The 131,675-nt window shown below is 42.1% G+C and overlaps 1 protein-coding gene, 1 long non-coding RNA gene and 2 other non-coding genes across 4 annotated transcripts; 2 read left to right on the top strand and 2 right to left on the bottom strand.

Moving 5' to 3' along the window:
- The first annotated feature begins 16,757 nt into the window (after positions 1-16,757).
- LOC116269373 lies at positions 16,758-16,864 on the top strand. Its single transcript, XR_004176834.1, has one exon. It is a non-coding gene; the product is annotated as a U6 spliceosomal RNA (small nuclear RNA).
- Positions 16,865-32,695: 15,831 nt separating this feature from the next.
- Positions 32,696-35,280, bottom strand: LOC116269152. Its single transcript, XR_004176521.1, has 2 exons — positions 34,546-35,280; positions 32,696-34,317 (listed from the first exon to the last, which is right to left on the bottom strand). It is a non-coding gene; the product is annotated as an uncharacterized LOC116269152 (long non-coding RNA).
- A 6,776-nt stretch (positions 35,281-42,056) lies between these two features.
- On the bottom strand, positions 42,057-117,678 carry LOC110740878. The gene is made up of 5 exons (XM_031651702.1): positions 117,421-117,678; positions 80,677-80,710; positions 75,903-76,113; positions 75,234-75,711; positions 42,057-42,166 (listed from the first exon to the last, which is right to left on the bottom strand). Exons 1-5 carry the CDS (start codon positions 117,676-117,678, stop codon positions 42,104-42,106), a joined length of 1,044 nt encoding a protein of 347 aa, XP_031507562.1. The 3' UTR covers positions 42,057-42,103.
- On the top strand, positions 106,807-106,998 carry LOC116269348. The gene has a single exon (XR_004176818.1). It is a non-coding gene; the product is annotated as a U2 spliceosomal RNA (small nuclear RNA).
- Positions 117,679-131,675: the final 13,997 nt, after the last annotated feature.

The following is a 131,675-nucleotide window of genomic DNA, read 5'->3' as shown; positions in this document are numbered from 1 at the left end:
GTAAGGCAGCCTGTAAACGTTCCCTTATTTGTCTGTCTTCTAGGAGCTATAAGGAGCCTTGTCATTAAACTTTACGAAGTTTTCATGGGGAGTGAGGGGTAGGAGAATGAAAATGATACAGATTACACAGCCAGTCTAACTTTATTAAAAATGTGAAAATTTTATCAGTTACACGTCTGACAATTGTACTTAAACTGTAAATAAAGATAGTAAGCCATTCAGTCAACATATATTAAATGTTTTCAATGGAAAAGTACTGCTCTAGACACCATAACAAAGGGACCCAGCATTCTAAAATTGGCACAAGTCAATAATCTTAGAAAAGCTTCAAAAGAGCGTACTAAAGCACGCATGTTATTAGTAAGAGTGCTTTAACATAGTAAGATAACGATTTAAGTTTCTCTGAAGAAATCTGATTTACTTTCAAAGCCCTCAAAATTTTCCAAGAATAACATATCTTGAATACCTGGCCTGTCAAAGCATGGATTCCCTATGAGCACATCCCTGGTCTCAACTCTCCTCACTCCACACGCCACTTGCTTGCAACAGACAGTGGTTGTCTCCCTCACTCAGGGGTGCCCATAAGTTCCTCCAAACAAGTTGACCATAGAAAGCCGGCAACAGAACTGGAAAAAAGAAAACCTGTCAGCACTCTTCCCTATGAGACAAGAGGCACAGAGTTTATAAACACCAGCTCTGATGTCCCTGAAAATTCCAAAGCAGCAGTAATGGAGAAAAAGACATCACATGTACATACTGTCAAGCCCAGTAAAAGCAGAGCGACCAGGGGGTTGGCAAAAACAAGAGAATTCATTCCTTCCTCAGATGCTCACTGTCCAAGCTGAGGCAGGACATCAACTGAGAAGCACCTGCTCTTAAGCAAGGTACTAGATGCACCCGGTTTACCACCACTATCTCAGGTGTTCTCTTTATGTGAAGCTAACAGATTTACAGCCCAGTCCACAATGAAATGTTTTAAAAGTTTAAGATAACGTGCCAAGAACCACTCTCAAACCCTTAGCGTGCTGAAGTCCCCCTAAGCATCTCCTTCCCCTATCTCCGGCCTCACCCCTCAGAAGTCCCAGGTTTCTAAAAAATTCACCATTCCCAAACACACCACTCAACTTCACACCTTTGCTCTTTCTCTTCCCTCAACCTGAAACCCTCTCTGTCACTCTGAAAATTAGTCATCCTCCAGGTACAGCTCAAATATCACCTGCATGTCCACGCCATCCCCCCGCCACCCAGAGTCTTGCCAGCCCTTTCTCTGTGCTTGGAACACCTGGCTGGCCTCTGAGTTGCAGCACTGGCTTTGTTCCGCCTGAGCTCCCCTCCTACCAGTTTCTCCAGGGCTGGTCTTCCCTCACCCACCACCTTCCCGCTCTCACTCTCATCACAAGCAGAAGCAGATGCTCCATGCACGCTTGCTCATTGAAAGATTCCAACAAGGACCTCCTGTGACTGACCCAGAGCCTATCTCGCTGGGAAATGTCCTTTTTACTGCTACACCTTTCCTGGAAAACATTCTTTTTCAAGGGTGCTCTCCATGTTCAAACACACCACCAACTAGGCTCCTGCCCAAGTCAATCCTGCTGGGCTTCACTGCCAGAAAGAATGGGATCATGTGCAGTCACGTTTGGGCCAAAAAAACCACCTTGGCAGGGCACCAGAGTGCTAATAGGTTTGTGCATGCCGAGGCGGGGTGGAGGCCTCTCCTCTGCCTAAGTCTATTTAAAGAGGAGCTCCAGAAGACCTGCTGCCTTCCCCACCAGGACTTCAAAGATGACAACAGAGAATAGGAGTTTTTCTCTGGAAGGAAACCAGGGAGTAATACAGGAGATGGGTTCAGCCTTTCCCTGACTTCAGGGTCGGCTGAGATCTCATTTGAGCCAAGTGCAGAGGAGAACCCTATGTGAACCAGGTGGTCACCCCCACATCAAATGCCTAATGTTTCCTCAAAAAAAGCCTCAACTCAAACATGCGGTAGGGTTCCAAGATGGCCGAATAGGAACAGCTCCAGTCTGCAGCTCCCAGCGTGATCAACACAGAAGATAGGTGATTTCTGCATTTCCAACTGAGGTGCCTGGTTCATCTCACTGGGACTGGGTAGACAGTGGATGCAGCCCACAGAGGGTGAGCCGAAGCAGGCCAGGGTGTCACCTCACCCAGGAAGCTCAAGGGGTTGGGGAATTCCCTTTCCTAGCCAAAGGAAGCCATGATAGACTGTAGCTGGAAAATCGGGACACTCCCACCCTAATACGGCACTTTTCCAACGGTCTTAGCGAACGGCACACCAGGAGATTATATCCCATGCCAAGATCAGTGGGTCCCACTCCCACAGAGCCTTGCTCACTGCTGTGCAGCAGTCAGAGATCGAGCTGCAAGGCCGCAGCTTAGTTGAGGGAGGGGCATCCGCCATTGCTGAGGCTTGAGTAGGTAAACAAAGCAGCCAGGAAGCTCAAACTGGGTGGAGCCCACCATAGCTCAATGAGGCCTGCCTGCCTCTATAGACTCCATCTCTGGGGGCAGGGCACAGCTGAACAAAAGGCAGCAGAAACTTCTACAGACTTAAACATCCCTGTCTGACAGCTCTGAAGAGAGCATTGGTTCTCCCAGTACGGTGTCTGAGCTCTGAAAACGGACACACTGCCTCCTCAAGTGGGTCCCTGACCCCCGTGTAGTCTAACTGGCAGACACCTCCCAGTAGGGGTCACTTGACACCTCATACAGCCAGGTGCCCCTCTGAGATGAAGCTTTCAGAGGAAGGATCAGGCAGCAATATTTGCTGTTCTGCAATATTTGCTGTTCTGTGGTCTCTGCTGGTGATACCCAGGCAAACAGGGTCTGGAGTGGAACTCCAGCAAACTCCAACAGATCTGGAGCTGAGGGACCTGACTCTCAGAAGGAAAACTACAAAACAGAAAGGAATAGCATCAACATCAACAAAAAGGACATCCACACCAAAACCCCATCTGTAGGTCACCATCATCAAAGACCAAAGGTAGATAAACCACAAAGATGGTGAGAAACCAGAGCAGAAAAGCTGAAAATCCTAAAAACCAGAGCACTTCTTCTCCTTTAAAGGATCGCAACTCCTTGCCAGCAACAGAAAAAAGCTGGATGGAGAATGACTTTGATGAGTTGACAGAAGTAGGCTTCACAAAGTTGGTAATAACAAACTTCTCCAAGCTAAAGGAGGATGTTCAAACCCATCGCAAGGAAGCTAAAATCCCTGAAAAAAGATTAGACGAATGGCTAACTAGAATAACCAGTATAGAAAAGACCTTGAATGACCTGATGGAGCTGCAAATCATGGCATGAGAACTACATGACTCATGCACAAGCTTCAGTAGCTGATTTGATCAAGTGGAAGAAAGGGTATCAGTGATTGAAGATCAAATGAATGAAATGAAGTGAGAAAAGAAGTTTAGACAAAAAAGAGTAAAAAGAAACGAGCAAAGCCTCCAAGAAATATGGGACTATGTGAAAAGACCAAATCTACGTTTCATTGGTATACCTGAAAGTTACAGGGAGAACGTAACCAAGCTGAAAAACACTGTGCAGGATATTATCCAGGAGAACTTCCCCAACCTAGGAAGGCAGGCCAACATTCAAATCAGGAAACACAGAGAATATCACAAAGATATTCCTTGAGAAGAGGAACCCAAAGGCTCAAAATAAAGGGATGGAGGAAAATCTACCAAGCAAATGGAAAACAAAAGAAAAAAAGCAGGGGTTGCAATCCTAGTCTCTGATAAAACAGACTTTAAACCAACAAAGATCAAAAGAGACAAAGAAGGCCATCACATAATGGAAAAGGGATCAATTCAACAGGAAGAGCTAACTACCCTAAACATATATGCACCCAATACAGGAGCACCCAGATTCATAAAGCAAGTCCTTAGAGACCTACAAAGAGACTTAAGACTTCCACACAATAATAATGGGAGACTTTAACACCCCACTGTCAATATTAGATCAATGAGACAGAAGGTTAACAAGGATATCCAGGACTTGAACTCAGCTCTGCACCAAGCCAACCTAATAGACATCTACAGAACTCTCCACCCCAAATCAGAAGAATATACATTCTTCTCAGCATATCACACTTATTCCAAAATTGACCACATAGTTGGAAGTAAAGCACTACTCAGCAAACGTAAAAGAACAGAAATCACAACAAACTGTCTCTCAGACCACAGTGCAATCAAATTAGAACTCAGGACTAAGAAACTCACTCAAAGCTGCACAACTACATGGAAACTGAACAACTTGCTCCTGAATGACTACTGGGTAAATAATGAAATGAAGGCAGAAATAAAGATGTTCTTTGAAACCAATGAGAACAAAGATACAACATACTAGAATCTCTGGGACACATTTAAAGCAGTGTGTAGAGGCAAATTTATAGCACTAAATGCCCACAAGAGAAAGCAGAAAAGATCTAAAACTGACACCCTAACATCACAATGAAAATAACTAGAGAAGCAAGAGCAAACAAATTCAAAAGCTAGCATAAGGCAAGAAATAACTAAGATCAGAGCAGAACTGAAGGAGATAGAGACACAAAAAACCCTTCAAAAAAAAAAAAAAAAAAAATCAATGAACCCAGGAGCTGGTTTTTTGAAAAGATCAACAAAATTGATAGACCGCTAGCAAGACTAATACAGAAGAAAAGAGAAGAATCAAAGATGCAATAAAAAATGATAAAGGGGATATCACCCCTGATCCCACAGAAATACAAATTACCATCAGAGAATACTATAAACACCTCTATGCAAATAAACTAGAAAATCTAGAAGAAATGTATACATTCCTGGACACATACACCCTCCCAAGATTAAACTAGGAAGAAGTTAAGTCCCTGAAGAGACCAATAACAGGCTCTGAAATTGAGGCAATAATAGCCTACCAATCAAAAAGTCCAGGACCAGACGGATTCACAGCCATTCTACCAGAGGTACAAAGAGGAGCTGGTACCATTCCTTCTGAAACTATTCCAATCAATAGAAAAAGAGGGAATCCTTCCTAACTCATTTTATGAGGCCAGCATCATCCTGACACCAAAGCCTGGCAGAGACACAACAAAAAGAGAAGTTTAGACCAATATCGCTGATGAACATCGATGCAAAATTCCTCAATAAAATACTGGCAAACCGAATTCAGCAGCACATCAAAAAGCTTATCCACCACGATCAAGCTGGCTTCATCCCTGGGATGCAAGGCTGGTTCAACATATGCAAATCAATAAATGTATTCCATCACATAAACAGAACCAAAGACAAAAACCACATGAGTATCTCAATAGATGCAGAAGAGGCCTTCAACAAAATTCAACAGCCTTCATGCTAAAAACTCTCAATAAACTAGGTATTGATGGAATGTATCTCAAAATAATAAGAGCTATTTATGACAAACCCACAGCCAATATCATACTGAATGGGCAAAAATTGGAAGCATCCCCTTTGAAAACTGGCACAAGACAGGGATGCCCTCTCTTACCACTCCTATTCAACATAGTGTTGAAAGTTCTGGCCAGGGCAATCAGACAAGAGAAAGAAATAAAGGGTATTTGATTAGGAAAAGGAAGTCAAATTGTCCCTGTGTGCAGATGACATGATTGTATATTTAGAAAACCCCATCATCTCAGCCCCAAATCTCCTTAAGCTGATAAGCAAATTCAGCAAAGTCTCAGGATACAAAATCAATGTGCAAAAATCACAAGCATTCCTATATGCCAATAACAGACAAAGAGAGCCAAATCATGAGTGAACTCCCATTCACAATTGCTACAAAGAGAATAAAATACCTAGGAATCCAACTTACGAGGGATGTGAAGGACCTCTTCAAGGAGAACTACAAACCACTGTTCAATGAAATACAAGAGGACACAAACAAATGAAAGAACATTCCATGCTCATGGATAGGAAGAATCAATATCATGAAAATGGCCGTATTGCCCAAGGTAATTTATAGATTCAATCCATCTCCATCAAGCTACCAATGAGTTTCTTCACAGAATTGGAAAAAATTCCTGTAAAGTTCATATGGAAGCAAAAAAAGAGTCCGCATTGCCAAGGCAATCCTAAGCAAAAAGAACAAAGCTGGAGGCATGCTACCTGACTTCAAACTATACTACAAGGCTACAGTAACTAAAACAGCATGGTACTGGTACCAAAACAGAGAGATAGACCAATGGAACAGAACAGAGGCCTCAGAAATAACATTATACATCTACAACCATCTGATCTTTGACAAACCTGACAAAAACAAGGAACAGGAGAAGGATTCCCTATTTAATAAATGGTGCTGGGAAAACTGGTTAGCCATATGTAGAAAGCCGAAACTGGATCCCTTCCTTACACCTTATACAAAAATTAATTCAAGATGGATTAAAGACTTAAATGTTAGATCAAAGTCATAAAAGGACTAGAAGAAAACCAAGGCAATACCATTCAGGACATAGACATGGGCAAGGACTTCATGACTAAAACACCAAAAGCAATGGCAACAAAAGCCAAAATTGACAAATGGGATCTAATTAAACTAAAGAGCTTCCGCACAGGAAAAGAAACTACCATCAGAGTGAACAGGCTACCTACAAGAATGGGAGAAAATTTTTGCAATCTACCCACCTGACAAAGGATTAATACCCAGAATCTACAAAAACGTAAACAAATTTTCAAGAAAAAAATCAACCCCGTCAAAAAGTGGGCAAAAGAGATGAACAGACACTTCTCAAAAGAAGACATTTATGCAGCCAACAGACACATGAAAAAACGTTCATCATCACTCGCCATCAGAGAAATGCAAATCAAAACCACAATGAGATACCATCTCATGCTAGTTAGAATGGCGATCATTAAAAAGTCAGGGAACAACAGGTGCTGAAGAGGATGTGGAGATATAGGAACACTTTTACACTGTGGGTGGGACTGTAAACTAGTTCAACCATTGTGGAAGACAGTGTGGTGATTCCTCAAGGATCTAGAACTAGAAATACCATTTGACCCAGCCATCCCATTACTGGGTATATACCCAAAGGATTATAAATCATTCTACTAACAGAACTTACATGCACACCGTATGTTGTTGTACTATTCACAATAGCAAAACCTTGGAACCAGCAAACGATGTCTATCAATGATAGGCTGAGTTAAGAAAATGTGGCACATATACACCATGGAATACCTAAGCAGCCATTAAAAAAAAAAAGATGAGTTCATGTCCTTTGCAGGAACATGGATGAAAACTGGAAACCATCGACAGAAGCTATTCAGGACGAAAATAAACACTGCGTATTCTCCCACTCTGGGTGAGTGAACAATGAAGCAACGGACACCAGGGCGAACGCTCACACTGGGGCCTGTCATGGGCGGATGGGGGAGGGATGGCATTAGGAGATATACCTAATGTAAATGATGAGTTAATGGGTGCAGCAAACCAACATGGCACATGTATACATATGTAAGAAACCTGCACGTTGTGCACACATGCCCTAGAACTTAAAGTATAATAATAATTTAAAAAAAAAAAAAAAGTCTCAACTCACATTCAGTGACAGCTTGCAAATGCTGCAAGAGTTTCTAAGCACCCTAGGTTTTTCCTACATGAGGTTGCTGACCTCACCGGCACAGTATCTAAGCATTCCCTGCAAGACAGCACCACCTGGTGAACAGTCACAGCTCAAATACCTGAGGTTTCCCAGGATAGGTTCATAAAAGGGAGAGGGCCCTGGCAGCCAGGAAGGGAATCATCTCCCAGCTGCTGCATGTCCTTCAGCCAAGTCTCCTTTCATAAAGCACACCTCAGCAGAAAAGGCAGGCTTCTCATCTGTCCTAACCACAACCAACAGACAAGTATAAAAGAATACCCATCACAGCCCACAGCACGCCCGCTCTCACAGCATGCCCAGTCTCAGACCCTCTGTCCTGAGGACTCACAGACGCGTGTGCACCCTTAAAATTAAATCTAACAGGTCGTGTACACACGCACTTTCTCTCTGGCCTCTTTCCCACCTACAGCAACCCATTTATAAAACTTCTGTAAGGGCAGCAGGGGAAAACTCCTTTCTGAGTGTAAAGCTACAAAGGCACCACTATAAATTACAGAGTCACAGAGATCTCAAGGGAGGCGGCTTCCTGAGAGGAGGAAGACTGTCCTTCCAGCCTGTTTTTGTGGTGATGAGATCACAGAGTTTAGATTCTGTATTTGGTCCTACATGGGTTTTAAGGGCCTTCTTCAGTAATTACAGAAAGGAAAAAGGAAGGTCAATGAGACCAAAGAAACTGAGTGGTGTTTGAGAGGTTACTTATAGCTACAGCCAGGTCACCTACCAGACTCAGAAAAGAAACTATGCCTTCAGTTTGTTGTTGTTGTTGTTCCTCAGAATCAAATTTAGCAAAAAAAATTATGAACTTTTACTGTTTTGGCATTCCTGTGTTCAAAGGCCTTTTTCAATGCACAACCCAGCATTTGGGCCCATGATAGTTTTGAAAAAAATGAGCATTACCCCACAAAATATTCTCATGTAAAAGATGACAAAATATACTTATTGCAGGAATTTTTATGAAACCTAAAACACAGGAGGTTAGAGACTAGCTGAATGAGGATTTCAAATGACCATCAATAGCATTTTCTTTTTAGATCTAATTTCCCACTGACTCCTTCAAAAAACTTCATAGAGAATTATTACAGTTTACCTCTTGGTCATCACTTTCTTACAAGGATGAACAGAGACACTTCAAAGTTGTTTATCTAATAGAAGAAAAAAAAAATTTTTTTTCTCCCAAATACCCTTCTAAAGCCTAGCATTGGGCCTCCTCAGACCACAAGACAAAGGCTACTGTATGTGTTCATGGACCAAAGCATGTCTCCATCGATTCCATGTGACGGTCCAAATCCTCCAGCTGTAAAGGGTTCTGCAGCATTGAGTACTACCTTGACTACAATGTGAGGCCCAGAGAGGCTAAACAACTTGATGAAAGCCACTCAGGCAAAGCCAGCACCGGTGAGTTCGTGAGGACGTTCAAGTCACACTCAACCCCAGCATAGAAACAATACCACAGAAATCCTAAAGCAAATAAAAGAAAGCTCTTCCTTCATTTTGAATGCTGGTGCTTAATAGAAAGCAGGCTTACATAACAGAGGAAGACAGGAGGAGGAGAGCTTCGTGGGGATCTGTCCTACATTCGGCGCTTGAGTAGCAAAAGGCATTAAACATACCAATTTCCATCCCAAATCTTTCAGCTTCCATTTCCACGAGACAGGTGTCCTGTTAGCACTGTTACACCTATCAACCTCCCTGAGGCGGTTTTCCATCCCACAGCCCATGAGAATCTCCTAGATAGCTTTAAAAATTCTGAGGCCTGGAAGAAGTGAAATGGGATCGCTGGGGACAGGACCCAAACACTAGTGCTTTTCAAACCCGACCAGCTGATTATAATGTGTAGCCAGGATTGAGAGTCACTACACCTGACCAACTCTCAGCTGTTTCTTTTAGCCTCCTGATGGGGTCAGGTGGGAAGTATTTATGCCTCAAAAAAAGGGGAGAGAGGGAAAAGCAAATGGATCAGGGAAGACAGCTGAAGAAAGTTGGAGTGACTAATGATTTGCAGGTGATGATCGCTGTGGGTGGGTGCAAGGTGTGGTCCAAGGGAGAAGGCAGGAGGAGGGATAGATTAGGCCATTCCCTAAGTGAGCCCTGCATGGCATCTGCCATTGAGTCCGGCTGCTTTGGAAGGTGGAGGCAGGGGCAAGAGGCAGCAATTCAAAGCTCATCTGTAAAGAATATTTCCATTAAGTGTTAACTATGTGAGAAATGATATGATGGCTTTCAGATGTGAGAAATTTACTGAACCACTGTATTTGCCACTAGGATTTCACCTGTTCTTCTAATAGTCCTAATAGGATTTTTGTTTCTTTACTGAGGATCCATATTTTCTTACTCACCAAGTCTGACAAAGCACAATGCACTGAAGGATAACTACTTAGAGCCACAGTGCCTGAAGAACAGAGCTTTCCTTGGTATAAAACCAGCTGGTGCACATGCAGGTTGAATGTGACCTTGATTTCATGAGCATCATGATGTTTTCAGATGTGACAGATGCTGGATAAGAACGAACCTGGGGCAAAGACTGCGGGAATACCAGCTCCATCTGAGGTGCTAATCCTGTTGTCACTCCCATGTCCTGTCATTCTTAGGGCTACTTGCTACCTGCTCTTCTGTAATAGAGGGACAACCACCAGGCTGTCCCTGGATGCCTTTTCCCCAATTTCTGTCTCTCATGGGAAGTAAATGTATCTGCTTTGCCTTACCCATCCTTTACCAATGTTTCCCAAAATGTGTCCCATCTGTACTAGAGCAACCTGGGCTGCTCCTGGGTACCTCCCCGCTCCCGCAGCCCAGGGACAATCACACCTGAAGCCCAAGAGATTCACAACTCAACAGTCTGTGAACCGGCCATACATGTATGATTCTTCCTTTGAAATGAGTTCCTCAGGGGTGCTGCTACATCTGTCCCTAACCTGTGCCACTTCCTAACTGGTGATTCACAAAGTCATCTATGGCCACTGACTTGAATCCCACTTGGATCCCACACGCCCCGCCCCGCCCCCCCCCGCCCAATGCCAAGCCCCTGACTTAAATCACTCTTCTCTGAACTCACACAAGATGCAAAACCACTACTTTTAATTGGGAGTTTCAGGTCTGTTTTCTCTCCCAACTACAGGCTAGGCTTCTTGATGACAGGGTCCATGACATCCCACTGAACCTTTCGCAGGGCTCAGTGTATTTAGGCTGTACGAACAATGGCTGATGGACAGGCCAAGGCTTGCTCAGCCCTGGGTCTTCCTCCATTCAGCTTCTTCTTATTTTCCCTAAGAAAACTTTCATTCTTTCCTTTCCATAACAAAATTGATTCAGGCAAGAGTAGGAGGGAAAAAGGGGGAGGCCTATCAAAGACAGAAGTCATATGCTACAACCTCAACTTATCCAGAAAACACTAGGAAACAAGATGCAAATAAGTCTTCAAAGCTGCCAAAATCTGGGGCTCAGTTCATGCACAATGCAGAAGGGAACCTCCTAACCCCCACACGAACCCCCAACACCTCTTCACAGGCCTCCCACTCAGAGCCCTCCCACTGTCTTTCAGATTCAATTCTAACAGAAGGGAATGTGTGGTTTCCCAGACCATTGTAAGTTAAGAGAATGGAGGGCCAGTGTTAGATCTGGCCACCATGGCAGCCCTGAGAAGCTGTGACTGACAGGAGAGAACCTGTAAATTCAAAACAGTAGATTTCAGGCTGTTACAGTTTTAATAGCCTTTCAATCCCCGAATGCATCCAAGGACACCAAAACAAAGCATTTTAAAGCAGCACAATTCTTGGCTCTGAAAGGTGACCCTGGGCACCAAGAAAAGGTTACTTTGCTCAGTGTGTCTTTGCAACTACATCCAGGAGAGATGTCCACATGGCTAACCTCAGTCCACGAGACCCAAATGTCCTCAAAAATAGGAATGGGGACTATATCCAAAGGCAATGTGCTGTCTCTGTGTGGTCTCTAACACCAATGGAAACAAGGACAGGCTTTCTCAAAAGCACTGCCATTCCAATCTGGAATCTTCCATCTAAGTACTCTCCCATTCATTATTCTCATCTATCTTGTCTTATGGTATCTGTGAGTAAAGCTCCTCACCAGATTATAAACTTCTTTGAGCAGATGGACTATGCCTTTGTATTGATGACATGCCCCCTATCTCCTCCTAAGTCACCAGCGAAGCCTGCTGAATCTCTGCCAATTCAATCTGCCCAGATACCCTAGGGCCAGATGACCTTAGGGAAGAAGGCATCTGAATGAGAGTGTTTTTAAATAGCCTAAGCATTTCTGTAGTCTCTAAAGGTATTAAGTTTCCAACTTTCTTAAAGATGATAAAATTGGTTTAAATGTTAGGATTCTAGGATCAATGAGGCAAGCTTCAGTTGACTTTGGAATCTAATCTGTATTACATACAGAGTCAAGGAATAAATTCTGCACTGTTTTGTGTGCCCATGTGAACCAAGAGGCTAGGGTGAGTTTTCCCTTGATCTAAAGCAACCTCACCTCACATATCTTTAATCATTCATCTACTCAGAATGGATTACTGGATGACTTCATATTTATTTCTTTTTTCCAAAGCTCAGCTTTCTGATTTATACATTTATTTCTTGGTAAGTAATAGCACTCAAACGCACCAATTTGCTTCATGCTTCGTAAAGAGTACTTTCATGAATTTAAGTGACAGTTCTGTACTATAGGGTTATAATTTACACTTGGGAAAAATTGAGGAATTTGTTTTGTCTACATTGAATTTAAAACTACATCCATTTCCAGATTCCCATAAGTAATTCTCAGTTTTCAAGCTCATCATTGAATATGTCCCTTACACCCTAAGACCCGTTCACTTGCAAGCAGGCTAAAATGACCTACCAGGACACTAAAAACCTCTCTGTTTAGGTCTAGGCTGTCAGGACATTCAGGCCTGGCCTGCTGTTTTCAGTGTCCACGGCCCTTCCTTCCCCATAGCTGAAGCCTCTTAACCCTCACCCCCACACTCCCCTTGCTGGCTCAACCCAGCGGGAATTTCTAAGAAGAGATTTAAATAGCTCTGGCTAAGTTGCTCTTGCTGCTTAACAGGCAGGCCTTGACCTTGTATCTAATAACTTGGCTTTCTTGCTCCTGCATTCCATAGGCCTAACTCACCCTCTAGCGCAGTTCTGATAAGGAGCCTGAGACCCTCTCTGGATAACCTGCTGTTAACTCCTCAGGAGCCGAGGAGCTGCCTTGCTCCTGGCAATCTTCCAGGGGACTGGAGGTCACTCTGCATTTAGATGGCCAGAGAAAGTCAGGGGACATGGGTGCCTGTGTCAGGCTACTCATATACCCTAAGCCACCAGCCCTGAAGACCTCAGCCCTCTCTTCTTGACACCTGGACTTCCTCCCAGCTGCAGTGGCTGGATCTGCTGCCCCCGCTCTGAGCTGGGGATTCCAGGACCAATGCCTCAGGACTCAGTAGGAAATGACTCATCACAAAAAGCTGAGGGTCCTCTGGCCAGAACACAAGTCACGAGATCTGGATCTCAGCTGTCAAAAAATGTCAAAAACAAAACCCCAACAACAAACTGAGAAAACAGGATCTCTCTTTTCCTGGAGAATTCAACACCCCCATCTTGGCTTTGAGTATGCTGAAGCCATTGAACCCTCTTTTATTAGTTCTAAGGCGAAAACTGAGAGAAATCAGAGAAATGGCTACAACTGTGTCTTCTCTGAATAGAGGAGAATCAGAGAGCTTCTTATCAACCACTTCAAAGCTAACACCCATGGTTACTGAAATTACAGCTATGAAATAACTTCTGTCCTAGGAAATCAAGTCATCTTCTAAAAGAAAGCTAAACGTGTATGTGCATTTTTATCAATATCCTTTAAAGAGCCAGGCAACCTTAAAAATCCTAGCTGGTTAAACTGTCCTACACTTTAGAATAACATAAAAAACAGCAACCTTCATTTTCTGGTCAAAGATTATTTTTGCAATACCTATTAATTTCTACAAAATTCCAGCATTTTTTTTTTGCTTTCTATCACTATTCTGTAGAAAGACGTTCCCCCCTTGGCTTTATATCTTTGCTTTTTGATCTTGTTAACAATCCAGAAAATGCCAACCTTGCAATTTTTTTTTCACCCCGGGAAGTAATAACACAGTCACTTAAAAACCAAAAGCAGTGTCAACACTTCCTCAGTGACACAGCTGCTGTGAGTGACCAGTGAATACAAGGGTTTTTGTGGGGAAATGTTGACTTCTCTCCAAAATAATTCTCTGTGTTATTGAAGACATGATAAAAAAAATAGTAAAGAGGCCTGGCACAGTGGCTCACACCTATAATCCAAGCACTTTGGGAGGTCAAAGCAGGAGGACTGCTTGAGGCCAGGAGTTCAAGAACAGTCTGGACAACATAGCAAGACCCCATATCGCTATGTTAAAAATACAGGCATGGTGGTACATACCTGTAGACCTAGCTACTTGGGAGGCTGAGGCAGGCAGATCACTTGAGACTAGGAGTTCAAAACTAGCCTGGGCAACACAGTGAGACCTCATCTCTACATAAAATTTTTAAAATTAACTGGGTGTGGTGGCATGCACCTATAGTGTTAGCTACTCCGGAGGCTGATGTGGGAGGACTGCTTGAGCCCAGGAGTCCAAGGTTCTAGTGAACTATGATTGTGCCACTGCACTCAGGCCTGGGTGAGCAAGACTCTGTCTCTAAAAAATAATAATAAGGCATTAGTTAAGCAAGAAACACTAAGTACTTATGATAAACCACAGTGAAAATAATCAAACTATATGGACACTTGGTTTCAAAAGAGGGTGCCCAGACAGGAAAGAACCCACTCTGTGTTACTTGGAACAAGGCACATGTTCCATATTACAAACCTTTATTAAAAAGTGAGGCATATGATCCAACAATCTCATTTCTGGGTATTTATCCAAAAGAACTGAAGTCAGGATCCCAAAGAGCTATTTGCACTCCCATGTTAATTGCAGCATTATTCACAGTAACCAAAGTGTAGAAGCATCCTAAATATTCACTAACAGATGAATGGATAAACAAAATATGATATATACATACAATGGATCATTCAGCCATAAAAAAAGGAAATCCTGATACATGCTACAACATGAATGAACCTTGAAGACATTACGCAAGAGAAATATAACAGTCACAGGAGGACAAACAGCACATGATTCCACTCTTATGATGTATATAAAGTAGTCAAACTCAGCCAGGCACTATGGCTCACACCTGTAATCCCAACACTTTGGGAGGCTGACTTGTGAGGATCACTTGAGGCCATGAGTTCAAGACCAGCCTGCGCAACACAGTAAGATCCTCATCTCTACAAAAAAATCTATAAATTAGCTGGGTATACCGGCACATGCCTGTAGTCTCAGCTGCTTGGGAGGATCACTTGAACACAGGATTTTGAACTTACAGTGAGCTCCAATCAAGCCACTATACTCTAGACTGGGCAACAGAATGAGAGACCTTGTCTCAATAATAATAATAATAATAATAATAATAATTAATTAATAATCAAACGCATAGAAGAAGAGCAGAATGGTGAATGCCAGGAGCTTGAGGAGAGAGGAAAATGGAGAATTGTTCAAAGAATATAAAGTTTTCAGTCACAGAGGATGAAATACTTCTAGGAATCTGCTGTATAATATTGTGCTTATAAGTTAACAACACTGTACACTTAAAATTTTGTTAGGAGTTAGATCTCATGTGTTTTGTTTTGTAACCGCAATTTTTTAAAATACGAGGATACAAACTCAGGAATTCAGATTACATTAGCTTCAAAGTTCTTGTCCTTTCTACTGTTTAATTTTGTCTACACACAAGAGAAGTATAAACAGTAAAGATTAGGCCAGGCACAGTGGCTCACACCTGTAATCCCAGCACTTTGGGAAGCTAAGGTGGGCGAATCACTTGAGGTCAGGAGCTCAAGACCAGCCTGGCCAACATGGTGAAACCCTGTCTCTACGAAAAACACAAAAATTAGCCAAGTGTGGTGGTGTATGCCTATAATCCCAGCTACTTGGGAGGCTGAGGCAGGAGAATCCCTGAAACCTGGGAGGTGGAGGTTGCAGTGAGGTGAGATTGCACCACTGCACTCCAGCCTAGGCAACAAGAGTGAGATTCCGTACCAAGAAAAAAAAATTAGCATATGCTATGGCTTGAATGTGTCCCCCAACTTTCATGTGTTGGCAACATAATCCCCAAATTCATATGTGGAGTGGAGGTGGGGCCTCTGGGAGGAAATAGGATGAGATGAGGTCATCGGGATGGGGCTCCCACGATAGGACTGGGGGCTTGAAAGAAGAGAAGGAGAGACTTGAGCTGACATGCACACTTTTGCCCTCTCACTATGTGATACCTTCTGCCATGCTATGAGGCAGGAAGAAGATCCTTATTAGAAGCTAAGCAGATGCTAGCACCATGCTCCTGGACTTCACAGCCTCCAGAACTGTGAGAAATAATTTTCCCTTTTTTTTTTTATTATAAATTACCCAGTCAGTGGCATTCAGTTATAGCAAGAGAATAGTTACAGCAAGTTATAGCAAGACCAAAAATTGGTACCAAGAATGGGGTCACTGCTATTAACAGATAGCTGAAAATGTGGAAGTGGCTTTGAAACTGGGCAATGAGGAGAGGCTGGAAGGGTTTGAGGGAGCAAGCTAGAAAAAGCCTATAATTGCTATAAGTGGAGCATTAGGGGAGATTCTGATGAGGGTTCAGAAGATGAGAACTAGGGGAAAGTCTGAATCTTCTTCAAGATTTGCTTAAGTGGTGGTACCCAAAATGTTGGTAGAAATTTAAACAGTAAAGGCCATTCCAACAAGGTTTCAGATGGAAATGAAGAACAAAGTATTGGAAACTAGAGTAAAGGCCATCTTTGTCACAAAGTAGCAACAAGCTTGGCGACATTGTGTCCATGTCCTAGGTCTTTGTGAAATGCAAGCTTGAGGGCAATAAACTAAGATATCTGGCAGAAGAAATATTTAAGCAGCAAAGCATTCAGGATATTGCATGGTTACTTTTGACCACATTCAGTGAGATGTGAGAGCAAAGAAATGACTTAAAGACAGAATGTATAATTAAAAAGAAAACAGAATGGGAAGACTTCAAAACGATGCAGGCTGGCCACATAAAGAGTGAAAAACGTGCTTCCCTCAGCAGCACATATACTAAAACTGGACTGATACAGAGAAGATTATCATGGTCCCTGAACAAGGATGACATGCAAATTCATGAAGCATTCCATGTTTGTTTGTTTTTTTTTTCTTTTTAAAAAAGAGTGAAAAAGTGTGTTCAGAAGAGGAAACCAAGGCTGTGGCTAGGTGATCATTTGTTAAGGAGATTACTATTGATAGAAGAAATTATCAAGAGAATAGGAAAAAGACCCCTGCCATTTCACAGATCTTTGAGGCTGTCTCTCCCATCCCTGGCCCAAAGCTCTAGAAGGGTGGAATGGTTTCAGGAGAAGGACCCAGGCACCCTTCATGGGGTTGCTGCCCAGGGCCCCCTTGGGTCTCTGCTTTCTGCATCCCAGTGCAGCACTCCTCAGCCACCCCAGCTGTGGCTCAAGCAACCCCGAGTGCAGCTCAACCCAGCACTCCAGAAGGTACAAGCAGCAAGGACTAGCAGCACCTCTACAGAGAGTCCCTACCAGCAAGAAGGCCCTCCCAGATGCAGCCTCAAGACACTGGACTTCATTGTCTCCAGAACTGTAAGAAATAAATTTTCTTTATAAATTGCTGAGTCTCAGGTATTCAGTTATAGCAACGGAAAACAGCATATAATTAAAGGCTTGAGTGCAGGGTAGGAGAAACGGAGAGGGACAGGAAGCCAAAGAAGCTGAGGTCATCGAGGAAAGCCTCAAAAAAAAAGGGCAACGTAGGCCCAACCCTGAAAGATCAGCTGAGGCTGTGGGAACTGCTACAAGCATCTGAGTAAGGACACTGAGCTGGTCCATGCCAAGAAGGCATGCTAGGCAACAGTTTTTAAAGGCTGAGGAGGACGTGAACTAAACACTGAAGCTGAAAACTGAAGCAAGGACTGCTAGAGGCCAGGTGTTCAAGACTATGCTGGGCAACAATAGCAACACCCTATCTCTACAAAAAATTTAAATCTTATCCAGGAATCGTGGGTACCCCTGTAGTCCTAGCCATTGGGAAGCTGAGGCAAGAGGATCGCTTGAGCCCAGGACTGGAGGCTTCAGTGAGCTACAATCATGCCACTGCACTCCAGCCTGGGTGATAGAGTGAGACCCTGTCTCCACAAAAAATAAAAATAAAAATAAAAATAGCAAAAAACACTGAAGCAAAATCAAAGGAATTGGTTGGAGTACCCTAAACCATCTATAATCTAGCTCTCAGAATCTGAATGTTCACTGAATCCCTGAAAAGGCCTTGCTATATGACAAACGAGCAATCAAGAAAGTTTTAAGGCACAGCCCTCCATTGGGGCCATCCTGATTAGTTAAATGATCAGAAATAAGACCAAATAAATCGTATGCCATTTCAAAGAAATAAATAAAAATATGGTATTATAGTAAAGCCCCATGTATCCAACATCCCTGAAAAACTTAGTGTGCTAAAAAAAAAAAAAAAAGAATCCCTTAGATATTGAAACCTGTGTTAACATGAAAAAATCTATGTATGGACTGGGTATTGACTAGTATTAAGGAATTATCCTCATTTTGTTTTGTGTTAATGTCATGGGGGGATCTTTATTAATGAGTTACAGACACATACTATTTACAAAGGGAATTACATAATGTCTGGGATTTGCTTTAAATTGCTGGGGATAAAATATAGGTCAAAGGTTACAAGGTTGCAGTTACACAGAATTAATAAATCTAGAGATCTAATGTACAACATGAAGGCTAAGTTAATAACATTGTATTGCTTAGTGGTACTTTGTTAAGAGAGTAGGTTTTAGGTACTCTTACCACAAGGGGGAGGGGAAGGGAGGGGAGGGGAGGGGAGAGGAGGGGAGGGGAGAGGAGAAGAGAGAAAAAGAAAAAAGAGGGAAGGAGGGAGGGAGACAGATGGATGGATAGATAGAGAAAGAAAGAAAGGTAACTATATGAGATGATGGGAATGTTAATTTGCTTGACCACAGTAATCACTTCACTATGTATACATGTATCAATAAGTACCAGTCATAGGGGGCTTAATGATGGGGATAGAAGATGGAAGGTGGTGGATTCAGCATTAGCACTGCTGTGTGAATGTAAGAGTGTACTTACACAAATCTACAAACCTGGGCTATATGCTAGAGCCTATTGCTCCTAGGCTACAAACCAGAACAGCATGTTACTGTCCTGAAGATTGTAGGCAAATGTAGCACAATGGGAAGTATTTGTGTTATCTAACCATAACTAAACATAGAAAAGATACAGTAAAAATATAATCTAAATATGATCTAAAAGATTTTTTTTTTTTTTTTTTTTGGGAGATGAAATCTTGCTCTGTCACCCAAGCTGGAGTACAGTGGCACAATCTTGGTTCACTGCAGCTTCTGTCTCCTGGGTTCAAGCGATTCTCCTGCCTCAGCCTCCTGAGTAGCTGGGGTTACAGGCATGTACCACCATGCCTGGCCACTTTTTATATTTTTAGTAGAGACGGGCTTTCACCATGTTGGCCAGGCTGGTGTTGAATTCCTGATCTCAAGTGATCTGCCTGCCTCAGCCTCCCAAAGTGCTGGGATTATAGATGTGAGCCACTGCACCCGACCTAAAGGATTTTTTAACAGTGCGGCATAGAGTACTTACCACAAATGGAGTTGGCAGGACTGCAAGTTGCTCTGGGTGGGTCAGTGAGTGAATGTAAAGGCCTGGGACATTAACGTACACTACTGTAGACTTTATGAACACTGTACACTTAGGCTACACTAAATTCATTTTAAAAATAAGGTAACTGCACTATAACATTACAATGGCTACCATGTCACTAGGCAATAGGGATTTTCCAGTTCCTATTATAATCTTATGGGAATGCCATTGTATATACATGCCACATTGTGGCACATGACTATATACAAAAACATCATGTTGTAGACCTTAAATATATACAATAAAAAATAAAACTGCTCCAACCACAAAAAAGCAATGCAGGGTTACTAAAACAAGATGGACAAAGTGTTGATATTTGTGAAGCTGGTTGGTAGATACATGATGGTTTGTTATATGCCTCATTATTTGTATATTTTTGACAATTTTTTTTTTTTTTTGAGATGGAGTCTCACTCTGTCACCCAGGCTGGAGTGCAGTGGCATGATCTTGGCTCACTGCAACCTCTGCCTCCTGGGTTCAAGTGATTCTCCTGCCTCAGCCTCCCGAGTAGCTGGGGCTACAGGCACATGCAATAATACCCAGTTAATTTTTTGTATTTCTAGTAGAGATGGAGTTTCACCATGATGGTCAGGCTGGTCTTGAACTCCTGACCTCAGGTGATCCACCCACCTCCACCTCACAAAGTGCTGGGATTACAGGCATGAGCCACCGTACCCGGCCTTATTTTTGACAATTTCTATAATGACTTTTAAAAGCCATGGGTGGCTAGAGGCCATGGCACACGCTTGTAATTCCAGCACTTTGGGAAGCCGAAGTGGGAGGATTGCTTGAGCTCAGGAGTTTGAGACCAGCCTGGGCAGAATGGCGAGATCCTGTCTCTTCCAAAAATACAAAAAACTACCCAGGCGTGGTTGTATGTGCCTGTGGTCCCAGCTACTCAGGAGGCTGATGGGAAGATCACTTGATGCAGGAGGGTGGAGGTTGCAGTAAGCCAAGATCATACCACTGCACTCCAGCCTGGGTGACAGAGCAAGACTCTGTCTCAAAAAAAAAAAAAAAGGAAGAAGAAGAAAGAAGAAGAGGGAGGAGAAGAGGAGGAGGAGGAGGAGAAGAAGAGGAAGAAAGGAGGAGGAGGAGGAGGGAGGAGAAGGAGGAGAAGGAGGAGAAGGAGAAGGAGACGGAGAAGGAGAAGGAGACGGAGAAGGAGAAGGAAGGGAGAAGGAGAAGGAGAAGGAGAAGGAGAACCAGAAGACATGGGTTACCCATTTGGTATAAAGTTTTCTCTAAAATTTGTCAGATTCTGTCCACTTTACATACACAGATCTCTCTCTCTATCTACCTAGAATGTCCTTTCATTCCACCTGGACAACTCCTAGTCACTCCCCAAGACCACACACAAAAAAAGCAATGTAGGGTTACTGAAACAAGATTGACAAAGTGTTGATATTTGTGACTTCCTTTCACTTGGAAGCAGAAGTCTCAATTTTCCCTATGCTTCCACTATATGCCACTCATCCCATTATGTAATCCTTAGTATACTGTCTTATATTTATATATGAAACCATGTGCCCTCCTAGGCTATGAACAAGGAAGGGACCCTAATTTGTTTATCATCACACACCTAGCGCCTGGTATAGTAAGCACCTGATGAATATTGGGTCATGAACAAGACCTAGCCCAAAGTCATCAAAAACCCAGTCCTGCCAAGAGATCTTAGGAAGGTCTGTTGAGCGCACAACCTGTGTGCTTCCCAAGCTGATGACCTTACCCAGTCAGGCATGCCAGCTTCTTCAGGCCACCTCCACTTCTATTTTGTATTTTATTTTTCAAAGATGGGGTCTTGCTCTGTTGCCCAGGCTGGAGTACAGTGGTGCAATCTCAGCTCACTGCAACCTCCACCTCCTGGGTTCAAGCGATTCTCCTGCCTCAGCCTCCCAAGAACTACAGGCATGTGCTACCATGCCCAGCTAATTTTTGTATTTTTAGTAGAGATGGGGTTTCACCATGTTAGCCAGGCTGGTCTCAAACTCCTGACCTCAAGCAATCTGCCCACCTCAGCTTCCCAAAGTGCTGGGATCACAGGCATGAGCCACCGTGCCTTGCCCCACATCCACTTCTAATTTCCAGCATGTCATTTCTTATTAATAGAACCCTGGAACAAACATCCTGAATCCAAGTGGCCTCCAGAGCAAAAACAAGAGGTCCTAAACACACACTTAGGAAAATGGTGCCTACACACTGGTGTGTACCATACACATGTACTACATATTCTGAACTGCTCAGAGGGCTTCCCTGCTTAACTCCCAAGTCGCAACTGTGAATGGGATAACAAGAGTGCCAGTTGAGAAAGGGTGGCATTCTGGCCACTCCTCTGATAAGTAGTGTCACCTCCAGAGTGACATTACTCCATCAGCCTTCAACAGTGTTCAATGATAAAAACACAAATACCACCAAAGGTTGTTGGGAACAAGTAAAATTATGTATACCAGGATTTCAAAGCAACTTTTAAGTAGCAGAGCTCTTTTTTTCCACAGTTCTGAAATACTGAAAAAGACATTAATCTCTCCATTAATTTATCTTGAAAAATTTTTAGCTGTCTTAATTTAAGACAGGTTTTAAGGTTTTTAATTTTTTAAACAGGACTTTACATGTCCTTGAGATTTCTCCATTCTTCCTCAAACTTGGACTTACGACCTGTATAGGCGACTCTAGCCTTTAATTATATGTCAATCTATACTGTTTATACTTCTCTTGCATGTGGACAATATAGTAAAGCAGAAAAGACTAAAAGTTTGAGAAAACAAATGTAACCAAAGTTCAGCAATTCCTTTAATTTTACTTTCAGTTGCATTCTGTTGAATTTAAATTAAGGTACTATTTTATTTTAAAATGTTTGCAGCAAATTTCTGAATGCGAAATTACTTTTTTTTTCTTTTTTTCTTTTTTTAAAGAGATAGGGTCTTGTTACATTGCCCAGACTGGAGTGCAGTGGCTATTCAGACATGATCCCAACGCACTACCACCTGCTCTACTGATCCTCCTGCCTCAGCCTCCTGAGTAGCTAGGACTACAGACGCGTGCCACCTTGCCCAGCTACTTCCCTATTTTTAGGAAGTTCTACCAGAAGCATAGATTACTTTGGTTATCTTTTAAAAAGAGAAGCCTAAATGATTTTCAGTTGAATAAGAGAATGGTACAAACCCTGCCCTCCCCACTAGAAACTGATCTTAAAAACCACTGATGTCTACCTACCAAATTAAGAGGACGAAAGTCAAGGAGATGAATGTGATGATTACTATATCATTATGTGTAAACTACCCATTAAAAAAAAAGTTTAAAATTCTCCTTACATTCTCATTTACAGTATTATCTATAAGATGATCAGATCATTTGGTTTAGTGTTCTGTTCCAATGAAGTAAGGTCTTTTCTTGGCCACAGGTAACTGCTAACTCCAGGCATCTCACAAAGGCAAAAAGACAATCCAAATCCACACCAGTACTAGCAAACCACTTCGAATACCCTGGTAATGACGGGTAACTCAGAAGATTTATATGAGTGACACATTATATTACACTTTAACTAACCCTACCTTTCCACAGATGATGGAAAGATAAAAGTAGAAGCACTACGGTATCTAAAAAGACATGATTGGACCAGAGGCCAGGAAAAAAAAAAAAAAGAGACTGACGGCACCATACCACAGGTGTGTCCAAGAAGGTTGTCTATATCACTCAACAGATGCGTGTGTCCAAATGGTTCTGGCTGTACCATACAATGGATGTACGACCTTGGACTAGTCTCTTAAATTCATTGCCCCTGAGCAGCTTCATAGGCAAAGCCAATAATACATTGTATTAGATATGTTCAAGCCTTTCTGAATCTAAATTCAGTCCAAATCCACAAATTCTTAGGTGACTTCACACTAAAAAAAATAAGGCATGTAAAACCCTTAACACAGTGGCTACCATGCAGTAAGTATGTCATAAATACTGTGGCTGTTATTGAAAAAAAGGAAGTTTAGGTTTGTATGTTACATACAGCATATATTTAAATTTCTTTGGTGGGACTTTTTCTGAAGGAAAAAAAATCACTTTAAAGTCCTATTCTAAGGCCAGGTGCGGTGGCTCACACCTATAATCGCACATGTAATCCCAGCACTTTGGGAGGCCAAGGCAGGTGGATTACTTGAGGCCAGGAGTTCAAGACCAGCCTGGCCAACACAGCGAAATGCCATCTCTACGAAAAATACAAAAATTGGCTAGCTGTGGTGGCATGTGCCTGTAATCCCAGCTACTCAGGAAGCTGAGACTAGAGACGTGAACCCGGGAGGCAGAGGTTGCAATGAGCTGAGATTGCGCCACCACGCTCCAGCCTAGGCGACAGAACAAGACTCCATCTCAGAAGTAAAAATAAAAAATAAAGTCCTATTCTAGTCAGAATTGTTAATTCAAAGAAGCCCCTAACGAAACAATAAATTATGAGGTTCTACATGAAAAGACACGATCCTCTCAAAATCGACTAGTTTTATTTTGTTTTAAATTAGATTTTCTGTGAACTCTTGGCAGCACTCAGGAAGAAGTCATGAGTTCTTTCAAGACTCTTTTGCTCAGCACACATTTACTGACCATTGCAATATAAAGCTGCAGCTGCATTCCTGCAATCCCAACACTTTGGGAGGCTGAGGCGGGTGAATCGCTTGAGGCCAGGAGTTTGGGACCAGCCTGGCCAACATGTCGAAACCCCGTCTCTATCAAAAAAATACAAAAATCAGCCAGGCACAGCGGCACACACCTGTAGTCTCAGCTACTTTGTGAGCAGAGATCATGCCACTGTACTCCAGCCCTGGTGACAGAGCGAGACTCTGTCTCAAAAAAAACAAAACAAAACAAAACAAAACCAAAGAGAAAGAAAGAAAGTTGCAGCTAGGGAAGCAAAGATCATCAAGATACTGCCTCCATGTCCAAACAAGAGGACGACTGGTCTGGATAAGAAAAAGATTGTCCTGAAACCTCCAGAGCAAAGGTCTGAAGGTAGTGGGCCACAGATATTGTGTGGCCCACATGCTTTGTTTTTGTCTTTAACTGAATTAGGTTGCCAACACATAGAAGTCAGGAGGTTACACATAAATAAGGATTTCTAGTTTCTCTTGAAAATTTGCAAATGCCAGCAGTATCGTGCCTGCATTCCCACTCAGCAACCACCTGTGCAGAATCTCTATTCCCATCACTCCCAACATGGGCTGAAGATTGCTGGCTGTTTCCTTCAGCTTACTGCCTGGCTGCTGGGCTGCAGTTTCTCTCCCCCCGCCCACTGCACCTGTGCACCTATGGAGCTTGTAGGAGCTTGGGCTCTGGAGCAGACTGCTGAGCTGCAATCCCGGCTCTGCTGCACATCAGCCCTGTCAGTATCTTAGGCAAGGAATTCATCTCTCTGGGCCTCAGTTTCCCATCCGCAAAATTAGGGTGTTATTAATAGTATCTTCCTCACAGAGCTGGCATAAGTGTCAATGTGTTATTATCTGCAAAGTGCTCAGAGCTGTGCCTGATACAGGAACTGCTCTATAAATATTAGATGTTACTACCTTCAGGCCCCAGAAGGCATAATAAGAGTTTCAAATTTCTGTCCTTGAGTTTTATTCTTTCTTTTTTGTCCTCAAGTTTTAATATTCTGAAGTCATCTACTAAATCACTTTATGATCAAAAAGAAAATGGCACATAGTAGACACTATATAGATACAACTTAAGAATTACTAGAGCCATCAGACAAAGGGACAAATAGGCAATTTTACTGTATGCGATACCTAGGATATGCAAATTCATAAAGACAAAGTCAAATAGAGGTTAGAGGGGCTGAGGGAAGGAGAAATGGAAAGTTATTGTTTAATGGGTACAGAATTTCTCTTTGGGATGACAAAAAAGTTCTGGAGATGGATGGTGGTAATGGCTGCACAACAATGTGAATGTACTTAATGCCACTGAACCGTACACTTACATTTTGTATTAAAATGTAAATTCTATGTTACATATATTTTACTACAGTCTTTTAAAAGAAAGAATTACTGTAGCCTACATAATTTTGTCTGCTGTTTGCTAGAATTATACTGTTAATAATCCCAAAGACCCCCAATGCACTATCAGTTTATGTTCTCAAAGGCCACATATGGCACATCCCATAATAGTTGGGAAGCGCAGTATTAACTATTTTAACAGCTGTGCAGCAGAACAGTGAGCTTCCTTTTCTATCTGGAGGTCTTGTGGGAATGCATCTGCAGCAAATACAGGATGAAGCCAATGGGATAGGCTTTTAATACCTGTCTACAGCAGTTGGGCTGTGCTTCCTTCATAATAAAATGCTCCACTCAGACTCCTCATTCTCTCTTCTCTCTCAACCAATATTCAAAATGGAAGGCTTCCTGCCAAGCGCTATGTAACTGGCTGCCTTTGAACTGTGGGATGCTGCACAACACGGACAAGAGGTTTGATTCACACCTGTTCTATAACAGTATTCAAAACGCACACATACACTAAGAGACCCACTGGGCTATAAATCAACACACACAGGAGAACATCCCAATCAGGGTACTATTTTTACATTTCTACATGCTGCCACTTTCTAAGGCATCTTTCTTTCTTTTTTATTTATTTTACTTTAGGTTCTGGGATACATGTGCAGAACATGCAGGTTTGTTACATAGGTATATATGTGCCATGGTGGTTTGCTGCATCTAGGTTTAAAGTCCTGCATGCATTAGGTATTTGTCCTAATGCTCTCCCTCCCCTTTCTTTCATATATACATATATATGTGTGTGTGTGTATATACATATACAGATATATATACATATATATACATATATACATATATACATATATACATATATGTATATATATGTATATAACTGGGTAACAAATATACATATACACACACACACACATATATGTATATTTGTTACCCAGACTGCTCATCTGCAAGGCATCTCTCTTTCATTAAAAAAAAAAAAAAAGTGAAATATAAGCAAATTTAACGTTACTTTGAAAACTGTAATTAACCTGAGACACACACACAGAACAGGTAAATCCAGTCTGCATTCACAGTCTTCTAAACTCAGAACCACTGCAAATACTTACTTCCTAACATTTACAGGGCCATCCCCTGTGAGTTTACAATCTTGAGTCAGGCAGAAGACACCCAGCTCTAAGGAGAAACTCCACTGCACTTGAGAATTTCTTAAATAAACGATGCCTTTTTGGCACAAATGTCGTTTGGCATAAAAGGTTCCTTAAAATACTATTGGTAATTCACGGTGAGAGAATATAATACCTTTCATCTTATAAATATTACATTCTGAGTACCAACCCAAACTCAAGAACCACCTGGCTGCTTGATTTCCACTGTTTCCTAACAGTTAAGGTCCTAACTCCCCAGGGGGCTGTATGTCCCGTATAATAAACCCTCAAACACTGATCATTTTCCCCTGTTAGGGCGCCAAAGAAGTGTTCCAAAAAGACTAAAAGGGAAAAGATCATAGGGAAGGTATGCAGTTTATGCCTCTTTAAAACCAATGTGTACATCAAATAGCAATTACTTTTATACTCCTAGGATCAAACAGGGCGGAGATAAATGTTTTTAAAATTCACTGAAAAACAGCCTCAAGCAAAACTGTCACCATCTAAGAAAAGGATTCCAATCCATAAACCAGAAATGGAAGGAAATATAAGAAGTGGAGTAAATATTTCTTTGAATAGAAAATTTGGCCAAGCTGGGTTGGGTGTGGTGGCTCACACCTGTAATCCCAGCACTTTGGGAGGCCAAGGTGGGTGGATCATGAGGTCATGAGATCAAGACCATCCTGGCTAACACGCTGAAACGCTGTCTCTACTAAAAATACAAAAAATTAGCCAGGCCTGGTGGCGGGCACCTGTAGTCCCAGCTACTCGGGAGGCTGAGGTAGGAGAATGGCATGAACCCGGGAGGCAGAGCTTGCAGTGAGCCGAGATCGCACCACTGCACTCCACCCTGGGCAACAGTAGGCAACAGAGAGAGACTCCATTTCAAAAAAACAAAAAAAACAGAAAAACAAAAAAACAAATTTGACCAAGCTGCATATAAACTAAAAAACAAATATTTATTAAACAGGGCAGACGAAGTTACTGTATTAGGAGACAGAAAGAGACTGTGACCCCACATCTTTGCTGTTAGGGTTGAACTATGTGTCCCCAAAATTCATGTCACAGTCTAATATGGTTTGGCTCTGTGTGCCCACCCAAATCTCACCTTGAATTGTACCCCCATAATTCCCATGTGTTGTGGGAGAGACTCAGTGGGAGATAATTGAATCATGGGAGTAGTTCCCCCATACTGTTCTTGTGATAGTGAATAAGTCTCATGAGATCTGATGGTTTTATTAGGGGTTTCTGCTTTTGCATCTTCCTCATTCTCTCTTTGCCTGCTGCAATCCATGTAAGATGGGACTTGTTCCTCCTTGCCTTCCACCATGATTATGAAGGTTCCTCAGTCACGTAGAAAAGTCCAATTAAACCTCTTTCCTTCATAAATTTCTCAGTCTCAGGTATGTCTTTATCAGCAGTGTGAAAATGGACTAATACAGTAAATTGGTACCAGGAGTGGGGTGCTACTGAAAAGGTACCCGAAAATGTCAAAGCGGCTTTGGAACTGGGTAACAGGCAGAGGTTGGAACAGTCTGGAGGGCTCAGAAGAAGACAGAAAAATGTGGGATAGTTTGGAACTCCCTAGAGACTTGTTGAATGGCTTTGACCAAAATATGCTGATAATGCTATGGACAATGAAATCCAGGCTGATGTGGACTCAGATGGAGATGAGGAACTCATCAGGAACTGGAGCAAAGGTTATGTTTGCTCCAGTTATGTTTTAGCAAAGAGACTGGTGGCATTTTGCCCCTGCCCTAGAGATTTGTGGAACTCTGAACTTGAGAGAGATGTTCTAGGGTCTCTCGCAGAAGCAACTTCTAAGCAGCAAAGCATTCAAAAGCTTATCTGTGTGCTATTAAAGGCATTCAGTTTTAAAAGGGAAGCAGAGCATGTCAGTTCAGAAAATTTGCAGCCTGACAATGCAATAGAAAAGAAAATTCTGTTTTCTGAAGCTGAGGAGAAATCCAAGCCAGCTGTAGAAATTTGCATAAGTAATGAAGAGCCAATGTCAATCCCCAAGAAAACAGGGAAAATGTCTCCAGTGCATATCAGAGGTCTTCACGGCAGCCCCTCCCATCACAGGCCCAGAGGCTTAGGAGGAAATAGTGGTTTTGTAGGCTGGGCCGAGGGTTTTCGTGCTGTGTGCAGCCTAGGGACTTGTTGCCCTGTGTCCATGCCACTCCAGCCATGGATGAAAGGGGCCAACGTAGAGCTTGGGCTGTGGCTTCAGAGGGTATAACCCCCAGGCCTTGGCAGCTTCCATATGGTGTTAAGCCTGCCAGTGCACAGAAGTCAACAATTGAGGTTTGAGAATCTCTCCCTAGATTTCAGAAGATGCATGGGAATGCCTGGGTGCCCAGGCAGAAGTTTGCTGTAGGGGTGGGGCCCTCATGGAGAACCTCTGCTATGGCAGTGCAGAATGGAAATGTGGGGTCGGAGCCCCCACACAGAGTCCCTACTGGGGCACCACCTAATAGAGCTGTGAGAAGAGGGCCATCATCCTCCAGACCCCAGAATTGTAGATCCACTAACAGCTTGCACCATGCACATGGAAAAGCTGCAGACACTCATGCAGCTAGAAAGCAGGCTGTAGCCTGCAAAGCCATAGGGGTGGAGCTGCCCAAGACCATGGAAACCCAACTCTTGCATCAGTGTGACCTGGATGTGAGACATGGAGACAAAGGAGATCATTTTGGAACTTTAAGATTTGGAGTTCAGTCTTGCATGGGCCCTGTAGCCCCTTTGTTTTGGCCAATTTCTCCCATTTGGAATGGTTGTAGTTACCCAATGTCAGTACCCCCATTGTATCTAGGAAATAACTAGTTTGCTTTCGATTTTATAGGCTCATAGGCGGAAGGCACTTGTCTCAGATAAGACTTTGGACTGTGGACTTTTGAGTTAATGCTGAAATAAGTTAAGACTGTGGGGGACTATTGGGAAGGCAATGATTGGTTTTGAAATGTGAGGGCATGAGCTTTGGAGGGGCCAGTGGTGGAACGATAGGATTTGGCTCTGTGTCCCCACCCAAATCTCATCTTGAATTGTACTTCCATAATTCCCACGTGTTATGGGAGGGATCCAGTGGGAGATAATTGAATCATGGCGGCAGTTTCCCCCATACTGTTCTCACAGTACTGAATAAGCCTCACAAAATCTGATCGTTTTATTAGGGGTTTCCACTTTTGTGTCCTCCTCATTCTCTGCCATTCACATAAGATGTGGCTTGCTTCTCCTTGCCTTCTGCCATGATTGTGAGGCTTTCCCAGCCATGTGGAACTATAAGCCCAATTAAACCTCTTTGTTTTGTAAATTGCCCAGTCTCAGGTATGTCTTTATCAGCAGTATGAAAATGGACTAATACAAAGTTTTAACACCCAATACCTCAGAATGTGACCTTATTTAGAGATAGATTCTTTATACAGAGTTAATCAAGTTAAAATGAAGTCATTAGGGTGGGCCCTAATTCAATTTAACTGGTGTCTTTTTAAAAAGGAGAAATTTGGACATATGCATAGATGGAAGATGGCATGAAGAGATACAGGGAGAAGATGGCCCTCTACAAGTCAAGGAGTGAGGCCCAGGACAGATCCCTCTCAGAGCCTAGGAAAGAACCAGCTCTGCCAACAGCTTGATCTGGGGCGTCCAGTCTCTGTATAACTCTGAGACAATACATTTCTGTTATTTAAGCCATCTACTTTGTGGTACTTAGTTATAGCCACCCTAGCAACTAATACAGCTGCTTACCAATTATGTGACCTCAGACAACACAACGCAGTCCTCGGGTGCCTCTCCTATCCGGAGGACACATGACAATATTCTGCAAATCTCTTGCAAATCTACAATTGGGGATACAGATCGTCAGTACTGTGTCAGGCACATTGGGGTTACGGGAGAAATCTAAAACTCTCTCTACCCTCTCCTGCAAAGATTTTACCCCCTTAACCAGCATAGGGAACACATAATACATTGTGAAATTATCATACTGCTATAAATCAAGTATAAGCAGGTATAAAACAAAAATATCAAACTCTTTGCTTATCAGTCAACAACAACAACAAAAGCATAGCCAATTTTTAAGATAGGACTCTTTCCCAGGACAGATGGCAGGCCTATTATAAACACTCTTATGTTCTGTGAAGTTTGAGTACATCAGGATGTGTGATCCTCTGTGTCTCACCCTCTCGAGACACAATTTTACTGCAGGAATATGACGTAACTGTCCTGGTTAGTGCACCAAACATAATACAATATGCCTTCAATATGTCAGCCTGTTTCATCCTCCCTAAATACATAATTGATTTTCAACATTTTATGCTCCAATTATTGCCCAAAAGCAGATTGGGACAAGTTCATATTTCAAATGCTCCTTGCTTAAAAGTACAAAAAGAATGACTAGAACAATTAATGAATTGTCTTCAATTTTTCTTGGAAGAGAGTCATTTGCTTATGACCTTCTCCAATTTCTCCATCACACACATACATCCCCCTAATATATCAAAAAGGATACAGAATTTATATATCCTGGCTAAAAAACAGAGCTACATAAATACCATGCAAAACTATCAATAAGAAAAGAAGAATTTTTCTTTATTTGGAACACCAGAAGAGTAGCCTCCTACATCCCCCCAACAGAAACAGAATTAGCACCAATGTCAAACAAAAATTAAAAGCTTAAACTTCCCTTTTTTAAAAAAGTAGAGCTTTATATTTAGGTCATTTTATTTTTAACCACAGCCTCCTAAATGACCTGAATATCCCAACATCCACTCTAAGTGACAAGTTTTGTAATTCCTCTGAATAATTTAGCTGGGCAAATTTGTTTTACTCATTGTTAAATAAAAACGTTACTTCAGAAATTGACAAGTCAGTTGCCCACAAAAATTTTCGGTCTCAATATCTTCCACTCCTATCAGGAAAAAACTGTGTGAGGGAAAGCACGACTTTAAAACTGGGTCTCTTGTGTGGCAGAGACTTCAACCACCACAACAGAGAGGGGCAGTTTCTGCTAACATGAAGTCTTCCATCTACCCACCATCTCAAAAAAAAAAAAAAAAATAGAAGTACCAAGGTATTTTAAGGTTCCAGAGGCACGTGTTTGAATTCGGGTTCTGAAAGACATTGCCATTGGCACAATCATGTACAGTGACTTTCTTAGAGCACGGAGTGAATCGTACATGCCAGAATATTCTATTTTGACTTCTACTAAAATAGAAACAGCAGCAGCATTGGCCTCAGCAACAACAAGGTTAGGTTTTTTGTTGTTGCTGTTTGTTTTTAATCCAATTTCACTTTTACAAAAGCTGGTATCTCAAGTAAAAGAAAATAATTTATTCTGAATGATGCTGGCTTTAGGAAACACAAGAGCATTTATGATTGAGGCCCAGGGGTGGGATGGGTCTGCCTGGTTCCTGTTTCCTTCTATGAGGACAGCACCCCTCTAGCTTACCATCTGGGCTCCTCTTCTGGCCTGTCACTAGCACCCTTCCTAGAAGGTCTAGTGAATTTCCTAACCCAGGAAGTTTAGGAACAGAGACTGGGGATGGGTCCCAGCCCTTCCCTCCTCCTTCTTGGGGACTGAGCTACTCTCTGGAAGCATAGGTTTAAGTCTGGTCAGCCTTCTGGCCCCATGTGGGAAGCCTTGATGGCCCAACACTGCAGAAGCAGGAGGGCAGGCTGTCTCTACTGTGGAAGTCAGGAGTGGGATGTGCACTGTTGGCACATATAAAAATCATTTTTTAAAAATTTAAGTCAAAGTCTCTGATACTAGTTTTATCATCTTAAAAATGTGCAATTTGACCAGGCATGGCGGTGTGCACCTGTGGTCCCAGTTACTCAGGAGGCTAAGAAGGGAAGATGGCTTGAGGCCAGGACCTTGAGGCTACAGTGAGCTATGATCCTGCTACCATACTCTAGCTTGGGCAACAGAGTGAGACCTTGTCTTGTGGGGGGAAAAAAAAAAAAAATTAAGGTGTAATTTGAATGCCATATGTTTTCTTTCTCCTTGTCTCTCAGAACTGGTTCAGAATTCAGACAGGGAAAACTGATGTACCATTTATTGCCTGCCCCCATCAGATCCCAAGAATCCAAACACTGTTTCCCCTTTGAGGAGTAGAATTTGAGATCTTACTATCTTCAAAAAAGGTTTTTTTTTTTTTTTTTTTTTAACTTCCACATAATCTGTGAGAACACAGGAAGAAAGAGAAAAACCAGAACAATTCTAATACCCAAAACAATGACTTTTTTCATTTCATTTAAACCTTACAATGACTCACTGATATCATTATTATAGCCATTTCTCAATGTAGTCCACCTCAAGTCCACTTAACCAGTAGTAGTTAAGTGAACTTGTCCATGTTACTCACTCTCACCTGTAAAATGGGGACAGTGATATCCTAAACTCATGGGTGCGATTTATAGAGTGAATGAATAATGCAGGATTAAAGCAACTATTGTATGTAAAGCCCCGGAACACTCATGGGGGTAATATTAAATAACACCACCTTCCATCCTCAACTCTTCACAACAGACTCATTCGACTCCAGCCTGGGCGACAAAGCAAGACCCTCTCTCAAAACAAAAACCGAAACAAAGAAAAAAAAAAAAACCAAAATGGATAGATTTAGAAGCAGAACAGTCTTTAGGAGACTATTCCAATAAACCGTTCCTTCATTTTTAGATAAGAAATTAAGATCCAGTGTGAATGAGTGATCGGCCTAAGGTCATTCAGAGAAAAAATGTTAAAGCCTTTCATTTAAACAACAACAAAAAAAAGCCTTTCATTCATTTCTATAAGCACATAGTTCTCAATGTAATCTCCCGTCCACATCCTTGAAATAGGATTTGGCAGATTAGAATCTGTAAACTAGAGCCACGTGCCAGTATTAAATCTTTCTTTACTGTACAAACAATGTGAGGCAGACCCCCAGGGTTTGCAGGCATGCCTGCCACAGCCAGGCCCTCCCTCAATGTGCCCACGGCCTCCACTTCAAGAGTGAAGAGGGCATGCTTGCATTCTCCTAATGAGTAATGCATCTAGAATCAGCATAACTTTTCCCTGATTCACTCTTTTAGTGAGGCTACTTTTCTCAAGGACTCCTAGCAACCCCAAATTCTTATTTTATCAGTTTCTAATTTTACTCCTGTCAGTTCTATTTGCCAACTATCATAGTTTCTCAATTTTTCCCCATCTAAGCCACAAATGCATCAACTAATTAGTTATGAAAATGACTAGTCTTTTTTATGTAAAATTAAGGATAAGAATCTTACTACTAATGTTCTCTGAATGATAGCATAACTATCATTTAAGAAAACTCCAGGCTGAATACTGCCAGACTAGTTCCCTACATAGCTCATCTTTCGAGGAAGTTACTGAGGAATGAAAGGCATGCACCAGTGGTCCATATTTGCTATTTTCTCTGGTTCTTTAATATCTGCCCACCTATTTCCAGATCTTTTCTCTCTTGTTGTGAAATCTTTCTGCTGGAAATACTCCAATAACACTTAAATATTTCACTTGTGGTTAAATAGAATGCCATCATTGTTGAAATGTTGTCAATTTCTACCTCCTTTCCAGTACTAGGTACACAGATTTTTTTTAATTTGTAAATTATTGCTAACTTTTTCAGAGGGTAGTGGGATATGTTGATACATGTATACAATGTATAGTGATCAAATCAGGATAATTAACATATGTATCACCTCAAACTTTCATCGTTTCTTTGTGCTGGGGACATTCAAAATCCACTCTTCCAGCTATCTGAAAATATACAATGAATTACTGTTAGTTATCGTCACCCTAGATTGCTATAGGACACCAGGATTTATTGCCCCATCTAGCTGTGATTTTGTATCTGTTAACCAACCTCCAGCTCCTCCAACCCTCCTCCAACACTTCCCAGCCTCTAGTAACCACTATTCTACTCTCTATTTCCATGAGATCAATGTTTTTAGTTTTCACATATGAGTGAGAACATGCGGTATTTACCTTTCTGTGCCTGGCTTATTTCATTTGACATAGTGTCCTCCAACCTCATCCATGTTACCTCGAATGATACAATGTCTTTTTTATGGCTAAATAGTATTCCATTGTATATTCCATTCTATTCATCTGCTGATGGACACTTAAGTTGATTCCATATCTTGACACTGTGAACAGGGCTACAATAAACATGGGAATGCAGATATGTCTTCAACATACTGATTTCCTCTCCTTTGGATATATACTCAATAGTGGGGTTGGTAGACCATATGGTAGCTGTGTTTTTAGCTTTTTTGAGGCACCTTCATACTGTGTTTGATAACGGTTAAGTACATAGTTTTTTTTCTTAGCTTATTTTTATTTTTTTATGGGCTCACATCTAATCAAAGTACATAGTTTTAAACACTCTCAAGTGAAAATGAAGCTTTGGGCAATCTATCATTTATTTTCCAACCTGCTCTTAGTTATTCAAGGATAGTTTTAATTCTAAATGTCTGAAATTGCTGCCTTTTTTCAGTAGTTAAGTCGAGTCCCCAACGTCACTAGAAAACTATGAATGATCAGCTTGCCCCAACCATCATCCCATATGAATTTAAATTCATATTCATTACCATTTGTTGGTCTAGGTGGTTACTGATGTTGCAAGGCCAATGAATTCTGCCCTGGGAGTCCTGCTACAGGACTCTCCCCAGCTGAGCAGAGGATAATTTTTTTTTTTTTTTTTTTTTGAGACGGAGTCTCGCTGTGTCGCCCAGGCTGGAGTGCAGTGGCGTGATCTCAGCTCACTGCAAGCTCCGCCTCCCAGGTTCACGCCATTCTCCTGCCTCAGCCTCCAGAGTAGCTGGGACTACAGGCGCCCACCACCACGTCCAGCCAATTTTTTGAATTTTTTTTTTAGTAGAGACGGGGGTTTCATCATGTTAGCCAGGATGGTTTCGATCTCCTGACCTTGTGATCCACCCGCTTCAGCCTCCCAAGTGCTGGGATTACAGGTGTGAGCCACCTCGCCCGGCTGAGCAGAGGATAGTTTAATAGATCAACTGAATCCTTTGTCTCTAAGACATATTCAATTAAAGAATTTGTCCTTGAATATTTGTACTAAGACATACTAAAACCAAAAACCAAAACATCATATTAGTTAACAGGAAATTATTTGATATATGCAGTAAAAGAGAATTGAAAGCATTATTTCCAAATCAATCACACCGCATACATTCAGACAACTATGAGTCTAGTATACCAAGACAAACTCCTCTCAAGGTCTCGCACTTTGCTTTACATTTGTTTTTCCAATAAGATACGACATTTTGGGTATGCACACCAAAAGGCAACAGGAAATGAACGTTGAATCGTTATGGTTAACCTGAGCATGCTGGAAACCAAGGAAAGGCTGAATGTTATTTTATGCAGCCCATGAATAGCAGCAAACCTGCACCTGCAAAATAGGCAGCAAAGTTTGGGCAGAACTGTCGCCAACAATTTCCAAATAATCAACAGCTCGTTGATGGGTTACACCAAAAGCCCGTATTTCCCTCAATGGGGCACAGCTGTGATACTTGATTTTTATTGCTACAGGACTCATCAATTTGCAAGTAATGACCTGGACTACCAACCTGTATCAGATGCAGTTCAAAGTAATGCTTGCATAGTTTGCAACAGCAATTGTATAACAGATATTGATCACAGCATAAGCTGAAATTCCAGTAACAATAGCTGCTACTTTCTCTTGAAATAAAAATTTTCTCAAAAATAAAACCACTCAAAAAATCTGAATTTGATCCACAGGGGCAAATTTTTCAATTGATCCAGCTGAACTTGATAATCTCTCTTCATGTGATATTTTACACATGAAGGATTGACAATCTTTGAAAATGTTAATTTGTGAAGAAAGTAAGATTAATTTACCAGCAAATATTCCACAATAATGAAGGCGAGCACCCCACTTTAGGCTCTGCGCCTGCCCTGTCACAGTTTTCGGCCACCTTTACCCTGGTCTGTTTGGGGGCCCTGAGCCAAGTCACCTCCTCACTACTCATCTATCCACCCACAGCTCTTGTCCACATTACGTCCAGGGATTTCATCTCATCTCCACTTTTTCACTTCTGAAAGATTAACTTGGCCTCCTTACCATTCCATTCAGGAATACAGTTATGCATCACTTATCAACGAGGATACGTTCTGAGAAATGTGTCAGGAGATTTTGCCATGTCAACATCAGAGTGTACGTACACAAACCTAGATGGGACAGCCTACTATACACCTAGGCTCTGTGGTAGAGACTATTGCTCCTAGGATACAAACCCATATAGCATGCTACTGTAGCGAATACTGTAGACAACTATAAAACAATGGTAAGTACTTATACATCTAAACATAGAAAGTGCACAGTAAAAACACAGTATATGGCCAGGGGCAGTGCCTCACGCCTATAATCCCAGCACTTTGGGAGGCCAAGGCAGGCAGATCACCTGAGGTCGGGAGTTCAAGACCAGCCTGACCTACATGGAGAAACTCCGTCTGTATTAAAAATACAAAGTCAGCTGGGTGTGGTGGCGCAAGCCTGTAATCCCAGCTACTAGGGAGGCTGAGATTCAAGAAGAATCGCTTGAAACTGGGAGGTGGAGGTTGTGGTGAGCCGAGATTGCACCATTGCACTCTAGCCTGGAAAACAAGAGCGAAACTCTGTCTCAAAACAAAACAAAACAAAACAAAAAAACCCACAGTATTAAAGATAAAAAACAGTACACCTATATAAGGCAGCTCCAATATAAACGTATGGGACCACCATTGTATATGTGCTCTGTCGTTGACCTAACGTTAGATGGTGCATGACTGTCGTTTAAATACCTTTCAAATTTAAAAGCAATTTTGCATACCTGTGTATGAACTACATTTTTCCCCTATTCCAGAGTGCACAGCATTAGCAGTTATGAGGAAGTGATTTGAAAATTCTAATGGGGACACTTTAATCCTTAGAAGTTTGATTTGTGATACCTCACCAGTATTTTTAGACAGATGGCCAGGGATAGCTTTCTGGTTTACTCCCCAAACATCCTACATTCAGTCTGTCTAACAATTTACCTTTCTGTCAGTATCTCACCCACATATCACTCTGAATAAATAATAAACTCTCCTTCAAAAAATGCTGTGCATCTCCTCTTCTAGATTACTCTTTCTAAACCAGATGTCTTAAAAGAGAGTAAAAGAATATCTTTAGGGGTATAGAAAGAAAATATTGAAATTTTTAGTCATGTTTACTTGTCTCATTATTTCTGTTTTTGTATATTTTATAATGGAAATAGCTTTAGTAAACAGTGTGTAATTATAAATTTACAAATGTTGCAGGTATGAGCAAAAAGTATTTTACTTAAGGATTGTAAGTGAAAAATGTTTAAAGACTACTATACCAAACAATAACACTTTCTCCTAATATACTTTTCTTGGTCCTGTGTGAACAATTCCTACTAAAACTGTGCATTCTAGTTGTTTGGCTTATAAAATATTTTGTATTAATGTAGTGTTCAGATTGTAACGTGACATTCTTTTTTTTTGTTTTTTTTGAGACTAAGTCTCACTCTCTTGCCCAGGCTGGAGTGCAGCAGCACCATCTCGGCTCACTGCAACCTCCACCTCCCTGTTTCAAGCAATGCTTCTGCCTCAGCCTCCAGAGTAGCTGGGACTACAGGCGTGAACCACCACTCCTGGCTAATTTTCGTGTTTTTACTAGTGATGGGGGTTTCACCATGTTAGCCAGGGCTGATCTCGAATTCCTGGACTCAAGCAATCCATGGGCCTCGGCCTCCCAAAGTGTTGGGATTACAGGTGTAAGCCACTGCGCCCAGCCATAATATTCTAATTACTAAAAATCAGACCTCATTTGGCCTTCCTGTTGTATCTTGAATTACCTTTTCTTATTCAGGTCTAGTCTTAAAGACATCTCCATAGTTAAAAAAAAATTTTTTTGGGCCTTTACTTCAAAATTAAAACCAAGTAAGACATCAAATATCCTAAAAAAAAAAAAATGACATTCAAGGCAAATTTTTGTTTTTCATTTTTGTTTTTGTAGTGGTCTCAGAATAGACAAGACAAATTTTCAAACACATATAGCACCTACATGATACAGACTGTTGTAAGTTCTTTCTCATTTAATCCTCATAACAAAATTATAAAATTATATCATAAAATTGTATTTAATAAAATGAATTCTAAAAACTAGCATTAATAGATACAGAAATTTTACTTTTTTTTTGAGACAAGGTCTTACTCTGTCACCTAGGTTGGAATGCAGTACTGTGATCTCAGCTCACAGAAATCTCTGCCTCCTGGGCTCCAGTGATCCTCCCACCTCAGCCTCAGTAGCTTGGACTATAGGAGCAAGTCACTATGTCCAGCTAATTTTTGTATTTTTTGTAGACATGGGGTTTCACCATGTTGCCCAGGCTGGTCTCAAACTCCAGAGGTCAAGCGATAACACCCGCCTCAGCCTCCCGAAGTGCGGAGATTGTAGGCGTAAGCCACCGCACCTGGCCTTTAGTTTTATTCAAGCCTCCTCTAAAACCACGGTCAATATTGTTGGGAACAGGCCCCCAAATCTGGCCATATACTGGCCCCAAAACTGGCCATAAACAAAATCTCTGCAGCATTGTTACATGTTCATGATGGCCATGACACCCATGCTGAAGGTTGTGGGTTTACCGGAATCAGGGCAAGAACACCTGGCCCACCCAGGGTAGAAAACCGCTTAAAGGCATTCCTGAACCACAAATAATAGCATGAGCAATCTGCGCCTTAAGGACATGCTCCTGCTACAGATAATTAGCCAGACTCATCCCTTTGTTTTGGCCCATCCCTTTATTTCTTGTAAGAAATGCTTTTAGTTAATCTATAATCTATAGAAAAAATGCTTATCACTGGCTTGCTGTCAATAAATATGTGGGTAAATACTGTTCCAGGGTTCTCAACTCTGAAGGCTCTTGAGACCCCTGATTTCCCACTCCACATCCTGTATTTCTGTGTGTGTGTGTGTATGTCTTTAATTCCTCTAGTGCTGCTGGGTTAGGGTCTCCATGACCAAGCTGGTCTCCTCGGCAAATATTGTCAGTGAAGAGCTTCTGAAGGGAAACTATTTCTGTGACTTCCACTTTATTGCTCTACCTGTTGTTAAGGAATCCAATCCATTAACTGTGTAGCCTTGGGCAGGCAACATAACCTCTCTGTGCTTTAGAATCCTAATCTGCATGAAGTTCATTTATTAAGAGTGCCTACTAAAAGTCAGGCACTGTTTTTGGCTGAGGAATATGGCAGTGAATAAGACACAATCCTGTTCCCAAGCAGCCTGTTAGGTAATTCCAAAAAGGCACAGAAGGTAACTAGTCATTATAAGGTTAGCCATTACTATTTCCCAAAACAAAGGGCTATTTCTGTTATCATTACCTTAGTCCTATTTTCATTTTAAGGCAAATTCCACCTAGCTCCTGTTTCTTAGCTGGGGAAAAGGGGCAGAAATGGAAACAGTAAAACGATCAATCTGAATTTGGCACCAGTGAGCACATACACCCTCTACCTTTCCTTGAAATACACTATGTAAAGCTCCATAGATCCAGCCAGCTACAGGGGTTAAAAACCTACCACAGCCAGGAACAAAGTTCTGCAGCATCCCACAGTACTCTGGATCCTCCCAGCACTTTCCAGCGATGCTGATGAAGGTCTATTTACACCTGGAGGTTACAGCTGACATACTGCTGCATGTCTGATAGCTGCAAGATTCAGCTGCAGTGCAACTTAATCCCTCATGATGTCGCTTCCAGGCTGCCCTTATAGGACCTGCCATGAGACATCTTTTTATTTATTCAAAATTATTATATAATCACAGAACCACACTCTCTACGGTCACCTCTATTACACAGAAAGCACTGCTCAGGCAGCCTGCTTTTAGCACAGATTTTAGAACCACCAGCAAGACAGTGAAAGAATCCTGCTGAATCCAAAGTAAACACATAAAAGTAACAGAAACTCTCAAGAGCGCATTTCCCTCCTCAGCAGCTCACAAACACCTCACTAAACCCAAGTATCTGAGACAAACCCACATTTGCACCCAGAGGATCACAAATACCATTGGCCACGCCTTAGGAGTTATAGGTTACGACCTCAAAATCTTTGTGAAGGAGTCGGATAAAATCTGTTTCCTTGTGTATGTATTTCACACCATTCTGCTAAAAAACAAAATCTGTGGCAAGATATTTGCAGTTTGCTGATCATCTACAAAGCCAGGTAGTTGGCCATGATTTACCCTCACCCTTGGCATTTGGTCTGTCAGCATCAGAAAAATACTCGGTCCTCCTCACTGCCTCCTTCTCCCTGTGTTCATGCACCTAAATTCACGATCAGATTGCTGACTTCAGACTCAATGGGCAGCCTGGGTCTCCTCAGGCACGTCAGCAGGAAGAAAGGGCATTCAGGTGGAAGATAAGAAGGGGCACCCAGGCTGAGCTCATGTCCACACTGTCCATACCGCCAGCCCCTCCAGTCGCCGGTCCCAGTCTGGGAAGAATCTTCTGCTGACAAGACTGTCTTTGGGTCACACAGGCACACCCCACGCTGGGCTCTCCCACTTCTGCATAACCTCCAGCCCCTTTCTGAGAACAAGTTTGTGTTACTCGAACTTTTTGCCAGTTCCATGACAGCGCATGCCCAGTCTGGACACTGGAGGATGGTCCTGTCCATCTGACTTCTCATTCCTTTGGTCTAGCTGCTCCTCCATCCCCACCCCTTCTCTTTTCACCCAGGATTTCCCTATCCCAGATCCTCCCTCCATCAACAACCCCCTCTCCCTTCCCCCACAGACTCTGGAATCTTCTGTCCACTGTTCAATTCCCTAACAATTAGGAGCAAGGGCTTTGGAGTATGAGGATCTGGTTGAGCCCAGCCTCTACCGTTCCTGGATGTAATGACCTTGGGCAAGTTGCCTAATCCCTTTAAACCTGAGATTCCTCATCTGCAGAGCAGAGCTTACCTCATCTCTGAAAGTGAGGATTAAATGAAAATACACGTAAAGCACTTAGCAAAATCCCTAGCACACATTCAAATATTTAATAAGTGCCCATTTTGTACCAGGAAAGGGTTTCATAAATGGTAGTGATTATTACTCCCTCCCTCCACCACCTTTTTTTCATTGTGATAAAATAGAAATAAAATTTACCATTTTAACCATTTTTAAGTATATAGTTCAGCAGCACTAAGCACATTCTTCTGCAATCATCAGCACTATCCACCTATAAAAAGTTTTTCGTCTTCCCCAACTGAAATTCTGTACCTGTTAAACACTAACTCCCCCATCTCTGCTTTTGACAGGGTTTCTCTCCCCTGGAGGTGCTGGTTCACCAGTGGCTCTGGGCAGGTGGAAAGACTGGACGTTCTACAACCCATCTCTCTTCCAACCTCATGTAAAGATTCATCCCTCTTTGAGTCACTACTCACAGCCATACCACACTCTACCCCAATCCTCAGCCATCACCTACCTATTTTTGATAACTTCACATGCAACAGGAAAAGGGGGCAGGGGGCCTTAGTTCACAATTTTCTCTTCCACTCTTTCTCCTGAGAGACGTTCCTGCCCAGTAGTCAGCTCCTGAAGGAACAAGAGCAGAGGAGACAACCTGGGTTAGAAGCTCCACTCCATCATTTATTAACTCCATGACCCTGAGCAATTACTTCACCTCTCTGGGCCTCAGCTGCCTCACCTGTAAACGGCAATAAATAATAGTACCTATTAGTGGGGCTGATTGAATAAATAGTCCAAAGCACTTAGGGCAGTGCCCAGCGCAGGGTCACTGACAGCAGATGTTCTCATTACGCCTGCACTTGAGCTCTGATCCCTGGCTCTTGACTCTGGCCAGCCATTCCCAGGGTCACACCTCAGTCAGAAGCCATATTTCCATACTCTTGCTTCGTGACCACAGCCTCCTTCTGGCACATCCTTCTGGCTCGCACACCCCCTCCCTCCCTCCTGAGGTCCTTGCTCTCAGATGTCCCTTGAGTATATCCCCTTCTTCATTCCCACAGTGTGGACCCCGCCACCAATGACCCCCTTACCAGCACCCTCAATTGTCTGCAACCCTCTTCTTTAGCCAAATCCAAGGGAACTAATAACACAACTCAGCTTGTCCTTACCTACACCCTGGGCCCAAAAGACCACAGAAATTGCATCACCGTGCAGAAAGATGCCACTGCACTTGAATTCTCTTAATTCAAAAGACCTTAATATTTTAAAAGGCTCTCCTCCCACTCCCTGCAACCACTGTTTCAAACTTTTATCATTCTCCTCCTCCCTACTCTAGCAAATGCCCTTTCTTCCCATTTTACTCAGATAACAGAAGCCAGCAGGCTTGATGTGCTAACAGCCCAGCTTCCTGCCTGGGTGCCTAGCCTACCCACTTACCCACAAGTACCTCCCCCGGCTTTTGGTCTTCACTCCTGTTCCAAGCCAACCTTCTTCACAGCTCCCTGCCGCACCCCACACTCCATCCACTTACCCACACACACCACCCAGTTCACCTTCCATGCCTTGGCTAGGGTGGTCCCCCCTACCCCAACCCAACTCCCACCTCACCTGGCTACTCCCTTGAGACACAGCTCAAGAATCACCTCCTGCTGGGCATGGAGGCCCACGCCTGTAATCCCAGCTATTTGGGAGGCTGAGGTGGGAGGATCGTTTGAACCCAGGAGTTAGAGACCAGCCTGGGCAACATAGTAAGATTCCATCTCAAAAAAGAAAAATTACCCCCTCCTTGAACCCCCTGCCCCAGCTTCTCTAATACTCCACTCACACCTATGTAAACTTTACTTTGCTATTTTTTGATTGTCTCCCTGAGAACAGAGGCTATATCGTCCATTGCAAATCGAAGTGCCAGTAAGTGTTGAATAAATAAAAGGATGAGTACAGTGGACCCACTTTCTGTTCTGAAATGTTTCACCAATTAAGACTCATCATCAGCCACTTACATAGGATGTCGAACATTTTCTCCCTCTGATCTAGACTGAGAAGAATCCCCTCCCCTTGCCCTTCCAGAACAAACATCCCTTTGATGAAAGAAAAAACCAGAAACAAAACCACTACTTCCTCCTCAACAAAAACAGAAGGCCCAAAATAGCAAGACAGTTTATGAAAAATATCCAGCTGACGCTGGCTTAGGTAGGGATAAATGCAGTTGTCCCAGCTTAAGAGGAGAAAGGGAAGTTTACCTTGGATGGCTATTTGGGGGAGGCAATAATATTCACGTGCTAACCAAGAAAGTTGACCAAAATAATAAACCTCCCTTGCCATTTATAAAGCAAGGGAGGAAAAGGAAACGGGTAACTCCATGGAAATTTCCTTCCTTTGTCTAGTTTTGCTTCTGGTATATGGCTACCACACTAATTTCTCGATACCAATTTAGGACAATTTAATTTATAGGAAGTCATTTTGAAGGGCCCCAGGGAGCTGCAGATGGTACCTCAGGGGCCCATCTGTTTAAGGATGAAAGCTTAGTGCACACCATGACATCACTCTGACCTCCTCGGAAACTTCCTATCTGACAAAATCTAGATGTTTGCTCTGTCAACAAGATATTTGTGCTTGTCCCCAGCCTCAGGCTTTGGTTCCTGATTAGTTTTAAAATCATTATGCACCCCAACTGAATAGGGCTACTGTTAGCAGCTGTAAGGTCTTCTTCTGGGCAAATCCCCAAGTCTGTGGCCTTCAGGGAGTGATTTCTGTCCTTTCTGCATAATTGCACTCTCCTGATGGATGAGCTGATCAGTGTTCCTGCCCCTTCCTGAGCTAAACCCTCTCTCCTCCCGCTCTATTTATTTTCCCAAGGGATCAGAGGGGAGGGGAGAATGGCATGGTGAGGCAGGCCTTTGGCTCTCCCCAAATAAATGCTCGGGCACTCTACATTATTACAACTTTAGTAGCTCAGTTCTGTCCCAGAGCAGACTCACCATCCCTTCTCATCATCCTTAAAGCTGCCTTCGTGTCAGGAAACAGCTGCTATTTTCTGGATCTTCACTGATCCCATGATGCCCCAGCGCCCACAAGTATAGATCCATGTCAGTCAAGTGGGTCACCCGATCACACACATCTGTGCTCACCTCAGAACGTGCCTATATCACCTACATCCTCTCCAATTTCCCATCCTCCTCGAGGCTCAACAGGACACAATCACATAGCGTCAACTGTGCTGTGGCTGGTAGGTGCTGCACAACAACCTTGGCAGAGAAGAAACTACATTTTAAACAAATTTTTGTTGGGGGGTGGGGGCTGGGGGGTTGCATGTACTGATGTTTGCAATTTACTTTGAAATACTTTTTGAAATAAGATGGTGTGATGGGTAGATATGTAATAAAGCCCAGATTGCATGATCTTAATTATAGAATCTAGATGGGGGTATGTCAGTATTCCCTGTATATTTCTTTTAACTTTTTTCTTTTTTTTTTTTTTTTTTTTTTTGAGACAGGTTCTCACTCTGTCCCCCAGGCTAGAGTGCAGTGGCACAATCACGACTCACTGGAACCTCAATGTGCCCACCTCAGCCTCCCAAGTAGCTGGAATCACAGGTGCACACCACCACACCCAGCTAAGTTTTAAATTTTAATTTTTGTAGAGATGGGGTCTCACTATGTTGCCCAGGTTGGTCTCAAACTCCTGGCCTCAAGCAATTCTCCCAAAGTGAAACTTTTCTTCATGTTTGAACATGGTTTACTGCTGGTTGTGTTAAACTTTGATTACTTGATCAAGGTAGTGTCTGTCAGGTTTCTCCACTGTAAATTTACTTTTTCCCCACCTCTCCACACTCTGTTTCTTAGAAGTGAGTCACTAAATTCAGTCCACACTCAAGGAGTACAGAGGATTAAGGCCTAGCTAGTGAAGGGGGAGGTATCTGCAAACATCACTTGAAATTTCTTCTATAAGGAAGATGTCTCTTCTCCCAGTATAGAGTTATGTGCAGGTATATTTGTTTTACACATTGGACTATAATGCAGTACATCCTATTATTTATTTTGTTGCTCAAATTATTCCAACTTTGGCTATTAGGAGCTCTTTGAGGTTGGCTGGTATGGCCTTCAGACACACCCGCATCCTTTGTTTCATGAGCACTTCCTTATTTTTGGACAATGCAAGATGCCCCAGACCTATAACTATCCATTTCTTCGTGGAGTCCTGCTTACTGTGGTTAGATAATGGAATTTAGGAACCAAGATCTGGGTATACTTTTTGCTACTGGGGTGTTATTGCTTCTAAGTTCTTTCAGTGAAAGGATCCAGGAAATACATGTGTGTCCTAATCCATGAATACACACGAAAATATAAATACTTCTGTATCTATGTGAAGCTAAACCTAAGTTCACATTGAGGTTTCTGACTTTAACACAGTCCCACAGGTTCGTTCTAGCCTTCCTTCCTTGCATACCTTTGACTTTCCTCTCCAGCTGTGGGAAACTTGACTCTCTCCATCTACCACCCCTTCAGTATTTGTTTTACCCTTGTACATATGTAAAGCAGTGTTGCAACTGTCAACCTGTGTCCCATGAGAAACTTTAACCACTAGAGTACAGCGTTTATGCGCAGTTTTTTCTTTTTTTGGTAGTTTTTATAGTTTATAGTCAAAACATCATTTTCCAAAGCTACCCAGGTCCACATCTTTCTGTCCCCACTCTCTTCAGAGACCATGTCAGGCAACCATAAATCAGGTAGATTCTTTTGCTACAGTCCATAAAGAAGGTAGATTTTTTTTTGCCACAGTCTGCATCTCAGTGCCCCACTCCCACCACCCCACACATGGACAGGTATAAATAGCTGCTGGTTGATGTTTTATAAATTTGCATACATTAAAGTTCTTTCATGCCTATTTTATCTAAATAATTAAAGTCTATTTACTTAAGTAGCTGACATCCTTTCCTATTGGTATACACATTGTTTTATCCTTAGTACTATAATACTTATGTCTACGTGTACCCCTGACACCTAGCTCGGTTCTGGACCATGGTATAAATTACTCAGATACTAATAAGATGAACATATTCCACAAATGTATTGAAAGAAACTACTATATTTAGTTAATCTCACACAGTTAATTGCTGTAAGTCATTCAATAAAACTAGAATAATGTTCACTGCAGTGTTATTTAAAATTCAGTAATAAGTAAATAGTTGAAAAAATTACATTACACCTACAGGTTGGAAAATGAATTACATGCAATCACTAGAAATCATTTCTAGAAGAATGCATATTACTATAATACACTATGTGTGTACAAAAATATCAAGTTATACAACAAAAAGTATGGCATTTATTTAACATATGTATGTGAAAAGAAAAACACTTAAAGAAGACATATACCAAGTTTTGCTTTTGTTTTGAGACAGGCTGTCACTGTCACCCAGGTTGGAGTGCAGTGATGAGATCTCGGCTCACTGCAGCATCAACCTCCTAGGCTCAAGTGATCCTTCCACCTCAGCCTCACAAGTAACTGGGACCACAGGCACATACTACCACACCCGGCTATCAAATAATTTTGGTATTTTTTTGCAGACTTGGGGGGTCTTACTATGTTGCCCAGGCTGGTCTCAAACTCCTGGGCTCAAACAGTCCTCCCACCCTGGCCTCCCAAAGTGCTGGGATTTTAGGTGTGAATCACCACATTCAGCCACCAAGTTATTTTTAAGTTACTTTTTTCGTTTCTTTCTAAAAGTAATGGAGAGAAGGCTGCTGTGTGGAAAACCTTACAGAGAATTCTTCCAAGACAAAGAGTGTTGGATCTGACAAAGAAGAAACAGAATCAGTTGCTGTGAATCAGGCAGAGTGCACCCAAGGCTGGGCCAGGCCAGAGATGCACAGGACACGGCAGGCTGGCTGGTAGATGCCCTCAGGTCGGCTGTAATCCGAGATGAGCATCAAAAAGGTCAAGGCAATGGGTAAGGCAGTGGGTGTCAGTGCTAATATGTTTAATACAGACAGAAGGGTGGAATTAAGAGCTGTCTGGGGAAGCATCCTGAGAATCATAGGGTTTAAAGAACAGGAAAGATTTAAATGGAGGCAGGGAGGAGGAAGGGAGGCAAAATGAATGGAGACAGGTATAAGACTGCCCCTCTGCCTGGAAGGTTTCTCATTATCCCATTCCATAAAAACCCAGGGGAGATTTTAAGCAATGACAGCAATGTGGAGCCTCAGTTTGAAGTTTCCAAGAGTCCCGCCCTCAGGCAATGTGCTACAGGGAGGGGAAGGATTGCCTAATGGGATCTGGTTAGCCTCTAGCGCTGCTGGAGTGGCTGATAACAGGAGTCTAGCTCAGGGTTTTCAAAGATGAACGTTTTCACATTGGAATTTACACTCCACTGGTATAAAAAGTGCCTTTTACCAGAGAATAACACAAACACATGGTAACCATCCATTACACAGAAAGTTCAATGGCAATATAATAACCAACTCTCAGTTTCTAGCAATTTTCAACACACAACACTAAGCCCCCCCAGCCAGCCACCTTCAAGACTAGATCACATATGTAAATACAGAAAGAGCTACAGGACAACCTTATGCAAACACAGGGAATCCCCATCTCACTATAACAGCTGGGGGAGAATTAGTATTTGCTGAACACTTAACTAGACAAGGCATAGGTATCTTACACCCATTATCTCCTTTAATCCTCACAACAAACAAGGCAAAGATCAGCCCAATAAATGGCTAGTTTGGAAATGGCAAAAATTTAAATTCACACTCAGCTCTGTCTAGCTCCAAGCCTTCCATCTTTCCACTTTGGAGTGATGCTTCAAATGTTTCAATAAACTCAAAACAGGCTTAAATACACCTTTAGTATCACTGGTTTAAAAAGAAGAAATCAGATCAGTTCTTTCCCCTAACATAATTATTTTGTGAGATAATTCATACATGATGCCAAGATTGCAACTTTTAAAACCTAAAGTATATTCTCAAATCCGAATGCAGTAAAGGTAACCATTTATGATTTGGCAAAATAGTATTATGATACCCACAAATAAATCAACTTGATTACAAAGTTTTAAAAAGTTGCAAATCAAAACTAACTCAACTTTTGGCAACATGAAGATCTCAAATTGAGACACGAACACCTAGATTTGATTCTTTTCATTCTCAGTGAGGACTAATCTACCTTGTACTCTTAAAATGTATCACTCTATGCAGGTGTGGTGGCTCACATCTGTAATCCCAGCACTTGGGGAAGCTAAGGGAGGAGGATGGCTTGCGCCTAAGGGCTGCAGACCAGCCTAGGCAAGTAGACACCCCATATCTACAAAAAATAAATAAAAGATTAGCAAGGTGTGGTGGTACTCGCTTATAGTCCTAGCTACTCAGGAGGCTAAGGCAGGAAAATTGCTTGACTCCCCCGAGTTGGAGGATGCAGTGAGCTATGAACCACTGTATTACAGCCTGGGCAACAGTGCAAGACCTTGTCTCTAAAAAATATAAAGAAAAAATAGTAAAATAAAATATATCACTCTATTCCTATATATCCCTTCTCCTCTGCTCCTATGCACCACCTCTCACCCCAAAAGAGATTCTTGCTTCTATAGTGAATTGCAAAACAATTCTATTATTCAGAAACCACAAAATAAAAAAGATTAGGATCCATTGATAGTTATAATCTCCATTACTCTGAGATAGAAATCCCCCCTGGAAAGTGAAAATCAGATATGTATAGTGCACTGGAGATACTAGTGCATTAGTGCATGGTCCAAACCATGAGAAAGGTTTTTCATATTAAAATGATTTAAATTTTTAAGTACTCTTTAAATGACCAGAGTGATAGCGTCAAATACACACTGTAGGTATTTGAAACCTCAGAACATACATTAATACAGAAGGCATTGAAATACTATTTGTTATGGAATAAAAGCAATTCAGGACAAAAGGTAATGTCCTCTCTTCAGACAAACCAGGAGATGACTTTAGAAATTAACTTTTTAAAAATTTAACAAGAGAATTTAAAGAGTTGAAAATTTGAGGGAGAGAAAGTTCGAGGGAGAGAATTCAGGACAAAAGGTAATGCCTTCTCTTCAGACAAACCAGAAGAGGGCTTTAGAAATTAACTTTTTAAAAATTTAACAAGAAAATTTAAGAGTTGAAAGTTCAAGGGAGAGAAAGCCGATGCCCATGTTTTATTTCTTAAGAACAGAGGATTTCCCATTCCCCCTGCTTCACCTGACTAGCCTTAAAAAACAATAAAAAATAAGGGCGGGCACAGTATTTCATGCCAGATCACTTGAGAGCAGGAGTACAAAACCAGCCTAGGCAACATGGCGAAACCCTGTCTCTACAAAAAATACAAAAATCAGCCGGGTGTGGTGGCATGCATCTGTAATCTCAGCAACTCAGGAGGCTGAGGTGGAAGAATTGCTTGAGCCTAGGAGGTCAAGACTGCAGTGAGCCGATCACACCATTGCACTCCTGCCTGACAGAACGAGATCCCGCCTCCAAAACAAACAAAACAAAACAACAACAACAAAACAACAACAACAAAACAATGCCAAGTGCTTTGCTGGGGTTAGGAGAACTGAACTGAGGTTTCAGTTCACCCACTTCCACATAGCCGCTGTGTGACTTTGGGAAGGCTGTCTGACTCCTTTCCTTGGCTGAAAACTGCTCATATTTACCTATACCTTAAAATGCTGTTATAAAGCTCAGAAGGCACATCTATTCCTTCAGACATACTTGCTAAGTATTTTCTCTCTGCCCTGATTCTAATGACAAGAGGTCATTCCACCCCCAGGAGTCTAGGAAGAGATGAGCATGAACGCAGCTCTGATGGAGAACACAGGAGTAAAGATGCCAGTGAAGTACAGTGAAGTAATCACAATGTTCCACAAAACAGCAGCTATTTAAAAGCTAAGGAGGACAACCACACAGCACCTGTGGAAACGCATGAAATACATTACACAGGCTGGGAGCGGTGGCTCGCGCCTCTAATCCCAGCACTTTGGGAAGCCAAGGCGGGCAGATCACAAGGTCAGGAGATAGAGACCATCCTGGCTAACACGGTGAAACCCCGTCTCTACTAAAAATACAAAAAAAAAAAAAAAGAAAGAAAGAAAGAAAAAATTAGCTGGGCGTGGTGGCGGATGCCCGTAGTCCCACTACTCAGCAGGCTGAGACAGGAAAATGGCGTGAACTCGGCAAGCGGAACTTGTAGAGAGCCGAGACCATACCACTGCACTCCAGCGTGGGAGACACAGCGAGACTCTTGTCTCAAAAAAAGAAAAAAAAGAAATACATTACACAGAAAAGCCTATAAGTACATGTATACCTTAGCTACAGTTTTATATATATATATATATATATATATATTTTTTTTTTTTTTTTGAGACGGAGTCTCGCTCTGTAGCCCAGGCTGGAGTGCAGTGGCCGGATCTGAGCTCACTGCAAGCTCCGCCTCCCGGGTTCACGCCATTCTCCTGCCTCAGCCTCCCAAGTAGCTGGGACTACAGGCGCCCGCCACCTCGCCCGGCTAGTGTTTTTGTTTTTTGTTTTTTTTTTTGTATTTTTTAGTAGAGACGGGGTTTCACCGGGTTAGCCAGGATGGTCTCGATCTCCTGACCTCGTGATCCGCCCGTCTCGGTCTCCCAAAGTGCTGGGATTACAGGCTTGAGCCACCGCGCCCAGCCTACAGCTATATATTTTTAAGGCATAGGCAAAGAAGAGAAGGGAAAGAAGGAAGATAATAAAATCATGGCTGCTGCATTTAAACACTTTTTTTTTGAGACAGGGTATCAGTCTGTTGCCCAGGATGGAGTGCAGTGGTGTGATCACAGCTCACTGCAGCCTCTACCTCCCTGGGCTCAAGCCATCCACCCACCTCAGCCTCCTGAGTAGATGAGATTACAGGTGCACGCCACCATGCCCAGCTAATTTTTGTATTTTTTCTAGAGATGAGGTCTCACTGTGTTGCCCAGGCTGGTCTCAAACTTCTGGGTTCAAGCTATCTGCCTGTCTCAGCCTCCCAAAGTGCTGGGATTACAGGCATGAGCCACCGCACCCAGCCTAAACGTATATTACTCTTTTCTCTCGCTTTCCAAACTTTATATAACATCATTTAACATTTATAATTCTTAAAATATTTTAACTGATGTGAGAGCACAGATGGAGGAGTGATTAATTTTGACTGAAATAACGTATGTGAAAGGTGAAAACTCTAAAAACCCCCATGAATGAATGGTGTTATTGTCAGAGCATGAAATAATCTAGCATTATGCATAATACTATGACACTGCAGTAGCACAGGTTATTTTTATGTTCTGCCACTTGGTTTCCAGCTCACCTGAAAATGTATAGTGTTAGTCATTTCTTTACAATATTTTCTTTTATTTATTTATTTATTTTTGAGACAGAGTCTTGCTGTCGCCCGGGCTGGAGTGCAGTGGCATGGTCTTGGCTCACTGCAAGCCTCCCAGGTTCACGCCATTCTCCTGTCTCAGCCTCCCGAGTAGCTGGGACTATGGGCGCCCACCACCACACCCAGCTAATTTCTTTTTGTATTTTTAGTAGAGATGGGGTTTCACCGCATTGCATTAGCCAGGATGACCTCGTGATCCACCTGCCTTGTCCTGCCAAAGTGCTGGGATTACAGGCGTAAGCCACAGTGCCCAGCCTCTTATATATACTTCTAAAGATATTCTATGCATATATATTTTTTGTTTAATAATATTCTTGGAAAATTTTCCTTAAGAGCACACATAAACCTACCTCATTCTTTTAACATCTGCATATCACCCTATCATATGGATGTACCAAAATTTACTTCATCAGGCTGTGCACTGTAAAAATGCATGAGTATGTTATTAACACTATGTATATATTATTTTTCCTCATATTTTTATTTTCTTTCCTAGCAAATTCTACATCTTCCTATCAAAACAGGAAATTTACATGTAAGTATTATTAATCAGTAACAGTGTAGTTTAATCCCTAAACTACCTTTGATATCTAGCCCTGATGTTTTTCTACTTTTTTTTTTGATACAAGATCTGGCTCTGTCACCCAGGTTGGAGTGCAGTGGCGCGATCTCGGCTCACCACAACCTCCACCTCCCGGGCTCAAGCAATCCTCCCACCTCAGCCTCCTCACTAGCTGGGACTAGAGCCACCCGCCACTATGTCCATATAGTTTCTGTATTTTTTGTAGAGAAGAGGGTTTGCCATGTTGCCCAGGCTGTTCTCGAACTCCTGAGCTTGGGCAATCTGCCCACCCTGGCCTCCCAAAGTGCTGGGATTACAGGTGTGAGCCACAGCACCCAGCCCCTAACCCTAAGTTCTCCAGCAAGGTACACAAGGCCCACCAGCAAGTTCACACTTACCAGGCTCTCTAGGTTAATTTCCTAGGAATTCCTGCTTCACACTATTCCATCCAGCCAATCCCTGACTGTGTATAGTCCTCCTAAATACTCCACCCATTGCTCATGCCGTTGCTTTGGCTACAACCCATCCCGCCTTGCTTGCTTAAGTGAATTCTTACTCAATCCCTCAAGACAGAGCTTAGACATAACCTCCTCCCGGAAGGCTCTCCCAACCCTCCAGGCAGAGGAAATGCTCCTGTGCTCTGCTCCAGCCTCAACCTGGGTCTTGGCACTTAACCTCCTCAGGACAAATTCTTGTGTCAGCCTCGCCCACTAGATTTTAAGTTCCTCCAGGATAGAAACCACATGTTATTCATCCTTTTAACTGCCTACAGTTTGATACAATTTGGTTCCTGTTGAATCAAACAAGGAGGGAACTTCTGAACATCTATTATGTGCTAGGAGCTACTCTAAAAGTACTATACAAACATTATTTCTCACCTTGTAAAATGATCCCCATTTTGGCTGGGCGAAGTGGCTCACGCCTGTAATCCCAGCACTTTGGGAGGCCGAGGCGGGCGGATCACGAGGTCAGGAGTTCAAGACCAGCCTTGCCAACATAGTGAAACCCCATCTCTACTAAAAATACAAAAAATTAGCCGGGCATGGTGGTGGGGGCCTGTAATCCTAGCTACTCAGGAGGTTGAGGCAGGAGAATTGCTTGAACTCAGGAGGCAGAGGTTGCAGTGAGCCAAGATTGTGCCACTGCACTCTAGCCCCTGTGACAGTGTGAGACTCCATCTTAAAAAACAACAACAAAAAAAAATCCCCATTTTACAGATGAAGAAACTAAGGCCATGAAGAAATTTATCCAAGGGCATTAGAGGATGGCTGGAATTTGAAACCAAGTCTACTTTACTCCAGAATCACTGATCTTTCCGTTATGCTGTTCCGATGCATGTTTTTATGCTGAAAGCCAAGTTAAATATGCTGTCCTAAGGGACTTGACATCTTCATAATTATCATGGATAATCTAAGGGCACGACAGTCTCCCAAAAAGTCAGTCAAAAGTAATCTAAAATGTAGGACTAAAATGGCTGAAAACAAAAAAGTTCTTTTTTTTTTTTTTTTTTTTTGAGACTGAGTCTTGCTCTGTTGCCCAAGCTGGAGTGCAGTGGCACAATCACAGCTCACTGCAGCCTCGATCTTGCAGGCTCAAGCGATTCTCCCACCTCAGCCTTCCAAGTGGCTGGGACTACAGGCATGAGCCACCACGTTCAGCTGATTTTTTTTTTTCTTTTTTTTTTTTAACTTTTAGTAGAGATGAGATCTCACTACGTTGCCAGGCTGCTCTCAAACTCCTGAGCTCAAGCAATCCTCCCACCTCAGCCTCCTACAGTGCTGGGACTACAGGCGTGAGCCACCATGCCTGGCCTGAATTGCTAAACTTAAATGCCTGTTCCCAAATCATGGTGGAGCCAGGTGAGATCCCAAAGTACTAAAATTATAGGCATGAGCCACCTTGCTCAGGGCCCCCCTAAAAAGTATTATAAACAGGCAAATTCTGCCAACAGCATCCATAAATCTGCATTTAGCATCCTCAGGGGGTGTCTTTGAGGGGCCATTCAAAATGAACAGGATGTGCAGTCTCAGCAGCTGCAATAGTGAGGCTTATTTCCCCTGCTGTGCTGTCCCTGTGAACACTGTCAGCTATGGCCCACATTTCTCTCCCCATCCTGCAACTCCACAGTCCCCATACCACTCACTAAAATTGACCTTTGGACCAGGACCCCTAAAGGATCTATGAAATAACCAATTTGGGTCAGATATAGTCGCCCCAGGAAATGCCTATTAGGAAGCTGATAGTGAGAGTGGGCAAGGAGTGGGTGAGGAGGGCAGCACCACAGGAGGCGGCAGGGATCCAGTCAGCCTGCCATGAGACCTGAGGCAGCATGGGTCCAGTCAGCCTGCCATGAGACCTGTGGGGAGGTACAGAGCCTCACCTGCAAAAACCCATGAGGTAGGAAGAAAGAATGCCTGCTCCCTCTTAAGGCCTTCAAGAGGGCTGAATTAGACTAGCACTTAGCACAGAGCCTGGCCTAGAGTGAGGGCTCAATTGGCTCCTGTTAAGTGACTGAACAAACCAATCAGTGAGCAAGCCGACTTCCTCCTGTGTCCTCCCCAACAGGATGGGGACTAAGGAAAAGAAGCTGGGAGCTGGGAAGCCCTGTCACTGCAACAGGAAGTAGTAATGGCATTTAGCAAAGGTGGAGGGGAAAACAAAGGAAGATGCTCCTCTCTCTCACGTCGGAAAAATGAACTAATCAGCAACAAGCAGTTAATGAACCCAAACCTTGCTTACTCGGAGAGACAAGCAAAAATTATCCCAAGGGTAACAAGATACCAACAAAAAAGACACAAAAGTTGAAAACAAAATGAAAACACTTTATCTTTTTTTTTTTTTTTTTTTGAGACAGGGTCTTGCCTATCACTCAGGCTGGAATACAGTGGCCCGATCTTGGCTCACTGCAACCTCCACCTCCCAGGTTCAAGCAATTCTCCCGGCCTCAGACTCCTGAGTAGCTGGGATTACAGGCGCCCACCACCACGCCTGGCTAATTTTTGTATTTTTTAGGAGAGATGGGGTTTCGCCATGTTGGCCAGGCTGGTCTTGAACTCCTGACCTCAGGTGATCTGCCTACCTCAGCCTCCCAAAGTGCTGGGATTATACTTGTGAGCCACCACACCCAGCCACTTTTTCTTGATAACCATCAACCACAACCACACAAAAATTCCCTCCAACTCTGGAGGAAAATTAGAGTAAAGTAGGTAATGTAAAGCAATGCACACGATCAACCCTAAATACACTCTCTAGCTGAATAAGTAGGCACTTAATGTGTGCTGAATGAACCAGGCAGACGCCCAGCCTTCACCTTCCCGCCCAAGATTCAGAGTGGCACTAGCTCAAGTCCAGGTGTTCTGACTTTATCCACTCCATTCCCAAAACTACCTTCCCACATTCCAAATTCACAGAAAGCAGCTCAGGGAGGCTGTGTAACCTGTCCAGGGTCACAGTGGGGTAAAGGGACTAAACTGGGACCTTATCCCAGTCTGTCTGGCTTCAAAGCTTCTACTCCTGAGAAAAAGACATGCATGACAGAGGGGAAGGGGAAGCTAGGCTGGTTAGGACAAATTATAAGCAAATGGTCTAATGAATGAGTGATTGGATTTACAACCCAGATTTCAAGGAATTGAGTACTTTTCAGTGACTTCTTTTTTTCTTTTTTCTTTTCTTTTTTTTTTTTTGAGACAGGGTCTTGCTCTGTCACACAGGCTGGAGTGCAGTGGCGTGATCACAGCTCACTGTAGCCTTGACCTCCTGGGCTCAAGTGATGCTCCTACCCCAGCCTCCCAAGTAGCTGGAACTACAGGTGTGTGCCACCACAGCCAGCTAACTTTTGTATTTTTTGTAGAGATGGGGTTCTGCCATGTCGCCCAGGCTGGGAGCTCAAGCGATCCACCCACCTCAGCCTCCCAAACTGCTGGGATCACAGGCATGAGCCACCGTACCCAGCCTTCAGTGACTTTTTTTTTTTTTTTGGAGACGGAGTGTTGCTCTGTCTCTGAGGCTGGAGGGCAGTGGCGCAATCTCGGCTCACTGCAACCTCCACCTCTTGGGTTCAAGCGATTCTCCCGCCTCAGCCTCCTGAGTTACTAGTATCACGGGCACCTACGACGACGCCTGGCTATTATTTGTATTTTTTTTTTTTTTTTTTTTAGTAGAGACAGGGTTTCCCCATGTTGGCCAGTGACTTCCTAATCAGTAACAACCTAGGCCATTCCTAGGCAAACCAAGAACCTCAGGCTATCCCTCCTCATTCTCCATGTCCCCGGTTCCCTCCTCCAGCCTCTTTTTAAATACATGAGGAAAGTACTCAGAATCAAGCTTCACTAGAAATCTCTTGCCAAAGGTCCACTTAAGACAAAAGAACAAACCTAATTTTGAGGACTTGTTATTTTTGAGTGTTAATTCAAAAAACTAAAAAGCATCCTTGGCGGAATTAAATATGAATGTGCACAGGTTCCTAAAAGCAAGCAATTTTCTCAGATGTTGCTTTTTACCAGAGATCAACATCCTATTCTTTGAGGAGTTATCAAAAGCTCCCTGAAGGAAGTGAAATTACAAGACAGCCTAGGCCATTGGGAAAGCCAAACATTTCTCAAAAGTGAGAACCTGTCTCTCTCTCTCTCTCTCTCTCTCTCTGTCTCCCAACCCAGGAGCTTGACACAAGTGCAGATCCCCAAACCTCATCAAAGGCCTACTGAAGCACCTCCTGGGGGCAGGGCCTGGAAATCTGCATTCCGAATTAAGTGACCCAGATGATGCTTAGGCATTACCCAGGCCCTCCTATAAATTCTAAGTCCATGGCTACCAGGAGGTATATCATTAGCTTAAAGGAGTTTCTACAAGAATGCCAAATTTCCAACCACTGACTGGGCATTTCCAACTGGGTATCCCAGATGGCCCCCAAACTCTGCCCCTTCCCTCCCGAGAGTGCTGTTACAGTATCGTTCATCATCCATACCTTGTTGCCACACCTGGAAACTCTACCTTCAGTAAGCTGCTAAGTATTCCTTTTCTAACCTGGAAGAAGCTTCCATTTCATCCCAGTCCAAAAATCATACACCATGCGCACTCCTTCTTCATGTTCTCATTCCCTCTTGTTAAGTAAAATTGATAGGGAGCCACTGATTTGGACTGACCTCCTGCACTAGGATCCAACAGATCAACCCAAATGAAGTCATTCATGCAAAGCTTCCACATCACCAAACCAAAACCTGAGCTGTTGACCCTCTAAGCAAACAGGAGAGAAATAATAGTCAAATCTCCAAACAGGACAGTTTTCAAAAAGCACGAGATTCACGACAACCAATCCAAAGGGGGCCCAGTCAGCTGGGTGCGGTGGCTCATGCCTATAATCGCAGCACTTTGGGAGGCCAAGGCAGGCAGATCACAAGGTCAGGAGTTCAAGACCAGCCTGGCCACATGGTGAAACCCGGTCTCTACTAAAAATACAAAAATTAGCCAAGCGCAGTGGCACGTGCCTATAATCCCAGCTACTTGGGAGGCTGAGGCAGGAGAATTGCTTGTACCTGGGAGGTGGAGGTTACAGTGAGCTGAGATCATACCACTGCACTCCAGCCTGGGCGACAGAGCAAGACTCTATCTTGAAAGAAAAGGGAAAAAAAGGGGCGGTGCCCAGTCAACTAGAGTTGGCAAAAATAAGGAGATCCCCTTTGCTTTAACCCGCACAAGGAAAGTAACCTGAAGTAATAACCTGAGGTTAGCCAGTCCACCTTTGGCGCTGTGCGATCTCTGTGCTCCTGCTCAAGCTGCCTTACAGAACCCACTGTTCAGTCATCCCTGCAGAGTGCCCATCTATTTTGTAGTCTGGGTGCTGTCTAGTTCATTAACCCCTAAAAAATGACAATTAAATCTCTAAAGCTTCATTTGTTCAAATTTTGTTCTTTGACATCTTGTTCTAAAAACTGTGGTGGGCAAAGGACAGTAAACCCAAGTTCAATCCTGGCTGAACTAGGTTACTTTGAGTCCGTTTCCTTTTCTGCAAAATGAGGATGAAAACAGCATCCTATGAAAAGTTTTTCTGTGAAGATTACATGAGCTAATGTACCTTCACCTTAAGTGCACATACTCAAAGGTATTCAACTGGCATTACTTCTCTTCCTCCCACTAACTCAGACCTCAAACATCATCTCTCACCTGACCTACTTCAAAAGCCTCCTAAGAGAGAGCTCTGCAGCCCATCTGTCCCCACGCCAGTCTCTCCTCCACACCACCGCTGCCAAAGCTTTTCTCCAACACACAGATCTGATTACATCATCTCCCTGCTGAAAATCTTTGACAGCTATCACTTGCTTACAGGATCAAGTCCACGCTTCTTAGCCTGGCATGCAAGGCCTTTGCAATCTGGCTCTCTTCTCCCTGCCACTGTACCCAAACGCAAAGTACCGTCTGTTCTAGTAACAACACCCCAAACACGACTTGTATTTTCATGCTACCCAGCCTCTGCTTCTTGTGCTCCTTTTCTCTAGAGAGCCTCTCACCCTCTTTCCCACCTGGCAAAGTCCTAGGCATCCTTCACCTCCTCCCCCTCCTCCCTGAAGCTTTCCCCAGCCACTGTCAACTCCTCTTCCTCCCCCTACTCCTCCTCTTTCCGCACTCCCTAACACCTTGCAGCGGTACTGTGTGTGCACTTGTCTCCTCAGACTGAGACACAGCACTGGGCCTCAAATTCTGAAGGACACAATGACCAGCTCTCAAGAAACATTTGTTGGAAAAATTAATACAAGACCTCCACCACCCATTGACAAATGCAAATAGTTTCTAATTTGTCAAATAGTTACCACCTTCATGGTAACTTTTTATCTTTTTTTTTTTTTTTTTTTTTTTTTGAGACGGAGTCTGGCTCTGTCGCCCAGGCTGGAGTGCAGTGGCCGGATCTCAGCTCACTGCAAGCTCCGCCCCCCGGGTTTACGCCATTCTCCTGCCTCAGCCTCCCGAGTAGCTGGGACTACAGGCGCCCGCCGCCTCGCCCGGCTAGTTTTTTGTATTTTTTAGTAGAGACGGGGTTTCACCGTGTTCGCCAGGATGGTCTTGATCTCCTGACCTCGTGATCCACCCGTCTCGGCCTCCCAAAGTGCTGGGATTACAGGCTTGAGCCACCGCGCCCGGCCAACTTTTTATCTTTAAAAAACTCATAGGGAAATTCTGTTTGTTGAGTTGGCTAACACTACTCTTATGAAGGAAGCAAGAAAGCCCTGTGAAGAAGGTAAAGTCTCTTTACATTTTCCACTGGCTTAGGTCTCAATCACTGTCCTAGAAATGGCATCTCTTTTTCCATGATGGAAGGGGGAACTAACACCCTTTGATTCCTCCTGGCTTAGCTTTTGATATGTATAGTTGGGACAGTTACAGGGGTCCTTTTTCGCTGAAGCAAAACATTTCAGAAAGGAAGAGATAAACAAAACTTTGTAATGGTAGAGGAAAAGTGTAAAAAGCTCAAGTACCACTTGACTTGAAAGTCTGTAGGGAATCATGTTCATTCTCAGGAACAGGTACTATCTGGGAAGGAGCAGTGTGAGTCCTTGCCCAGCTGAGCTCTTTTCTTGTCCAAGCCAGATTCAAAGCCAAATGGCCCAAGACTTGGAAACAGCTGATGATAGAAGACAACACTTTTTGGTTTACCAATAAATGGCAAGAATGCAAGGTCCATAGATATCTAGGCAATCTCCAAACTGTTCCTTCACTTCTGTTCAAAACTTAGGACATATTAATTCCACCTTCGCGTGCATCTTTAATAGGCACAAAGGCAATAAGGAGAATCCCCATTTCTCCGTTGTGAGGATCTTGAAGGAAGCACTGACCACCCTCTTCTCTAGAAAAGCCTGCTCTCCTGTTGGTAGTATTTATTTCATAAATGAATATGCATGTATGACTTGAGCACAGTATAACAGACTTACTCCACCTAAATAAAGTGTATTGTTCTAAACCATACTCAAGCAAAACATTACATAAGTCTGAGGAGCTTCACATGTTTTCACAGTCTTAGTAAAAAAATTGATTTTTTAAATACTTATTTTCATAAAAACCAGACAGTTTGTTAGCAATATTTTTGTGCCAATAATAAAATACCACTTTTGACTCTTATTCTTTGTCCTTTATATATCACCATCTAAAACTGTCCTACTTGTTAGTTCAAAACATTTCATATAGGCATATAATTGTTTTAATATAAGCAACCAACTCCCATACAGATTATCTTGAAATCAAGAACTTATCTGGACTTCTGTAACAAGTACCTTAAAATTTACAATTTTTAAAACACTCAGAACAATTAAAAACTTAAATTTAACAACTGATCCAGAATGTTAAATAAAATATGGTAAGGACTGGATGTAGTGGCTCAAGCCTGTACTCCCCACACTTTGGGAGGTCAAGGCAGGAAGACTGCTTGAGTCCAGGCATTCGAGACCAACCTGGGCAACACAGCAGATCCCATCTCTACAGAAAAAAATATTTTGATGTAGAGATGATGGTGCACACCTGTGGTCCCAGCTCTTGGGGAGGCTGAGGCAGGAGGATCATTTGAGCCCAGGAGGTTGAAGCTACAGTGAGCCAAGATTGTGCCACTGCACTTCAGCCTGGGCAACAGAGCAAAACCCTGTCTCAAAAACTAAATAAACAAATAAAATTAAATAAAATAGAATAAAATAAAGTATGGTAAGAGGAGGGGAAGGTGGAAGATGAGCTGGTTTTGGTACCTCTGATCCACGCACAGTGCTAAGCCTTTCATACAGGGCTTCGCCTTTGGCCTTGGCATAAACTCTATGAAACAGGAATTACTGTCCCCATTCTACAGACATAGAAACAGGTCAAGTAAATGGGCAGAGCCAAACACAAAACCAAAGTTTATCGGGCTTCAAAGATCATCCTTTTTACCATATCCTATAAGTTTGTGTTTAAAGAGGGGAGAAAAAGGGAGTGTATATGTATATTTTTAATGGACTAACTATAGTTACAAAGTATTTACTCTGTCCAAGTCACCATACTATTCACAACAGGCAAATTTTAATGCAGAAAACAGTGTCCCTGCTGGTTAAAGGATTAAATATAAGAACGTGCTGGGAGCGCCTTATGACAGCTACCATTCATCATGCAAAGCTTCTTTATATACACTAAGTTATTCTTCATTAAGATGCCCAAAATCCTTTAACTTTTCCCAGACATACAACTGGCACTTGGAAGGATATCAAGGGGAAAAAAAAATGTAAATAGCAAATTAAGTTAGCAAAGTTAGCTATGATAGGAACTTTTATTTACATGTCTGGGTTTCTAAGACAATGTACATAGAAAATTATCACCCTGAGGGTGTCCTTGAATTTATGGCTGTATTTTAGATTAGCATAAGCATTTACCAGAAAAATATTCTGTTAAAAATGTATCGAGCAGAGGCAGAAAGAATGCACATTCCTAAATGTGCTTTAAAAATAAGTGACTATAGAGTAGTAGTTTACCATCACAACTCAGACACTTGTCATTCTGAATAAAATTCAACCACCAAAAACGTTTAACACCCAAGCCACGTTACCCAAGAGACACATGGTTTATAGTCGCAAGATATACTGAAAACATATCCATTTAACCACACCAACTATTCAGAATACCTTTCCAAACACACCTGGAATCAATTCAACTTGCATCCCATTGATATACTAATAACACTAATTTTTAAACTCTTGCTGTTACTTCTTTATATATATACATATAGCATATATGTATATATATGCTATTAATTGCTAAACTTTTTAAAGATAGGGTCTCACTCTGTCACCCAGGCTGGAGTGCAGTGGTTCAATCATAGCTTGCAGCAGCTTTAATCATCTCCCAGGCTCAAGCAATCCCACGGCCCCAAGTTCCCTAGTGACTAGGACTACATACAGGCCGGAACCACCATACCCAGATGATTTTTTTTTTCCACTTTCAGTAGAGATAAGGTCTCACTGTGTTGCCCAGGGTCCCAAACTCCTGAGTTCAAACAATCCTCCCGCCTCCACCTCCACCTCCCAAAGTGCCAGGATTACAGGCATGTCTGACTCACCATGCTGCCCTGAATTGCTAAACTTAAATGCCTGTTCTCAAATCATGGAGGGGGTCGGGAGTGCAGAGTGGAATCCTAGTCTAGGACCTATTTTTGCAAAAAATATTTTACTTGACTCTAATCTTGCTTTTAGACCTAGCCTCCAGTTTATAGGAAATACAGGAAACAATGGGACAAGGTAAACACCGCCACAGGAAACAAATTCAGAATATGGGACAACCTACAGGTTCTCTTCTAAAAATCAGGAATGGGAGGGACGGAGGTAATAAGATATTATTTTTCTACATTTAAAAAGATGAAAGAGACAACAACAGCAGCTCACAGTGCAATACGTGAACCTTGATTGAATCTTGGTTCCCAGAAAACAAAAATGGTGACAAATGCTATTTAAGGGAGAATTAGATAATTTTTTTTTTTTTTTTTTTTTTTTTGAGACAGAGCCTTGCTCTGTCTCCCAGGCTGGAGTGCGGCGGCGAGATCTCGGCTCACTGCAAGCTCCGCCTCCCGGGTTCACGCCATTCTCCTGCCTCGGCCTACCGAGTAGCTGGGACTACAGGCGCCCACCACCACGCCCGGCTAATTTTTGTATTTGTTTTAGTAGAGACGGGGTTTCACCATGTTAGCCAGGATGGTCTCGATCTCCCGACCTCGTGATCCGCCCTCCTCGGCCTCCCAAAGTGCTGAGATTACAGGCGTGAGCCACCGCGCCCGGCCCAAATTAGAAGTATTTTTAAGTTAATTGTATTAAAAGTGATAACGGGGTGGTGATTTTTTTAAGTCCTGAGTTAGAAATGCATAGCAAAGTTAGGCAAAAGTACATGATGTCTGAGATTTCATTTTTAAGTATTTCGACAAATTAGATAACCCAACAAACATTGTTCTCTGGGCAAAAGATGTTCTGGGAAAAAAAAAAAAGTTTCTACAATTCAACGTGTTTGGAAAATACTGATTACTCTATTTCCCTTCCAGGATATTTATAATGAACACTAGATCTACGGGTGCTCGAAAGTCCTGTAGTTAAAAAATAAAAATACCTAGTTTACTTTGGTCAACCCAGATTTCCCACTTATTTGACCACAGAACTTTTTTCCCCGCACAACATCTGTTAACGTCCTAAGACTCAGTTTCCCCCAGAATCCATTTTGGGAATTCTTGCTTTACTTAAATAAACCCTAAGAAAAATAAGGCTCTCTTAAGCTACATGCATGATTCAACAACCCCCGAATAAGAATTTCACAAATCTATTTGCAATTTAGGAACCACTCACTGTTTTGATGTCTTTTGCATCTATAAATATGTTTACTCTTTAACATGTTTTGATTTATAAGTCAGACTCTTTCTACAATATGAAATCCCACTGCAAAAGTTCCTTGAAATGGAATTAACTTTAATTTATTCAAACCCATTGCCTTGGAAATCTACAATGAAACAGATTTCAAATTGTCAAACCATACCTACTTTTTACTTTCAAAACCACCTTAAGATATTTCAAAGCTTTCCCTAACCCTTTCCAAAGACTCATGAAAATAAATTACTGGATTTACAGTGGCCAAGAACAACAACAACAAAAAACTTGAAATCAAAGCTCTTTGTGTCTTTCAGTTGGTACTTAGGGTTTCCAGGACCAGAAATCAAAGCTCCACAGATTTCCATCTTTATGAAAACAGGTTTTTTAAAAAATATTTATTTATTTATTTATTTATTTATTTAATTTTTGAAATAAGGCCTTGCTCTGTCGCCAAGGCTAGAGTGCAGTGGTGTGATAACAGCTCACTGCAGCCTCAACTTCCCAGGCTCAAGCAACCCTCCCACCTCAGTCTCCCAAGTAGCTGAGACCACAGGCACTGTACCACCATGCCTGGCTAATTTTTAAAAAAAATTTCTGTAGAGACAGAGACTTCCCATGTTGCCCAGGCTGTTCTGAAATTCCTTGGTTCAAGAGATCCTCCTACCTCAGCCTCCCAAAGTACTAGAATTACAGGCATTAGCAACTACACTCGGCTAAGTGGTCCTATTCTTATAAACAGATCCTTTGGAAAAACTGAACTGGATCCCAAAAGAGATGCCCCTTAATCATGAATTCTACTTACTCCACGGGTGAAAGTTTCATAGTAAGATTTTAAGTAATACCTGCAATTCATCTGGAAAAAATTATATCATATTCCATTTAAGAACCCCAACACTTAAAAACTCATTGGAAATGCACTTAAAAATGGCCAACAAAGAAATCTGAGCTAGAAGTCTCTGATACAAGAAAACAACCAACTTTGATGTTCCCTTGCCTCTAAGGAAGCAATTTGTAATGTTCAAAACACTTTATATACATTCTGTCATTTGACCCTCAAAACCCTGGAGACATGTCTGTCTTCCATCAGGGAAGCATATATCTAACATAGCTCAACTTGAAAGCCTACAACTTGTGAACCCTCAACTATCTTTGCATAGAGGGAATAATGACATAGATAACTCTATTCAGCTAAGCACTACAGAGCCCATCACCTCCCATCTCCCAACGGAGATGCTCAGGCCAGACGCTACCCTGGGGAGTTATCTCCCATGATTTTGCTTTGTGGTACTTGCAGACAGGTCACTATCTGCAGGCATTCAGATCTTCATACATCTCATCCACCAAGCCTTTTCTGTTACTCCACAAGGACTCCCCTTTGAACTCACTGTATCTGCTAGGATTGTCCTTAATGTTTTTGCACTATCATCCTATGGAACCTCCCATTTCACCTATGTCAGTGTTCCCATATGAAAGAACATGCCACTGTAAATAACATGCATGAGGGCATACAAACTAGCCAGGAAATAAAAATTTTCCAGGTCTGAATCCTGGGTCCTGCTGTCTTGGTTTGTCAGCTCCCCGCCTTCAATCTCCTTTCATGTACACGGAGCTCCCTGCCTTCCTAAGGCTGCCAGAAGGCTGGAGGCGAGACCCACCCCAGAGTAACAAGTCCAGAGTGATGTTTAACAACTGTGGATTCTTTGTCTCCCTTTCTCCCAAAGGAGAAACAGATTGTTTTCTTTTTTAAATGACGAAGGTAAGACAGGACCCCCTACCATCAAGAAGCCTACAACCCATCTGCAAAGCCAACAGGTGAACAACTTAATAAAAAGCAAACAGAGAAAGACATTATAATGAATGTACAACATACTAGGGAGACTAAAAGGAAAGAAAAACTGAAATGTGGAAGTGGGGGTAAATCAGAAAAAAATGTTCATAAGAAAGCAATATTTATTTAAGCTAGCCCTTCAAAGTCAAAATTTCAGTGGTGGTGGTACCCTGAGGGAAGAGGCAAAATTGAAACAAAGTATGATAGTCAGGGATGGGCAGGAGCTCAGTGGTATTAGCAGAGATAAGGAGAGAACAGCTGGGCCTGGAAAGAAGTTAGGGACCAGATCACAGAGATTCTTGAAAGCTAAGAATAAGACAGGGACAGCTACTACTCTTATCTGTCCTTACATCAGGTATGGTGCTTTCAGCTGCAAGTAACAAAAAACACCTAACTCTAAGTGACTTAAACTGTGGTCTCAAAGCTTTTTTTGATCACGCAGGACTATCAGTTTAAAAAAAAAAAAAATTAGCCAGGCACGGTGGCTCACACCTGTAATTCCAGTACTTTGGGAGGCCGAGGTAGGCAGATCACTTGAGCTCAGGAGTTTGAGACCAGCCTAGCCAACATGGTGAAACCCCGTGTCTACTAAAAATACAAAAATTAGCCAGGTGTGGTGGTGCACACCTGTAATCAATCCCAGCTATTCAGGAGGCTGAGGCAGGAGAATCACTTGAACCCAGGAGGCAGAGGCTACAGTGAGCAGAGACGGCGCCACTGCACTCCAACCTGGGCAACAGAGCAAGTTTCCATCTCAAAAAAAATTTTTTTTAAATTAAGCCAGGTGTTATGGCACACACCTGTAGTCCCAGATACTTGAGAGTCTGAGGTGACGGGATTGCTTGAGCCTAGGAGTTGGAGGCTGCGGTGAACTATCATCACACCACTGCACTCCAGCTTGGGCAACAGAGCAAGACTCACTTGTAAAAATATAAAAAATAAAAAATTTATAAAGGTATTGAAGCTCAGGAATTTCAGGGGAAAAAATTTGTAATATATATTAACATATTATAAATTGTGTATAATTTATGTGTAATTAAAACAGTAGTTGTGAATGGTATGTATACACACACATGAATGTAGTATATACATTATACAACATGTAAAACTTTTTAAAGGATGAGAGTCAAACAGTATTTTTAAGTTCATTTTGACTAATAATACAAATTCAAACATAACTTTTTGTTGTGGTTTTTCAAGACAGAGTCTCATTCTGCCGCCCAGGCTAGAATTCACTGGCATAATCTTGGCTCATGGCAACCTCCTGGGTTCCAGTGATTCTCCTGCCTCAGCCTTCCGAGGAGCTGGGATTACAGGCGTACACCACCACATCTGGCTAATTTTTGTATTTTTAGTAGAGACGGTGTTTTACCATGTTGGCCAGGCTAGTCTTAAACTCCTGACCTCAGGTGATCTGCCCACTTTGGCCTCCCAAAGTGCTGGTATTACAGGCGTGAGCCACAGCGCTCAGCCTATACATAATTTTTGAGCCACCTTCTTGTCAAATTTGTTTTAAAAGTCATGTTCTAAACTCATAAGAACATTTTCTTGTTCCTTTATACGTATATCATTATCATTATACTTTCTTTGCAAGAATCTTTTTAAACCACGCGCCCATTTTGTGGGAGTCAGTTTAGTTAAAACTAGATAATCTAGCCATAAATGTATTTAGATGGCTAGAGTTCACCAAAGGCAAGAATAAGAATGAGAGTACCACTGTCAATTCCACCAGGTTGTAAAAGGCCCAGTCTTCCCTCAGGCAACCTCATATAAAGTAAGTTGACAAGAGACTATCAGATATACCAACCAGTGTCAACTCATACATTAAATATTTTAACAGCTTAATTTTTTCTAATATTCTTGAATATTTTCTTCCCTCCCATATTGGATGATCTAGCACACCCCACTTTAGGGACTACTGATCTTAAACAATAATGAGGTTGGGCACAGTGGCTCTCACACCTGTAATCCCAGCACTTTGGGAGGCCAAGGTGGGAGGATCGCTTGAGCCCAGGAGTTTGAGACCAGCCTGGGCAACATGGGGAAACCCCATCTCTACAAAAAATACAAAAATTAGCCAGGTGTGGTGGTGTACACCTGTAGTCCCAGCTATTCGGAAGGCTGAGGTGGGAGGATCACTTGAGCCCAGGAGGCAGAGGCTACAGTGAGCCATGATCATGCCACTGCAGTCCAGCCTGGGTGACAGAGTGAGACCCTAGCTTAAAAATAAAAAAAAAAAGAAAGAAACATAATGAAAATGTTTTTTCTCACAGAAGTTCTGAGTCACAGTGGTTCTAGGGCTGGCTAATTCAGCAGCTAAAATAAGTCACTGTGGGCTGGGGATGGTGGTTCATGTTGTAACCCAGCACTTTGGGAAACTGAGGTAGAAGGATTGCTTGAGGCCAGGAATTTGAGACGAGCCTGGGCAACATGGTGAGACCCTGTCTCTACCTGCCCACCTCCTACACTCCAAACACTGACAAAAAAAAAAAAAGTAATTGTGGTCTTAGGCACCTTTACTCTACACTTGGTGCTACTTGTTCTCTTGTGCTCACAACCTTATGCTTCAAATATGCCAGGACCTAACAGGTGTCATATACACATTCATTAACAAGTCACTGGCAAAAGGTATCGCATTACTAAAATTGACTTGGCTTAATCAAAATTCACTCCCTGGGGCAGGGGACACATCCACCTTACCCTTAAGTACGTGGCAAGTGGAAAACTAATCAAAAGCAGGATTATACTAGTAAGCACAGTCACCCGCTCCACACCCAACCTTCCATATCCTCAGGTCCCATGGCCACAGATTCAACCAACCTAGGTTAGAAAATATTCAAAAAATATTCTAGTAACTGACCACTGGAAAAAAAGATAACAATACAATAAATACAACAAAAAGTAATATAAATTTTAAAACAATATAGAATAACAACTACTAGCATTTACATTGTATTAGGTATTGTAAGTAATCTAGAGATGATTTAAAGTATGAAAGAGGACTGGGGGGTTGGTTCATGCCTGTAATCCCAGCACTTTGAGAGGACAAGGCAGGAGGATCACTTGAACCAAGAGTTTGAGATCAGCCTGGGCTGGTCTCATAGTGAGACCCTGTCTCTACAAAAAAAAAAATATACAAAAATTAGCTGGGTGTGTTGGTGCGCGCCTGTAGTCCCAGCTACTCTGGAGGCTGAGGTGGAAGGACTACTTGAGCCCAGGAGGTTGAGGCTGCAGTGAGCCATGATAGCACCAGTGCAGTGCAGCCTTGATGACAAATGGAAACCCTATCTCAAAATAAAATAAAATAAAATAAAATAAAAGGAGGCCGGGCAAGGTGGCTGAAGCCTGTAATCCCAGCACTTTGGGAGGCCGAGGCGGGTAGATCACCTGAGGTCAAGAGTTCAAGACCAGCCCGGCCAACATGGTGAAACCCCATCTTTACTAAAAATGCAAAAATTAGCCAGGCGTGGTGGCACATACCTGTAATCCCAGCTACTCGGGAGGCTGAGGCAGGAGAATCACTTGAACCTGGGAGGCAGAGTTTTCAGTAGCCGAGATTGTACCACTGTGCTCCAGCCTAGGTGACAGAGTGAGACTCTGTCTCAAAACTAATAATAATAAAATTACAAAAAAAAAAATATATATATATATATATATATGAGGGTATGCATAAGCTATATACAAATAATACACGAATTTTTTTTTTTTTTTGAGACGGAGTCTCCCTCTGTCGCCCAGGCTAGAGTGCAGTGGCTGGATCTCAGCTCACTGCAAGCTCCGCCTCCTGGGTTTACGCCATTCTCCTGCCTCAGCCTCCCGAGTAGCTGGGACTATAGCCGCCCACCACCTTGCCCAGCTAGTTTTTTGTATTTTTTAGTAGAGATGGAGTTTCACCGTGTTAGCCAGGATGGTCTCGATCTCCTGACCTCATGATCTGCCCGTCTCGGCCTCCCAAAGTAATACATGATTTTTAATAAGGGACTTAAGCATTTAAGGATTTTGGTATCCATGGGAATCCTGGAACCAATCTTCCATAGACACCAAGAATGGTTATAATGTTGTAAACTATTGCAGCAATGGCCCTCAATGAATCATGTAACCACCACGGCACCAGTGAGCCTAGACACAGGGAACCCAGCCCCCATTTCTGAATTCCAAGCAAATAAACAGTTGTTAAGCCACAAGAAGCAAGGAGGACCAGAACACAGAATGCTGTTGCATGGTGACCATCCCTGCCATAGTATTATACATATGTAGGACAACACAGGAAGAAAGAAGCAAACTGTTTCATCCACAGACTTTTTAAATTCAAACATGTAGTTCAGAGTCAGCTGGCACTCAATAAACATTAATAATTAATGTTACTTATCCCAAGTAATTTAGAACAAAGCATGGCAGAGAGAGGGGAGTGTAATGGGTTACACGGGAGTAATGACCAACTCTTATGTTTTTAGCAGTAATTCAATACCCCCTTATGCCTGTGTACATAGCAATTCAGAGTCCCACAGAATGTGGACAAGTCCACTGCCCTCAAGACTACAGGGGTGTACATCACAACAACATTAAGAATGTTCATATCCTTTGGTATGTTGTTATGATCAGCAATACCACTTGTGGAAATGTATACTGCCCTGGCTAGCTCTTTTGTTGATCCAGCTCCCTCCCTCTTCCATTAACAATAACCCTCTTCTTTGTGGGATACTCTGTCTCCCCAAAGCCCCATTTTATGGGTCTAACCGTAACTCTCCTTTGGCTGGCATCAAGCCAACTCAGGTTCCCTCCAGGGCTTTCCCAAATTGGAACTAACATCAAAAAGGCCAATTCTGGATGTGAGGCTTGAGAGCTATAATACCAGCAGCCATACACGTATGATCTTTTTCATATTTCTTCAAAAGCTCATGCAACAGAGGATCCCATTTTTGCATGAGTATACATGCATGAAAAGGTCACAGCCGAGTACTTCTTAGAGACTTCCCCACTCTCCACCCCCATCGCCCACCCAAAGAGGTAATAAGCCACTGTTCATGACTGGCAGGTAACCCTAGGTGTGCTGAGGTAGGGCAGGGAAGAGGTTGAGTCACTGTGGCTCTGGGCTATGTGGACTGAACATACTGGGTTCACATCTGTCTACCTCCACAACTGGAAGGTTTTCACTAATAAATTGCCTCATGTTAGCGGCAAAATCTGTGCTAAAATCCAGGAACCAAGTCATCCCTCTGCAACACTTTTGTCCTTGACATTCCTGTCTGTGGAACTCTTCTTTCTAGAACATTCTCCTTGGTCACACCCACCTGCAGGGGACCCTAAAGACAACACCGACCCTAGAAGGGCAAGTTCCATCAGCAACGCAGCTAAACCAAACCAGGACAACCCCTTTCACTCTCCACAAGATAATGTCCTCTGAAAGCCTTCTTCATCAAAGTCCTCTATCATTCCAAATCCATGCTCCCGATAACAGTATTAAAAACCAAGAGTCATTCTTCTCCTTTGCTGCTTTTGTCCCTTCCTGGTACAAAGTCTCCCAACTTCTCTAGCAAATAATGCTTCATAATGTTCTCTTCTCCTCTCACTCATGGAAATGGTGGCAATTTCAGATGTACTACACCTCCTTCCCAGCCAATGAGCACTGATACATCTTCTTCTTGAGGTTTAAACCCCATTGCTTAATATTTTGAAAAGACATTCCTCTGAGAATAAGTTTAAAAAGCTGAAGATGCACAAGCCGCTCACACATAAAAGAGCCTACAGCTTAACACATAATTTCATTTTAGAACCTGTTAAAGAAAATCCATACCAGTCTCCAGATGAGTGTCAAGCTGCAGTGAGTGCCGCTAACTAGGCAAGCAGGACAGAGCACAAACATTTAGAGACACAGCAAAAATGGGTCACCTGCAACCTACTACCTCTTTACCATCAACCCAACAGCATAAGGGAAGGATTTATTTAGCATGGAAAGTGCTGCAAAATCAGACTTATCCAGCCATCAGTAGAAACAGCTCAAGAATGATGACACCAAAAAAAGGAATATTCATCCAGGCTTTGCAATCAGGCTGAGAGATACCAAGATCAAAGGCAAATGATATGTTCATTTTTTATTTTTAAAAAGAGGTACAGATTTGAAAAGTGATTTCCTTAAGAATGCTGTCTGAGTTACTAGTCCGGATTATAAATCACATTACACCCTGAAGCCTACTTAATAAAAAAGAAGTTGAAAATAAACAAATGATTAGTTTGAAGCATGTGACTTTCTGAAACTCTCTTGAGGAGAAAGTTTTATTACCATTATTAGTGAACTGTTTTTAATCCCTGACATCAAAGCATGGATGTTAACCCTGGGGTTCTGAAATCAAAATAACTCATATATAACCCTAAAAATGTATTGTGAGAAATTGCCACATATTAACATTAGCCTTTTTGGCAGGTTTGAATAAACAGAAAAGAGACTAGGGAGAATCAGAAGACTTTGGTTCAAGTTCAGCTCCACTATTTATAGATAATATGGGTCTAATTTAACTTCCTAGGCCTTGGTTTACTCAAATAAAGGATTAGGAATAAAATATGTAAATCAAACCCTTATAAACCCCATAGCACGGCTCTAATATTACAGCACTGGCTCCAGAATTCCCATATTTCTCAAACTTTTGGAGAGTCACAGAACTTTAGGGATGCAAGGTAATCCCATTTTAGGGATGATAAAAATGAGAAAACCAAAACCTAGAAAGGCTTAAGAGCTCTCTGTACAGCAAAAACTTTTGTAACCTGGGGAGAAACGGGGAAGGGAGAGGTTCTGGTTTTTCCACCACTGAAATATGCATTTAAAAGAGAGTTAAAAACCAAACTATTTTAAACACTAAAACAAATCCCCCCACAAATATATAAACACTCTGCTTTATTTTGCTTCTGTAAATGTATTCCTGTAACACCAGTTAAACTATTTATCATAAAGATAAAAATAAAGCTATTTCTTTTTCTATGAGACTCTCAACCCAACTGAGACAAAATCTTTACAATTAGGTTAGAAATGTCTAATGGAAACATCGACATAAAGTTAACCTCCAGCTATGCTGGCAGGAGTCATTATAATATGGATTATAGTTCCACTGGCCCAGATATGCTGGTTTTAGTGTTCCCAGAGAGATAAAGAATTAATCAGCAACTCAGAAGAGGATGTCGCCTAAAAATGGACGATTTAATCCAGACAACTCCATTGTCTCTAAAATTATGCCCTCAATCATCCAGTGTCAAAAACCTACTATGGCACCAAATAAATTGTGTGTGGTTAAAGAGACAAAATGTTCTTTTTTTCTACAGGCTGTTATGGGAAGCAGAAAAAGGCTGACTATGAATCAGTTATGTCTTAGATCAAGGATGAATATAAATTATAATAATTTGGGCATTCTGGTGGTTAAACCAAGAAAGCAGGAAAACCATTGCTTCCAAGTTCCAGCAACACTTCGAACCAACAGGCTTGGTGCCAAAAAGTTAAGTTTGGGGCACCACAAGTGCAAGATAGGGTCATAAAAACTCACCTTAAATTTATTTGTGGACTTTTCCTGCTTCCACTAAAATCAATGACACTATTTCCCATCCGTTATTGTCAAATCACAACAGTCCGGAAGCCTGGACCAAGTTCACTTGGCAGGTAACAGGAACAACCCTAGGAGGAAGTCCTGAAGGATATCAGATACCATAGTTCCTTTACTGCCACATACTTTTCATTTCAGAACCACCAGGATATATTTGTGATGCTTTTTGACTAACACTTAAACCAAGCATTCTGACTGACACAAACTGCAGAAACTGGCATACTCTAGGGAAGGTCCCTTGTGAGGTCTTTAAGTAGCTTAGATGAGTAAAACATTCAGACTACTTCCATAATGAACACCTCTCAGCCGCTCATAAATTCTTTCATTCCCAGCAATCAAGAAGCAGCTGTTAAAATCCTGGAATCTTCCTAGCAGCAGATCTGAAATACCTCCAGGCTGACCCAGGAAGCTTCACAACTGCTTTCCTCTCCTTTCCCTCCCCTGCCTCAGGAGTGCCAGCCTGGCAGAATAAAGATGACCAAGGAAGGAAAAAAGAAGGTAGCGGATCTGGTGAAAGCAGAGACGCAGACTCCCTTCATTTCCACTACAGAGAAATACTAGCCCTCTGTGCCAACTAACCAGGTTTCTCCTTTCCTCTCCCACCCCCACCCTTCCAAACACGCATTAACTTCTGCAGTCTGGTGTGTCTGGCATTTCCAGGGCGAGCGATCTCAGCAATTCTGAGCCCTTTCCTCAGATTCTGAACCAGGAACTTCCTTTCCGCGCCAGTCAGTTTGCGATCCAACCCACGTTAAGGCTCAGCTTCCATTTACCTTGTAACCTGTACAGACGACGCTGCTTCTGGGGTCAAGTTCAAGATGAAGGTTCCCTCATCTCCCAAGTTAACTCCAGCTGGGAACAACGCCACTGCGAACGGTCCCAACATTGGAGGCACAGGGATCTGGATCTGCCAGGAGCTGGCAGGAGGGGGCTGGGAGAAGGCCGTCGCCGAGCCTGGCGTCCTCCGCCCCTTGGCCGCAGCGTCGCGTTTCTACCTGGCCAACGCCACATTTCCTCCCGGAGCACAGTAAGTCCAGTAAGTTTTGAGAACAGCGGTCTAGAGACCTTTCTGTCTGCAAACACACCACCCAATGTCTAGGGCTTCCTTCCCAGCCAGGCGTTCCGGAAAGCCGCCGCGCCAAAGCCGGGAGCCCCGCACACCCACAGCGCTGCGCGCCCGCACCCCAAAGTCCTTCAGGAAGCCAGTGCCCTGATATCGTCCTCCCAAAAGGACTGCTCTGCATCCAAGAACAAGGGGGCTCACAATCTTGACAATTACTGCTTTTCTCAGCGTCCCACCCGTAAAGAAAAATCCCCAAAGTCTAATCCTAACTCACCCCTACGCCCCGTAAAGGAGTGTGGATATGCTAATCGCAGTGTTCTTGGAAGCAAAGCAATAGATTTTCGGCCCAGACTATGGCAATACGATGCCCCCGGCTTAAGTTCTCTCGGCAACTTCGCGACCCGCGCACCCCAGCTCTCCGGGGGGCGCCTCGGACCCCGCTGTGCCAGGCGCGCCTCCCCCCGTCTCTCCCGCGCCAGGTACCAGGAGTAGCCCAGGCCCTTGCCAAGCCCGAGGGCTACAGAGAAGGCGGGAAAGGGGGCGAGCAGGCGCGCCGGGCGGGGGTGGTCCCAAAACTCAAACGTGCCCCGAGCATTCCCCGTTCCCATCACCCCGGTTCCACCGCAGGCCGGCTCGGTCCGGCGCGGCGGAACCGCGCAAGGAAGGTGCGGACTCCCCAAAGCCGCCGAGACCAAGGCCCGGGGCGCCCAACATGTCTGTGCCTATTCCCGGAAAGCTCCCGGGTGTGCCCGGCGGAGAAGGGGGCGCTCCGGAAACTTTCCCACACGCCTTTCCCTTCTCCCATCACCCTCTCCTCCCCGAGTCCCTCTCGACCTCTCCGCACACTGGCAGCTGGCCATGCCCGGGGCGCTCGGAGGCCCACGGCGGAGCCGGGGCGGCGGGAGTTACCTGCCGGGAAAGTTTCCAGCTCCTCGGCGCGGTTCCCCACACCCAGGGCCGGGCCTCGGGGCGCGGCCAGCTCGGCGCTCCGCTGCTGCCTCTCCTCCAGCTCCCGAGGCGGCCGCCGCTCCAGCAGCTGCCACAGCTAAGCGTCCGCTCCGGCCCGTCGCCCGCCTTGTTCGGCCCACACCGGGGCCTCATTGGCAGCGCGAATCCCCGCCCTTGCGCGTGTTCCCGAAGGCACCTTCCTCTCGCGCGCCCGCCCGGGCCGCGCCTCCCGCGCCCCTCCCCGCCCCGGGCTGCGGCGGATCCAGGAACCGGCTGGAGCGCGGAGCGCGAACTTTCCGTGGGGTTTGGGCGCGGGGTGGCCTTGTCCCGCCTCTCGGCGCCAGGTCCAGGCCAGAGGCACCCTACCGTCCCTTGGGACACCGGGTCCCCCGGGGTGCGCCTGGGCCCCCCCCGGAACCAAAATGAGATGGGCCATAGTCTTTTTTACAGCCTCTTCAAAATCAACAAAGCGACTCCGGCCTTCCCTCCTCGCTGTTTTTTTACCACAGCCGAGGAGGACATATGGGAGCAATTAACCAAGCTGGAGTTTCCGTGGACGCTTTAGGGTGGCTTGTGCGGCTTTCTTGGATTTTCTCTGCCTCACTTAACTACACACAAGGACAGACACACTTTCTGGGGCCAGAATGAGCTAAATGAACTGGAAGGTCTAAGAAGGCATCTCGCAGGCTGCGTCTTTTTCTTTCCCAAAAGCGACTAGGGGATATTCTGGGACCGGTGATTTCCCGGGCGTCCGTGGGGCCGCGGGTCTGGACCTCCTGCGACCGCTCCGGGCTGACCCGTGCTGTCTGCGCTACTTTCACAGAGGGACAGCGTCGTGCTTCTGTCGGAAGGAGGTGGGAGGGACGGAGGGGAGAGAACACACAAAGATGCTATTATTTTGTCGGTTGGTGGCAGTAAATTAAACTCCTGAGTTCCCAAAATGTTTTGTTATTCTCCAGCAGAGCAAAAACCAGGATAGGGCCTAGGGATTCGGGTGTCCTGGGTTCTCCAAGATCCTCCCAGGAATCCCAGGCAGCCAAATTGGCCTAGGGTACTCTGCCCACTTATTACCCGAAGCTCTCTAAGACAGCCTTCGTTGATCTAGTTGACCAGGGAAGGATCAACTAGAACTGCCCCTGCCTTGTGTGGCCAGCGGGAATTGTGCACGGGTCACCCCATTGGTGTGTCTGGAGCAGAGAATAGAGAAGTTGCTATAAACCGATTTATTGGCAACCCCTAACCTTGCTGTGGCAAACCCGCCTTTAAATATGATTGTGTTTTAAACAAGTTTCCTCATAAAAACTTCAACCTCACGCAGAGCTTCCCAATATAAAGACACCAGCAGGAGGGGTGTCCATATTTAAAGTTCTTATGAAAAGGGACAGGAAGCAAAATGCCACACAATCTCTTTTCATAAATTAAAAAGACTGAAATGGACTGGATTTTTCACCCGTAGTTTCAAAGGCCTGATTACTGCTGTGTTGATATTTGAGCAGTAAACACATCAGCAGCCTCGAAGTATTCCCGAAATGAGGCAGGATAGAATATTTAAAATAAAAATACGAACTTAAACCAGAAAAGCTATTGACTTCTTTCTCCATCTGAAATGTTTCATTGATGAAAAATATGGTAATGTTTTATTTAATTTATCTTGAAACGAAATCTTTCAATAACAGACAAAAAAGCCAGACAGCAACCTTAATGATAAAAGAATAACGCAAGCAAAAGACAAAAACTCCAAGCAGTCTAACTAATCTGAAATATTAAGACACAAGAGAAACAATCCTAAGAAAATAGACTGGTAATTTCCTGCTCCAGACTTCTTTATAATGGGTGAAAGGTATAATGGATGAAATTTATCATTTGTACCACATTTTTCTGGTTTTGGCTTTTCTCAGCTGTATTTCCAAATTTTGTATGAAATTGCTTAGTTAAATAGGGCTTTGAAGGCAATGCAATTTTTTTCCCTCTACCCTCAAAGCTCCTTAAGTAGCAAGTAGAAAATCACATAAATATGTTCATTACTGGCATCATCTTTAAATTATTTTTAGTTGAAAAACTTTTGTCTTTATAGTTTCAGAAGTCACAGTCACTAAAGAAGTAACTTCATCACCGCCTAGTTAGGAGTGTTTAACATTCTAAACAGGCATACAGCTAGCAATCTGAAATGTGCACACAGAAAGGCCCTGTCTCCCCTTCTTCCTGTAGTGTTTATATAATCCAAACTACATATGTTATTATGCACAATCTGATCTCCAGCTTTAAACAGCTGACATTACATACACTATGTTGTACTAAGAACATCAAAGAAGCTCTCTTAAGCCGTGGGTGAAAACGGTACATTTTATAAAAGACAAGGCCAAAAACAGTAAAAAAAAAAAAAAGAAAAAGAAAAAGAAAATTCATGGGTGAGGCAGACAGGGGGCTTCCACTAAGATCAGTTTGTAAGAAAAAAATGTGAAAATTTTCTAAGCATCTTAATAACTGAAGTATTAGCTGAGCACATATTAAAAATGAATTATAATGGTTTTCTAAAAATCTGCTTTTCCCTTTAAAAAACAAGCATTTTTAGCTAGTTGTTAGGTGATGGTTTGTTTGAATTTTTAGGAAAAGGAGAGCAAGAATCATCTCTTGCTTTTCTGGGGATATCTCTGCTTATCCCATCTAGTTTAAGAAGCTCATTCATTACATTTCTGTTGATACCAGTTAGGGGAAAAAAAAAGAAATATAGATCACACGAATTGTCTATGCTGCACACATTCCCTAAACAGACATACAAAATACTGGATTCCATTTTTAAATTTTCTGTCAGTTTGCCAGCAATGTAGCTTTTCTCAGCAGAGTGAAAGAAAACAGCAAATAATAAACTGGCTATTTTACTATACAGTTTACTGCCCAGGGGAATAGGCTGAGGAAGGCGTGAGAAAAGAATGTGCCTTGTGAGTGTTAGAACGCTTTTTTCTCTTGCTTGGATTCGTAAGTACTTCTATTTTAAATCAAGTCTAAGTTAGGATCATAGCCAGTGTTTATTATGGTATGTGTAGTATAGAATACATAGTGAGAAGTGAAATGTTTAAAACACTGTAGTTAATTACATACAAAAACTGTAACAGGGCTAAAAAAAATTTTAAGTCAATTTTAAGGCAAAATTTAAGGAAATCTAGACTCAGAATAATTCAGCACACACTTTTCTCCTTCTTTGGGGCATCTTTTACTGTTTACAAAATCCATTCTCCTTTGGTCCATTCATTCTTCCTCTCCCTTTTAACATTCTGGGGAAGAAAATAATTGTTAAAGACATTGAGAATAATAAAATAAATTGGGTGTAGTTAGAAATCAGGTGGGAAAAGCAATGAAATTGCATACCCCTACACAGTACCGGCATGTGTAACGATCCATGGTCATACACGGGTGCCAACACCATGGTCAGCTGCAAGCTAATGGCAGACATTCATCCAGGAATATAGAAAGCCATAGCTGTGCACAGTTAGCCAGACAGTTAAATTAAAGGAGTCATGGGACATATAAACCCCTCCACAGGTCTAGCACATGGCCTGCCAACATTGTAGAAACTCATCCAATATGGGTGAGGCAGTGAATTGTTTAAACCGATATGTAATCCACTGAGAGACGAAGCAGAGAGATAGAGTCAGAGGTTCACATTTCCTTGTAAGAATATGAGAGTAACTAAAGTCCTGGGAGAACTTGGTTTAAGACAGCATGCCATCTGACTAATATTTTAAATGTAAATTTAGATTTAGGTTTAGAAATCTACATTTATAAATTTAGATCCAGATTTTAAATATAGATTTTCATTAATCTTCTGATGGTGAAATACCCTGTTGGGGAAACAGGAAAATTCCCTTGTTCAGGAAAGGTAAGGTAAGGCAATCAGATAGTAACCCTTCTGAGAAATGTCATTGAGTCTGGTTAAGACAGTTTAAAAAGAAATGTATTGTTAATTTTAAGTATAACAGATGCATTTTAATGTTCTCCACCTTCCCTCTTTTCAGCAAGTTGTGCTAGAAAAGGCATTGGAAATGGAGTCATAATATCTAAATGCCAATTCTGACTGGTACTTACTGTTAGTGATGATTGGCAGTTCGTTTAGTCTTTTTGAGCCTCAGGTTCCTAATCTATGAAAAAAGGAGAATGGTATAGAATCCCGGCCTCACAGATGTGTTGGGAAGATTAAATTTTAAAAAGGAGGAAAACAATTAATTAGAAAATGCTCTACCAAAGTTAGTTTTTATTTAGTAGACAATAAGATGTTTTTCTCTCCCTGTTACCTGGGACCACTTTGGCTTGAATAACCTAAAGGTTTGATCAGAGCAGTCCAGAATGCCTATATTTGTACTCTTAAGGAAGAGTGACTTAAAGATGATTTAGTAGTAGGTAACAACTCCAATTAAGCTCTCAGAGACTCATCTGGGGGTAAATTGGCAGGTCTTGTTGCAGTCAGGAGTCATTTACAGAGATATATTTTTCTCCTGTGTTATTGTAGAGGAAAAACTGTAGTATATGTCTAATACAGGTACAACTCTAGGCAAATCAACATATAGAAATTCTTACTTACATAATATATTAATGTAAAGGAAATATTTTCTTTGAAAAAATTCTCACTGAGATTCTTTGCAACTGCCAGTACAATCTTATTTATGTTATTAATTAGTGACAATCTTTTCAATTCTGTGAAGTAACACTGATAAATACCAATGGGATTATGAACTTGAACCCCTGAAATACTTTTGTAAGACCAAGAACTAATCAAACCTACTTTGTAGTTGCATATTTATTTGAAGAAATGCAAATCAGAAAATAGCACCTACCAAAAGATTTGGTTTAAAGGGGTGAGATGTGGGAGATAGGGGAGACAAAAATATGGAGAACCTAGCCAAAATTGAAGAGGTTTGTCCACTAAAGGGCCACATGTAAGAGACAGCAGTAACTTCCAAGCCAAAAGATGAATAAAACAAGATTTGGGCATTTAGAAAATTATTTTTAAAACTAGTGTTTGGATTTTAATACAACAATTAGAAGTCCTATCTAAGGTCTATTAAAGATCTGAACATTTTTGATTTGGAGCAGAAACTGATTAAATACAAACTTTTGCTTCTCTGTCTTTCTTGTGTGTGTCATGTCTAAATGTCTCAATGGCTTTAGCGGGAGTCATGTCTGCCTAAGAGAAAATAGGGCACTATGTAATTATCAGGAGAAATTAAACTACCAGGCTTCATTAGAGAAGTCACCCCTTACCTAGAGCATTTGCTCTAAAAACCAGCTACTTAGTAAAGATTGATTTGACTACTTAGTGAGCTGTAGCTAAAGCCCTGTTACCTTTCAGTGATTTCAAAGCTCTTCTTAAACCTCCTTTTGCTTTCACAGCTAATCTATTGCCTCTCACTCTTCAAGGTTTTCAGTGCCTTTGAAAAGACCACCTGAAGGGAAAGAGATTACTGATACGGTTACAATAGAAACAGGTTAAAACAAGATGTCAGGAACCCAAAATAAGACAGCAGTCACTGGGGGTTAAAATTAGATGCTGTTTTCTTTGACTGTCTTTTTTCTTTTTTTCTTTTTTTTCTTGGGCTCAGGAACAAATCCATTCATCTTTTTTCTAATTTGCCGTGCCCCTGTTTTACCCCCAGAAGTCAACCAGAATGTTAGAGGCTTCAATCTTACTGGACAAAGAACAAGTTCACACAGTCGATTTTGAAAACAAAAAGAACTACTGTTTACCTAGGAAGCTATATTTAACTTATTCAAAATCAGGTGACATGCAGAGAAATTAAATCACTTATACATTGCTAGTGGTAACATAAATGATACAGCTTTTCTGAGAAATGGTTTAAAAGTTTTGAGGGGGTTTTTGCTTGTTTGTTTTTGTTTTTTTAGAGACAGAGTCTTGCTCTGTCACCCAGGCTCAGACTCAGTGAGCTCCTGGGCTCAAGTGATAGTCCCACATCAGCCTTCCAAGTAGTTGGACTATCCAGCTACCATGCCCAGCTAATTTTTATTGTTTTTTAATTTTTAGTAGAGACAGAGGCTCACTATGTTGCCTAGGCTGGTCTTGAAATCCTGGCCTCAAGCAATCCTGCTGCCTCAGCCTCCCCAAGTGCTGGGATTATAGGCATGAGTCACCTTGCTAGCCTGGGAGTTTCTTAAAACAACAACAATAACAACAAACTAAACATGAAATTACCATATGACCCAGCAATTGCACCCCTGGGCATTTATCCCAGGGAAATGAAGACTTGTGGTCACATGAAAACCTATACACAAAATGTTTATAGTAGCTTTATTCATGACAGCTAAAAACTTGAAACAATCCAGATGCCCTTCAGCAGATGAATGGTCAAACTGGGATATAGCCATTCCATGGAATACTAGTCAGCAATGAAAAGGAATGAGCTATTTATATATATAACTTGTATGAATCCCAGGAAATTATGCTGAATGAAAAAAAAAATTCCAAAAGGCCACATATCTTATAATCCATTTAAATACTTTTTTTTTAAAACAAGGTCTAGTTTTATTGCTCAGGCTGGAGCCATCATGGCTCACTGCAACCTCCACCTCCCGGCCTCAAGCAATCTGCCCACCTCAGCCTCCCAAAGTGTTGGGATTATAAGCATAAGCCACCACTCCTGGCCTAAATAACCTTCTTGAAATTATAATATTATAGAAGTGGCAAATAGATTATAGTTGCCAGGAGTCAGGGACTGTGTGTGGGAGGAGGAGGGAGGTGTGGCTGTAAAAGGGCAACAGGAAGGATCTGTGTAGTGATGGAAATGTTTTTTTCTTGACTGTATGACTGTCGATGTCCTTGTGATAGTATACTATAATACTTGTGCAAGATGTTACCATTTGGGATAAACTGGATAAAAGGTACAGGAGATTTCCATATTATTTCTTACAACTGCATGTGTATTGATAATAATCTTAAATTAAAAGTTTAACTTTAAAAAATCAAATGGCAAAAAAATATTCAAGAAGCTGAAAACCAAAATAATAATAGAAATATTTGACTTGAAAAAAAAAGTCATGTATATCATCACTTAGTATGACAAATATATCCAAAGCAAGATTGTCTCCAGATGTTTATTAAAATGCAACATCCAAAGGCCCTTGAGAAGAATGGTCTGTATAATAAATAATGCTGATAACCAAATGGCAGAATGGCTTATAAGAGAATCACAATGAGTGAGACCCTTTTTCACTAGAATGTGAGCTATATGAGGACAAGCAACATGCTGCATGACCGAATGAATATGTATTGTGCATTTTTCCCCAGTTATCTGTTGCTGTGTAATGAACCATCCCAAATTCAGGGACTTCATACAATAATAATCATTTATTTTGTTTACAAATCTAGGGTTTGACTGAGCTCTGCTAAGCAGCTCTCACTCAATGTCCCTCATGAAGCTGCAGTTAGAATATGGCTGGGGTAGGATCTGGAGCCTGGACTAGAAATATTTAAACAGCTAGGAGCTGGAGGAACTGGGGGCTCCTTAAGCATCTATCTGTCTTCTTGTGATTTCTCCACATGGCAGTCTCAGCACAGCCAAATCTCTAATATGGCAGCTGGAAACCTCCCAGAGTGAATTCCCAAGTGCAACAGCAAAGGCTGAATGGCCTTTTCTAGCCTAGACTCAGAAGTCGCACAGCATCCTTTAATGTTCTTGCTGAGAATTGCCATGGCGTAATATTAAGACTTTGTGCTTTATTATTATTCTTATTTTATTTATTTATTTTTGAGTCAGGGTCTCACTGTGTTGCCCAGGCTGGAGGGCAGTGGTACAATCTCGACTCACTGTAACCTCCACCACCCAGGTTCAAGCGATTCTCCCACCTCAGCATCCCAAATAGATGGGACTATAGGCACATGTCATCACGCCTGGCTAACTTTTGTATTTTTTGGTAGAGATGGAGTTTCACCATGTTGGCCAGGCTGGTCTCGAACCCCTGACCTCAAGTGATACACTCGCCTTGGCTTCCTAAAGTGTTGGGATTACAGGTGTCAGCTACCACACCTGGCCTATTTTTTGTCTGTTTGTTTTAAATTTTCTGGCTCCTGGGGCCGGCGCCGTGCCTCACGCCTGTAATCCCAGCACTTTGGGAGGCCGAGGCGGGCGGATCACGAGGTCAGGAGATCGAGACCATCCTGGCTAACACAGTGAAACTCCATCTCTACTAAAAATACAAAAAAATAGCTGGGTATGGTGGCGGGCACCTGTAGTCCCAGCTACTCAGGAGGCTGAGGCAGGAGAATGGCGTGAACCCGGGAGGCAGAGCTTGCAGTGAGCCGAGATCGCGCCACTGCACTCCAGCCTGGGCGACAGAGCGAGACTCCGTCTCAAAAAAAAAAAAAAAGAAAAATTCTGGCTCCTGGAACTGAAGACTTTTTGCTTTAGAGAGAGCTACACTTACATTCACAGTCCAGTTCTTCCTTTCCTAGCTATGAGTCCTTGGCAAAATGATTTAATCTCTTTGCCACCCAAGGTGAAACCTTTATCTTAATAATTGGCGCCAAGACTTCCCCTCCAGAAGGTAACTGTCTTTACTGGGAAAACATTTATTGAAGTAGAAGGTGAGACCGTATAATCCTCAGTATATGTTAAGTGGCGAGGCATCAGTGACAAGGGCCAAACTGCTCTAAAGTGTGACAAGGAGAGAACTTGGTGTTTGCTTCTGAGGAAAGGCAGTAGGAGGAAACTGCAGGCAGTAGAAGGTAGCAGGCTATGTGTATGAAGGAACTTTCCCTCCCACAAGAAGATCCCGGCAGTGGGGTGGCTAAAGGACATTTTAAGAATAAGTGCTCTTTATTAAATTTAAAGTCGCTAATGGTAATGTGCTGCTTCTATGTCTCCCGTGCCATTCTCCCTCCCTCAGCCACTGACATACTTTCAATAATAATGATTTTAACTACTTTGCAATGTAACGGCATATTATAGATAATAAATGGCAGCAAGTATCACAATTATTGATCAAAAGATCAAATTTACATATCTTAATAAAAACAAATAATTAAATATTGCATGATATACCAGTTAAGGGTACAATCAGAGAAAGAAAACTCAGTTTAAATGGGCTTAACCAACAGAGGGGTTATTGGCTCACTTCAGCGGCAAGATGGACAGATAAAGTAAGCTTCAAAATTTGGGCGATCTAGCAACTCAAGATCATCAAGGATTCATTTTCTTTCTATTCTCTGCTTAGCTATGTACAATGTTAGCTCCATCCTTCATCCTAATGCCAATTCCCCTTGTGAATGTAATGTGGCTGGGAACTGCAACTGGGCTCTGCGCCTCCATATTTAATCCAGTAGGAGAAAACACACATTTCTGTCCCAACATTCTAAGCAAGAGTCGTGAAATTCACCTTGATTATGTCCTTTGAGTTCCAATGTCCACTTTGAAATCAATGACAGTGGTTGGTGGTGAGGAGGGGGAACCCTGCCGATTGGTCTGTCAATCATGGCCTGTCCCTGCTATTGGTGGAAGAGGTAGTTACTTTTCCTTGAAGCATGTGGGCTACACCAGGAAAAGGCAAGTTCCCAAATGAATACCTTGTTAGGTAGAAGCAAACCAACAAATATCCACCACAACTGGCAAATATGGATTACAGACAAAATTCTTCAAATTGTTAACTATTTGGGGGAAATTAATTAAGAGGCTCTTTGGTGGTTAAAAAAACAACTTACAGGGTTTTTTTAAGCCATATTTTTTTAAAAAACTTTTAATTAAAAAGTAAACTTTAATGTCAAAAATGCAAACTTGGGGAGGGCAGAAAGATCACACAAAAGGCTGTCACTTCACACTGGGAGAGTTGCACAGCAACCCGGCAGAGACGCTCCTCACTTCCCAGACAGGGCCGGGGAAGTGAACCCGGGCGGCGGAGCAGAGGCGCTCCTCACTTCCCAGGCAGTGGAGGGGTCGTAGTCACAATTTTTTTAAAAGTTGGAGCCAGACGCGGTGGCTCACGCCTGTAATCCCAACACTTTGGGAGGACAAGGCGGCAGATCACTTGAGCCCAGGAGTTCGAGACCACCCTGGGCTACACGGTGAAACCTTGTTTCTCCTAAAAATACAAAAATTAGCCAGACATAGTGACGCCATAGTCCCAGCTTCTCGGGAGGCTGAGGTGGGAGGATCATTTGAGCCCAGGAGGTTGAGGCTGCAGTGAGCTGTGACTGCGCCACTGCACTCCAGCCTGGGTGACAGAGTGAGACTGTCTCAAAAAAACAAAACAAAACAAAAAGGTTGGGAATCGCTGATATAAAACTAAGTAAAAGAATGGGAAGAAAACAGGATAACTGATGGACTCAATTTAAAAAGAAAGATTGAGAGAAAAAGAAGAGATAGGCAAAGATAAATTAATTTTAAGTCTTGTCTCAATAAGAAGCTGATAAGGTTTTTTTCTCTGAACATGAATGACATAGAGACCTAATTATAAGGTTTATTAGAGCCATCAGCAAAATGAAACAGAACAGAACAAGAACAATTTGTAATAAATTTCACCTAAAAAAAGGTAGGGACAAATATTAAATAAGAGATAGCTACAAGTAGAAAAGGATCTGAAACTCAATTATTTAATGGCAATATTTGTGTGACCTTTTCCCCATTTAATGTATAGGACTTTGAACACTACAAATGAAACAAAGAAAAAATAGTTTTTAACAATACTGAAATTGTTTAATATTTGTCTTCATTTCGTGTGTCCGCTGCAACAAACTGCCACAAACCGAGTAGCTTAAAACAGTAGAAATTTATTTTCTCCCAGTTCTGGAAGTCAAAAGTCCAAAATCAAGGTATTGGCAATGCTCTATCTTCCCTCCAGAGGCTCTGGGGGTGAATCCTTCCTTGCCTCTTTCAGCTTCTAGTGGCTCCAGGCATTTCTCGGCTTATGACTGCATAACTCTAGTTTCTGCCCTCATCTTCATATGGTCTGTGTCTTCTCCTCTTCTGTATGTCTCAAATCTCTCTCTTTCTCTCACTCTACCTCTGTCTCTTGGTCTCTCTCTCTCTCTCTTTAAGAGATGAGGTCTTGCTATATTGTCCAAGCTGGAGTGCAGTGGCTATTCCCAGGAATGATTATAACACAGTGCAGTCTTGAACTCCTGGGCTCAAGTGATCCTTGAGTAGCTGGGACTTCAAACGTGTGCCACCATGGCCAGTTTCTGCCTTTCTCTTATCCAATCCAACACCTGTCATTGGATTTTGGGCCCCTATCCAGATAATCCAGGATGAGCTAATCCTAAAACCCTTAACTATTACTTCCACAGAGACCCTTTTTCCAAATAAGGTAACATTCAAAAGTTCCAGGTATTTAGACATGGACCTATGTTTTAGGGGCCACCACTCAACCACTACAATATTTATTAAAACAGAAAAATAACAAAAATTGAATAAAGACCCTAAGACTAGATTTAAATTTACTAATAAATTATATTTGTTAATGAAATGTTTACAGTTTTTTTAAAAAAAAATCTATTTCCACTACCAATTTTTTAAAATGCAAAATAGGACTTTGGGTACCATTATACTCACATTAACCTAATAAAATATATATTAGAATTAGAAGACCCAGTTTCTAAACCAGGATCTAGTCAGGAAATTAGCAACCAAGCTAGGTATTTCAGAGATGGTATTTAATACAGGAAACTATATTGTTGGGAGAACTGAAAGGTCAAAAGGGAAAGGTAGGTAACTGTGAGATTAATAAAGATAGAAAGAAGCTGGCAGAATAAAAAGGAGGAGGTAGCGCTACCACAGCACAAGACTGCACGTCTTATTGTGTCATTGGGAATGCCAAATAGGATTCTGGGAACACCAGAGAGAGGACGTCCAGAAATGAAGTCACTTCTAGAAATACTGCCAGAAGCAGAAAGAAAGAAAACTATGGCTTCTCCCTCCCTTACACTTTCTAATTTTCTGCTGGCCTCTTCTATTGACAGAACCTAACAAGAAACCAGCCAGAAAAGAGAGTTGGGAAAAGTGCTTTGTAGGCTTCTAGCCCCAGCATTGCGAAGCAGAGTAGAGTGGGGTTGGTGTGGAGCTATGAGACAATAAGTAAATAATTGGCACATCCAGTCATGTAGAAAAGTAGGTGTATTTCTACATTGCTGATGATACTGTAAGTCAGAGAACAATTAGAGATAAGTAACTGTTTATACGCATTGACTAAATAAGGCCACTTTGGTGAACATCATCCTGAGAAATAACCTACATGCAAAAAAGAAAGAATTTGTGCAAAAATGTTTGAAGTAGCATCATTTATAACAGCAAAACCATGAAAACAGCCCATATACCCAGCAATAAGGGGATGATTAAGCAAGCAATGACTGATCAAGGTATCCAAATACTCTAAAGCTTAGAAGAAAACCCGAAACATATGTTTCAAGGCAGTATGAAGATGTTCATATGAAATACGGTTAATTGAAAAAAGTAGAACGCAGAATTATACGTCTACTACACTAATTACATCTGTGTAAAAATGTACTAATGTATATTAACAAAGATCAGGGGAGACTTGGAGTGATGTAACCGGTTTGGAGCTTAATGTTACTTAGGCTTCTTCCATAAAGTTGGCTAAGTTCTTAATTAAAAGAGAGGTTGGGCGGGCACAGTGGCTCACGCCTATAATCCCAGCACTTTGGGAGGCCAAGGTGGGTGGATCACCTGAGTTTGGAAGTTCAAGACCAGCCTGACCAACATGGAGAAACCCTGGCTCTACTAAAAATATAAAATTAGCCGGGCATGGTGGCACATGGCTGTAATCCCAGCTACTCAGGAGGCTAAGGCAGGAGAATAGGTTGAACCCGGGAGGCAGAGTTTGCGGTGAGCTGAGATCGTGCCACTGCACTCCAGTCTGGGCAACAAGAGCAAAACTCCGTCTCAAAAAAAAAAAAAAAGGAGGAGGCTGGGCACAGTGGTTCATGCCTGTAACCCCAGCACTTTGGGAGGCAGATGGGGAAAGATTGCTTGAGGCTAGGTGTTTGAGACCAGCCTGGGCAACATAATGAGACCCTGTCTCTACAAAAAAAAAAAAAAATGTTTAAATTAGCCAGCCTTGGTGGCACACACCCGTCATCCTAGCTTCTTGAGAGGCTGAGGCGGAAGGATTGCTTGAGCTTAGGAGTTTGAGGTTACAGTAAGCTATGATCATGCCACTGCACTCCAGCCTGGGCAACAGGGCAAAAGCCTGTCTCCTTAAAAAAAGAGGGAGAAACAGAGAAAAGTAAATGAGTCTTAAATTTTATTTTTAGATTCCAAAACAACTGAAAATTATGTGTTTCATATTAAGTGACTTTAAGGAAAAATCCAGCACACAAACATACACACAGTACAACCTGGCTAACCGTTCCCACCACGGCACTTTTTACAACTCTGGCATTAATCACTGCCATGGCCTGAGGCCAGTGTCCAATTGGTCTAGAGATTTTATTTTACAACCTGAGAACACTGGCTGGCTCCCAGTGCCTCTGCTCTCCTGCCCTGAGCGGAGCCTTTCTTCTTGTTGCTACACTTCATGTCTTCTACTACAGTCCTGGAGCTGTTAAAGTTAAGTAAAACAATGAATAAAGATAACAGAATGAGTCCAAAAAAAAAAAAAGTCCAGCATTTTAATAATTATTTAAGTTTTTGTCAATATTTATTGCTTCAAATGATTTTGTTTTCTCCTTGAACCTGAAGTACTTTATAGCATGTTTGAAACACACACCCTAAGCTAAGAGGGCAGAAAGGCCACACCTTTGCATCACCCCTCCCCCAATCCATGTAGCTGCCCAGAAGCACTGATGTGCCAAGTTTTTTGGACCCATGAACCCTGCCTCACTAGTAAGCTAATACAGATGCTTGTCACAGCTGCCTTCGGACTATCTGGAGTCTGAGAGTATGTGGTTACAGCAGGAAAGACATGACATCATAACTGCCTCCCACAGGGACCTGCTGGCAGATTGCCCAAGAGATCTTGGCCGTGCCCAGAACCAATCTCTAAACTTGACCGACTTTCCACTTTTGCCTTTTGTGATTATTTGAAAATCATCTTCCAAAGACTGCCTAGCTTCAAATCCCAGTTTTGCAACCCATCATTTGGGTGACCCTAGGTCAGTTATTTAAGCCCTCTGTACCTCAGTTTCCTAATGTGTAACATGGGAGGAAAACCAGGAAATAATAGTAAGCACTTCATAGTTTTGTTGCAAAGATATGAGATAATGCACTTAAGGTTCAATGGAGGATATGACTCGTTCTCTACCCAAGCTCCTTTCTATTCTTCTGTTTTTATTAACAGAAATATGATTTTGTTTGGGGTGGCAGTGTGCCCAGCTAAAATACTCCTACAGACTCTCTTACAGCTACGATGATCATATGATTCTACAGGGAGAGGTTTCCAGGAAAGCAGCAGATTCTGATAAAAAAAGGACGGACCCAGCTGGCGTGTATATGTTGCTCTTTGCCCTTCCTTTTTCATTCTGTCTGGAATGAGGATACCTGCAAGAAAGGCAGCCATCTTGCAACTAAGAAGACATGCTAAGGATGGTAGAGCAGAAAGCTAGAAGGAACCTGGGCCCTGATGATGTCCTGAAGCAGCTGTGCCAGTAGCGAGCCACCTATCTCCAGACTTCTTGTTACATGAGAAGAATGAACTCCATTTGGCTAAGCCACCATGGTAGTTTCTCTTACATGCAGCTGAATGCAAGCCTGATCTAAACTCAACATACTGCCTGCCAATAACATGTTAAGAACAGTTACCTTAGGCCAGGCGCAGTGGCTCACGCCTGTAATCCCAACACTTTGGGAGGCCGAGGCAGGTGGATCACCTGAGGTTGGGAGTTTGCGACCAGCCTGACCAAAATAGAGAAACCCCGTCTCTATTAAAATACAAAATTAGCCGGGAGTGGTGGCGCATGCCCGTAATCCCAGCTATTCCGGAGAGTGAGGCAGGAGAATCACTTGAACCCCGGAGGCAGAGGTTGTGGTAAGCCGAGATTGTGCCATTGCACTCCAGCCTGGGTAACAAGAGCAAAACTCCGTCTCAAAAAAAAAAAAAAAAAAAAAATGGTTACCTTTTATTTTTCTATGAAGTACCATAAGTCAGCTATCTCTGTGCTGAACACTGAGAGAGGTTCACAATCACTGTCATAGAATTTAGCTATGGCAAATATTATATAAAATTATCAATTATCAACTAGAGTTGGTAAACATTATTCAGAGACACTGGTAGTAATAACATTTGTTGAAATAGAATTTGACATTCTAGGATAGTGCTTTATTCCTGCTAGGTTATACTCACCTAGCTCTTTAAAGAGATTATTTTATTAATAAATCTAATAAACTTCTCGTGGGAGGTGGGGGAATAGAACATTTACATATTTTAACTTATAAAGGCCTGCTCAGTGGTTCACACTTGTAGTCCCAGCTACATGGGAGGCTGAGGACCAGTTGACCCCAGGACCTAAGGTTGCAGTGACCTATGACTGCATCACCACACTCCAGCCTGGGTGACAGAGTGAGACCATGTCTCACTCCATGTGGTAGCATGGATCCATCCCCAATATGAGAAAAGTTCATTCTAGCTTCAGTCTGGACAAGTGACTTCCCCATATGACCAGGGTGAGATCAGAGAACCAATCAGACATCCCTCAAGCCACCAATTAAATGATGTTCCTTTTTTCTCAGTTTGAACTGTTGGTTGTTTCAGCAGAGGAAAGCAGCAGGAGCAGGAGGAGAGGTTGAATTACACTGCAAGAACACCCCCACCAAAATCCCAGTGGCTGAAAATAACAAAACTTGTTTCTTATTCATTCCACTCATCCTTCATGGGTTAACCGGAACACACTCCTCATTATAGCTGTGGAACTCAAGCTGAGAGAGCAACCATCATCTTGAACGTTGCCAGCCACCATGTCAAAAGGAAAAATGGGCCTTGCTCTGGCAGTTTCAAGGATATGTCGCTTTTTGCTCACAGCTCACTATCTGGAACAAGTCCCATGGCCTCAGGTAACCAAAAGTGAGGCATGAAGTGCACTTCTACTGTGTGCCAGAAAGGGTAGCACCAGAAAGTGTTGGCGAACGGCATCAATGCCTATCAAAGAAATAGCATCACTGAGTGCCTATTATGTGCTAGCTGTGTGTCTTGTCACTTATGTTATCTAATTCTTACAATACATTTGGATATTGTTTAACTCTAATTTTCGGATGAGAAATTAGAAGCTTGGACAGGCCAAGTTATTTGTCCAAGAGACCCATCTAATACGTAGATTTGATTTTAGTTTCACTGGATTCCAAAACCTATGCTTTTACCCTGGCCTCCTAGGTAACACGTTGAGCTGCTTATAACCTCACAATCTTGAGGGTTGGGAGAAGTAGAGAAAAACAGAGTAAAGGGTTTATGTAAGAAATAATTCTCTCGACAAAGCTCAAGTATGGTAACCAATGGGGCCATACTTCCTTGGCCTCATTAGTTTAATGAGGTGACCAACTGAACTAACTTTTCTAAGGACTTAAAACTGATCACAACAAGCCCTGAAACAAAAATGACTGAAATAAGACTGTGGACAAGGAGATACTCGGTATGCTGAGTGAGTTGGACAGACAATACCATAAAATTGAGAGGCAGCATTATGCTACTTCTATTCCTCAAAAACCTTCAAGTTGAGCTATCTAGTGGTAACTTGATAGCTTTATGCCTATCAAGTGATAACTTCAGAATGTCTCTTATTACCCTAGATGATAACCAATTGCTTTAAGGGGCTCTCTTCACTATTGTATAATCCTCACCTTTAATCCCTAAAGAGTGTTTATGATTTTCAGAAGTTCATTAAAAGCATTTTATATACATATATATAATATTGCTCTGACTATAATAATGCTGACAGGAATTCACATTTCAGAGTAAAGTATGCACTCAAGCACACCAGAGACACCGATTCTCTCTAGAGGCCTCAAACAGAGCATGGCTGTGTACCATTGACCTGCTTCTAGAAGACATGTAATTTTCAGCAAGAAAAGGATGATCCTTTAAGCTTTTAAAATAGTTTTTGCACTGTAATTTATTTCTCCTACATAGCTAATGGTAACGCCTTAAGTATTCAACCAAAGTTGGGATTAATATAATATAGCTAGATTTTTATTTCTCTAAGCACGTTCTTAAAAAATTATAAACCTAAATGTAATTTTATCTTTTATAAAGACTGTACCTAAACATGCTTGTGATATAATTTTTGTTTTTGTTTTTGTTTTGAGATGAAGTCTTGCTCTTATCACCCAGGCTGGAGTACAATGGCATGATCTCGGCTGCCTGCAACCTGTCTCCCAGGTTCAAGTGATTCTCCTGCCACAGCCTCCTGAGTAGCTGGGATTACAGGTGCCCACCACCACACTCAGCTAATTTTTGTAATTTTAGTAGAGAGAGGGTTTCACCACATTGGCCAGACTGATCTCAAACTCCTGACCTCAAGCGATCTGCCTGCCTCAGCCTCTCAAAGTGCTGGGATTACGGGCATAAACCACCAGGCCTTGCCTTGTGATACAATGTTGCATGGAAAAGCAGTCTGTAAACATTTACAGTTCCATTGGTTCCAGTACATACTACCTTCAGCACACTAATCTGGATGTGGGTGGATGGGCCAATTTCCTAATCTCATCCCGATTAGGTCTGTTTTAGCAGTTTTTGTGGGTGCGTTATAGGTTATAGATGAATTTTCCCCTTTGTTTCTCAAATTTTTCTTCTTTTTCCTTTTCTTTCTTTCTCTTCTTTCTCTCTCTCCCTTTCTTTCTTTCTTTCTTTTTTTTTTTTTTTTTTGGACAGAGTCTTACTCTATCTCTCAGCCTGGAGTACAGTGGCGCCGCCTCGGCTGACTATAGCCTCCGCCTGCTGGGTTCAAGTGATTCTCCTGCCTCAGCCTCCTGAATAGCTGGGACTGTAGGCACATGACACCATGCCCAGCTAATTTATGTATTTTTAGTGGAAACGGGGTTTCACTATGTTGGCCAGGCTAGTCTCAAACTCCTGACCTCAAGTGATCCGCCTGCCTTGTCCTCCCAAAGTGCTGGGATTACAGGCATGAGCCACTGCTCCCGGCCTCAATTTTTCTTGTATAATACTTTTATGATAAAATATTTTCTAAACTTGAAAACGGCATTTACAATATGAGTTCAAATACTTCTGGTTACATACTTCTGTGTCCCTATAGATTTTTTTTTTTTAATGGAAATCACTGTGAAATAGAGTATCAAAGACTCAAATAGTATTCTTAAAATAATCAGTTAAGCATGGAAGTCAAAACTTAATTTTAAGAGGAATGTCTTAGAGTTGAGGGTCAACCCCTTCGTATAACAGCCAAAATTTAAATCACCTGAATAAATAAAGGGAAGAAAAGGAAAGGGCAATCTGAACTCTGTAACCTCTCATATTTAAAAGAAGAAACAGAAGAGGTAATTCCAATTGACCCTTTGTGTTTTTATGGGTTTTGCATCTCTGGGAAGGTTAAGATGACAATCCATTCTAAACACACGTCTGTTTACATTAGCAGCCTTTTCTATGGGTGACTTAAGTGCATATTTGAAACATTCCAACAGAGAAACAAAAAAGACATCAAAGAGCCAAATAAATCCACACAACCATGGGAATTTCAGAGGCGTTTATTTGGACTTTATCTCACCTTGTTTGCCCACCATAATCCAAATGAGACCGTAAAACAGTCAGTACCCGAAAGCCCTGCTTTCCATAGTCAAAACAGGGTTAGATCTTTACCCTCTTTGGGGAAAGTTATGGTGGATGCTTTCTGTTAGCAAAGAGGACCAGGGGAGGATGTTGGGGAGAATTGTTTTACTAACACATTTGAAGTGTGTCAAATAGGTGTCAAGTTCCTGCCTGAACACTAATTAAGTCTGGATGCTAAAAATGAACAAGAACAGGCTGACAGAAGTTTTTACACTACTTGGGTGGTAGCTGCAATGACCATGACTGGAATGGCCCTGAACCCCCCACATTGGGTTGATGATGTAATTTAAGGAAAACAATTAGTTTAACTTTTCAGACAGTCTAGGTCTAGGTTCCTTTGTCTTAGCCTGATATTCTCTTTTTAATGATTTTCCCCCTTCTTCTCTTACACTCCTGCCTCCCTTGATGGTATAATTACCATTACACATGGAAAATTGCAGATGTTTAGTTTATATAACAGGCAAGACTAATAGTCACTGCAAACCAAATCTGGTACATGGATAAAATCCATATAACAGCACATACAACACTCACACAAAGAACTCTGGGGCTATTAACTTCAGTAAAAGCTAAAGAATGTTTTTAAGTGGAGAGGAAGAAATGATGGGAATATTTGCTACAGGATGCAGACATCAGTCCCCTGGTACCATTAGCTCAACAGGAATTAAATGTAACTATAAGCAAGGGAAGTCATTAAGCCAATGGTCTTTTTCTAGGAAGTCCTTACTCTGCAACCTGGCTAGACTGATTTGTTGGGTTTGCCCAAGTAGTGCAGACATAAAATAATCGGGAAGAAGAGAAGAAATGATGTGAGCAAAAGACCATCCTGAAATTCTAATGGGTACAACACCAAGGAAGACTATGGAGGTGATAAGAAAGAAGCAGATATTGAATGTTTACTTAACTTCTTTCACTGATACCTTAACTAGTGACATCACAATAATCAATACTGCAAGTCGAACTACTGGTTCTTTAAGGAAAAAAAATCAGAAAGGGGTCCTTTGTCCTTTGTTAACACAAACGTAAACATTTGTGCAATGAGAGAAGTGCCCCTCTGTGGTCTCTTCCTCAGTACATTAGGGATGACTGGGAAATACTCAATTAGAACAACATAGTAACGAACAATGACTGGCAATGTTTTATGTTTTATATCACCAGGAGCAGATATTTAATATATTCTTTGCCTGTTTCCTTATATATGCAGTTACCACTACTAGTCACTGAAAGAGTTTCTTACATATTTCTCAAAATAGGTATTATTATTTATAGATCCAGCAAATATACTATTTTTCCTTAAAGGCTGCCTGCCTCTCCTCTGTCACCCAGGCTGAAGTGCACAGTGGTAAGATCACGGTTCACTGCAGCCTCAACCTCCAGGCTTGAGCAATCCTCCTACCTCAGCCTCCTGGGTAGCTGGGACTACAGATGTGCACTGATACCACATCCAGCTAATTTTTTATATTTGTAGAAACAGGGTCTTGCTATGTTCCCAGGCTGGTCTTGAACTCCTGGATACAAGTGATCTTTCCTGCTTTGGCCTCCCAAAGTGCTGGGATAACAGACATGAGCCACCATGCCTGCCCGCCCCCTCCACCTTTTTTAAAAGTTAAATTACAGCAGGCGCGGTGGCTCACGCCTGTAATCCCAGCACTTTTGGAGGCTGAGGCAGGCAGATCATGAGGTCAGGATATGGAGACCATCCTGGCTAACACAGTGAAACCCTGTCTCTACTAAAAATACAACAAATTAGCCGGGCGTGGTGGCGGGCGCCTGTAGTCCCAGGTACTTGGGAGGCTGAGGCAGGAGAATGGCGTGAACCCAGGAGGCAGAGTTTGCAGTGAACCGAGATTGTGCCACTGTACTCCAGCCTGGGAGACAGAGCAAGACTCCGTCTCAAAACAAAAAAAAGAGTCAAATTACAAGCACTGATTGTAAAAATGTAAACAATGAATATGAATATAAAAATCTAGGCCAGGCACGGTGGCTCACGCCTGTAATCCCAGCACTTTGGGAGGCCGAGGGAGGCAGATCACGAGGTCAGGAGTTTGAGACCTGCCTGGCCATCATAGTGACTGTACGAAAAATACAAAAATTAGCCAGGCATGGTGGTGCACACCTGTAGGCCAAGCTACTTGGGGAGGCTGAGGCAGGAGAATCTCTTGTACCTGGGAGGCAGAGGTTACAGTGAGTGAAGATTGCACCAGTGCACACCAGCCTGGGCAACTGAGCAAGACTCCTTCTCAAAAAAAAAAAAAAAAAAAATCTAAAAAGTAAAATGTTCTCCCTTACCTTTCTCCTGTTTATACTTATTTTAGTTATCTATTGCCATGTAAGAAATTATCCCTGAAACTTAATGGCTCACATAGTTTCTGTGGATCAGAAATCCAGGGTGGCTTAGCTGAGTGGCTCTTGGCCCAGCATCTCCCACAGGTTGCAGCCATGATGCTTGCAAGGGCTGTAGTCATCTGAAGGCTTGGCTGGGGCTTCAAAACCCACTGCAAAAGTAAGCCTGGTGAGTGATGCTGGCCATGGGCAAGAGGCCTCACTTCTTCACCACGTGGCCATCACGTAGCACTGTGTGGATGTCTTCATAACATGGAAGCTAGCTTTCCCCAGGGTAAGCAATCCAAAAGATAGAGCAAGAAAGAGGCCAAATGACTTTTATGGTTGAATCTAATAAATTACACACACACACACACATACCCCGCTCAGTCCAGTTCACATTCAGGGAAGTGAAGTCAAGTCTCATCTTTTAGAGAGAGAAGTAGTAACGTATTTGTGGACATATTTGAAAATCACCATAATGGGGCTGGGCACAGTGGCTCACGCCTATAATCCCAGCACTTTGGGAGGCCGAGATGGGTGGACCACTTGAGGCCAGGAGTTTGAGACCAGCCTGGGCAACACAGTGAGACGCCTATCTCTTAAAAAAAAAACCACAGAAAACCCGCCATATGGAGCTTGCAGTGAGCTGACATTGCGCCACTGCACTCCAGCCTGGGCGACAGAGCAAGACTCTGTCTAAAAAAAAAAAAACAAAAAAACCTTAGTGCTATTTCTTAAAGGTAACCACTATTAATATTTTGGTATGTAATTTTCTAGACCTTTTTCTATGTATATGCATATATATGATATATATATAAATATATATGTTACATATATATGTAATACATGTATGTCTTATAAATATTTAAAATTGTTTTACGAAACTCTTAGAAAATGAATGAGAAAGTCCAGTACCATTCTGCTACCTACTCCTTTGTGTGTCACCTGTTTTTACTTTATTGAAGCTTTTAGGATTTATTCTTTTTTCCTGTGTTCTGGGATTATATGAGGGTATGCCATGGCTTTATTGTTGTTGTTCATTTGTTTGATTTGTTGCACTGAGCACCCAGTGGGTGCTGAAGTTTTACATCAACTGGTAGTAGAAATTTTTCTTCTATTATTTCTTTGATAATTTCCTCCACTCCATTTTTTTCTATTCCTTTTTTTTTTTTTTTAAATTTCTCTATCCTGTTGATCAGATGATAGTCTTCTGGATTGATTCTCTAACTTTCTTATTTTCTCTCTACTTCTTTTCTTTTCTTTTGTGAGATGGAGTTTCACTCTTCTTGCCCAGGCTGGAGTACAGTGCACAATCTTGGCTCACTGCAACTTCTGCCTCCGAGGTTCAAGTGATTCTCCTGCCTCAGCCTCCTGAGTAGCTGGGATTACAGGCGCCCGCCATCACGCCCAGTTAACTTTTTTGTATTTTAAGTAGAGACGGGGTTTTGCCATGTGACCAGGCTGGTCTCGAACTCCTAACCTCAGGTCTGCCTGCCTCAGCCTCCCAAAGTGCTGGGATTATGGGCATGAGCCACCACGCCCAGCCGTCTCTCTGCTACTTTTCTATCAGTACTTTGGGAAAAAAGGCTTTACTCTTATAATCAGATAAAATATAATAGTCATTGCCTCTAGGTTCAGTCTTCCTTATTTTTTGTTTTTATTTTTGTTTTTTTTTTTTGAGGCACGGTCTTTTTCTGTCGCCCAGGTGAGAGCCCTGTGTGCACTGGCATGATCACAGCTCATTGCAGCCTCCACCTCCTGGGCGCAAGTGATCCTCCCACCTCATTTTTTTTTATTTTTATTTTTTTGTAAAGATAAGGTTTCACTATGTTGCCCAGGTTGGTCTTGAACTCCTGAGCTCAAGTGATCATCCCACCTTGGCCTCCCAAAGTGCTGGGATTACGGGCATGAGCCACTGTACCTGATGGCTCTGTCTTTCTTGATCACTGTCCTTGTAGTCTGGCCATGGGATGAAACTTTTTTTAAAAAATCAGAGGAGGCTGGTCTAAGCCCACTGAGCAGCAGGAGTGCTGTTCCCCCACCATTATGAGAACTTGTCTCCTGAAATCTCTGCTTCAGTGCTCCCGCCAATGCCATTTTAAAAGCTTGCCTTCTATTTGTACACAGTACATATGTTTTGTATTTATAGTTACCTTACTGTTACTCATACTCCCTGTTTATGGATGATTCTTGTTGCCTTATAGTATATGGGCACAACTGCTATGGCTTGAATGTGGGGGACACATTCAAGTCATAGCAGTACATTCTATCTCAAGAAACCACTTTAAGAAGCAATTCTTAATCTGTTCATGTGTTGGAAACTTAAATCCCAATGCAATGGTGTTGAGAGGTAGAACCTTTAAGAGGTAATTAGAGGTAATAAGAGGTAATAAGAGGCAGAGCCCTTATGAATGGATTAATGTTGTTATTGCAGGAGTGGGTTAGTTATCTTGGGAGTAGGTTACCAATAAAAGATAAATTTGGCTTCCTTCCTTTCTGGCTTTCTCATGCTCTCTGGATGACACAGCAAGAAGGACCTCACTAGATGCAGTCCTCAACCTTGAACTTCCCAGCCTCCAGAATTATAAGAAACACATTTCTATTCTTTTTTTTTTTTTTTTTTTGAGACAGGGTGTTGTCACTCTATCTCCCAGGCTGGAGTGCAGTGGCACAGTCTCAGCTCACTGCAACCTCTGTCTCCTGGGTTCAAACAATCCCCATGCCTCAGCCCAGCTGGAATTACAGATGTGTGCCATCACACCCAGCTAATTTTTGTATTTTTTGTAGAGATAGGGTTTTGCCATGTTGGCCAGACTGGTCTCAAACTCATGGCCTCAAATAAGCCACCCACCTCGGCCTCCCAAAGTGCTGGGATTACAGGCATGAGGCGCTGTGCCTGGTCTAAATTTCTATTCTTTGTTAATGACACAGTATGTGGTATTATGTTATAGCAAGATAAGACAGACAAAGACAATGATTTTCTCATCTCTGGTAGCTTTCAGCTTTTCTTACTAATGAAAACATCCTCCCTGTATTTCCCACAAAATGTTTTGTAGATAATCTAATTATGTACCTGATCACCATCATTCCTGTTTGGGCAGAGCTTTTGCTCTAGGTAACCTCGTATACCTCGGCCTTGTAGCTTGGCTGCCCTTGAGTCAGTTACCACCTCTGGCAAAATCAGCTGTGCAATAGGGAAGGGACCAGGAGATACCATCAAAGCAAACCCTTTCCGAGGACCATTCAGGGCTACCTACCTAACTGCCAAGTGGCTGTAGGCATGGCAAGGTGTGGCCAGCCCTTAACAAGCACCTTAGGCAGGACACAACCTTAGGAACCTCAATGGCCTCTTTGAAAAGTGGAAATAACTAAAGGTCTCTCATCTATTTCATTGGATTGTTATGAACATGACTCTATTTTTTGTTTTTATTATTTTATTTATGTATTGGTGGGGGGGGGGCGTGGTTTTAAGAGAGAGGGTCTCATTCTGTTGCCCAGGCTGGAATGCAGTAGCACGATTGTAGCTCACTGCTGCCTTAAACTCCTGGGTTCAAGCAATGCTCCCAGGTGTGTGCCATCATGGCTGGCTAATTTTTTTTTTTTTTTTTGCAGTGATGAGGTCTTGCTATGTTGCCCAGCCTAGTGTTGAACTTCTGGGCTCAAGTGATCCTCTCACCTCGGCCTCCCAAAATGTTGGGATTACAGGCATAAGCTACCATGCCCAGCCTGTTGTGAGAATGAAATAAAACATTATAAACTATAAAACATTGTCCGGGCATGGTGGCTCAAACCTGTAATCCCAGCACTTTTGGAGGCCAAGGTGGGCAGATCACCTGAGGTCAGGAGTTCGAGACCAACCTGGCCAATATAATGAAACCCCATCTCCACTAAAAATACAAAAATGAATTAGGCATGGTGGTGTGTACCTGTAATCCCAGCTACTCAGGAGGCTGACGCAGGAGAATTGCTTGCATGCGGGAGGCGGAGGTTGCAGTGAGCCGAGATGGTGCCACTGCACTCCAGCCTGGGTGAGAGGGTAAGACTCTGTCTCAAAAAAAAAAAAAACAAAATTATAAAACACTGCATAATGTATGTGAAACAACTAGTAAAGTTCCTTGAATATAATAGGTGCTCCATCAACAGTAGTGTAACAAGATGCTGCTGGGTGTCCAGTACCAAAATGAGCTATTAGCCAGGTGCGGTGGTGTATACCTGTAGTCCCAGCTACTGGGAGTCTGAGGTGGAAGAATTGCTTGGTCCCAGGAATTTAAGTACAGCCTGGGTAACATAGCAAGATCCTATCTCTGAAAAAAAAAAAAAAAAAAAAAAAAAATAGCATCTCAAAACGGTAGACTTTAGTGCAGTCATCCTTGGAGATATCACAGATTTGGTTCCAAATTACTACAATAAAGGAAGTCACACAAATTTTTTGGTTTTCCAATGCACATAAAAGTTATGTTTACACTATATTGTGGTTTAAGTGTGCAATAGCATTATGTCTAAAAGAATCAATACCATATCATAATTTTAAAATACCATAATTCAAAAAATACTTTATTGCTGAAAACCATAAACCATCCTGAGACTTTAGTGACTTGTAATCCTTTTGCTGTTGGAGGGTTGATGCCTGCTGACTGATCAAAGTGGTGGTTGCTGAAGATTGAAGTGACTGTGAAAAAAAATTTTTTTTTTGAGACAGGGTCTTACTGCACACCACTGGAGTGCAGTGGTGTGATCTCAGCTCACTGCGGCCTTGACCTCCTGGGCTCAAGTGATCCTCCCACCTCAGCCTTCCGGTAGCTGGAACTACAGGCACATGGCATCATGCCTGGCTAATTTTCTGTACTTTTTGTAGAGAGGGGGAAACCCCTCTCACTATGTTGCCCAGGCTGGGCTGTGGAAATTTAAAAAAAATAAGACAACAATGGGCTTGGCACAGTGTCTCACATCTGTAATCCCAGCACTTTGGGAAGCCAAGCCTGGAGGACTGCTTGAGTCCAGGAGTTCAAGACTAGCCTGGGCAGCATAGTGAGACTCTGTCTCAAGGAAAAAAAGACAACAATGATGTTTGTTGCACTGATGGATTCTTTCCTTCATGACAGATTTCTCTATAGCATGTGATGCTGTTTGATAGCATTTTTCCCACAGTAGACCTTTCAAAATTGGGGTCAATCTGCTCATACCAGGCTGCTGCTTCATTGAGTTTATATAATATTCTAGATTATTTGCTGTCATTTCAACAGTGTTCATAGCATCTTCACCAAGAGTAGATTCTATCTCAGGAAACCACTTGAAGAAGCAACTCTTAATCTTTTCATGTTTTATCATGAGATTGCAGCAATTCAGTCACATCTTCAGGCTCTACTTCTAATTCTAGTCCTTGCTATTTGCATCACATCTGCAGTTATGGTGAATCTTGAACCCCTTAAAGTGATCCATGAGGGTTGGAATCAACTTCTTCCAAATTCCTGTCAATGGTGATGTTTTGACCTCCTCCCATGAATCACAAATGTTCTTTTTGTTTTGTTTTTATTTTTTATTTTATTTATTTTTTATTATTATACTTAATGGGGACTTGTTTCCAGAAGGTTTCCAGTTTTTTCCCCCAGATACATCAGAGGAATCACTATCTATGGCAGCTATAGCCTCACAAAATATATTTCCTAAATGATAAAACATGAAAGGCAAAGTGACTCCTTGATCCATAGAATACAGAATGGATGTTGTGTTAGTGCACATGTAAACAATATTAATCTCCCTGTACATCTCCTTTAGAGCTCTTGGGTGACAAGGTGAATCGTTAATAAGCAGTAATATTTCGAAAGAAATCCTTTCTTTAAAGCAGTAGGTCTCAACAGAAGGCTTAAAACATTTGTGACACCCCACCGGGTGCAGTGACTCACACCTGTAATCCCAGCATTTTGGGAGGCCAAGGCGGGTGGATCACCTGAGGTCAGGAGTTTGAGACCAGCCTGGCTGATATGGTGAAACCCCGTCTCTATTAAAATAGCAAAATTAGCTGGGCGTGGTGGCACATGCCTGTAATTCCAGCTACTTGGGAGGCTGAGGCAGGAGAATCACTTGAACCTGGGAGGCGGAGGTTGCAGTGAGCCGAGATCGTGCCATTGCATTCCAGCCTGGGTGACAAGAGCAAAACTGTGTCCCAAAAAAAAAAAAAAAAAAAAAAAAATGTAACCATGCTATAAATAGATGTGCTGTCATCAAGGCTTTGTAGTTCCATTTATAGAGCACAGGCAGAGTATGTGAAGCATAATTCTTAAGGGCCCTAGGATTTTCAGAATGGTAAATTAGCATTTGCTTTGACACAAAGTCACCAGCTGCATTGGCTCCCCAAAAGGGGTCAGTATGTCCTTTGAAGCTTTGAACCCAAGTACTGACTTCTTTTCTCTAGCTATGAAAGATCTAGATGGCACCTTCTTCCAATATAAGCCTGTTTCATCTACACTGAGAATGTGTTATTTAGTGTAGGCACCCTCATCGATGATCTTGCTAGATCTTCTGGATAACTTGCTGCAGCTTCTATATCAGCACTTGCTGTTTTACCTTGCATTTTTATATTATGGAGATGGCTTTCTTTAAACCTCATGAGCCAATTCCTGCTAGCTTCAAATTTTTCTTCTGCAGCTTTTTCACCATTATCAGCCTTCATAAAATTGGAGTTTGGGGCCTTGCTCTGGATTAGGCTTTGGCTCAAGAGAATATTGTGACTGGTTTGATCTGCCCAGATCTCTCAAACTTGCTCCATCTCAGCAATGTTTGTTTTGCTTTCTTATCATCCATGTGCTCAATGAAGTAGCACTTTTCATTTCCTTCAAGAATTTTTCCTTTCTATACGTAACTTGGCTAACTGTTTGGCACAAGAGGTCTAGCTTTTGGCCTATCTTGGCTTTTTTTTTTTTTTTTCTTGAGATGGAGTCTCACTCGTTCACCAGGCTAGAGTGCAGTGGCACAATCTTGGCTCACTGCAACCTCCGCCTCCCAGGTTCAAGTGATTCTCCTGCCTCAGTCTCCCAAGTAGCTGGGACTACAGGTGTGCGCCACCACGCCCAGCTAATTTTTGTATTTTTAGTAGAGATGGGGTTTCACCACATAGGCCAGGATGGTCTCGATCTCTTGACCTTGTGATCCACCTGCCTCGGCCTCCCAAAGTGCTGGGATTCTATCTTGGCTTTTGACATGCCTTCCACATGAAGCTTAACCGTCTCTAGCTTTTAATTTAAGGTGAGAGACATGTGACTCTTTCTTTCACGTGAATACTTAGAGGTCATTGTAGAGTTATTAATTGGCCTAATTTCAATATTTTTGTGTGTCAGGGAATGGGGAGGCCCAAGAAGAGGGAGAAAGATTGGAGACTGGTTGTTGAAGAAGTCAGAACACACACAACATTTTCTGGATTAAGTTAATCATCCTCTATGGATGCGGTTGGTGGTGCACCAAAACAATTACATGGTAACATCAAAGATCGCTGATCACAGATCACCAAAACAGATATAATAATAATGAAAAAGTGTGAAATATTGTGAGAATTACCAGAACGTAACACAGAGGCATGAGTGAGCACATGCTCTTGGAACAATGATGCCAGGGTTGCTGCGAATCTTCAATTTGTAAAAAACACAGTATCTGTGAATTCCAATAAAGTGAAATGTGGTAAAATGAGGTATGCCTGTATTGCTCGTTTGGAGACTTTATAAAAATGGAAGCATATCGTGTGAATATACAGTTCTTCTAAGCTTTTCCTTTGAAATTCTATTGGATCATGACATCTCAAATGCTGTAAATCACTGTTGCACAGAACACAATGTAGACTGTCCCTTCTTTTTGTTTTTTGAGACGGAGTCTCACTCTTGTTGCCCAGGCTAGAGTGCAGTGGTGCCATCTCAGCTCACTGCAACCTCTGCCTCCTGGGTTCAAGCTATTCTCCTGCCTCAGCCTCCTAAGTAGCTGGGATTACAGGCGTGCACCACCACGCCTGGACAATTTTTGTATTTTTAGTAGAGACGGGATTTCATGTTGGTCAGGCTAGTCTCGGACTCCTGATCTAGTGATCCACCCACATCGGCCTCCCAAAGTGTTGGGATTACAGGTGTGAGCCACTGCACCCAGCTCTTTTTTGTTTTTTAACATCAAAAACCACTTAATGTATATAGTAGTCAGCCACCAAGATGGTCCCCAGTGCACCTCCTTTCTTGGTATTCATGCCTTTGGGCAGACTATTCCCACATATTAGGTAAGGGCTGGTTTTGCAAACAATAGAAGTGTCAGTGGATAAGTTCTCAAAACTAGGTCATAAAAGACATTGCTGCTTCAACATTGGTCTTTTGGATCAATCACTCTGGAGGGAGTCAGCCACCATGTGAGGATGCTCAATCAGCATGAGGAGTAGGCCCATATGGAAGAGAACCAATTTACCAACACCAACTTGTAAATGAAGTGAATGAACCCCTTGAACACAGAGCCTTCAGTCTCAATCAAGTCTCCAGATGATTTCAGTCCCCCAGACCTTAAGTTTTCCAGCTAAGATCCCAGAAATCATAAAGCAGAAACAAGCCATGCCCTTCTGCCCTGTCTGAATTCATGATTCACAGAAACCATTAGATAATATATGATTATTCTTCGTTTGAGCCACTAAGTTTGGGGATAACTCATTACACAGCAAGATATAACTGATACAACTCACGTGACCATCTAGGAAGGTCAAAAATTGGCCCCAAATTTGTATTTTTGAATGACTTCACACAGCAATATAAAGATCTAGTACTTCAGTTTAGGCCTTAATTTTTTTCTGAGTCCGATTATGCCTCTAGATTTAATCACAAGTTTAGAAGAACTAGAAGTGACACGGAGACATGTTAAACATACTGCAGGGAATATAGGAAATTCTAAAGCACAAATTACTCATTTTCTTCAACCAATAAATTGAAAAAACAAGATGAGGAGGGGAACCTGTAAATTAAAAGAGACATAAGAATAGGTTGTATTCTTCCCAGTAACAGATGCTGTCTCCTATAGGGAAAATTATACTTCCTGTCTCTCTGCTGACACCAGCTTTGGCCATGTGGTTTGCTTTGACCAGTGAAATGTGAGCAGATGTGATGGTTGGTTGCTACTTCTGAGCAGAAACTTTAAAAGACATTGTGTGTTTCAGCCATTCCTCATTTCCATCTGCCAGGAACTGGGCATATCTCAAACACAGACTGTTTCTTTAGCCTGTAGCCAGGAGTGAAGAGGATGCAGGGCTGACTCACAATGGAAATTCACGTGAGCAGGAAATAAATCCGGGTTGTTGTAAGCCACTCTGATTTTGAAGTTGTCTGCTAAACATAACAGCATAACATAATGTACTCTGACTCATATAAGTAATGTTTCAAATACAATACCTTGTTAGGATATTGACTTATGGGACAATTGAAGAAATTTGAGTATGTACTAGATATTTTTGATGATAATTAAGAAATCGCTATTAATTTTTTAGGTGTGTGGATGGTACTGCAGCTAGGTTTAAAAGAACAAAAAGAGGCCATGCATGCCTATAATCCCAGTACTTTGGGAGGCCAAGGCAAGAGGATTGTTTGAGTCCAGGAGTTTGAGTACACCCTGGACAATATAGTGAGACCCCCATCTCTATTTAAAAAATAGAAGAACAAAAAGAATTCCTATATTTTGGATACATGTTTCAGAGGAAAGGGAGAGTAGGTGAGGGAATATTTGAAGCAAGGTTGGCCATGAGTTGACACCTGTTGGGCCGTGTGGTAGATACATGTCAGTTTATTATACTATTCTCCCTACTTTTGTGGATGTTCAGAAATTTCCATAATACAAACTTTGTTTTTTTTTTTTTTTTTTTTTTTTGAGGCAGACTCTCGCTCTGTCGCCTAGGCTTGAGTGCAGTGGCGCGATCTTAGCTCACTGCAACCTCTGCCTCCCGGGTTCAAGCGATTCTCCTGCCTCAGCCTCCTGAGTAGTTGGGATTACAGGCGTCTGCCAACATGCCCGACTAATTTTTGTATTTTTAGTAGAGATGGGGTTTTGCCATGTTGACCAGGCTGGTCTTGAACTCCTAACCTCAAATGATCCACCCACTTTGGCCTCCCAAAGTGCTGGGATTACAGGCATGAGCCACTGCGTGCAGTCCATAATAAAATGTTTAAAAGAGAGTTTGTTGACATGATTCCCAGAACTGTCCCTTGACTCCCAAAGGGGTTCAGAAAATATGGGAGCTGGGAGGATGGAGGTGACCACTTAGCTTTATGAGTGTGAGTACACAAAAGAGATGTTTGGGTCAGCCCTCAGGAATAAGATACTGAGACTGATTATTTTCAGGGTGAAAGATGTTTCCTTGGGAGCATTACGTCAGGTCAGAGCAATATCAGGGAAAGTTTCAGAGCACTGGAGAGCTATAGGGATCTGCGGTGTCAGCCTCCACCTCAACTGAGAAATAGGAGAGATGTGGCGTAAGTAGACGCATTCTCCGCCTATTGGCTAAAAACAAATGTAATATCTGTTCCTATCAGTTAAAGCATCGAATGTGATCTCTATCTATGTTCAGGGAATTAAATTAATATTTGGAATTGGGAAATGGTTTGGGAGCTTGCTCTATCCTCTCCATGCCTCAGCATGTAATTGCAATGCTTTCAGGAGTAATGCATTCTTTTTGAGTTAATGATAGATTGTTTTCTTTTGTTCCCCTAGTGTTCTACAAAGTACTCTAATTCACTGTTAACGAGGTTCCAGACTGCATTTCCACCATTTGTGCTGCAAAAATAGTCTCCCATAAGTGAAGTCGACAAAGCAGTGGGCTTGAGCTATCTTGCCAGTACCACATCCAAAAGAGTGTTGGACAAGAAGATCACTTGAGTGAGGGGCAGACTGGGCTGAGCAGGAGAACAGGCTGAGCTAGAAATCCCATGTCAAGGGACTGTGTGCTAGGACATGTGTCCCCAGGGAGCAACAACATGGGCAGCGACAGAGGTGGAAGAAGTTCTCTTGGAGTTACAGAGGCAGCAGCAACCCTGGTGAGAGCACCCAGTGCCCACCCCCTCCACCCCTCATCTAGAGGAGTCGAGTAAAACGACCCTGCCTCTCATTCTGTCTTCCAAACCTAGGGGGGTCCTTTCTGAGAAAGGAGGAGAAGATGGGTATGTGAGAGCAGATATAGCTCCCATCCTCGCCCTTGCTGGACTGGCAGGTACTGGGACGGGGCAGGAGAGCAGAGAGCTTGGAATTCCCTGCTTTTGACATTTTGTTTTTGTGACTGAATTTTCAAAATGAATGGGATGCCAGGTGCGGTGGCTCATGCCTGTAGTCCTAGCACTTTGGGAGGCCAAGGCGGGTGGAAGACCTGAGCTCAGGGCTTTGAGACCAGCCTGGGCAACATGGTGAAACCCTGTCACTATTAAAATACAAAAAATTAGCTAGGCGTTGCGGTGCATGCCTGTAATCCCAGCTACTCGGGAGGCTGAGGCATGAGAATTGCTTGAACAGGGAGGCAGAGGTTGCAGTGAGTCAAGAAAGTGCCACTGCACACCAGTCTGGGGGATAGCGCTGTCTCAAAAAAAAAAAAAAAAAAAAAAAAAAAGTATGCAACACAACATATAGAAACGGGACTGGGAAGTGATGGAATTGAACGGAGACATCATTAAGACATCAGGGGAGCCTAATGCCCAGAGGAAAGCACGGATTTCACAAGAAGGAGCTGGGAGCAGTCAAATGGTTTCATGCTTACATCCCAATGAGTTGCCGCTCCTCAATGATTATAGGGTTTCTTCACTTCCCCTATCAGTACAACAAAAAACAAAAACAAAAACTTTGGTGAAGATTCACTTCAAACTAGACAAAGCCTGTCTTTGACAATTGCCCTCTGAATCTTTCTTTCCTTCTGCCTTCTCTCCCTCATCCTGCAATAAATCCATGCCCTCCTGCTACCCTCCTTGCAATTAACAAGAGCCAAACTTATGTACCATCAAGGACACTAAAAATAAGTATCTATATTTTCTTCTAATATTTTGCCTACTGTGACCTACTTTCAGTTAAATTTCAAAAGCAAATGGGTGAGATGTGTCCTAAATAAACATGCCTATGAACTCTGCCATAGCGTTGGCTGCATAGTTTTTGTACCATAACCAAATACTTGTTTTCTATAGAGAGCAAAAATTAAGAAGATTTCCTGTGTTGATACGTTGATATTTAAATTATAAAATTTCACTTGCTTCCTCAAAAATCTATTTATTTGAGGACCGTTTCCCACTGATAATTCTGGTCTTAAAGAGCTCTAGTTAGTGCTACCTCTGATGTGCCCAAGTCACATGTAGAATCACTTCCAATCTACCCACATATGTGAAAACACATTTTTCAGCAATTATAAAATCAAGAGCTGTGAAGCTTCCTTGCAAATAGAGCATTGTATCAGCTGATGTTATTTTAATCATTCACTTTTAATGAGGCACCTATGAATATCTTTAAAAATCAGAGTCAAAGGTAGGCTGTCTCCTTAAAAAAAAAGTCAAGTTGTGGTTTGAGGGTTTTACCGACATTAGACAATTATTGTAATAATTTAAATACTTCAGCTTAGCAAGATACATGTGTGTGCTTTCAAAGTGAGTTCTAATATTCACCCTAGCAGTTGCTAATTAACATTTGAAGTAGTCTAATGGAGAATAACACTCCAGGGGGTGGTTTGTTAGCATTTAAGGGCCCTAATCAGGACCCTGGACTTGGAATCTATAGCTACTACAGCTCCTTCAACTATTCCTTTCTGAATCTACACTAGCGAATTTATTATTTAGCATAAGAGATGTTAGAAATAACTTTTGAGGCTGGGCATGGTGGCTCATGCCTATAATCCCAGCACTTTGGGAGGCCGAGGCAGGAGGATCACTTGAGGCCAGGTGTTTGAGACCAGCCTGGGCAACATAGTGGAACCCCATCTCTACAAACAGTAGAAGAAGTTAGTACAGTGTGGTAGTGTGTCCTGCAGTCCCAGACACTCAGTTTTGGGTGAGCCCAGAATGCTGCTCCAGGCTTGGGTGTTTGTTTAGTCTTGCCCCTGAACTGAAGGCAGTGTCCAGTCATTTGATCCACTGGATTCTGCTCTGCGACGTTGTGGCGTCTGGTTCAAGTGAATACTTCATGGAAGACTATGGCCAGAGAGTCTGGAGCTTACCAAGCTTATGAGGCTGATTTGCCTGACTCAGGCTTGTTTGCTGATAGGCCCAAGACTCACTTTTATGGACCTCATCACCCAGTGACCCTGTGCAGGGGCAGAAGATCCAAGCTCCCATGACTCAAAGGGGCGGAGGCCCCAGCAAGGCACTAACAACTGTGTGCCACCAAATTGATTTGAACAAGTTAACAATATTTAACTATCCACAAGTAGTTACCATGAGATGTATTTAATAATAATTTTTAAAAAGAGGGCCAAATAGGAAAAAAAAAAAAAAAACTACATGTGATGATCAAAATTCAAGGAAGATTTATAGAAAAACATGTGGTTTTGTCTATATAATAATAATAGAATTATATGGGGCCTACTATGTGCCAGTAACTATTCTAAGCCATACCTTGGTAAAGACATACTATTCTCTTAGTATTATTATTATTTTAGAGACAGAGTTTTCCATGTTGCCCAGGCTGGCCTCGAACTCCAGGGCTCAAATGATCTTTCTGTCTCAGCTTCTTGTACTCAGAAACCAAGGGACTACAGGTGTACACCGCCATGCCCAGCTCATCACATTATTATTCCTATCTTACTGATGAGGAAGCTGAGGCACAAAATGTGACTTATCCTAGGTTCTACAGATCAGGTAAGTGGGGAAGCAATGATTTGAATTCAGGCAGTCTGACTCTGGAATCCAGGTTGCACCTGCTTTAGATAACATAGTTTCCTTTCTGAAGAATAACAGTTGGTATATGACTAGAAGCCACAATAGGAACTTATAGGGTTAAAGAAAACTGGACTTGCTATAAAAGCCCAGGGGAAAACTGAGGAATTCTGAGGTTTTCCTTGACTTCAGAAAAGGCTCTTACCAACAAGAGATTTTTTTTCTGTCAAGCATCATTTCAGCAGCAGACTTCTGTGATGAATTAAAAATAAAGATCTGTCACTTGGTTGATGATGTGTATAACAGTTTTCCTAGACGCAACAAAACTGTGGAATTTTAGAAGGCTTTGAAGAGAAAGGCAGACAACTTGCTTCTATCTTTTCCATATTTGACTTCCTCTCTTTTTATATCTCCCTATAATGTCTTATACCAGAACAACCATTTACACGTGAAGTTACTGATCTAAGTCACAGCAAAACATTCATGTTTTTCTATGTTCCTTTCAGCCTCTCAGTGAGAGCAAGAGTTGGGATAATCTGATTACTAGCACGGTTATTTGGTGGACCCTTCACCGGCAGCTGTAAACCTGATCTTGCATCTTTCCTTTGCAAGTTCCTCTCTGGCCATGGCTCTTAGAGGGGACATAAACCACCAGCCACAACCATCATTCTATGGATGTTTTTTTACCCATTTATTCATCTTAATTCCTGCAACAGAATTTTATCCACATATTGGATAAGCGAGTGTTTGGAGGTCCACTCAGGGCCCCTTCCCATTTTCCTGTCACTAAGGCAACGTGGTACTCATCAGCAGCAGCCCTGTCTCCTTAGCTAGCTCTGTGTATACTCAGGATCCTGGTAAATGACTCATTCAACCACATTACACAGAGCTACAGAAAACTGACCCTGAGCATAGCAGGCTAACAATGGTTTTGGGGGCTGACAGATTCCAAAACTTTTAGAGGTTCTAAGACATTCAGGGTTCTTGTAAATGTTACTTAGAAAGTTGTCAAATCTTTTTTAAAAAATCCCCATTGTTTGCACATACCAGATTGTTTTTATGTAAAAGTATAATAGTTAAATAATGTATTCATCCAATTTGAATTGAGTATTAGGAATTAATCCCAATGCCAGAAATTTAAGAGGTAAAAGATATAGACCCTGCCGATCTGTTGGGCTGTTTTGGTTGCAGGTGATAGTAACTCAACTTAAAATAGCTTAAAAAAGAAAGGGAAATGTATTGACTCATGTAACTGAAAAGTCTAGATGTAAATTTCAGGCATGACTGGATCAAGAGGACTCAAATGATCTCATTAAGACTCCTTTTTCTCTTTTCATCTCTGCTCATCTTTGCCTCTGTTTGTGTGCTGGCCTCATTTTCTCTTACCAAACATAGCTTCCTCCAATATAAACTGAATGAATGGCTATAAGAAGCTCCAGCTTAGATCATTTTTGGAGCTCAAAGAAGTACAGGAAGAGAGATCATCTCTCAATAAGAATCCACTTATCAAAAATCAAGAAAGATATTGATTGGCTCTACTTGATAACATGCCCATCTGACTGACCAATCTCGTTCGGCAAATGAAGTCCTCAGATTGGCCACACTTTGATTACCTGCTTCCTCTTCAGATGAGGAGGGTTTACTAGCAGTTGTACAACATGAAATATGTTTTCCACACAGGGAAAGGGGCAAATGATGGACAAAAAGAACAGATATTCACTGTGATAGTCAGCCTCCAAGATGGCCCCAAATGATCTCCACCTTTTCATATAGTCATGTGTCACTTAACAACAGGGATACATTCTGAGAAATGTGTCCATAGATGATTTTGTCATTGTGTGAACATCATAGAATATACTTACACAAAGCTAGATGGTATAGCTTACTACACACCAAGGCTTTATGGTATAACCTATTGCTCCTAGACTACAAATCTGTACAGCATGTTACTGTATTGTAGGCAATTGTAACACAATGGTGAATGTTTATGTATCTAAACATATCAAAACATAGAAAAGGTACAGTAAAACCATGGTATTATGATCTTATGGGACTACCATCTTATTTGTGGCCCGTTGCTAACAGAAATATTGTTATGCGGTACATGACCATATTTACATTCTTGCATAATCTTCTGCTATATGGAATCATGGCTGGTCTGCATGACCAATAGAAAATGCAGAAGTGGTGGTGTGTGACCTTCATGGCTAGGTTGTAAAACATATTGATGCTTTCATTGTGTTCTCTCTTATATTACTGGCTCTGAAGGAAGTCAGCCACCATGTTGTGAGGACACCAAAGCAGCCCTGTGAAGAGATCCATGTGAAGAATGTATTAGTTCATCTGCCTTGCTACAAAGGAGTACCCAAGACTGGGTAATTTATGAAGAAAAGAGGTTTATTTTGGCTCATAGTTCTGCAGACTGTACAGGAAGTGTGGTGCTGGCGTTTGCTTCTGGAGAGGGCCTCAGGAAACTTACAATCATGGCAAAAGGCATAGGAGCCAGTGTGTCACATGGCGAGAGAGGGAACAAGAGAGAAGGAGGTGCTAGGCTCCTTTTTAAACAAGCAGATCTCACATGAGCTCATTACTGTGGGGAGGGCACCAAGTCATTCATGAAGGATCCACACCTAGGAGCCTCCCGCCAGGCTCCACCTCCAGCATTGGGAATCACATTTCAACACTTGATTTAGAGGCCACAATCATCCACACTGTATCAAAAAGGAACTGAGAACTTCTGCTAACCTCTTGTACAAAGTTGCTAGAAATTTGAGAGAGCCATCTTGAAAGTGGATTTTCCAGCCCTAGGCAAACCTTCAGATGACTGCACCTCTGGCCTACGTGTTGGCTGCAACTTCATGAAAGACTTATGCCCTAAAACACCCAACTAAGCTGCTTCTAAGTTATTGAACCACAGCCGCTGTGAGTTAATAAATGTTTATTTTTGCTTCAGCCAGTAGGTTTTGGGGGGTAATTTGTTACTCAGGAATAGATAATGAATATAACCACTACATTTGCTTTCAAGTAGCTCATTGCCCAGTGTGCAGACGTAGACATTTAAATAACTAATTCTAATTTGTGGGTGGGGTAGGAAGATGGGGGAGGGGGTAGAAGAGAGCCTCTGTGAAGGTTTTATAGAGGAGATCACCTCTGAGCTGGACTTTAAGGATGAGCAGGAGGAGGAAGGGAAATGCAGACCAAAGGAAAGTCATATGCTGAAGCTTGACAGTGAATCACATTCAGGGAAATGCAAATGGAAGAGTGTGGTTGTAGTTAAGGCACCAGTTCATCAGAATCACACAGAGGGCTTAAAAAGTACAGATACTCAGACCCTACCCCTCAGAAATCTGATGATTAGGAAATACTGGTTAGGATTTCCTAGTTTTTTGGGGGGGTTTTTTGGCTGGTTAGCTGGTTGCTGGGAAGGGTGTGTCCACAGCAGGTTTCTCAGTAGGGTCTCTGGACCACATGCTACAGAAAGCAGGAAACGTAGGCTCTCTGGAAATCCAGGGGCCCATGACTCACCTGTTCATACACATTTACGCTCTGTAAGCCCCCAGAGACTTGGACACCATCAAATTTTGTGGGTGCAGTAAAATCAATGTTTACATAGAAATTTATAGCATTGAATGCATATATTAGAAAGGGAGAAAGATCTAAAATCAATAATCTAAGCTTCCACCTTAGGAATCTAGTAAAAGAAGAGCAAATTAAATCCTAAGTAAGCAGAAAAAAATAAATAATAAAAACTAGGGCAAAAACCAATGAATTAAAAATAAGAAGTCAATAGTGAAAATCAACAGAAGAAAAAGCAATGGATAAGCTTCTACCCAAGCTAACTAAGAAAAAAGAGAGAAGAAAGAGAGAAGACATAAATTACTAATATCAAAAATGAAAGGGGGACATCACTACAGATCCCATTGACATTAAAAAGATAATTAAAAAATTATGAACAACTGTATGCCCACGAAATTGATAATCTAGATAAAACAGACCAATTCCCTTAAAGATACAATCTGCCAAAATGCACACAAGAGGAAATAGGCCATCTGAATAGGTCTGTATCTATTAAAGAAATTGAATCAATAATTAACAACCTTTCAAAACGAAAAGCATCAGTACTTGATGTGTTCACTGGTGGATTCTACCTAACATTTAAGGAAGAAATTGTACCAGTTATTCACAATCTGTTACAGAAAATAGATGCAGAGGGAATAGTTTCTAACTCATTCTATGAGGCAGCAAAACCAGACAAATATGTTACAATAAAAGAAACTACAGACCAATACTTCTCATAAACATACATGCAAAAATCCTCAACAAAATATTGGCAAGTCAAATTCAACAATGTATAAAAGGAATTATACACTACGACCAAGTGGGATTTATCCCAGGTGTGTAAAGTTTGTTCAACGTTTGAAAATAATATTGCCCATTACATCAATGGCTAAAGAAGAAAAGTATCACATGATCATATCAATAGATGTGGAGAAGCATTTGGCAAAAACCCTACACTAATTTATGATAAAAGCTCTCAGCATACTAAGAATAGAGAGGAACTTTCTCAACTTAATAAATAACATCTACAAAAAACCTGAAACTAATATATTTAATGGTGAGAAACTTGACGCGTTCCCACTAAGATCAGGAACAAGACAAGGATGTCCCTTCTAACCACTGCTTTTTAATGGAAGTCCTAGCTAATTCAGTGAGACAAGAAAAGGCAGTAAAAGAAATATAGATTATAAAAAATAAATAAAACTGTCTTTGTTTGCAGATGACATAATTGTCTGTGTAGAAAATCCAAAAGAATTGACAACAATAGCAACAAAATCTCCTGGAACTAGTAAGCAGTTATAGCAAGGTTACAGGATACAAGGTTAATATGCAAAAGCTAACCACTTTCCTGTATATCAAATTTATACTGTGGAACTAAAATATATTATCATTTACATTAGCACCCCGCAAAATGAAATACTTAGGTATATATCTAATAAAATATGTGCAAGATCTATATAAGAAAAACTATAAAATTATACTGAAAGATATCAAAGAATAAGTAAATAGAATAACTAAATAAATGGAGAGATATTCCATGATCATCTTAGTCTTAACTTAGTAAGATTATTCACGGTCATGAAATTAAGAATTAAGATGGATTAAATATTTTCAGGACGTCTGTTCTTTTCAACTTTATAGATTCAATACAATTCCAATAAAAATCACAGCAAGTTATTTTGTGGATATTGACAAATTAATTCTAAAGTTTACATAGAGAGGCAAAAAAACAAAACAAAAAATGAAACCAGAATAGCAAATGTAATATTAAAAGAGAAGAGCAGGCTGAGTACGGTGGTTCATGCCTGTAATCCCAACACTTTGGGAGATCGAGGGGGGTGGATCACCTGAGGTCAGGAGTTCAAAACCAGCCTGTTCAACAGAGTGACACCTCGTCTCTACTAAAAGTACAAAAATTAGCCAGGCATAGTGGCACATGCCTGTAATTCCAGCTACTTAGGAGGCTGAGGCAGGAGAATTCCTTGAACCTGGGAGGCGGAGGTTGCAGTGAGGCGAGATCACGCCACTGCACTACAGCCTGTGCAACAATAGTGAAACACCATCTCAAAAAAAAAAAAAAAGAGGAAGAAGAACAAAGAGAACTGACATTCCCTAACTTCAAGACTTACTACAAAGCTACAGTAATTAAGATAGTGCAGTACTGATGAAAGAATAGACAAAGAGATCAATGGAATAGAATAGAAAGCCCAGAAATAGATCCACATAAAAATAGTCAGCTGATCTTTGACAAAAGAGCAAAGACAACACAATGGAGCAATGATAATCTTTTCAACAAACAGTACTGGAATGACAGGACATCCACAAGCCAAAAAAAAAAAAAAAATCTGGACACACACCTTACACCTTCACAAAAATTAACTCAAAATGGATGGATCATGAATGCAGACATAAAGTACAAAACTACAAAACTCCTAGAAGATAACTTAGCAAAAAAACTAGATGACCTTGAATATAGTGGTGACATTTTAGGTAAAACACCAAAGGCACAATTCGCAAAAGAAATAATTTTTAAGCTGGACTTCATTAAAATGAAAAACTTTTTTTTTTTCTGTTTTGTTTTTTTCTCTGCAAAAGACAATGTCAAGGGAAAAGACAAGACAAACCACAGATTTGAAGAAAATATTTGCAAAGGACACATCTGATAAGGGACTATTATCCCCAATATACAAAGAATTCTTAAAACTAAACCAGAATAAAATGAATAACTTGATTTAAAAATGGACAAAAGATCTGTTATGGTTAGAGTGCAGTTTGTCCCCACCAAAACTCATGTTGAGGCTTAGACCTCAATGGGATGGTGTTGGGAGATGGTGAATTTTAGAGGTAATTAGGTCATTAAGATAGATTAATGTCTTTCTCGAGAGACTGTGTTAGTTCTCCCAGGAATGGATTAGTTCCTTGCAGAGCTGGTCGTCATAGGGAGGTTGCCTGTTGTATTTTGCTCTTTGTCACACAAGCCTAGTTCCCCTTTCATTTCTCCACCATGTTTTGATGCAGCATGAGGCTTCACCAGAAGCCACCAGATGTGACCACCCAATTTTGAACTTCCCAGCCTGCAGACCAGTGAGCTAAATCTCTTTTCTTTATAACTTACCCAGTCTTAAGTATTGTTACAGCAACACAAAACAAAATAGACAAGATCTGAACAGACACATCACCAAAGAACATATACAGATGGTAAGTAAGCATGTGAAAAGATGTTCAATGTATGTCATTAGAAAATTGCAAATTAAAACAACAGTGAGATACCACTATACACCTATCAGAATAGCCAAAATTCAGAACACTGACAATGCCAGATGCTGGTGCTGATGTGGAACAACAAGAATTCTCATTCATTGCTGGTGGGATTTCAAAATGGTACAGCCACTTTTGAAGACAGTTTGGCAGTTTTTTAAACAATTAAAATATTTGATACTTGTCCATATAAATTGAAAACTTATATCTACAGAAAACCCCAGGCCAGGTGTGGTGGCTCACATCTGTAATTCCAACACTTTTGGAGGCTGAGGTGGGGGTGAGAGGTGACAACGTACTAGCAGCCCTCACTCGCTCTCGGCACCTCCTCAACCTCGGCGTCCACTTTGGCCGCACTTGAGGAGCTCTTCAGCCCACCACTGCACTGTGGGAGCCCCTCTCTAGGCTGGCTGAGGCTGGAGCTGGCTCCATCTGCTTACGGGGAGGTGTGGAAGGAGAGGCGCGGGTGGGAACTGGGGCTGCATGTGGTGCTCGCCAGCCAGCACGAGTTCCAGGTGGGCACGGGCTCCCTCGGTGCTGCCTGCCCCGGACAGTGAGGGGCCTAGCACCTGGGCCAACAGCTGCAGAGGGTGCGCCGGGTCCCCCAGCACTGCTGGCCCGCTCCTGCCACACTCGAATTCTCGCAAGGCCTCAGCCACCTCCCTGCAGGGCAGGGCTCGGGACCTGCAGCCTGCCATGCCCGACCCCCACCACCAGTGGGCTCCCACAGGGCCAGAGCCTCCCCGAAGGGCACTGCCCCCTGCTCCACTGTCCCATCCACTGCCCCGGGGCTGAGGAGTGCAGGCATGCAGCATGGGATTGGCAGGCAGCTCCACCCGCAACCCCGGCAGGGGATCCACTAGGTGAAGCCGGCTGGGCTCCTGAGTTGGGTGGGGACTTGGAGAACTTTTATGTCTAGGCAAAGGTTTGTAAAGGCACAAATCAGCACCCTGTGTCTAGCTCAAAGTTTGTAAACGTACCAATCAGTACTCTGTGTCTAGCTAATCTAGTGGGGACTGGGAGAACTTTTCTGTCTAGCACTCTGTGTCTAGCTAAAGGATTGTAAACGCACCAATCAGCACTCTGTGTCAGCTAAAGGTTTGTAAACAAACCAATCAGCACTCTGTGTCTAGCTAAAGGTTTGTAAACGCACCAATCAGCACTCTGTGTCTAGCTAAAGGTTTGTAAACAAACCAATCACCACCCTGTCAAAACGTACCAATCAGTTCTCTGTAAAATGGACCAATCAGCTCTCTGTAAAATGGACCAATCAGCAGGATGTGGGTGGGGCCAGATAAGGGAATAAAAGCAGGTTGTTCGAGCCCGCAGTGGTAAGCAGGTGGAGTCTGCTTCAGTGATGTGGGAGCTTTGTTCTTTCGCTCTTTGCAGTAAATCTTGTTGCTGGTTAAATCTGCGTTTATTAGCTGTAACACTCACCACGAAGGTCTGCAGCTTCACTCCTGAAGCCAGCAAGACCACAAACCTACCAGAAGGAAGAAGCTCAAGACCCATCTGAACATCTGAAGGAACAAATTCCAGACACACCTTCTTTAAGAACTGTAATGCTCACCTCCAGGGTCCGCAGCTTCATTCTTGAAGAACCCACCAATTCCAGACACCGGGGGGATCACTTGAGCTCAGGAAATTCAAGACCAGCCTGGGGACCATTGTAAGAAACTTTCTCTACAAAAACCAAAAAATTTAGATGGGCATGGTGGCATGCGCCTGTAGTTCCCAGCTACTCAGGAGGCTGAGGTGGGAAGGTCACTTGAGCTTGGGGAGTTTGAGGCTGCAATGTGCTAATGCAGGTTCATGAATTATAACAAATGCACCACTCTTGTGGGGGAAGTTCATAGTTGGGGAGGTTGTGCTTGTGTCGAAACAAGGGTTATATGAAAACTCTTCTTCCTGCTTAACTTTCGCTGTGAAACTAAAACTGCTTTAAAAAATAAAGCTTATTAATTAAAAAAAAAAAGAGTGGAAGTTCCAGTTTAACATCCATATCCTTAAGCCTACATTTGAGAAGGTAGTTTCTTGCCTTTACTAATTACAAGTTGAAACGAAGGAAGAAATCACCCTCTTCTCTTTTGGGGTGCACCTACAATGTAGGGACTGTCTGAGGAGTAGTAGTTATTTCATTTCTATTGATAAGCTCTCTGGGGAGCAGTCAGGTGACAAGTGGAGAATGGCGTATGGAAGGCTTCTGATGCAAATGACCTTTCAGGTTCCTGGGCTACCATGTAGCTACAGGGAGCTCTGCACTTGGCAGAGCAGGATCACAAAAGAAATGTGAAGGAGGGAGGAAGGGGCATAATAGTTGAGTCTAATTGTAACCAAACTTTATAAAAATTAAATTCCAGAAAAGAGAGAGATTATCAGACAATTACTTGCTTTATAGAAATAGTTCAATATTTTGTAAAAACATTTAAAATATTTTTAATAGGTAATACACCCGAATATGTGGAATAATAAAAGCCAATAGCACACACTATGTTCATTGTTCTGCTTTCCATGTAATTGGCTCATTTAATCCTCATTATAATCCTCATTTTACCACTGAGACAATTTAGGGTCACAAACACACACAACCACCAAAGGGCAGCAGAGCTGTTTCCAAAGTCATGCTCTTAACTTGACCACCCCCTCAATAAGAAACAAAAGAATGTTCTCCTCCCCTGAAGACACCATTTCAGGTGTCTTCCAGAAGATAGATAATTCAAGGAAACTTCTTTTGCAGGTTCATTCAAGTGTGTTTTTCAATAAGCAGTTTGGAGAATGGATTCAAATGCTCCTTTCCATTCACATGGCTACTTCTGAGTCGCAAACTCTGAAGTCCCCCAGTCGCCTGCAGAGAGGCACTGCCTGTTATATTGCCACCTGTAAGTCCACAGACCCACAAACAAGGGGCTTCTGATTTAGTAGGTTCTCCCTGCTGGTCCACAGAGCAGTTAATCTTCTGCCCCCGGGCAGAGTTTGACAGCTCCCAAAGGTCCCATGAAGTACTCTTTTCAAAGTGAAATTCTCAATCACATAAATTTGAAACAGACTTGGTCTGGATCCAGATACAGACTCCCCACTCCCCCATAGCCCCAGGCAGTAGTTGGCTACACTTCACTTCCTGGGTTTTTTGAGTCCTCTGGTGTAGACTAGTGTTTCCCTTCAATAAAGCAGTGATTTAAAAACCTTCATTCTTCCTGTTTTGAGACGGTGCCAGGGCATAACATTCTGTCTTCACCGAGGAGTACACAAAAATCAGCTGGGGGTCTGTGGCCACCCCCATGGTAGATAATCAGATAAACACTCTATTAGACCTATCCATCTACTTTTGGAAGACTCTTTTGTCTTTATCCAATTAGAACTATTTTTCATTCCTCCTATTTTTCCTCGCTGGAAGTTTTATTTTGATTGTTCCTAAGTATTCATTTTCCCTTAGACATTCAGGTTATTCCTTATTTTAGATTAGTGCCCACAGGCTCTCCTCACCTCTACTAGGGTGTCTTAATGGTTTTATGATGATAATAATGACAAGGAAAGAGTTTCCTTCTCTTTCTGTAAACACTAACTAAAAAGAAAAATATGCGAAGGATGTTTTCTACTTGGGGGGCAGTGGTGATAGCAGTAGGAGGCAGGCAAATCCTAGGCAGACAGGGATGAGTCCCTGGTGAAACCTCACCTTCAAATCAAAGACAGTTTAAAGCCTGAAAACCAAGCTACAAATCTTGGATAAATCCATGTACTGGATTGAGAACCTCTCTTCCTGTTTGGTGTACTTTCCTCTGATTGATCCCCACCCTTCACCTATTTTTCATATACCTACCCTTCCCTAATTGGTTTTGTACACTGTCATGCCCATCTCTGAGTGGTACCTTTTTTTAGGCTTTTTTGCATACTCACCAATCAGCACACACTACCCCATTTTGAGCCCATAAAAGCCCCGGACTTAGCCACATTTTGGGACTACATGACTTTGGGTAGGGGGCTGCCCCTTTTCGGTCCCCTCTCCACAGAGAACTGTTCTATGCTCAGTAAAACTCTCCACCCCACTCACTCTTCAGTTGTTAGTATAACCTTCTTATTCTTGGGTGTAGAACAAGAACTTGGGACCTGCCAAATGCAGGTCCCAAGTAACACTGTAACACTGTAGCCCTCTGCACTCTGCCAGTGCCAAGTGGCTGCTCTATGTGATGGGAAGCAGTGATGGGGCCAGGCCAGCCCAGAGGGCATGGGCCAGAGCAGGGCAGAGGGACTGAAAGAGCCATTAATGTGCCCCCATCCACCCCAAGCTACAGATGGTGGGAATGACACCCCTTGGGGCTCTGTGTTTTTTGTCATCTCCAAGTTTTCAAGTACCACCACATCCCTCTTGTCTGGTCACTGGAATCCACTGAGGGAGTCACTTGTGACACACCTGGTTCAGATGCAAACCCCGTGCAGAGCCTGTGGGCTGCTTGGAGCAGCCCACCCACCACAGCAGCAGCCCACCCCCTGCAGCAGCCAACACACCTGACTATGCACTGTGGCCAGGCCCTGTGCTCGCTTGCTCATGAGCCCCTTCTCGCTACAGGCCGAGTATGCAGTTGCGGTGGTCATGGGATCCTGGCCAGGGCACAAGCTAAGCACAGCCTGCCAGGCTGAGTACGCCGGGTACCTCCAGCAGCGAGTCTGGAGCTGAGTGAGGCCCTGGGCAAGTGTGTCACCAGCTGCGGAGGTCTCCCACTGGCAAACCGGCACCAAAAAATCCTGCATCATTTCTACAGGGAACATTTATGAGGGAAGAAGGTGTATAGTAAATTTCTAACAGCCCTACAGTTTTTAGTAACAATTTCATTAGAAGTCCATTGCTGGTGTTCTCACTTATAAGTTGGAGCTAAGCATTGGGTACACATTGGGTTTCCATAAAGATGGGAACAATAGACACGGAGGACTACAAGAGGGCAAACAGAGGGAGTGGGGTAAGGACTGGAAAACTTCCTATTGGGTACTATGCTTACTACCTCAGTGATAGGACCATTGGTACCCCAAACCTCAGTGCTACGCAATATACCCATGTAACAGACCTGCACATATATACCCCATGAATCAAAATAAAAATTGAAATTATATATACATATTAGTTGTAAATATTTATAATGTATAATATATAAAACATATAATCATGTATGTACAATAAGTCCATTGCTGGGCATCTCATCCTTCTGTGCTCATTTTATCACTGACTGTATTGATATGGAAATCCTTAATGCTGTTTTGGTCATTTTTCCTGGCACATAGTAGGTCTGTACTTCATTGTTCCTTTAGAAGTGAGACTGTGTGATTTGCTTTGGCCAGTGGAATATGAGAAGTGATATGTGTCATGTGTAGGTGAACATTTCAAATCCTGTGATTCCTCAGGTCTGCCTCCCAGTGTTGCAGTGGTTGTAGGAGTAAATGTTGAGATAGAGTCTCTGTGGCCTGCATCCTGGAGTGACAGTGACTACAAGAGCTCCCTTCCAATCTGCAATGGACAGTGAAAAATTACTTTTGTCGTGTTAAGCTGCTGAGGTTTGGGAGAGATTTGTTACTATCTAGCCCTTCCTGACTGATAAAATTCCAGAAAAATCACAAATAAATATTGAAGAGCATCATTGGATGTTTGTCTCAGCCCGTGAGTACAAAAATTAAAGTCTGCCTTTACATCTGATTGAGCAATCTCAGATGAAATAGCAATTCAATTTATTCACTTAGCAAGTATCTACTGAGGAGCTTCTGTGTACAAAGCACTACATGAAGGGTGAAAAAAAAAACAACTATATTTGGCTGGGTGCAGTGGGGCTCACGCCTGTAATCTCAGCACTTTGGGAGGCCAAGGTGGGCGGATCACCTGAAGTCAAGAGTTCAAGATGAGTCTGGCCAATATGGTGAAATCCCATCTCTACTAAAAATACAAAAATTAGCTGGGTATGGTGGCGGGCACCTGTAATCCCAGCTACTTGGGAGCCTGAGGCAGGAGAATTGCTTGAATCTGGGAGGCAGAGGTTGCAATAAGCTGAGATCACACCACTGCACTCCAGCCTGGGCGACAGAGCAAGACTCCATCTCGAAAACACAACAAAAAAATAACAAAACAGACCCAAAACTGTATTTAAATGGTAATACTATTTTACTATTTTTTAAATAAAACACCAAAATTCCAGATAGTTCAAAACAGCCAAAATGACTAGGTATCTAAGATGCTGTACAGTGTGCTTTATTCCCAGTTTTATATTGTGTCCGACAATTTTTCAACCATAAAATTGTAAAAGGGGGCTGAGCACGGTGGCTCATGCCTGTGATCCCCTCACTTTGGGAGGCTGAGGTGGGCAGACCACCTGAGGTCAGGAGTTCAAGACCAGCCTGACCAGTATGGTGAACTGCTTGAACCTGGGAGGCAGAGGTTGCAGTGAGTCGAGACCGTGCCACTGGAGTGCACCACCGCACTCCAGCCCGAGTGACAGAGCAAGAATCTGTCTCAAAAAAGAAAAATAAAATTGTTAAAGGATAGTTTTCAAAAAGAGATAAAATCATGATTTTCATGCAACTATAAAATAAACACCCATCAAAGATTTTACTCAATTCATTATTTAATGAATAAACTGTAGACATATTACAACTGATTCAAAGGAAAAGTCAAAAGAACCACAATTTTATATGGAGTAAGGGAACATTAAAATGAATTTACAAAGGGAAACAAAACTGGCTTTTTTCACTGGAGTGGGGAGTTTGCGGACTTCGGGAGGAGCAAAATGAAACCACCACACCACAATTCCACTGCAGATTGTATTTGCATTACAATAGATAAGAATTATTTTGGATTGCTATCAATTACCTACAAATTATAGTCATAAAATAACTGGAAGTCAACAAAAGGCAACAATCAGATAAAGAGTGTGTTCTAGACAACACAGTTTTTCACTGGAGATACCTAGTAATCTCTTTGCTTATTCTAAATTTATTTGCAGAGTGAATCCTCTAAATACAAAACAGAAACAAATAAATAAGACTATTTGCTCAGTGCTTTCTTAGTGCTGGGCAATGTGCTAAGGCCTTTACATACATTATCATTAGATGGATGTCATTATTACTATTTTATAGATAAGAAAACAGATTGACTTGCCTAATATTCCAATATTTAAATACAAGTCTGATTCCAAAGCTTTTAATGTCTTAAAAATAAGGTAATGACAAATTTTCTAAAAATTTAACATACAGTACATTTGACATTTTTATTCCATGAACTTTAATGCATGTGTACATTTTTGTAACCACAATCACAATCTGGATACAGAACTATTCCATCACCCAACAACTCTCCTTGTGTGGCTCCTTTGTCGTGTTATGGAGCCAAGCCCATTTTGCCTGCCACACAGTATGCCAATCACTGAGACAATGAGCTTTGCAGCAAAGAAGGGATTTAGTCACATGGCAGCTAAGTGAGAAGATGAGAGAACAGGTCTCAAATTCATCTCCCCAAAGATGGAGTTTAGAGATATTTATGGGGTGGGGGAACAGGGTGGTCTGAGGTACAAGGAAAGTGATTGGGGATAACGAAAAGTGAAGTAATTCGTGTTCTGTGCAAGCATAGCTAAGCTTTATGGCTCTTTGTGGGACACATGTTCCAAAAATGGTAGCGTTAGCATGATCAGAGGGTGAAGCTCACGGCCTCTGACATCAAAAGGTCACCCATTGGACATTCGGACATTCACTCAGGCCCAATTAAAGGGTCAGTGTGGTCTTACCCAGTTTGGACTGGATGAGAGCTGACTTTAAGTTCCTGAAAAACAACTTAGGCAGTTGTTTTACCATTGTGACCTATATGTCAGAGATGTTATCTATAGGATGGCTGAAGGGAGTTTCTTTTGGAAAAAAAAAAAAAAAGCTAAAAGCAAGCAAAGCGGGTTAAAGTTTAACAAGCCTAGATAGGTTTCCCTCAGCTTCAGCAGTCATACCTTCTCCCATCCCTGGCAAATATTGCTGTATTTTGGTGTTTTCAAGAATCTTAAATACATGAAATCACACAGCACATAAATTTTAACAAAAACATATTACCTAGAAATAATTATAGATTCACAGAAAGTTGCAAAAATAGTACAGAGAGATCCTGGTACTCTTCACCATTACCCCCAATGATGACATGTGACATAACTATAATACAATAACAAAACCAGGAAATTGACATGAGTACAATTCAAATACCTCATTCAGATTTCATCAGTTTTATATGCACTCATTTGTGGATGTGTGTGTGGTTCTATACAATTTTTATTTTACTTTTTTGAGACAGGGTCTCACGCTGTTGCCTGGGCTGGAGTGCAGTGGCAGGATTATGGCTCATCGAAGCTTCAACCCCTGGGGCTTAAGTGATCCTCCCACCTCAGCCTCCTGAGTACCTGGGAACACAAGCATATGCCAGCATACCCAGCTAATATTTATTTATTTATTGAGAGACAGCGTCTCCCTATGTTGCCCAGGCTGGTCTCGAAGTGCTGGGCTCAAGTGATCCTCCTGTCTCTACCTCCTAAAGTGCTGGGATTACAGGCATGAGCCACCACACCTAATCAGTTCTATACAATTTTATGACATGTGTGAATTCATGTAATCATCACCACAATTAAGATACAGACTGTTCTATCACTGCAAAAATCCTTGTGCTACCCTTTTATAGTCACATCTCGTGAAGCTAAATTTTTTGGAAGCCTTTCTTCATGTGTTTTACCACCCCCTAAAAAAAAAAGCTACTTTAATGTAATTAAACAGAATCAAACCATTACTTTTTTGGTATTGTAATATTTATTTTATTTTTTTTACTGAGATGATTATATGTAGAAAGTTCTATAAAAGAAAAATTATACTTTTGGCCACATTATTATTTAATTTCATGATTATTACTGAAGATAATTTTGTCATACATAAAGGAGTGTGTTAAAAAATGATCTATTCCAGGTGTCAGATGAGCTATGTAGACCACTATTTGGAAACCAGATGCTTGGACTTCACCAGACATCAAAGAGTGAACAGTAGCCCACCACTTAAAACAAATTCAAACTCTCTTACAGCTGTTGAGCCAAATGGCAGAACTTTAATCATTTTTCCTCTTCAGTGCTTTTTAAAAATACACATTTTATAGTGAACGTATGGCATGCTAAACCTCTAAAAACGTAGTGTTTTGGCAATAAATAGATGAACTGTGGAAATGGGATAAATGACATTTATTTGTAAATTAAGAAAGCTTTTTTAGGGAAAAGTACTTTCCAAACCTATACAATCCCAGTGCTTCCTCTGGGCTCTTCTTTTGCCAACCAATCAGATTTATCATTTTAATCTAAGAACAGCTGTAGATATGTTGTCTCCAATTTTTGTCTATTTGCTTATAAATTAAAATAAAGTTTATTCTTAAAGCAGATTGCTGTTTTGGAATTACGAGAATATTGTTTAATCATATTGATTTGTGGAGAACTCTGACTTCTTATCGACCCCATCCACATTCTTCTTTGTACATTGTTTCTGTCTTAGGTTAACGTTTATTGTAAGCATGAGGATAGTAGTTTCCAGTCTTTGCTCAAGTTATTCCTCTTGCATTCTCTGGTCAGCTTAGCCTCCACTCATGATGGAATTTTTCTCCCAAGGCCTGGATAAAGATATTCCATTCAGCTCCTATGGCACATCTTACAGATTCCCATACTGGGAATGATGAAGAAAGTAAACACTAATGGGCAGAGGCAAGTAGGGGACATTTTTCCCTCTAAAGTTCACCTTTTTATTGTCTCTTTTAATGTACAGCCTCTTGTTAAATATATATATAATTGGAATTATAAGCCAAGTTGTCTACAGCTATTCCTAAATAGTTGAACAATTTTCAGAGCAGATATAACCAATTTACTACCATAATTGGATAAATGTGTTGTCTGTGGTTCTTGGTGATGGCTTTGGCCTGAGGTCCACATGCATTGCTATTAATGAGCAAAGAAGGACACTGACGTACCCCTTCAGATTGGCTGTCTACCCTTGCCCACCTAGGGTTGCCAGATTTAGCAAATAAAAACATGAGATCAAGAGTGAGGTCACCCACCACCTCCCGCTCCTTTCCTTGCTGAATGAGGACCGTGCAGGTGCCCTCTTATACAGTTAGAGTTACTCTCTGTGCCCAGTAACTGCTTTGTTCTGTTGACTCTCAGGTCTTGGGGTGATAATGTCTCTCCCTCCTGCTACTCCCAAGGTGCTTCACCGTTCTTTTCTGGTTTCCTTTAACCTTGTCACACCACTGAAAATGGTCCCACTGTTACTTTCTCCTCAGTACCCCATTTGAAAGTTTCACCTGTCAGGAGTCTGACACAAAGTGGTTCTGACTGGTGAAGAGCACAATACATTTTGTAAAAATATGAATTGCAGCTTAAACCATAGAGCCATTGACTTACATAAATCTATGGTGATGGGTTTACATCATTCCAAGTGTGCTTTAGCTTAATTTATGACACATCTTCAACAGGAGGTGAATCCTAATAGCTCTGGTTTTGGAGGCCTCGGAAATGGTTCTCCCCATTCACTATTAGACACACCCTACAATGAAGATGTCCATGCATATAACATGGTCCTGCTTTTACTTTCTTCTTTGCACGTATACAATTGTTTGATATTTCTAAAATTCAAGTCACTTAATTTACTGACCTTTCAAAAAGATATATGTGTGTATATGAAAGTGTATGTATGTATAGGTGTGCGTGTGTGTGTAAAATTTTTAAAAAAGAAAGATTAAATAATTGAATCAGTCATGATAAATTCATACTACTGAATACTATAGAGGTATTAAAAGGAATGAGAACACATGCACACAGAGAGGGAAATGACACACACGGGGGCCTGTCGGTGCGACAAGAGGAGGGAGAGCATTAGGATTAATAGCGAATGCATGCCGGGCTTAATACCTAGGTGATGGGTTGATAGGTACAGCAAACCACCATGGCACACGTTTACCTATGTAACAAATCTGCACATCCTGCACATGTACCCCGAAACTTTAAAATAAAATAAAATTGGCTGGGCGCGGTGGCTCATGCCTGTAATCCCAGCACTTTGGGAGGCCGAGGCAGGAGGATCACCTGAGGTCAGGAGTTCGAGACCAGCCTGGCCAACATAGTGAAACCCTGTCTCTACTAAAAATACAAAATGTTGCTGGGCACGGTGGTGCTTGCCTGTAATCCCAGCTACCTGGGAGGCTGAGGCAGGAGAATAACTTGAACTCGGGAAGCAGAGGTTGCAGCGAGCCAAGATTATACCACTGCACTCCAGCCTGGGCAATAGAGTGAGACTCCATCTAAAAAATAAAAAAATACAATAAAATAAAAAAGAATGAGATGGCCCTATGTGTGTCAATATGGAAATCACTCCAAGACAATGTGTCACTTAACAAAACCAAGGCCAGAAGAAAAAAACATAGAATCAAGTAATTTGTGTATGTATCATCATCAAGAGTGAACTGGGGAGAGTTCCAGATCACTGACAGTGATTCTCCTTGGGGGAATGGAGTGAAAGGGTGTGAAACATGCTCTCACATTTTGCTCTCTATGCTTACGTATTGTAAGGGATTCTTACATATCTTTTACAACATGTTTTGTGTTCATCTATGCTTTCTCCTAAAACCTCACCAAAATGACAGTGAAGAGACAACAAAGGACAAGCAGAACTGAGAGGTGACAACGGTGGCTTAGAGACACCAACAGAATTTAGGAAAGTTAAGGGCAGAGGATAAGTGATAACTGGATTCACAAAATAACAAAAACTGAAGCCTATAGTTCTGCAAAGATGGTTGCCAATGGGAATCAAATTGACTCATGGCCTAGAACACTCGAGAAACTCAGAAGTTAGAGACACCATATGCCTTCAAAGGAAGGATAAGGAGGGGGATAAAAACAGGAAAATTAATTGAGAGCTTTTATTAGAAGAAATTCCATTCCTTGAAATTCTACCCCACTCCCAAAAGTCCAGTAATTACACTCTCCCAATACCATCAGGAAATGGGAGGTTTGATCCCTGAAAACACTATGCTAGAGACCCTGAATTCAGGGATGGCAGAAACAACTGAAGGCACGTGGTGATCAAGTGAGACCTTGAGGCGCTGGACAGGAAACAGTTGGACTGAGTGAAAGGCTGTACACCCTATGGTGACACCCCAGGCCTTCTCCCCTTCTCAGCCACAAGAATGCTGGCAGGAAGGCCCAGACCCCTCAGTCAGGAGGCTGGATAATTCTGTTTTGGAAAAGTTCTCCCCAGTAGACCTATTCACCTTTAAGATCATCCAACAAACCATCAAGGTCCCACTTGATCACCCTGCAATGAAACCCACCAGTTGATAAGCCCCATTCATGTACTCAGAGCTTCCAATCTAGTGCCTCACTTTAAAATATGAATTGGCAGATTTTTGAGGAAAACCTCTGATATGCAAAAATAGAAACAGAAACAAAAAGAAAAAAAAATTCAGAAGAATCAAAGACAGTGCAAAGAGCAGAAGAAAACTTCAAACAAACTATTAATAACCTCAGAAAGACCGGGAACAGTGGCTCATGCCTGTAATCCCAGTACTTTGGGAGGCTGAGGCAGGCGGATCACCAGGTTAGGAGATCGACACCATCCTGGCTAACATGATGAAACCCCATCTCTACTAAAAATACAAAAAATTAGCTGGGCATGGTGGCGGGAGCCTGTAGTCCCAGCTACTTAAGAGGCTGAGGCAGGAGAATGGCGTGAACCTGGGAGGCAGAGCTTGCAGTGAGCCGAGATCGCGCCACTGCACTCCAGCCTGGGCAACAGAGCGAGACTCCAGCTCAAAAAAAAAAAAAAACAGAAAAACCTCAGAAAGATAAGTGATGATATTGCATCCGTAAAATAATAGAATGCTAAGACAATAGAATAACCAAGGAAAAGAAAGAGTTTTAGAAATTAAAAATATTTTCAGTAAAAAATTCACTAGAGGGGTTGAAAGGCAAAGTTGAAGAATTTCTCAAAAATAGAACAAAAAACTAGAAAAAAGAAAGAGGAAAGACAGGAAAATTAGGGTAGTTCAAGAGGGTCAACTTCTAATTAACAAGGATTTCAGACAGAAGGCAAAAAAGAGGGGCAGACATTGTCAAAAATACTGTGTTAGTTTGAGTTCTCCAAAGAAAGAGAACCAATAGGAATAGATACATGTTATAAGGCATCGGTTCATGCGAATAGAGAAGCTGAGAAGCCCCAAGATCTGCAGTCAATAAGCTGGTGACCAAGGAGAGCTGATGGTGTAGTTCCAGTCCGAGTACAAAGGCCTGAGAAGCCAGACAGATGACATCGTAAGTTCCAGTCTGAGTCCCAGTCTGAAGACCTATGTCCCAGCTCCTAGACAGTCAAAGAGAAAGAATGATTTTTTTTTTTTTTTTTTTGAGACAGGGTCTCACTTTGTCACCCAGGCTGGAGTGAGGCGGCGTGATCTCTGCACGCTGTACCCTTGACCTCTGAGGTTTGAGCGACCTTCCTGCCTCAGTCCCCCAAGTAGCTGAGACTACAGGCATCCTGGCTAATTTTTGTATTTTTTGGTAGAGACAGTTTCACCATTTGCTCAGGCTGGTCTTGAACTCCTGAGCTCAAGCGATCCACCTGCCTTGGCCTCCCAAAGTGCTAGGATTACATATGTGAGCCACCACACCTGGCTGAAAGAGTGAATTCTTTCTCAGTCTTTTTTGTTCTGGTGAAGCTTGAAATGGATTAGATGAGGGCCACCCACATTGGGGAGGGCAATCTACTTTACCTAGCCCGCCAATTCCAATGTTAATCTCATCCAGAAACACCCTTACAGACAAAGCCACAATAATGTTTAACCAAATATTTGGGCACCCCATGACCCCCATGGCCCAGCCAAGTTGACAAATAAAATTAACTATCACAGATATGAAATAGGAACATGTTCCAGAATGAAGGATGTGAGTCCCTGGTGAAGGGCCCCAGTAAGAACGAGAAATAAAAATGACCTATACCAGGGCACATCACTATAAAATTTCCACTGGGGATAAAAAGAATTCAAAAGCGTCCAGAGAGAAAAACAGAGGTTACCAGGGAATAGAATGGCACAGGACTCTCAACAACAACGTGGGGAGCTAAGACAAAATATTGCAATGCCTTCAAACTTCTGAGAAAAAGGCCAGGCCCGGTGGCTCACAGCTGTAATTTCAGCACTTTGGGAGGCCAAGGTGGGTGGATCACTCGAGGCCAGGAGTTCAAGACCAGCCCGGCAAACATGGTAAAACCCAGTCTCTATTAAAAATACAAAATGTATCTGGTCTTGCTGGTGCATGCCTGTAATCCCAGCTACTCAGGTGGCTGAGGCATGAGAATAGCTTGAACCCAGGAGGCAGAGGTTGCAGTGAGCCAAAATTGCGCCACTGCCCTCCAGCCTGAGTTAGAGTGAGACTTTGTCTCAAAAAAAAAAGTTCTGAGAAAAAATCTTTCCAATCCAATTCTTTGCCAGCCAAATTACCAAATATGAGCGTTACGAAAAAGTTGTTTTCAGACAGGTAAAATCTCAAAAACTTTGCTTTGCATCTTTTTTTTTTTTCCCACGAAACTTCGGGCATGTGTATCACTAAAAGAGGGGAATAAATTAAGAAAGAGGAAGCTCTGAGTTTGGAAACAGGAATTAAAACAAAAGAAAGAGTCA

This window comes from Papio anubis, chromosome 10 (assembly GCF_008728515.1).
Source record: "Papio anubis isolate 15944 chromosome 10, Panubis1.0, whole genome shotgun sequence".
Lineage (NCBI taxonomy): Eukaryota > Metazoa > Chordata > Mammalia > Primates > Cercopithecidae > Papio > Papio anubis.
The sequence above is the reverse complement of the archived record's forward strand: the minus strand, read 5'-3'. Positions and strand labels throughout refer to the sequence as shown.

What these genes read in the sequence shown, in the direction of transcription:
- LOC110740878 (XM_031651702.1), bottom strand. Translation starts at nt 117,678, where the DNA reads ATGGCAGGCTGCAGGTCCCGAGCCCTGCCCTGCAGGGAGGTGGCTGAG. An exon ending in GGCACTGAAAACCTTGAAGA is followed by an intron (nt 76,114 to 80,676) that starts GTGAGAGGCAAT and finishes TCCTTCCGACAG; the next exon opens with AAGCACGACGCTGTCCCTCT. An exon ending in GCTCATTCTGGCCCCAGAAA is followed by an intron (nt 75,712 to 75,902) that starts GTGTGTCTGTCC and finishes GCTGTAAAAAAG; the next exon opens with ACTATGGCCCATCTCATTTT.